The sequence below is a fragment of the Dermochelys coriacea genome, chromosome 17 (genome assembly GCF_009764565.3).
Source record: "Dermochelys coriacea isolate rDerCor1 chromosome 17, rDerCor1.pri.v4, whole genome shotgun sequence".
NCBI lineage: Eukaryota > Metazoa > Chordata > Testudines > Dermochelyidae > Dermochelys > Dermochelys coriacea.
In genome coordinates, this window is record NC_050084.1 from 6,964,355 (window position 1) to 7,106,505 (window position 142,151).

The following is a 142,151-nucleotide window of genomic DNA, read 5'->3' on the forward strand; positions in this document are numbered from 1 at the left end:
CAACACCTGCCTACTTAGAACCACAGCACAGGGTTGGTACACGAGTAATGGCCCCCCTGTCTCTCCAGCACCCAAGGGACCAGCCCCTACTGCTCCCCCAAGGTTTGTGGGTGAGGGGAAGACTTTGAGGCAGACGGGGCAGGGACAATTCCTCCAGCATTTGCTAATTTGGACTTGTTTCTACCCTGACCTGTGCGCTAAGCTGCCCACAGTACCGGCCGGTGGTCGCTACAGGTCGTTGTACGGCTTGTCCAGCCGTGAGCCGCTGTTTGAGGTCTGCAGTCCCAGGTGTGAGACCTGCAGACCAGAGCCCAGCAGATCCTGCCAGGCGAGTTTCCAGGCAGCCAGGGCCTCATCCCCTTGGCAATGGTGCACAAGGCAGGTAAGAAGGACCCCCCCCCCGGCCTAGGGAACCTCAGCTTTTTCCTAGAGCCTGCAGCCTGCTGGAAAGAGACTAGGGAGTGGACTTGGGGCTTGCATGAGGAGAGGGGAAGCGGACATGGAAGCCGGCATAGGGGCGTTAGTGGCCGCCGTGTATGCGTGGGAAGGGGAGCTAGACTGGGGCAGAAGGTGCATGGTAAGCAGGGCTTCATGGAGTGGGAGCTGCGGAGGGGGCCTGGTTGGGAGCCATGTCACGCCCAAGGTGCGCGAAGGGATGCCCTGTTCGTCCCTTTCGCTTAACGTCTCATTTGTTTTAGCCTGTGTTAGGGTTATTGTGGGTCTTTCTCATGGTTTTGTCAGCTCCTGTGGGTGACGGAACTGAAGAGAATTCCGTTCTCCGCTCAGAATGCCTTATGCAATGGGGCCAAGGTCCCCGAGGGGTGTCTGTGTGTGTGGAGGCAAACCCTGGCGCTTATTGCATTTGTCCCAAGCATTTGTGCTGAGCACCCACAAGTTTGGCTTCTAGGGTCTCTTTCCCGCCTGGACCCCCCATGAACTCATTTGTACCAGACCTGGTCTCTTCTTTGTGCAGGTCAGCAGACCGAGTTGCCCTTGCTGGCATTCTAGGGAAACAATTGAGAGGGAAGAGGGTGAGCCTGAAGTTTAGCCCACTAAGCCAGCCCCTTGTACAGGGTTAAGGGATGGTGTTGTGCATAAAGCTCTGTATTTCTAGCTACTGCCGCAATAGGCCATTACAAATGTGATGACTCAAACGGAGACATTGCTGATGGAATGAAAGAGAGATCTGAGTGATGCAGAGAGAAACCAGACATTATATTGGGTGAAGTGTGGCCTCACAAATACAGTGTTGGCCTGGGATTTGGGAGACCTGCATTTTACTGCAAGCTATGCCCTGCTAGGTGACCTTGAGAAGACCACTTCTCTTCTCTGTGTCTGTTTTTTCCCAACTGTAAAAGGGGAGCAATGATACTTGCCCACTTTGCAAAACTCTTGGTCATCAATAGGTGAAAAGGGGTATGTAAGAACTAGGTACTTTTATTATTATTAGATTGGGTTTCTGGATTCTGTTCCCACATTTGCCACTGACTTGCTGTAGGTCCCTGGTCAAATCACGCCCCTTTTCTGTCTCTCACTTTATCTGTACAATGAAGATGATGCATTAGTTAATGAATAGACTCTCTCACAGGGATCTTTTGAATGCGTGCGTGTGTGTGTGTGTGTGTGTGTGTGTGATGCGTGTAAAGCACTTTGAGAGACTCATGTGGAAGGCATTCCAGAGGGGCAGAAATATTACTTTTTTGTACTTATCATTGTACATTATTCATTCACTAGTAAATTCAAAGGCGAATACAAACTCAAGTTGTCTATGAAAATTACTTTTGTTTCCAGATTCCTCATTTTCCACAGTCTGGTCTGACTGCACAGCACTGTTGTGTTTCTTGTTTGTCTTTTTTTAATCCTCTGTTAAGTGAAGTGTTTTATGTTTTAGTCATGAATTCAATAAAAGATGATGCCACTGAGATCTATTTCTAGCTATATTAAAAAGGAATTTACCTTTGTTCACTAACATTTAGCTTTTTGTCTCCAAAGTGTAACAGTTTGGCTTGGAATGTATCCCCCCTTTGCATGCATAGCAGCAGAAAATATTGACATATTCTATCTTTGTACTCTTCTATATAAAATCTGGTAGTGATTAAAAATAATTTATTAAGCCTCATGAGCAGCAGTGAGATATGCAAGTACTTTTGATATCCATTTCTGTAACGGGAAGAATTGAGGTACAGTTCACATTGGGACCACTGAAGAATGTGTTATAAGCATCTGCTTAGAATAAAATCTGAGCTGTGTTGTCATTTCCACCTGCCTCTTCTACCTTTTAAAGGCTCGATCTGGAAAGGAAAAAAAAAAAGGCAACTTCAAATTCTTTTTTATATACTTGAACTCCTGCTTCAAAAGTTCAATATCTATAAGGATGTGACCAACACAGCTGCACTGACAATATGTTCCTTTCCAATGTCTTGCAGATAATCCTTGATGGGCAATATAAATATGTACCTTATGATTGTCTGGCATTTCTGGTCTCTTAGCTTCCTGAACTGCTGTGACCTGATGGAAAGCTTAACTGCATTTAGAGTTGTTTACAGTGACTCTTTCAATGAAGAACTGACTTCATTTAGTTAATCAGTTAAATGTGATTGCATTAGAAATTTAAACTAAAAGAGGACCCAAGTTAGGACCTCAAATCTGCCACCCACACTCAAAATTTTGAGAAATATGGCAGTTTCAAATGCATGGGCCCAAAGCCAAGTATGATTCAAAAATGGAAGAGGCCTGACTTCTGGATCCATAATTGATATAGTGTGTATATGCCCCAAGTGGAGATTCCTTTAAACAAGGAAAATAGAAGACTCCATGAAGTCCAGTAGGGACCTTAGTGCTCTATACAGTCCTAAAAATTACATGAGCAGTGTTTGAATGCTACAGTGATAGCCACTAATAAAAAACCCTAAGAAGAATAGGAGTACTTGTGGCACCTTAGAGACTAACAAATTTATTAGAGCATAAGCTTTTGTGAGCATCCGATGAAGTGAGCTGTAGCTCACGAAAGCTTATGCTCTAATAAATTTGTTAGTCTCTAAGGTGCCACAAGTACTCCTTTTCTTTTTGCGAATACAGACTAACACGGCTGCTACTCTGAAACCTAAGAAGAATGATTCAGATGTAGTCCCAGGATGGCAGAGATATCATTAAGAACATCTACGCTAATATGGTGAGATTTTGCCATTCTGGGCCATAATCTCAACAGACAACTTTAGAAGGAGTTTTGCACTTTCAAACTTGAACATTAACTCTGTTTCTGGCTTGAACCCAAACACTGACCAGCCACTGTACTGATCTGGATTCAAACACCTCCTCCCTGACCTATTTTTAGTTCAAATCTTGTTCTCTCAATCAATAGCCTCTCACTTTAAAGTTGCCCCATGCCAATTTTTTCAGGTAACTTCTGTGTATAAATCCCCTTTAATTGCTTTTAACCCCTTAAAGGAGAATGGATTAAAAAAGACTGATGCTAACTTGAAGGGGCAAACAAGGGGTTGTAATTTCATAGTTTGGCTATTAGAACTGTGGGAGCTTCTCTAAATTGGTATCTTCCTTGCAGTTCAAGCAGATGCACTAGCTAATTCATTAGAGAAATAGAAATGTAAGATGATAAATGGTTATTTATGTACCGCCCCTGGAGCCTGCAACCGAAATGAACTGTGAATAACAAATTATTTTTCCTTAACTGTCTCTTAAAGAAAAACCAAAGATCCTGCTTTAATTTTTTTTTAATCGAATAGTCCTTGCTGTAGCTTTCCTTGGATTTACCAAGTAACTGACATGTAGCCCTGTAATTAGCGCACTCAGATGTGCTAGCACGGAATGTGGCTGGCAGCTTGCACATGGTGATTCTGGTAAAAAAGAGTATATTGGGCCAGATCTTCAACAAGTGTCGATCATTATAGTTCCATTGGCCCATTAATATCTCTTCACTTTGCAGATGGCACCAATTTCCAGTTTGGTTTCAGGTGCAATTCAAAATATTGTCTTTAACCTAAATAGCCTTTTGTGGTTTAGCTATTGGTACTCTAACAGATCTTGTCTCTCCTTCTGTTCTACCAGGGTAGCTGAGATGAGCTGGCACACTTCCATCTTTGAGAATGCCTAGATTTTTCCATGCGTGAGGGGCTGATGTTGGTAGATTCTCTGTTAATGGCCCTGGACTCCTAAATTGTCTCCCCTCCTCCTAGTCTCTCAGAACATGCATTAATAACTTTCTGTGCAAGATGCAAGGCATTACATATAATAAAAATACATAGCAAGACACTTTTTTTCCGAGGGGCAGGTAGAATGGTGAAAGGAGTCTTGTGTTTTGTTTTTTGTTAGGGAGTTGTGGTTTTTTTTTTAATGACGTGAAATTAATTTAATTGTTGTAATATAGGTGTTTTAAAGTACTGAGCTTCGTGGACCTAGGCTTCTGTGATGGGTGCATGGTATAAACGGGAATAGAGTGCTTGAGCCTTAATTTTTTTATGCAACAAGAATAACGTGCAGCCGCATGCCAAGTACTGGTGACAAGACATCAAACTTGTTGCTTGGAAGGGAACAGAACATTCCTGAGCTTCCACCGACCAAAGATAGGCTGATGCAGTGCATTGCCCGACAGCTGGTGCTGCATACTGGTGAAAAATGATTCTTTAAATAAGTTTAACTGAAGACACTTAGGGAGAAATACACCCTTGTACATAAAGACTGCACAAGTCTCATCACCACTTAAGCCCCACTTTAAGGGCTTGAAGGTCAACTTTACTCTGGACTGTGATTGCAAATGTTCCACCTACTCCTCCAATGGGTCTTTGTGTATATGCGGAGTCGTATCTGCTTACACTGCTTACAGTACATTTTTATTACTTTTGTTTAATCCTCTTGCAATTTCAGAGCCAACACAACCCTGCAGGAGGGATCTGGATTCTATTCTGTCTTAAGCATCTTGAACAAAATTATTCATTAAATTCCAAATAAAAAACCATTACTGTTGATGTGTGAGCCAGAAAGAAGCCAGTATGAATTTCATCATATGATGGGCTGACAGTTAAATAAACAACTATCTTTTAAAATGTAAACTGAGTGCAGATGATCTGGCCTTATTAGGCGGAACCCCCATAATGTTCTCTTCCCCCTGTCCTGCAACGAACTCCTGAACCTACACAAAGTTCATTGCAAGACTGAGGCTTTACTTCTCAGAGTATAACTGCAGTTTAGATGATAAGAGGATTGATGCAGGCCCTCTACACTGGGGTAAATCTCACCCATGTAGAATAAGAAAATATCCCTAGAGTAAGCTTGAAGTCTTCCATATTGAGGCATATATAGAATATGAAAGACTATTTTGTATAGAGCTGAAGCAATTGACTTTGCCAGCAGCTTTTTTATTCTTCCCCCTATCCAGCAGTTAAAATATTAGGGAGTGAATGAGTGTTGTCTCCTTCACAGTAAATCACGTTTTCCAACTGCTTTTTGCCATAGTACAATTAACATAGTTAATTAGTAGCACTTTGTCCATTTATAGGAGAAACTCAGTGCTTTGCAAACAACTGATTCATTGTCTCAAAACCTTTGAAGTGCTGAAGGAGTACATCCATTTTCCAGTTGGGTAAACTGAGGAACAGCGAGGTGCCCAAGGTCACTCATGCAGTGAGAGACAGAATTGACAATAGAGCCCCAGGAGTCCTGGAGCCCAGCATTGTGGTCTAACCACTCTTCATGCAGTTTGAGAGCCCACCCTTCGGTGCATGTGGAAATGAGTGAGATTTCAGTGAAGAAGGTTGTGACTACACCTTAAGCATCCTCTCATAAGATGCAGAGGTCTTGTTCCATGAACAGAGCATTGTTCTCGGAGAGACCATCCTGAGGAGTGATCACCTTGCTAAGATCTTAAAAAATGAAGACACATGACTTTTATACAAGATTGCATTGTTTCTGTTGTTGCCTGGAAACCTGGATGGGGATGGGGCAGCAAAACATGATGCTGTCAAATAACTAGTTTACTACACGTTGTGAAGTCTCTTTGCTCCATAGCTTCTTAATAGTCTTCCTGGTTTTGGGAAATGGATGGAAGTAGTGGAAGCAGGTAGAATCATAGAATATTAGGGTTGGAAGAGACCTCAGGAAGTCATCTAGTCCAATCCCCTGCTCAAAGCAGGACCAACCCCAACTAAACCATCCCAGCCAGGGCTTTGTCAAGCTGGGCCTTAAAAACTTCTAAGGCTGGAGTTTCCACCACCTCTCTAGGTAACCCATTCCAGTGCTTCACCACCTTCCTAGTGAAATAGGGTTTCCTAATATCCAACCTAGACCTCCCCCACTGCAACTTGAGACCATTGCTTCTTGTACAAAGATGTTTAAGGGATGGATGGATGGATGCCTAGCTAGCTAGCATCTCACTAAATACCCATGTGTCCATTCTGACATGAAGATATACTGGGCGACCCCATGGTTCCATTTTATCCAAAGAAATCAGAACGCCACCCCATTTCAACAGGAATGGAAGGGCACACAGTACCGTGCAAAATCAGGCCATATAGTCTGCGTAATTCCAATATGTGCAATTAGTATCTCAGAGGCCAATGTAAAGAAAGGATTCTCCCAAAGACCTCTGGGACCATTGACGACATAATACACAAATGGAACAGGGACCACTTCCAAAGATACAACCTAAATTGTCTAGAAGAGATGGGAAAAATATCTTCCTCTTCTTAGAACTTGCAGTGAGGGCAGAGAGAGAGAGAGAAACGCCAGGCCGATGGAAGATTCAGACATCACCATTCAATCACAAGCTTTTATTTTTATTCAGTTCTCGAAATCTCCTAAACGATATAAAAATACAATTACAGTCTTGGATATTCTCCTAAAGGTATAAATATCAATCTGCTTTTCCATTGTGGTTTTCAAGTCTTCATAATCAACTTAAATAGATACAGTAGAGAAGAAAATTTCCCACCCTGCCATTTGCCCTCAGTAAAATGTGTCCAGGCACCCTTGTACAGCTCTCATATGAGTGACTAAATGGATGTGATGATATAGTGTCCTGTATAGAAACATAGTCCTAAAGAAAAAGGCATAACTCTGCGCTCCCAATTTAAAATCCCTTTTTGAGATGGCCAAGATTTAAAATTCACAAGAGGCTGCAACATGATGCATTACATTGGCTCAAAGGATTAAATCAGCTGAGACACTGCATCTCTCTGCATCTTGAGGTGATGAGAATTTAACAGGAGAAACCCATCTTCACAGTGTATTTCCAGTGTGTGATTGGATAAGCTCTGAAGATATCAACCCAAATCACAGAACAACCCCCTTTATATATGTATGGGTCTTACCTATCATACAAGTGTGGGAGTATTTTATAGAGCTGGTAAAAATCTTTTCATCAGAACATTTGTTTTTTCAACAAAATGGAAATGTTCACAAATTGGAGGGTTTTCATTAAACCTGAAAAAAAAATTCAAAGAAAAATTCCACAGGGGGAAACATCATTACCTGAACAGTTCTCGTATTTTATTATTCAATAGGAGAAATAAAGGATCATCAAACCTCACTCTTCAGATTTAAGCCTCTAGTGGGATTCAGGAAGGAATTTTCCATGTGTGTGAAGCTAGATGTATTGGGTGGAGCTTTCCTTTTCCTCTGTAGCATCTGAGACTGGCTACTGCCAGAGGCAGGATGCTGGACTAGATTGGACTAACAGTCTGACCAGTATAGTGACTCCTATGTTCCTAAAACCCAAGAGCAGTAGATTTAAAAAATAATCAAACCCTTCTTTAAAATTAACCTTAAGGAGAGAGAAGCAAGAAAATGTTCCCTTCTGGGTGAAGCGTGCCATGTATCCTGCAATACATAGGATGAGCCCTGTATTGCTTACTGATTGATTGATTGATTGATGTTTTTTTAAAACAGGTTGTATTGTGCCTTAGTGTTGGAGGACATAGTGGACGTTATGAGTGACCAAAGCAGTTTCATGTCCCTGATTTGTGGTGCAGTATATAAATATATTGCATTTAGAACCTCACTTTGGCACACTCCGACTACAGATTCCTACAAGTCCTCTGGATGGTTCATTAAACACACTTGCAGTGTTGCTTTAAAATTACAGGGTTGCAATTAATACATTTTATTGCTTTAAAAAGAAAAGTCTTTAGTGATTTTAAAAAGGGCTTCTCTATAGCTTTGTATTATATTTATTATGAGCGTTGAGGATGTTCCCTGAAATTAATCATGATTAATTTTTTTAATCGCTTGACAGCCCCTATATATAAAAATTAATCACGCTGTTAAACAATAATAGAATATAATTTATTTAAATATTTTGGATGTTTTCTACATTTTCATATATATTGATTTCAAATTGAATGCAGAATACAAAGTGTACAGTGCTCACTTTATATTTATTTTTATTACAAATATTTGCACTGTAAAAAAAATAGAAATAGTATTTTTCAATTCACCTAATACAAGTACTGTAGTGCAATCTCTTTATCATGAAAATTGAACTTACAAATGTAGAATTTTGTACAAAAAATAACTGCATTAAAAAATAAAACAATGTACAATGTTAGAGCCTACAAGTCCACTCAGTCCTACTTCATTCAGACAAACAAGTTTGTTCACATTTGCGGGAGATAATGCTGCCTGCTTCCTGTTTACAATGTCACTTAAAAGTGAGAACAGACGTTCATATGGCACAGTTGTAGCCGGAATTGTAAGATATTTGCATGCCGGATGTGCTTAAGCTTCATATGTCCCTTCATGTTTCAACCACCGTTCCAGAGGACATGCTTCCATGCTGATGACGGGCTGTGCTCGATAACGATCCAAAGCAGTATGGACCGATGCATGTTCATTTTCATCATCTGAGTCAGATGCTGCCAAAAGAATGCTGATTTTCTTTTTTTGGTGGTTCAGGTTCTGTAGTTTCTGCATGACGGTACTGCTCTTTTAAGACTTCTGAAAGCGTGCTCCACAGCTCAATCCTCTTAGATTTTGGAAGGCACTTCAGATTCTTAAACCTTGGGTCAAGTGCTGTAGCAATCTTTAGAAATCTCACATTGGTACCTTCTTTGTGTTTTGTCAGCTCTGCAGTGAAAGTGTTCTTAAAATGAACGAGTGTTGGGTTACCATCGGAGACTGCTATATCATGAAATATACGGCAAAATGTGGGTAAAACACAGAGCAGCAGACATACAATACTCCCCCAAGGAGTTCAGTCACAAATTTAATTCATGCATTATTTTTTAATGAGCGTCATCAGCATGGAAGCATGTCCTCTGGAACAGTGACTGAAGCATGAAGGGGCATACGAACGTTTAGCATATCTGGCACGTAAATACCTTGCAACACCTCTACAAAAGTGTCATGCGAAAGCCTGTTCTCACTTTCAGGTGACATTGTAAATAAAAAGTGGGCAGCATTATCTCCCATATATGTAAACAAACTGGTTTGTCTTAGCGATTGGCTGAACAAGAAGTAGGACTGAGTGGACTTGTAGGCTGTGAAGTTTTGCATTGTTTTGTTTTTGAGTGCAGTTATGTAACAAAAAAAATCTACATTTGTAAATTGCACTTTCACAATAAAGAGATTGCACTACAGTACTTGTATGTGATGAATTGAAAAATACTATTTCTTTTGTTTATCATTTTTATATTGCATATATTTGTAATAAAAATATAAAGTGAACGCTGTACACTTTATATTCTATGTTGTAATTGAAATCAATATAGTTGAAAATGTAGAAAAACATCCAAAAATATGTATAAATTTCAATTGGTGTTTTATTGTTTAACAGTGCAATTAAAACTGCAATTAATCGCGATACATTTTTTTTAGTTAATCATGTGAGTTAACTCTGATTAATCGACAGTTTTATTGTATTTATTTATATAAATTCCTATTGGTAAGTGTGAGAAAAAACACCAAGGCTATGTTGTACAATCAGCTGTAGTCTAGAGCTTCTCAACTGGAGAGAAGTGCTTAAAACAAAAAATTAAAACCCAGAAACCTGGTAGTGTTCACTGGAAAAGACGACTCATGAGGTAGATAAGTGTTGGGATCATCAATAAAGCCTTTGCAGGAGGCTGTACAACACTGACATCAGAGCGGTACACGATTCTGTCACTGAGAGGTTGAACAGGTCGGAAATTTTCGGTCATGTGTAATGTTTTATTCTCACTGAAGTAAAGCTTTTCCAAGAAGTTCACCACCTGCACACCATCATCCAAAAATAGTGTTATTTTTCTGAGGGAAAGAAAAGGGAATTGTCCTATCTTGAGTCTATAGTTCCTCTCACTGTGGTGTTGCTCTGAACCACAAGAATATATTAAAGCTTAAATGGAACCAGTGCCACCAAAACTTGTCCCCCAAATCACTGATAGATGCTTTCTTCTAGCCCAGGCGGACTCTTTAAATTTCCTCCCAGCTAAACATCCTAGTCCTGTCTAGCACAAACCACCCTGGAAAGACAGGTCTTTTCTCTATGTTCAGCTCCTGCCACCATCCCTCAGGTCTCTGTGACACAACTTGCGGGGATTAAGATTACATGCCTCACCTCCTCTGGTTCTTCTCTAGAGCCTAACTCCTGGCTACTTGAAGCAGAAATTTAGCCAGCAGCTGCCAGCTGTGAGGCACACCCCCAATTTCTCTTATCCTCCACTGCACAGGCTCACATCTGGCTGGGTGTTGGATTCTCAGCAAACACTGACAACTATCATTAATCTTATGGACTCAGTCTGATGGGGTATCACACTGTGGATATACTGATCATGGTCGCTGTTTGCCAATGAGGAACTGACCCAGAGGGGTTGTGCCAGGTCCAAGCCCACTCAATGAGTTCATGGTAGAGCTGAGCTGGAAGCGTGAACAGATCATGACCAATTTAAAATATTCTGTTCTATTAAAATAAAATTCTAAATGGGGCTTGAGGAAAAAGGCCAGTCACCCTTTACTCAGTTCACAGAAGCAATTCAGCGACACATTCGAAAGCATCTGAAGTTAGGGGATGATTCAGACCTTCATTTAGAGGCACTATGGGGCATTGCATAGAGTACTGAACTAGCATTCATCTGAATTCTGTTCCCACTTCTGCCACTGACTCACTATGTGGCCTTTGGCAAGTCACTTAATTACAAAGTGCTTTAGTTTCCCCACCTTTAAAATGGCAATGATACTAACATTGCTTTGAGAATTGCTCTGAGATCCTTGTATGCAAAGTGCCATATAAGATATAGTATATGTCCATCCCCCTTTTTTGGAGTGGGGAAGGATTCTGAGTTTTTTGTTTGTTTGTTTTTACCAAAATGAGTGGTGGGACAGATGGCAAACATGCTGGTCAGTGTGTGATCTGTTGTGGTGACAGTGATTTGGAGTCTCTTAAGATTGGACTGCAGAAGGTAATGGAGAAGGGGACAATCCTACATTGGACTTTGTGTATATGAGATCATATGTGGGAGGGAAGAACGGAGGGTGGGCAGGGGAGTGTGAGTGAGACAGACACAAAATGACCTCACTGCTCCTTTCAGTCTGTAACTCTCTGCATTACCTGACTTTCACTCAGTATGATTGGCTCCTGAAATATTGTCCAGACGACAGCCTGGTGGCAGTTGGGAGTGGTCAGGGAGCCACTGTACCGATAATAGCGTGTGAGATTCTCTTTAGCTGGAATGAGCGATTCCAGGGGCAAAGACAACATCTTTTTTTGAGATCCTAGGGAAACAATGGAGAAACGTCAGCTGGAATGGGCATGGTTACAGGTTCACGGTTTACAGCTCCCTTCAACTCTGGCTGCTACTATCAATTCTGTTGCAGTGCCCCCCTCATAGTCCCCCATCGCTGGTTGTGGGGGAGGCGGGGGCTACTGGATGGGCATAGCCAAGGAACCATTGTGCCTGCCCTTCTCAAGAGCCCCTGCAGAGCACAGCTTTACAACATGTGAGCTCTCCACGCCCTGCTTCCTTGCTGAAAATCACTTCAAAGTTTCTTCTGAAGTGAGGGCAAGTCTACTCTTAAAACGCTACTTGGGCGCAGCTGCCCCTCTATAGCGCTTGAATCAAGATGCTCTAAGCTGACAGAGAGAGCTCTCCCGTCGTCTTAGTTAATCCACCTCCCAAGAGGCAGTAGCCATGTCGGCAGGAGAAGCAGTATCGCCGACGCAGCGCTGTCGACCTGGGAGGGTAGGTTGTGGATTTTTCACATCCCTGACTGACGTCGCTGTACCGATATAGCTCTGTTGTGTAGACCGGACCTTAGGCTTTATAACGCCCATGTCTAATGATTATCTTGTTAAATAAATTCAGATTCCTCGATGATAAATCCAAGCTCCTTACCTTTGATAGCAACTTCCTTTAATATCTCTATTAGAGATTCATACTTTTCATTTTTTGCGCCGATCTGAAACAATATTTTGAGTCAGAAAATGTACCCATTTCCTCAGACATATTGCCCCCCCACCCATAACTTTTAATTTAATTATTAATGAAACAGAAAAGAAGTGGGAAAGAAAGCTGAACAAAAATCAAATAGCTGAACATAACGGAAAGTCACTGCGGCTATGTCCAGTCTACAGTCAGAGGTGTGACTGCTGCATGTGTAGACATTCCCAGGCTGAGCTATGGTCTAGCCAGCTCCAAGAACAATACAGTGAAGCTGCAGTAGCATGGGCTTGGTGCGTGAGTACACACGCAGGATCCTGGGAGGGCTGGTGTAGTCTGCACTACTTGTGGCATCGCTGGTATTGTTCAAGCTAGCAAAACTCAGAGCTAGCTCAGATGTGTCTACAGGTGCTGTGCGGCAGGCACGTCTCTCTGATTGCAGTGCAGACATTCGCTAAGCACTAGAGGTGAGGCCAAACTTAAATGATTGATCTGGACCCCTGAAACATTGGGGGAACTTTGGCTACTGGCCGGTTCTACAGCCAAACCCTGCGACTTGGTCCAAGCCTTGGTAGGTGCCAGTCTGAGGTGGCCAATTAAAAAAAATCCTGGCAACTTACCTTTATAAAGAACCCCAGCACGGCCAGACCTTCTTTATCTTTCACTGCCTGCTCTGTAGAGGAGAAATCCTCTTTCATGTGCACTATATGAAGCTGTAATACAGGCATTAAAGGTCAATTGTTACTCCCTTTTCTTTATAGCCATTTATCGGCAAATCCTGGCCCCTTCCCTGTGCCCTGGGTGTGGAGAAACCACTGCTGTTCTACTGCGAGTGGCACTGGGGAAGATATGGGACTGGTGAATTTGCAAAGACATGCACCCAAAGGCAGTTCCACCCCCTTTCTCCCCCATCTGTATAAGACAGCGGTTCTCAAACTGGGGGTCGGGACCCCTCAGGGGGTCGTGAGGTTATTACGTGGGGGGTTGCGAGCTGTCAGCCTCCACCCCAAACCCCACTTCACCTCCAGCATTTGTAATAGCATTAAATATAAAAAAGTGTTTTTAATTTATAAGGGTGCGGGTCGCACTCAGAGGCTAGCTGTGTGAAAGGGGTCACCAGTACAAAAGTTTGAGAAACGCTGGTATAAGAGGAGCTTATGGGCTACTGCCGCCCTGAATCAGTTCCACTGTTACTCCATGATCTGAGGTGGAGGGTGATTTCCTCCCACCAACTCACTTGGGACCTTCCTGCATCAAGCCACCTGGTTTGTCTACGGAAGGTAGGATTTTCCCTCACTGCTATTTGAGGCGTTTATACCTGTCATTGCATGGTCACAACAGAATTGTCTGAATAAGCAAGTGTGAGACTGGGAGATACATGCTTTATAGCCTGAAATGCTACTGCCTCCTCTGAAGGCTAAATAATCCTGGGTTTTACTGCCTCTCCTCATTTGCCTTTGCCATGCAAAACTTCCAGATCCTGATCGTTTTCCCCTCTGTGTTCTGCACAGGGCTCAACAAACAATAAATTCTCAGTTATTTAATTCTCCTCCTGGAGTCTTGCAAAAGAATCTGTTGGTTTATTTCTTTCAACATTAGGTTAAGTCGTCCCGGACCCGGACTTGGACCCAGTTGCATTAACAGAGAGAGAATCTCACCTACCTCCATAGCATATCTGTCTCCATCGATGCTGTGTTCCGAACCAGGGCTGTACCCTTTGCTTAGCTTAGTGCCCCAGTGGAAGTGAAACTCGATAGCCTTGTATTTATTTTGAAGACCTCCACCTCCAATCTTTGCTGATCCGCTAAGAGAAACTTTAACTGGTAGAAACAAGTAGTTAAAAAGAAATAAATTGTTTGGTTCTTATTTTAAAAATAGTTGAAACTATTTTTCAGCGACGGGCATTGGTTGTGAAAGCTCTGGATCCAGAGTTTCCCAGAAGTTCACTGGGTTTTGGATTCAATGCTTTGGCTCAGCCCTTTATATTGAGTGACCTAGATTAATGAACTTCAGATCCAAATATGACTCTGAACACTCCTGAGTACCGGTTCAAATGTAATTAAAATGTGGAACAGTCCAATCCCTATATCCAGGGCATAGGACTAGGAGTTCAGATACTAGATGATTTAATTGGGGATTGGTCTTGCTTTGAGCAGGGGGTTGGACTAGATGACCTCCTGAGGTCCCTTTCAATCCTGACAATCTATGATACTTGAGTTTCTGATTTGCTACATGACCTTGTGCTAGTCACTTAGGGCCTGATTTGCCAAAGTACTGAGCACCTGTGGCTCCAGTTGAAGTCTGTGGCAACTCCAGGTGCCACAACACTTCTACAGTTCAGGCTATTAACCTCTCTGTACCTCAGTTCTCTCATCTGTAAAATGGTGATAATGATACTTACCTCTCCTTGTAAAGGGGAGACCCGTGGATGAAAAATGCTACATAACGGAAAAGAATTGAGTGCTGCAATCTATGGAGTATAGTTGTATTTATTTTGGTGAAAGCCAGTTAAATGAGCTTTTGTGGTAGTATCTTCATCTGCCTTTTTTAAATCAATCAATTGTTCTCATCAATTTAATTTTTAAATAAATCAATACTAGCTTTTCAACGCAGTGTAAGGTTAATTGACAGTCTCTTCTTTGCTGGGAGCGTCCAAGTGACTGGTTTGTTGCCAGGAGAGAAGCAAGAGCCTGTGCTTCTCTCACTTTTAAGACAAACCCTAGGTTTCTTCCTCTGTTATCTAGAAAGGTGATGTTGGAACAGGGATTTTTTCCCTTTAAATGTACAGAGCTGCATTCCTGAAGGTGAACTTGGTCCCAAGAGGTTTATTTGCAGGTTTGTGTTTTTGTCGCCTATTGTGTGTGCTGCTGTATTTATTTGCTTTGAGGGTCTTGCAGGGTTTAGAGTTAAAGACACTGTTACTATGTCTCAACTGTAGGACTCACTTTCACTTTACACCAGTCTAACTATAGAGCCATGGTTTTCAACCTGTGGTTTGTGAACCCCTGGAGGTCTGCAGCCTATGTCTCAGATTTCCAAAAGGGTCTGCACCTCCACTTGAAATTTTTTAGGGGTCTGCAAATGAAAAAGGGTTAAAACCAATGCTGTAGAGTAAAACTAGTAAGTGAAACCCAGGTAAGAGCAGAGTTTTGGTCCGGTCTTAACAAGAGAATAAAAACGTGTCTCCGGGAAGAATAAAATTTTCTAGTGATAATTTCCCTTAACCGCCCTCTGATTGAGCGATTTGTGATGCATTTGAAAATGGCAGTCTTTGTGCTCTCTGGGAGATGGAATTAGGACCTCTGAGAGGAAGGCTGGTCTGGTAGATAAGGCTCTGGATTGGGACTCAGGAGACATGAGTTCAATACCCAGCTCCCAAAGACTGGCTGTACTGTATGTCCTTAGGTGAGTCATTTCATAGCTGTGTTCCTCACTTCCCTGTCTGTAAATAGATTAGTAACATTTCTTTTGTCAGTTTAGACTGTCAGGTCTTGTGGGCAGTGACTCTCTTTTACTGTGTGTATGAAAGACACCTAGCGCAATGAGGCTCCAATCTCAGAGCAGTTAGGTGCTATTGAAATCTAAAAATAATAATTGCATCCAATCTTTTTCTCATTGCACTTGCTTCCCTGCTGCAAACCCCCTTTTACATGTCTTGGGGACTTAAAGTTCTAAGCTGTTTCTACGATCATTTTTTTTATATGAAGACATTTCTCAGAGCATCAGCCATGCTTTGAAGATTCCACAATTTTATATTGTACCAAAAAACTTTTAACTTTGTCCACATTAGTGGAAAATCAGAAGAAAGAAAAAAGAAGAAAAAACAATCTGCCTTACTACTGAATTTCAAAACAAAAATCTCATTGCCCAATCCATCTGTAAAGTGCTTTTTTAAAATTTCAGCTGTCTCCAGAGGAGCACTTGGCTATGGGGCCATTCGGATTCGGGGCTGGCCATTAAGCAGCTGGCTCTCTTGACAAAAGTCCAGGTTTTTTCAAGTCTCCTTATGCTTTGGGGTGTCTCTGACAAACATGAATGCACACAAATATCGATACAATTTTTCACGCCTGTCCTGTACCTCTTCATACATTATTGTCAAAGTAGGAGGAGGTCAATCTTTTTGCATTGGTTTTATCATCCTACCTGTTGTGGGTTTTGTGCAGCAAAAAAAGTCACTGAGAAGGTCATTGGGGTCAGTTAGACTCCTCAGAGTTAGTCAGTGGAGAAATGAAAGTATTGTACTTCCAAGGTCTTGGGGGGCGGTCTAGGACTGCAAACGGGTACAAAAATTTGAATTAAACATGATAGGCAAGCCATAGCCTCTTCTTTCTTGAAGTATCCTGAGTTACCCAGGAAAGAATTTTCTGTAGTATCTGGCTGGTGAATCTTGCTGATCAGATTGATCGCCATATTTGGGGTCGGGAAGGAATTTTCCTTCCTCTGTAGCATGAGGCACAGGTCACTTGCTGGAGGATTCTCTGTTCCTTGAAGTCTTTAAAGCACGATTTGAGGACTTCAATAGCTCATAAATAGGTGAGAGGTTTTTCGCAGGAGTGGGTGGGTAAAATTCTGTGGCCTGCGTTGTGCAGGGGGTCAGACTAGATGATCATAATGGTCCCTTCTGATCTTAGTATATATTCTCAAGCTATGATGAGCACAACCTGTTAGCATTGGTTTTGTTTACATACCTGCTGTGGTTTTAGCATAGTGAAAACAGTCACTTAAAAGGCATTGGGGGCCCCCAAATTAATTATGCAGGTATTCCAGCATTGTCTTTATTTTGAGGCAGCCATTATTATATGATTATATGAATCCTACATAATTGTTTTTATCATCACAGTTTCAGTGTTCTTCTCCCCTCAGCCTCTCCCCACCAAAAAAAGCACTGTTGGTCTGTGAGACCCCAGATAACATTTGCCTCGTGTATCATCACAATTGTAGAGCAAATTGCATTTCTCTGAAGATAGTTCCATCAAACTGATTTTCTGGGAAGCCTGCACTTGCTAGGAAAAGTTTCCAGGGAAGCCACAATTGTTGGATACATTTTCTGGCAAGCCCACACTTGATAGATGCTGTTGCTGGGGCAAAGACTCACAGTTGCATTGCATTTCAGCATGCATATATTTGAGTTTTTTGTTGGATTGTACATGGCACAATAAACCTCTGATTCAGAGATGGATGTTTCCCAGGGACCTGGGAACCACTGGTGCAAGGATAGGAGCAATGCAGCCTGGCCTTACGCTTCTAGGGAAGCAGCATCTAAGCGTGCTCGGTACTGATCTAGAGCCAGAGAAATGGGGAAGATACTACATCTGGTCCAAAGAACGAGACAGAAAAATACATCAGAAATGTGTGAAGTGTAAATACTTTGCATGTTCAGAACCTGTGTCACCAATTTTTGCTCCATTTTTTCCAAGTATTAGGCCATTTAGTTGCTACTTTGCTGTATCTGTATTTGCTTTCATATTATTGCTGTTGCTATCTATTTTCATTGTTCAAACATGGGTAAGTTAGATCCTGACACTATTGTGTAGCTTTCTTTAAAATATGTTTGATCCTGGGGCCAGTTAGACCCCAACACAAGTACTGTGTAGTATGCATCTGAATCTAGAAAAGTTTTAACTTGTGCGTAGTTGTATAGTTCACTGGTTACAGTAAAACCAGCTTCAAATGTATCCCAATTCCCATGCCCCCCCCCATTTTGACATACTAGGGGTTTGCAAGACCCCAATACAGAAATAGTTGGGTGATTTTTGGTCCAATATGAGGGTTAAATCAGCACTAAGTTTTTAAAAAAAATACAAACAGTTTTTTTAAGGCTTAGTAACCTGACGCAACGCAGCACTGCCACAGAGTGTCCCCAGTAATATTTCTTCCCAATAGACAGTCAACCTGGAAGAACATTAAAGCTGAATCCATAAATAGCTAATTAATCAGCTCTTGCCAATTAACTTCAGTGTGTGAAGAAAATAATCTGAACACTGAAAATATTTCTGACAGCAATTAAGAAGCTAATAAAACCAAGCAAATAGGTAAACCCCATTTGTTGCCATAGCTTACCCGTATGCCCATTATTTACTATGATCCAATCAGAGGACTGATTGGTATTATAGCCTTCAAAAGTAAATGGTTTCAGGTCCCCTTTGTACTCCACTTTGTTGGTGACAATATTGATAGGTGACTGTTCCTCTTTTCCACACTCCTCATTTACTGTATTCCAGAGACGGGGTTCTGTTTAAGAGGAAGGAAAAATGGCTTTCATTGAAGAACAAAAACAACAGGGAGTCCGGTGGCACCTTAAAGACTAACAAATTTATTTGGGCATAAGCTTTCATGGGTAAAAACCCCACTTCAGATGCATGGAGTGAAAATTACAGATGCAGACATTATATGAAGAGAAGGGAAGTTACCTCACAAGTGGAGAACCAGTGTCAACACGGGTTCTCCACTTGTGAGGTAACTTCCCTTCTCTTCATACAAGTTCTCCACTTGTGAGGTTACTCTCTTCTCTTCATAAAATGCCTGCATCTGTAATTTTCACTCCATGCATCTGAAGAAGTGGGGATTTTACCCACGAAAGCTTATGTCCCAATAAATTTGTTAGTCTTTTTAAGGTGCCACCGGACTCCCTATTGTTTTTGTGGATACAAACTAACACGGCTACCCCCTGAGAATTGAAGGACAACGTGACTTCATCCTGATAAGGCCAATCTACCGCTTGGTAGATCTACATTTGCTTCTGAGGTTGGGAAGATTCTTTCAATGGCAGAGTTTAATAGGGAGATTCCTTGACATGTTTACAAAATACTTAAAAATGCAAAACAGTGAAATATGCCCAACAATGACTGATTAGTGCAACTGTAAAATGTAAGCAGATGAAGTGTGTAACAATGCCTGATTAAATGGGAAGCATGCCTGTTTCGGACTTAGCTAATTGATCATAAACAGTAAAAATTTGTAACCTGTAGCTTAGAATGTATTTAAAAAGGAGGGATGGGACAGGTTTAAATTGCAGATCCATGTTCTAGTGTTTGCTGAAGGCAGCACTGGGAGCCAGGAATGCCTGAGTTTTATTCCCAGTATGTTACATCTCAGCCTAGGTGAGACTAGATGCTCTGACTAGCGTAGAAGCAAAGGAGTGAACCTGATACAGCTGGCTGTTGTATCACTGAGCTGAAGTAAAACAAAGGGTACAAGTCCAGTTAAAATATAAAGACTTTTCTTAATATAGGCCTCAAATATTTTTAAGGAATTGCATGCCTGGTGCCTGTGGGTTATCTTTTGGGTATGTTGTAAATTCCTTTTACGTTGACAGGAAAACCAGGAGGAGTCCAGTGACACCTTAAAAACTAACAGATTTATTTGGGCATAAGCTTTTGTGGATAAAAACCCCACTTCTTCAGATGCACTTTAGATCCACTTCTTATATTGGCAGGGTTTTCTTTAGCCAAAAGAAAATTGGTAGCCAGAACAAACATTGGAGTCATTAACATATCTCTGTCCCCTTCTCTTAAATATCCTAATAATCATTTAACTTAATTGGACTGGGTTTTCCTCTTTCTGATGACATACAATCAATTGGATTTACTACACTGACATTAATGTTCTTGCACCTGTTTACCGTAGTGATGAATTTGGCCCGAGAATGGAGGCACAAGATATAATCTCTGAGCAGGACCAGCTCTAGGCACCAGCAAAGAAAGCATGTGGTAGGGGCAGCAATCCGGACACCCTTTTTTATTCATTTATTTATTTATTTATTTTGCTTGGGCAGTTGCGCTCTCAGAGCTTGGGGCAGCAAAATCCTGGAGCCGGCCCTGTCTCTGAGTATAATGGAGTGGCATGTGATATCTGAAGCTGTTGTGGGAAGATTTGTATCACTGCTACAAGTAGGCCCTTTGTAAAACAGCACAGCACTAAAATGATTTCAGAAATAAACCGCTTAGAATTACCTACACAGCTGGGGTGAGTGCAGTGTTGTGATAGGTAGCACCATTCTTTCTCACCTGCAACAGAGAAATTAACATTTCAGACAAACTTTACAAAATTGCATTAAAATGAGAAGCTGTATGAGTCGTTGATTAACTTCAGAATGACCAGATAGACACATTGGCTCTGGTATGGTGATCTAGGGAGAGAGCTAGCTGACCACACAGCTTTGACTCCCACTCCTTATTTCCAGCTGCTAAATTGCTTTAAAAGAAAGCTAAAAGTGCACAGGTACTTTCCTACTGTATAGTTGCCAAAAGTATGTTATGTGATCATGCATGGGAGAAGAGGTGGTCCCTGGGGGAAAGGAGGTGTCCACAAGACAATCTCTCTATTATAATTTGTCCTGCTCTCCAAAATATGTGAGAACCCCTGGCTGATGACACACACAAATGTTGTGATTGTACAAAGAGCTCATTAGTGAATATTCCCCAGCCATAGTTAAATCAGGTTGAAAGCTATGGCAAGCCTAGTCTTTATTTAAAAGATGCAAAACCAGAATATAGGAATTGTTTTACTGGATCAGACATGCGTCCAGTACTGACAATGGCCAATACTAGATGCTTCGGAGGAAGATGTAAGAACCCTGCTGCAGCGAGAGGTTGGATAATTTCCCCCCTTCATTAGGTCTGATCCTGGTCTCACTACAGATGGCTTCAACCCTGAAATGTGGTTTAATATCCCTTTCAAAACCTGTGTTAGGATTAACAATTATAACTCTGGATATTCCTGTGTCCAATCCCTTTTTGAATCTTGCTAAATTCTTGGCTTCAATGACTTCATGTGGCAAGGAGTTCCACAGTCTGAATACGTATTGTGAGGAAAATGTATTTTTTTATCAGTTTTGAATTTGCCACCCATTCATTTCATGTAATGTCCCCTTGTTCTTGTGTAGAAGAAACCTCATCTCATCTCAACCTAACAGGGATGGAATCTTAAAAAAAAAAAAAAAAAAAAAAAAAAGTTAGACCTTTAAAGATGATATGGTGGAATAAGGAATTTTCTTAAGAAATAAAGAACTCTCCTCATTCCAGCTCAGCTGAATTTGATCTCACTCAGTATGCCCAAGAGTTTCCCTCTGGAGCATCTTATTCTTGCTGTCTTAGGCCTCGTCTATGCCGGAAAGTTAGGTCAATGTAAGCTGCTTTGTGTTGACCTGGTTGTTGTCTACATTTAAATTTGTCTCCACACCTGTGTAACTCCTGAGTAAGATAAGAAGGAGAAAGAAGAGCACTCGGGATGACATTCAATGAGATCCTGCAAGCTAGTGCTGCATGACGCTACGCAAAGGGCCTGGAGGGTGAACATCGCAGGCAGCCTGGAGAAGGAAAGAAGGGACAGGAAAAAGGGCCAGGAATTCCAGCAGGAAAAGCAGAGGAAGATGCACAAGGACATAATGGAGCTTCTCCGTCAGCAAATGTGCATGTTGCAAACTCTTGTGAACCTCGGGCTTGTCTCCCTTTGCAGTCCCTGCAGAACTCTAGTATAGCACCTCCTTTCACCACTCCCCACCCAACATTCCATGTGACACCGGGCAGCATCTCTGCCCCAGCAGACATTAAGGACAACCACAGCTTCACATATATTGTCCTCCAAGAAATCGCCATGTTCCCTGCTGATTTGGTTTTTCTTATGGCAGGATTGGCAGTTTCCCAGGAAAGTCTAGTTTAGGACAGAGTGCTGGTAAATACCAGTTTAAACAGGAAAAAATAATTGCATCAGTGTCCATCAAGCATAGAATGAATCTTTTCAAACTTGGATTCACCCATTCCAAACTGAGCAATAGACTTGGTCTACATCAAAGTTGGTCTTCTGCTACACAATGCAGCATGGCCAAAGAGACCTTCACTGGTAGCCTGAAACTCTGTATGCTTCTGATTGCTTAATGCTTCAAGCGTACAACTCTGCATTATTGTCTTTCATATAATCAAATGTTTTTGACTTTTGTTTACATAATATTGAAAATTGAAATACGAATCATGACTTACAACTTCCTTGAGAAAATACTAAACCAAAATATATACATTCTGATGTTCAATATTATAATTATATACATTAGTAGTACCCTCACTGCAGCTTTACTTTTTATTTGTACAACCCTAAATTAATCTATGAATCTAATCTGTGCCTTATGTAACATAAACATAATATAAGAGTGGCCATACGGGTCAGACCAAAGGTCCATCCAGCCCAGCATCCTGTCTACCGACAATGGCCAATGCCAGGTACCCCAGAGGGAGTGAACCTAACAGGTAATGATCTAGTGATCTCTCTCTCCTGCCATCCATCTCCACCCTGTGACAAACAGGGGCTAGGGATACCATTCCTTACCCATCCTGGTTAATAGCCGTGAATTTATCCAGTTCTCTTTTAAACCCTGTTATAGTCCAAGCCTTCACAACCTCCTCAGGCAAGGAGTTTCACAGGTTGACTGTGCGCTGAGTGAAGAACTTCCTTTTATTTGTTTTAAACCTGCTACCCATTAATTTCATTTGGTGGTTCCTAGTTCTTATAATATGGGAACAAGTAAATAACTTTTCCTTATTCACTTTCTTCACACCACTCATGATTTTATAGACCTCTATCATATCCCCCCTTAGTCTCTTCTTTTCCAAGCTGAAAAGTCCTAGCCTCTTTAATCTCTCCTCATATGGGACCCGTTCTAAACCCCTAATCATTTTAGTTGCCCTTTTCTGAACCTTTTCTAATGCCAGTATATCTTTTTTTGAGATGAGAAGACCCACATCTGTACGCAGTAGTCAAGATGTGGGCGTACCATGAATTTATATGAGGGCAATAAGATGTTCTCCATCTTATTCTCTATCCCTTTTTTAATGATTCCTAACATCCAGTTTGCTTTTTTGACTGCCGCTGCATGCTGCGTGGACATCTTGAGAGAACTATCCATGATGACTCCAAGATCTTTCTCCTGATTAGTTGTAGCTAATTAGCCCCCATCATATTGTATGTATAGTTGGGGTTATTTTTTCCAATGTGCATTACTTTACATTTATCCACATTTCAGAGTAGCAGCCGTGTTAGTTTGTATTCGCAAAAAGAAAAGGAGTACTTGTGGCACCTTAGACTAGTCTCTAAGGTGCCACGTTTATCCACATTAAATTTCATTTGCCATTTTGTTGCCCAATCACTTAGTTTTGTGAGATCTTTTTGAAGTTCTTCACAGTCTGCTTTGGTCTTAACTATCATGAGCAGTTTAGTATCATCTGCAAACTTTGCCACCTCAACTGTTTACCCCTTTCTCCAGATCATTTATGACTAAGTTGAATAGGATTGGTTCTAGGACTGTCCCTTGGGGAACATCACTAGTTACCCCTCTCCATTCTGAAAATTTACCATTTATTCCTACCCTTTGTTCTCTGTCTTTTAACCAGTTCTCAATCCATGAAAGGATCTTCCCGCTTATCCCATGACAGCTTAATTTACGTAAGAGCCTTTGTTGATGGACCTTGTCAAAGGCTTTCTGGAATCTAAGTATCTAATTTTATTCTTCACGTTCAGTGTAAGGTGCTGGCTTGTCCCCAGCCCATGGGGGACCCACTGCCACACCTGCTCCTGCATCAGGGCCAAATGCAAGAATCTTCCTTGTTCTTTTAACTGACCACTGCCTCCTAGGACTCTCTCCCTGGAGGCACATTTCCCCCAAGCAGTTCCCTCTGCCATGCCTCTTGGACTTCAGCAGCCCACCTTGGGAATTCTCCGCAGCTCCAGCTCCTCCTTCCTTATTGACAGCCTGGTTCTTCATTGCCACAGCTGCTGCTCTGCCCTCTTAAGTTGCCAAACTGGGAGCACCTGTTCGAACACAAGGAGCTGGACCTGTTCTTTTAAAAGGCATCAGTCACTCAGTGACAAAGAGCTATAATACATGCCTTCCAGACAATTAAGAAGTGGGTGCCTAAAGAAAAATGTTCTCAAAATGGTGGAGCTTTACATATAGTTATATAATAGCTCTATCTAGCTAATCATTATATATAATATGTATATCCACAAACACACCATATCCTTATCTGATATGACTTATAAGAATTGTAAGCTCTTAACTCACTGCCAGGTGAAGAAAGAGAAACAAATTAGCTTATCACTTTAGCATGAAGGGAAGTTTCTAAATTACAACTCTAAATGTTTCCTTTTGTGTTTTCCAGCCATAAACTATTATCTTGTCCCATCAATAAAATTCCTTTGTAATGATAAGCTATTGTGGTGAGCTTGATTGTCTTATCAAAGAAGGAAGCTGCCGTTAAATAGATATGCAGAGCTAAGGTGAATCTTGCTTATCTTCCTTTATTTAGGCGTAGTACTAGATAAAGTTTGGGAGCCCTATTCAATATGATTATGACTAACAAAAAAAAAATAGAATTCTTTTGTAACGTTCGCCTAGTTTTGCTGTTTTATGTACATGTTGGTAACTTGCATAGAAATGTGAATGAAAAATCTAATAAAGGACCTCTGGTCATATTGTATCCTTTAAAAACAAAATATCCAGTAAAGTCAATATATGGAGAATGGCTATCATTACTGACCAATCTCCCACTCCAACTTAAAAAAAAAAAATTCCAAATACATAGCCCAAAGTACACTATGTCCACTGGATCCCCCTTGTCCACATGTTTGCTGACCCCCTTAAAGAACTCTAATAGATTAGTAAGACACGATCTCCCTTTACAGAAACCATGTTGATTTTTGCGCAACAATTTATGTTCTTCTATTTGTTTGACAATTTTATTCTTTACTATTGTTTCAACTAATTTGCCCGGTACTGACGTTAGACTTACCGGTCTGTAATTGTCAGGATCACCTCTTGAGCCCTTCTTAAATATTCATGTATCATTAGCTATCTTCCAGTCATTGGGTACAGTAGCTGATTTAAAGGACTGGTTACAAACCATAGTTAATAGTTCCGCAATTTCACATTTGAGTTCTTTCAGAACTCTTAGGTGAATGCCATCTGGTCCCAGTGACTTGTTACTGTTAAGTTTCTTAATTAATTCCAAAACCTCCGCTTGTGATAGTTCAATCTGTGACAATTCCTCAGATTTGTCACCTACAAAAGATGGATCAGGTTTGGGAATCTCCCTAACATCCTCAGCCATGAAGACTGAAGCAAAGAATTCATTTAGTTTCTCTGCGATTACTTTATCGTCTTTAAGTGCTTCTTTTGTGTATCGATCGTCCAGGGGCCCCACTGGTTGTTTAGCAGGCTTCCTGCTTCTGATGTACTTAAAAAAACATTTTGTTATTAGTTTTTGAGTTTTTGGCTAGCTGTTCTTCAAACTCCTTTTTGGCTTTTCTTATTACATTTTTACATTTAATTTAGCAGTGTTTATGCTCCTTTCTATTTACCTCACTCAGATTTGACTTCCACATTTTAAAAGATGCCTTTTTGTCTCTCACTGCTTTTTACATGGTTGTTAGGCCCGGATGGCTCTTCTTTAGTTCTTTTACTGTGTTTTTTAATTTGAACCACAATTTGAATATGTAACTAAAACTAAATGTAATGTAAATGCATTAATGGAACAGTTTTTAAAATAGAAAATTCCTTAAACTGGGACTCACTTGTTTTTCCCATGGTGGTAAAAACCACCTATGATAAATGCCATGCCATTCCTGTATTATGGCTCTTCACACACTGGAGGATTGTGCATTCTGTTCTTGCAACACTTATGCCAATAGTGCAGAGCTGGGCAGACTTCTTGCTTCTGTCAGAGATGGCAGACAGCAAGGAGGGCCATGCCAGTTTGTGGAATTTTTAAAAAGGTGTGAAAATGAAGGGCTATAGATGATATTAGGGGATGAATGCAGTGTTGTTGTAGCCATGTTGGTCCCAGGATATTAGAGACACAATGGTGGGTGAGATATAATGTCTTTTATTGGACCAGCTTCTGTTGGTGAGAGAGACAAATTTTCGAGCTTACACAGAGCTCTCCTTCAGGCCAGGGAAACTTACTCAGAATGTCACAGCTAAACTAATTAAATAAATATATATATATTCATGTTATAAGAAGAATAAACTTTACATTTTAATTAGCACTTTTATAATATTTTGCATTGACATTTTTCATGAAAAAATTGGGGTTTTAATTAAATCTTAATTTTTTGGCAGGAAGACTTTCTGCATGCAAAATTTTTGGCCAGTTCTACCAAACATTTAAAAATTTACAGAGCCCCAAAATGTTTAGCTCTGGCTTTCTCCAAATTGATCGAATCTAGGGTTTTGATTCAGGCCCATCTCCGTTGAAAGAACTGCCACACCTCCACAATTGATAACCAACACATCTTCTATATTATGAGGCAGTAAAATGTGACGCGATAAGTATAGGATGGGATGGCTGGCTAACTTAATCAGAAGAAGCTTAATTAATAAATGCTTAGCAGACGCTGGGCAGGTCAACCTGCATGGCATTTGACAATCATGTTTTTTTAATATTCATTACCGTTGCAGAGATGAATGGCTGCCAATGTATTTTTGGCATCTCCAGCTAGCACAGTGGCTCATCATGTGCTTTAACAATTACTGCACCAGAGTTGCATAGTGCAGTGAACTCAAGCACGCTGAAGTGGCAGCTTCCTTTAGAGTGTGTTTTCCCAGAAACTGCTGGAAAAGAACTACTGCACGTTGAAAGCAACCTTGGTTCAGACATTAAGTGATTATTTTCCCTTTGTCTGCCCAGAAATGATCAGATTAAGTTCAATATACATGTTACCGGTTCATATATTGTGAGCTCGCGGGGGCATAGGACTGGCTTTTTATTCCGTGTTTAAATAGCACCTAGCACAGTAGGATCCTGGTTCATGACTGGGGCTCCTAGTTATTGCTGCAGTCTAAATAATAATAAACAAAGTGATTTAGATCTGAGGGATGCATGCATTTCATTGGCTGGAAATGCAGAGGCTGCTACTTGGAGCTTTGAGACTATGGGGACAAAAGCCATGAAAATAGGGTCATAGAGGAACACGGGGAATCCCCTTGGGAGCAAAAAGGCATCACCAGGACAGTGTTGTTAATCACAATCCACTAGCCCCACATCCCTATGCCAAGGGAGCAAATGCCTCTGGAAAAGGATAGTGGAATATGTATGGATCCTTTAATCACCTGTCTGAATCCAGCCCAGTTCACCAATGTGATCAAATGTCCTCTGACACCCTGTTTGGTGGCCTGTGTCAAAAGAATTTGTGGGTCTCTGTTCAGTTCCAGTGGGCAGGTGAATGCATCAGAAAAACCTTGGATCTTTAACCAAGGAACCTGCACATCCAGATGCTGAAAAATAACTAGAGAAGACGAGAGAACCTCCAGACCTCAGGCAGGCCAGGCTGCTTTATATCCACTACACATAGAATGCACGGAGGCATATAATTCAGATTTGTATAATTTGTATATGAATTGCATAATTTGTTTGTACAATTTGGATCTGCATCTGACCTTGGGGGACTTTCTATGAATGTTTTAGAAGTTCAGAAATTACTAATAAGTATAGGTTTCAGAGTAGCAGCCGTGTTAGTCTGTATTCGCAAAAAGAAAAGGAGTACTTGTGGCACCTTAGAGACTAACAAATTTATTAGAGCATAAGCTTTCGTGAGCTACAGCTCACTTCATCGGATGCTCACGAAAGCTTATGCTCTAATAAATTTGTTAGTCTCTAAGGTGCCACAAGTACTCCTTTTCTTTTTACTAATAAGTATGTAGCTTTCTCCTATCACAGCTGCGGTTTAGAATGACAGATCATATTATGGGCTAAATACTCAGGAATTCCTCAGGAAAGTAGAGTCAATAAATCTGAATGTGGGTTTCACAATGAACGGGTGACAAGGATTCTTTAGTAAATATTAATTTTAGTACTTAGTCAGCACTGAATTAATATTGGTTGTGAATAAGACTTATTATTAAGTTGAGAACCAGGATGTTTAGTGTATTTATGACTTAGTCAGAAACACGCCTAGATTAGTGAAAAATTTGCATTATGAAGCAGTATTTGATAAAGGTGTGATTTCTCCCTGTGTATGTGAACTTTGAGTTGTAAAAGTTCCCTTCATCCACTGGATTTGGTTTCTTATTCAATGAAAGGTTCAGATGGAAATGATGATGGTCACATCCAGCCGGTTACTCATGGACTACAGTGCAATTATCCCCTAGAGTGTACTGTCTAGTTAAAAAATGAGGAGTACTTAGGGTGACCAGACAGCAAGTGTGAAAAATCAGGACAGGGGGTGGGGGGAATAGGAACCTATATAAGAAAAAGACCCAAAAATTGCAACTGTCCCTATAAAATCAGGACTTCTGGTCACCCTAGGAGTCCTTGTGGCACCTTAGAGACTAACAAATTTATTTGGGCATAAGCTTTCGTGGGCTAAAACCCACTTCATCGGTGCATGGAGGGGAAAATACAGTAGGAAGATATATATATACACAGAGAACATGAAAAATGGGGGTTGCCATACCAACTCTGAAACTTGTCTAGTTCAGTTTTAAATATCTAAAGCAGGGGGCTCCTCCCAGTTCACTGTCAGGAAACATTTCCTGGTGTACAGTTTTTACATTTTCCCTTTGCTTATCTTTATCCTTCACTCCTAGTAACGCTCTAAACAATTCCTCTTCTTCCCTGGTGTGTACAGTCTTCAAATACTGTCTCCCTGGTTTCCAATTGCTAATCCTGTTTAAGCTATCTCATTCTGATTTCTCTTGTGATCCCGAGTTCCCCAGTCTATCCTGCCCCTCCCCACCTCATAGCCATGTCCATATCCTTTTCTGGGTCTTTCCCCTCTCGAGTCCTCTTGCTTCTCATAGATACTTCTAATTCTCTGCTCTTCCTCTGAACCCCCTTTCTCTCCTGTGCCCACTTTGACCATCTGACTCTTTCCCCTATCCCTCCCTCATTCTCTTTCCCCTTCCTCTGTCCTCATAACTCCTTTTCCTATGGTCATCTCTTACCTTTTTTCTTTTCACCCTTCTGGTGTTGATCACATTAACAATTAGTGAGTAGATCCAGGAGATTCTTGGCCACCATCTGGTGCCTCCCCACTGCTTCTGCTTCCTGCGAGATGCAACCTGAATGCTTAGCACAGGAGCAGAAAGGGGAGACAGCCAACAGGCTCGGCAACAACAGAAGGGAACCCCTGCTCCCAGGACAGAATTGTGGCTTGGTTGGCTACTTTGAAGAGTCACCAACCTCGGTGGTGGAATAGTTACTCTGCAGCTGATAGTATTATAAATAAAGAATTGCTTTCCCCGGAACTGCTGTTTAGATATCTTTCGCTAACGCTGGAATCCATTTAATTTCTTCTCAAATCACAAGGAGCCTGAACAAGTTTCTAATTCCCATTAAGTTATACAGAGTTTCAGAGGGAATGTAACCTGCTTGCTAAAACATCCAAGGCCTAAAAGCTAGAAGGTGATGGAGCAGAGCTTGTAGATAAAGGTTTTCCGAGTCTTATTTACAATAAGATTTTTTTTCCCATCAGCCTCCCCTTTTCCAAGGTTGCTGTATTCTTTACTGGCTCTGCCCAGGACAATGCAAGGAAATGCTTCTTCGTGACTGAAATGCTGATATTCCCTCCCCCAAGTGTCTGCTTCAAGGATGCTGCTGAATCACTGACTGATGTTGTAACAACCCAATAGCCTGGTTAAACTCTCTGCTGGAGTTTAGTTCCCAAAACTTTTGCCAGTTTTATTGGCACAAATGGGCTAAGCCATAAGCATCCACACTTAGCCTGAGTCTGGCCAAGATCTCACAAGCCATGTGCCCCACTGGCCCAGAATGGAGCAGCTGGTAGTCGTTCTCTTTTGGTGCAGCCCTTCGAGTAGGGTGACTAGGTGTCCAGTTTTGGACTGGTCCAAAAGGGATCCTAGCAGCTCCGGTCAGCGCTGCTGACCGGGCCGTTGAATGTCCGGCTTGCGCTGCGCCGCAGCGGGGCTGGCAGGCTCCCAGGTCGGGAAGCAGCCGACGTGTCCGGCTCATAGCCTTGGCAGCTGCCGGGGAGGGGGTCTGCTGCTGCCCTGCTCTCAGGCGCAGCTCCCATGGGTGGGTGAGGGCAGGGGAAGAGCTAGCGCCACTCAAGCATTCCGCAGGTGGCTATTGCGGGGTTGCATGGCACGCGTCCCTCCTGTTGTTGCCCGGCCCTCTTCTCCTCGCGTGGCAGGGCTCGAGCTGTGGCACATGCCCTGCGGTGAACCGCGGGCTGTTGCCCCATCGCTGGCACCCAGGAGTTGAAGGTATGTGTATCCCCATCTCTGAGTACTAGGACTGGGGCTGCACCCCATCCCCCTCACTGCATCCCTCCCTGGCCCGCACCCCCATCATTATGTCCCTCTCCGGTGCACCCCCTGCATCGCATCCCATCCCCCCTCGCTGCATCCCTCTCCCATCCCATCCTGCCCCCCACACCTACCCATCCCCGCCCTGTACCCCATTCATCTCCATACACTGCTGCACTCCCATTGTGTCCGTATACACCCCTGTGCCCCCCACATCTCATGCATCTGTAGCCTTCTGCCTCCCCCTGCATCCCCATCTACCCCACATGCCCCCCACACCTGCTCCTCTCTCCTTCACTGCCCCCTCTCATCCCCACCCTGCCCTCTTTCCCTCCCCATCCTCTCTCCTCCACCCCTGCATCTGTTCCCCTCCAGCCCACCCTCCTCCCTACCCAGCTGGGTGATTTAGGCAGCCCCTGGAAAAGTGTATGAAAATATCTCTGTGTAGGCAAGTTGGTGCATGCGTGAATTGTACGTGTGGAAGAGACTGCGTGTCTTGGTGTCGGGAAGTGTGTGTATTGCCACGTGTGTGTACCTATGTGAATAAAATTTGCAACCTAACTCCTTGACTTCTATTCCTTTGGCTGGCTTGTGCACACACAAATTGATGACATAAAATATCTGTGTATTCATTTCATAACAAGTTTTTAAAAGAGAAGGGAACTCTAAAATAAATGTATTATTTCTTAAAAAGTGAATGTTGTTGACTAGTAATTGCAGAAGAGCCAATGTATCAGACATTTCTTCCCATCTTTGTCTAGCTACATTATAAACTCTTCGTTGCAGATTCTCTTTTTTACGTGTATGTCCAGTACCTACCACTGTGGAGGCCTGATCTCAGATGGGATCTCTAGGCACTAAACAATTGTAGTAATAAATAATGTGGAAGTATATGTGTTAGTGCATGCTAGATGTGTGTGCACACGTATATCTGCATTAGGCGTGGGAGTCAGTTTCTACAGATTTAATTATATAGGTATCTGGACAGGTGCATTTCTGTGGTTGTGCTCTATGGATTTGTATTTGGGCTTCAGGAGTGGGCCTTTAATGGACTGTCCTAATTCCACACATACAATTACAATAACTTTAGTGAACAAAAAACATGGAGCTGGTTACAAAAAATGGGAGGGAAAGAATCATGAAAACTTTTGTGAAATTTCTTTTTTTTTTAAATGACCCTTTTTGACTATTTATTTTGCTGCCAGCTCTAGTGCCCTGTAACAAATAAAACCAGAACTTAGCATAATACATCTGTCAAAATAATAAATATGCCTTTTTGGGCCTTGCAGTGAAAATGAGCAAGTGAGTGGGGTGGGGGAGAGCAAGCAATGGAGGGAGGTGGGAAGGAGTGAGCAGGGTGGGGCCTCTGGAAGGGACAGGAAGGGGTGGGGCAGCGGGGAAGGGGTGGGTCAGTGGGTGGGGCAAGGGTGTTCAGTTTTCTGGAAATTAGAAAGTTGGCAACCCGACCTTCAAGACGCCAAGGCACAGCATGCCATGCTCCATTTTGAGCTGGGTGGCTGTTATGAGACCTGTAGTCTGCATAGAAGGACCTGCATCTTGTAACAGATGAAGTCAGCTGAGGCTCAGAACAGCCAAGTGAACCATATTAGGCCCTTGTGCTGCATTTTAGCTATCCCAGGATCAAGCTGTGATGCAACACATACAGGGTGTAACTCCATTCACTTCCTTGGTGTTTTACACCAGAGTATATTGTGTCTCAGGTCCTCTTCTTCCTACACAAAGTTCAAGGTAGCAGCATCCATTAAACCCCGGGAGTCTTGTTTGTGCATTTGGCAAATAAGTGCTCACTTATCTCTTTCTACTCTGTCCAGTTTGTCGCTAGTTTCCTGACTAAAAATGTTTCTTGGCTCCAATGCAACCATAAAACAATAGAGGAGTTTATTGTTTTGTTTTTTTATTGTGAACTTTATCATTTGTTTTAGCTACCAAGGAAGGCACAGGGAAAGGGGTAGCTCCGTTTAGTTAGAACCCCACCCTCTGCTGTTTAAGCAGTTTAGTGGATAGCACACTTGACTGGGAATCAGAATACCTAGATTCTATTCCCAATCCTTGCCAGTGATTTACTATGTGACCTTGTACAAGTCCCTTGACCTCTTTTTCGTTAGTGTGCCCTCCTATAAAAGAGAGAGATTAAATGAGCTGATTACCCATCTTTGTAAGGTGTCTGGAGATCTGTGGATGAAAAATGCTAAGTGGTATTATCGATTCATTATTGTTAAACACATGGATTAAATCTTTGAGATTTGGAAAGCCTGTATGGCCTTAGGTGCCCCAAAGATTGAGATGCCTTTGTGATAGATAGTCCCTTACATAAAAAAAAAAAATCACAACAGTATTCACGTTACACCCTGTCCCAAAGGACCAGCCACTTACCCCAGGACAGTTGCACGTTTGATCTCACAACAAAGACAACACTTGTAGCCAATCCTATAATAATCTATCTAAAGATTTATTAACTAGGAAAAAGAAATAAGAGAATTGTATGCAAAGTTGAAGTAGGTAAACATACACCCAAATGGTCTTAAGTTTCAAAAGTCAATAGATGCTTCTATAATAAGCAAGCTCTATATGTCCCTTAGAGCCACTCCAGGCTAAACACTGGGGAATATGTTGTTTATGCCTCAGAAATCTTGCCCTCAAGAATCCAAGCAACACATAGTTTTTTCTTGTCAGGGATTTTTATTTCCTTTCCCCTTTCTCTGAGCTGCCAGCTCAGCTGATGGGAGGAAATGACTTGCACATCACCTCTTCATGGGCAGGCTGGGGTGGCCATGGGGTGGGGAGAACAATCAACAAAGTCTTTTGTCCTCTGACGTTTCACAATAGTTTGTCTGGTGTCCATTGGCCTTCTCTATTGTTCAGGGCCTAACACCTTCTGTTGGAAGCCAGCATTTCACACTAATTCATATCATGGTCGTGTCTGGTGATTACACAGAAAGAATTGCAATATAAACACTCAAATATTACCTTACAATATGGCAGGTTTCAGAGTAGCAGCCATGTTAGTCTGTATTCGCAAAAAGAAAAGGAGGACTTGTGGCACCTTAGAGACTAACAAATTTGAGCATAAGCTTTGTGAGCTACAGCTCACGAATGCATCCGATGAAGTGAGCTGTAGCTCACGAAAGCTTATGCTCAAATAAATTTGTTAGTCTCTAAGGTGCCACAAGTACTCCTTTTCTTCTTACAATATGGGATACAGGTATTGTAAGTGAGATTAAAGCACACAGCAATTTACAAACATTCAATAAAGTCTAACCACCAACTACATTTTTAGAACTCTGTTTTTTTTTTAACAATACTAACACCCAGGGGAGCTAGTCTACTTCCAGATATGTATTTGTCAATATCCAAGGGAGACATGGAGACCTTGGCATAAGCTGCTACCTGGTTTCCCAGCATCACAATCCTTCTTTTGATAGCTCTTAGTTTCCTAACGTTACATTAGTCTTCCTGACATTACATTAAAAAAAAATACTCAAACTGACCTATATGTTGTATTTCTGGTTACTGCTGTATTGTAACACTGGGGGAAAATTAATCCCCGGTGTACTCGCCTGCAGTTTACAGTGGTACACCAGGAAGGAATTTGGCCCTTAATTCTATTAGCAATGTTTTTGCATGCAGTGGCTTAGGGGTCAAAATCACCATCAGTATTAGCTGTGTTGGGCTAGCTTGTTTTAGGGGACAGGGGAAGGAAACTGCTATCAATTAAAGTGCTGCTCATTCCAGGGAAGTTTTGATTGTCGGCCTTGATGGGTAGACACAGCCTCCAATATTTAACTCTAGAGTGGTGCAGCTTTACCAACTGGGGACAGAGATTTGTTCAAGTCTCTCCAGTTCCCAATATTTCTTCCCTTTGTATGATGGTTTTATTCTTCATGGTCAGTGTAAGGTGCTGGCTTGTCCCCAGCCCAGGGGGGACCCACTGCCACACCTGCTCCTGCATCAGGGCCAAATGCAAGAATCTTCCTTGTTCTTTTAACTGACCACTGCCTCCTAGGGGTCTCTCCCTGGAGGCACGTTTCCCCCAGGCAGTTCCCTCTGCCGTGCTTCTTGGACTTCGGCAGCCCACCTTGGGAATTCTCCGCAGCTCCAGCTCCAGCTCCTCCTTCCTTATTGACAGCCTGGTTCTTCATTGCCACAGCTGCTGCTCTGCCCTCTTAAGTTGCCAAACTGAGAGCACCTGTTCGAACACAAGGAGCTGGACCTGTTCTTTTAAAAGGCATCAGTCACCCAGTGACAGAGAGCTATAATACATGCCTTCCAGACCATTAAGAAGTGGGTGCCTAAAGAAAAATGTTCTCAGAATGGTGGAGCTTTACATATAGTTATATAATAGGTCTATTTAGCTAATCATATTAATTTATTTATTTTGTGACAAAGCTCTCTCCTTGTCTCCTTGTGTCCCGCATTTCCTGGTGGATTTCGCAAGCCTTAGAGGCTCACCCTGACCCTGCATGTAACGCTTCTCTCTAGAGACAAGGGTCACAGTCTACTGAGCCATTTTCATCATAAGCCAGCGAGGGAGGTGAGGAGAAGTTATCCTTCCGTGCACAGTCTCTGTTGTCTCCCAGTCTCAGTGATTAATCAGGGGGCAAAGGTGGGGGGGGGGAGCCTGGGCCCACCCTCTACTCCAGGCTCCAGCCCAGGGACCCTAATAGTATCAGCTATGGTAGCTGACCTTTTAGAAACATAACATGTACAATTCTCTTGGCTACTTCCCCCACAGCAGCTCTCATTTCCTCAAGCTCCACTTCACCCTTACTTCAGGGCCTCCTTCCTTGTGCCTGATATGGTGTGTACTACTCAGCCTCTCCAACAGCACAACTTCCTCCCACAGCTCCTGGCATGCACACCCACCTGACTAACTGGGAGGCTTTTAACTAGTTTCAGCCAGCCCCTGATTGGCTTCAGGTGTCCCAATCAACCTTGCCTTCTCCCTGCCTTCTGGAAAGTTCTTAATTGGCCCCATGTGTCTTAACTGACCTGGAGCAGCTGTCATTTCACTTACCCTGGTACCAGGGATTTGTTTAGCCTGGAGCTAATATAGCTATCTCCCACTACTTTTCTATAGTCATCTGGCCTTGCCCCATTGCTATATATATATATATCTCCACATACACACCCATATCCTTATCTGATATGACTTATAAGTATTGTAAGCCCTTAACTCACTGAGAAACAAATTAGCTTGTCACTTTAGCATGAGGGGAAGTTTCTAAATTATAACTCTAAATATTTCGAAATGATTCCCTTTGTGTTTTTCGGCCATAACCTATGATCTTGTCCCATCAATAAAATTCCTTTGTAATGATAAGCTATTGTGATGAGGTTGATTGTCTTATCAAAGAAGGAAGCTGCCGCTAAATAAATATGCAGAGCTAAGGTGAATCTTGCTTATCTTCCTTTATTTAGGCGTAGTACTAGATAAAGTTTGGGAGCCCTATTCAATACAATTACGACTAACGACTAAAAAAAGGAATAGAATTCTTTTGTAACGTTTGCCTAGTTTTGCTGCTGTTTTATGTACATGTTGGTAACTTGCATAGAAATGTGAGTGAAAAATCTAATAAGGGGTCTCTGGGCATATTGTATCCTTTAAAAACAAAACATCCAGTAAAGTCAATATATGGAGAATGGCTATCATTACTGACCAATCTCCCACTCCAACTAAAAAAAAAAAAATCCCCCCCCCCAAATACGTATCCCAAAGTCTTGGACTTGTTTACTGGGAAGATGAACCTAATGCAACATATGCTGAAGGCCTGAACACTTGGGCTTCGTGAACAGTCGAAGGGAGTGAGTTTCATATGCCCTTCTGCCTTCAGAATTTAAATCTAGGGACTGTGAGCAGAAGTGCCTCCAATTGCTATTGCTATCATGATGGTGCACAGCATATGCTCTCGCTGTTTTGAAATGATGCTTCCTATGAATGGTGTATCTGTCAGTCCAGGTGCTTGCCTTGGCATTGGCACCCTTTGCTCTAGCAGAGGGGAATAATCTTTGAAGTGAAACCAGTGGGAAATGTCATTTTCCCCCGAAATGGCTAATGGGATGGTCCCTTTCCTCCTGCAGGATGAGTGTACTGGATTGAAGAGCACTGGGGAGACACCCTGTTGTGGATGCCGGAGAAGCATGTAATATGCTGCACCTACACTGCTACATGAGAGGGAGATAAACAGGGTGAGTGGATACAAAATGCTTACAGTGCACTGTACTGACAACACAAAGGCTGATCCTTAAAAAAGTAGTATTATTAATTATGTTGACTCCGCTTTTTTACGAGAAGAAATTCTACCCAGTCATTTAAATATTACCAGAGACAAAGTGAAAAGTAGGGAAAAATAACCTGCGAACTTTAAACTGTGATGCCCTTGGTTGCATTGGCACAGCAAAGAATGCACTCTCTTGTGATCCTTAACCCCTTTATTGGCTGAGGAGGTAAAGTATATATCCAGCAAGGGAGGACTTGTACTGGTCCATTGACTGTGAGGTCAGGCATCTGCTGTTGCAATATTTTGTTGAGTGGTTTAAAAAGATGTAAAGGTTCCGGAGCTGCTGGTATGGCAGCAACTTGTTTCATACTGTGAGGGAGGCTAAGGAACTGATCCTGTGTAATCTTTTGAGTGCTTGTCTACATTTGAAAAGTAATTCAGATTAAGGTACAGTGTGAATTTAAAGCACAATAGCTATTCCAGAATAACTCCATGTGTGGATATTCTTTCTGGAATCAGAGTACCTTATTCCTGTTTAGCTTGCTTAATTAATGAGTTGATTAATAAGATAAACAGGAACAAGGTACTCTGATTCCAGAATAAGAGCATCTGCACATGGAGTTGTTCATGAATAACTCCATGTGTGGACAACCCCTTAAACAATGGGGCTTGCAGGAGGCTTTGCAGAACTAGACTCTGAATTCACTCCTGAAGTTTGATGGGGACTGGGGTATCTGGAAGATTATGTGCTTGGTATCCATGTGCTGTTGACCATACTGCTTTGAAATCCTTTTACAAGAAGACTGCCAAAGAGGGATATACAGTGGACTTATAAGAAGCTACGTTTTCTTCCTTCTCTGCCATATGTAAGGAAGCCTAGAGGGCCTGTCTGGCTAGAGGGTCTGTGGCTTGTAAAGGATTAAAACAGTTCAAGGTTGTTTCAGACAAGACTATAATACCCTTTCAGACACCTCTGAAGAGGCTTCCTGCCATACTACCAGTAAGAACACACAAAACACTCCTTAATTAAAGAGCAATTGGGGCTTCTAACCAGCCATAGCCTGTTACATTTTAATTCTGTAATACTGTAATTCAGTACACTGAAAGTATATTCATTTAAAAGGCCATATTGTGCCTGAATACGTGGTACACCTGGTAATGGCTGCAAGTGGGGACAGCTTCAGATACACCACGTAGCACATAGTGTTGTCTTCTGGACTGCCACAGTTGGGTTGTCTCATAAAAATGGAAGTGACTAAGTAAGAACAAACAGTCTAGGTCTCTGTCTCCATAGTAGGAAGCACTATAATGCCTGTACTGCTTTGTTTTATCTTTCGTTGGACTTTTAGTATTAAGGAGTGAATTAGACTGAAGTTGCTGCATTTCCATAGCCTCCAACCTTACCATAATCCTAAGGAGATGAATAAATATGTCCTAAATTTATTACTCCCTCCTAACCGCTCCTATTAGTTTAATGATTAGTTGCAGGATTGATGTTTAATGAGAGGGGTGATGTGTTAATATTTTTATAGGACTTCGATTCTGTAAAGCACTATATAAATGTTAAATATTCTCACTGTCACAGCATGGATTGTGGGGCTATCAATTCCCATGATGACTGAAGCCTGCATTTCAGGCTTACAGGGCCAGGAGAAGAATAGTGAGGACAGTAAAATATTGGGCTGAGCGTCTCCAGTTCTTGGCACATACTCAGTAACCTGCAGCACGTGGGATTTCCTTCCTTCATGCTTACAGTGGGTCTGTTGAGTAAGAGAGTTTGTCACGCTGTAGCTATGTATGAATGGTCACAGGCCAACTCAATAAGGCTTTGTGAGTGTGCTGGCAGCCACTCACTGAATGCTTACAAGGCAGAAAGAAAAGAAAGCACCAAAGAAAGTATCCTGCTTAAGGATATAAACTTAAGATCAAAAGTCTGCCTGTGTTGTTGTCATAAATATAAAGGAAAAGGTAAACACCTTTATAATCCCTCCTGGCCAGAGGAAAAACCCTTTCACCTGTAAAGGGTTAAGAAGCTAGGATAAACTTGCTGGCACCTGACCAAAATGACCAATGAGGAGACAAGATACTTTCAAAGCTGGAGGTGGCGGGGTGAAACAAAGGGTCTCTCTGTCTGTGTGTTGCTTTTGCCAAGAACAGAAAAGGAATGGAGTCTTAGAACTTAGTAAGTAACCTAGTTAGATATGCATTAGATTCTGTTTTGTTTAAATGGCTGATAAAATAAGCTGTGCTGAATGGAATGTATATTCCTGTTTTTGTGTCTTTTTGTAACTTAAGGTTTTGCCTAGAGAAATTCTTTGTTTTGAATCTGATTACCCTGTAAGGTATTTACCATCCTGATTTTACAGAGGTGATTCTTTTACTTTTTCCTCAATTAAAATTCTTCTTTTAAGAACCTGATTGCTTTTTCATTGTTCTTAAGATCCAAGGGTTTGGGTCTGTGTTCACCTATGCAAATTGGTGAGGATTTTTATCAAGCCTTCCCCAGGAAAGGGGGTGTAGGGTTTGGAAGCATTTTTTTGGGGAAGGGGGGAAGACATATCCAAGCAGGCTCTTTCCCTGTTAGACGCTTGGTGGTGGCAGCAATGAAGTCCAAGGGCAAAAGGTAAAATAGTTTGAACCTTGGGGAAGTTTTAACCTAAGCTGGTAAAAATAAGCTGAGGGGGTTTTTTATGCAGATCCCCATATCCGTACCCTAGAGTTCAGAGTGGGGAAGGAACCTTGACAGTTGTAATGGCCAAGGTAACTACTGGGAGAAGATCATGTTTTTGATAACTTGTTAGTGATATTTAATCTTGCGTTAGATGGGGGGGATAGGCAGGGAGGGGCTATCAGCGATTTCTTTCCTCCTTGGTTCTCCAGTGCTACCCTGTCTTTGTGTTCTTTTCGTGTACCTCTCACTCTCCTTAGTTTTAGATTAAATCTTAAGGTGACAGCGTCATGGTTCTGCCATCTCGGAGCTGGGTCTGAAATATTAATGTATCTCTGCAAAGAGTTCTTGCCCCAGTAAATGGAAATGGAAAAAGTTAAAGAATTCTTCTGCCTTTATTTGTTCTGTTCTGTTTTATTTTTTGTCCTTGCAACTCTGCATTGCATTGCTATGAACAGCACATATTTTGCCTTTGCATGGTCCCAGAGAGACATAAGGCTAGAATTTCATGCAGACCCCATCAGTGCCAATGTATGTTACAAAGTTTTACCTCCATGAGAATCAAAAATACATAAGATAGAAGTATAGAAAATGAGAGGAACAAGGTCTGCCATATGTGTATCCTTTGAAGTTCCAGAAACTAATAGTTTGGGGTGGTAAATCTGTAAATGGTTGATTCCTGTTCAGTGCTCAAGGGGAATGTGAAAACACTCCAAGATCTCTGCTAATATGCCCTGGGGAGAAATTATTTCCCTATTCCCACTTTGGCAGGTGTATCCCTGTTACATAACATCTGGACTATAATGTGCTAACAATGGTGATGGTACTACAGATGGTTTTAAACAATCCTCTCTCAAAAGGTTTTGAATGTCTCTGTTGGAGCTGCCCAGATCTCTCACGGATCTGTCATGTTCAGTCTTGCCCCTACCAGTGATCCCCAGGAGGCACTGAAATGGGATGCTTTGGGGGCACATTATGCTACTGTTGATGATGGAATAATGATAGATATGTAGGAGCTGATTAACATCATTAAATTATTTCTGATGTTCCATGAGATGTTACCATACTGAGAGACAATATGGTCCAGGTTAGGATGTTTGCCGGAGAGTTAGGACTTCTGGGTTTTATTCTTGGATCTGCTCCTGGCTTCTGGTTGACCTAGGAAAAGTTGCTTCAGTTCTGTGCCTCAGTTTTCCCATTGATAAAATGGGGATAATAATACTTAGTGTACCTAATCTATAAAGCACTTAAAGATATATGCATGAAAAGAGCGTGGGGGTGGTGATGTTGTTATTCTCTTACCAAACGTCAAGGCTTCCTACAACTTGAGGTCCCCAAGCTATGGTCCCATCAAACCTGCTTTTAATCCAGCTCTGATCACTCATGTTTAGGGAGACCCCCTAAAAGTATAAAAAGAGCCCTAGTAACTTAAGCTCTGTTTTGTGAATACAGCAAACTGTTATAGATTGTCTCTTATTTAAAAGCACAAACCTCTTTTATAAAAACAGCCCACCAAGAGTGCAGTCGGAGAGAGGTGTGTTAGTAGCTGTGGACTTTGAACCAAGTGGGAGAAATATTAGTTGCTGAATACTTTGAAAAGCAGAGACTTGTTGTGCATGTGTATCTCTACTAGATGTAGATGGGGAGGTTTATAGGAAGGAGGTTATTGGAAGCCTTAAGTGACAGAAGAGCTACACCGGTCAGATTAAGCAGCTGCAACTGTACTGCAATGTCATTCTTAAAGGATGGATATGGAAAAGGTAAATTACTGGATTGTTGATTTGGAGAATTAAAAAAACCCTCACTGGGGTTAAACTCCTCCATTTCAGTATCGTTCTATTCAGGTTTTGACACTGTCCTCATCGTGTTCAACATTTGCTGCTTTCAACTACTTTTGCCAGTGGATCTTGAGATGGGTTATCTTGTTGAAAGATGTATCCCTTTCACAAACTCTCAGTCACAGTGCAGCAATACATTAGATGCATCTGATAATATTGAATCTTTTTTCTTAATGATGCAGCCTGCTCCTTTTTAGGACAAAAACTCTCAGAGACTTCATCGCTACCTAACGACTATTGTGTTTATTTTTAACTTTGATATTTACATGGGAAAGGATATTATTGAATAGTATGGCATTCCTGATCCAATATAAGCGTACAAAAGCCATCTGAAATTTTTGCAGTGCTGATTATAGATCATTATCTGGTATTAACACAGTCATCATCAGTGGATAGTAAAATTTAATGAAAGAAAGAAAGAGAACTATAAATGTCTGTTAATTTTTAAACAAATATATGGCTCTATCAGGCTAAAGTAGCATCAGACAAAGAACCTGAATTCTTTCATTTCTTACATTTTATTACATCTCTAAAGAGACCATAGCATTATTAGAAGAAAAAATAAAATAATTAGGCTTTCTATAGTTGTATGCCATTTAAATCAGCATAGTATACAGGCAAAGTACATTTTTACTGAATCTTTGACATTTATAATTACATATAGAGGTAAAGTAAAACCTGATGGATTTTCTTGGGGTGAAAAAATACTATAACCATAAAGGTAAAATAAAACAAAACAGTCAGAATAAATCCACTTGTGATACCAACCCATTAATGATCTGAGAGAGAAACAAACAAATACCTCAGATTTATCATATAGACGGATTAAAGATTTTGAACAGAATTCAGTGGTATTCAAAATTCAAATAATCAAATATGAGTAACCTTGATACCCAGTGGTGGGAAGAACAGCATGGTCTTCTTACCTTCTGTTGCTGTCTTGGCAATGTGCAGAGAGAGCAGAACAAGGAAAAGCAATTCCATTATCTATCCCCTATTCTAGATAAGATCAGTGAGGAGGCTAGAATCAATTAGTATGTGATCATATTTCTGCTCTGGGAGTTTTTATACAGGAGTAAGTAGTCGTGGTCAGTCCTGATAGCTGTAGTCAGGAAGGTGAACTCCTCCCCTTTCTAATTTCTCCAGGTATACCCTACTCCTGATCTGATTTGATTTAATTTATTAATTTCTCCCAAAACTGGAATTGTAGAAGGGGTGAGATTTTCCAGCACTAAATAAGTGTCTGGGGCTAAATGACAGATATGTTATTGACTGGGCAAATATCTTGTAGCCTATTAGTTTAGTGTTTCATTTCTATCCACTGAAAAATAGCAGCTTCTCTGACAGTGCACATGACCTTCAGATTAAGTGAGAGTATGTTCATTATGGTCAGTGCTTTATAAAAACAAGAAGCTACTCAGACTTGTAGCAGGGTTAGAGACTGAAAAAACATGATCTTTTTGTGCAATTACAGTCAATGTTTTATCAAGTGCCATATGGCTTTATGTATGTGTATAGTTTTAACTTGGTACAGTTAAATGAGAGCGAAACTTTTTCATTCAATGCTCCTTTTTTTAACTATAAAAAAGTGACGCAACTCTTCTGATTGCTGTGCTGTGCCATGCGATGCAGGTTCTTATACTGCCTCATCCCTGTAATATTGGAGTGCCCTGATTCCAGGTGCCTGATTCACAGACAGGCTTTATGCTCTGCCAGTAGAGGTGTGATGAACAAGTCTACTAGCAAGCGACATTTCCTTTCATACAGTGTATCTGTTCAAACTGTATTGTATGCATCTGAGTTAGGGCCAGATTATGACCCAGCCATGCATGAAAATAAAGGGGTAAAGGAGAGAAGATCCTTCCTGTGGCCATGTTAGTGCACTGTACATCCTGGCTTGGATAGAAGGAGAAGAGTCGGAGTTGTCTGCCTGCTGCTTGCTCCATCAAACAGAATTATAGGGAGCAGCTGGAGATGAGTATGCCGGGGCTCTGACTCTTAAAGTGCCATCCATCAGAACTGAGCTGGTTTGAAGGTAAAGGTAAGGATTATCCAGTAAAGGTCTGCAATAATTTCTCCCCATGCACCTCCCGGTGCAATTACTTGCCCCAGCATCACCTCGTATGAATGGAGCCTTTACACTGGAAGCCCCTGGTGCAGGGATCCTCTGTGTGCAGGTACATAGTAAACAATAATAATGGGCCAGATCCTGCAGACTCTTCTTAGTCTGTACTTGGGCAGATCTCCCTTTGCTTTCAGTTGGTGTCTTTCCTGAATAAGGTTTGGGGCCAATAATAACAATTTAATATCTCCCAGCTGATCTGTAATGCACTGGCCTTTGTTTTTCCCCCAAGAGATGATGACTATAAATAAAGTTGTAACAATGAAGGGTTGCTATTTTTCCATCCTGGATTAGGTAGATTTAGAAACATGAATGGACAATAATGAATCCAGCACCTGGTGCTGAGCTGAATTGTTACTGCAGTGACAATAACAAAGGGGTTGGGGTAGGGGGTTGTTGGAGTTTAGAACTTCCTAATTTGGCAGCCTCTGTGGAGTTTTCCAAGCTAAGCACGTAGTCAGAGATGGGGGCGTTGGAGGGAGGGAGGGAATGGGTCAGTGTCGAGCGGAGGCCTCGAAGGTTGTGCACCAAAGTTTGTTTGAGCTCTTTTCAGTTGTGCTAGGTGCAGAAATAAGGTCTTTGGTGGGGAAGAGGGTGGTGGCTCTTCCAGAACAATTTCCTCACACTGTTCTGGTTGCTCTTCCTGAAAGCCAAGAGCTAAATTCCACTCTTCATATACATCATCCTTATGTAGGACCAAAGAATCAGAGGTTGAGAAACTTTGGCCTTTAAATCGGACTTTTTTTTTTCTCCTGTATACCCATGTTCATCCTCTCGTTATTATTTAATTTACATTACAGTAGTGCTTAGGGAATGTATACCCTGCAGCAGGGAGTGAGCTTCCCAACACAGGTAGATGGGCTCACACTAGATCAGCTTGAGCTAGCGCTGCTAACAATAACAGTGTGGACTTCATGGCTCTGGTGGAGAGACAAGCTAGCCCCCCAGGTTCAGACCCAGGAGATCGGGTGGGCTTTTAGCCCTGGTCTACACTAGGAGTTAGTCGATTTAGCAGCGTTATATCGATTTAACCCTGCACCTGTCCACATGACAAAGCCCTTTTTTCGACTTAAAGGGCTCTTAAAATTGATTTCCTTACTCCACCCCTGACAAGGGGATTAGCGCTGAAATCGGCCTTGCTGGGTTGAATTTGGGGTACTGTGGACACAATTAGATGGTATTGGCCTCCATGAGCTATCCCAGAGTGCTCCATTGTGACCGCTCTGGACAGCACTCTCAACTCAGATGCACTGGCCAGGTAGACAGGAAAAGACCCGCGCACTTTTAAATTTTAAATTTTCTGTTTGGCCAGCATGGCAAGCTGCAGGTGAGTTCAGAGCTCATCAGCAGAGGTGACCATGATGGAGTCCCAGTATCACAAAAGAGCTCCAGCATGGACCGAACGGGAGGTACGGGATCTGATCGCTGTATGGGGAGAGGAATCTGGGCTATCAGAACTACGTTCCAGTTTTTGAAATGCCAAAACATTTGTGAAAATCTCCCAGGGCATGAAGGACAGAGGCCATAACAGGGACCCGAAGCAGTGCCGCGTGGAACTTAAGGAACTGAGGCAAGCCTACCAGAAAACCAGAGAGGCAAACGGCTGCATTGGGTCAGAGCCCCAAACATGCCGCTTCTATGATGAGCTGCATGCCATTTTAGGGGGTTCAGCCACCACTACCCCAGCCATGTTGTTTGATTCCTTCAATGGAGATGGAGGCAACACGGAATCGGGTTTTGGGGACGAGGAAGATGATGATGATTAGGTTGTAGATAGCTCACAGCAAGCAAGCGGAGAAACCAGTTTTCCCAACAGCCAGGAACTGTTTCTCACCCTGGACCTGGAGCCAGTACCCCCCGAACTCACCCAAGGCTGTCTCCTGGATCTGCCAGGCAGAAAAGGGACCTCTGATGAGTGTACCTTTTAAAATACTATACATGGTTTAAAAGCCAGCATGTTTAATGATTAATTTGCCCTGGCATTTGTGGCTCTCCTGGATGTACTCCCAAAGCCTTTGCAAAAGGTTTCTGGGGAGGGAAGCCTTATTCCATCCACCATGGTAGGTCACTTTACCACGCCAGGCCAGTAGAATGTAGTCGGGAATCATTGTAGAACAAAGCATTGCAGTGTATGTCTGCTGGCGTTCAAACAACATCCGTTCTTTATCTCTCTGTGTTATCCTCAGAAGAGTGATATCATTCATGGTCACCTGGTTGAAATAGGGTGCTTTTCTTAAGGGGACATTCAGAGGTGCCCGTTCCTGCTGGGCTGTTTACCTATGGCTGAACAGAAAAGTTCCCCGCTGTTAGCCACAGGGAAAGGGGAGGCAAAATGCGACCTTGTAACAAAAGCACATGTGCTATGTATGTAATGTTAACAGCAAGGTTTACCGTGAAAGAGTGTACCCATTGTTCTATAAAATGTGTCTTTTTAAATACCACTGTCCCTTTTTTTTCTCCACCAGCTGCATGTGTTTCAAGGATCACAGGATCTTCTCCTTCCCAGAGGCTAGTGAAGATTAGAAGGCGAAAAAAATGCACTCGCGATGAAATGTTCTCTGAGCTCATGCTGTCCTCCCACACTGAGAGAGCACAGACGAATGCATGGAGGCAGACAATGTCAGAGTGCAGGAAAGCTCAAAATGACCAGGAGGAGACGTGGCGGGCTGAGGAGAGTAAGTGGCGGGCTGAAGAGAGGGCTGAAGCTGAAAGGTGGCGGCAGCGTGATGAGAGGAGGCAGGATTCAATGCTGAGGATCAAACTAATACGCTCCAGCGTATGGTTGAGCTGCAGGAAAGGCAGCAGGAGCACAGACCGCCGCTACAGCCCCTGTGTAACCAACCACCCTCCTCCCCAATTTCCTTAGCCTCCTCACCCAGACTCCCAAGAACGTAGTGGGGGGCCTTCAGCCACCCAGCCACTCCACCCCAGAGGATTGCCCAAGCAACAGAAGGCTGGCATTCAAGAAGTTTTAAAGTTTTAAACTTTTCAAGTGCTGTGTGGCCTTGTCCTTCCCTCCTCCACCAACCTCCCTCCCGGGCTACCTTGGAAGTTATCCCCCTATTTGTGTGATGAATTAATAAAGAATGCATGAATGTGAAGCAACAATGACTTTATTGCCTCTGCAAGTGGTGATCAAAGGGAGGAGGGGAGGGTGGTTAGCTTACAGGGAAGTAGAGTGAACCAAGGGGCGGGGGGTTTCATCAAGGAGAAACAAACAGAACTTTCACACCGTAGCCTGGCCAGTCATCAAACTGGTTTTCAAAGCTTTTCTGATGTGCACCGTGCCCTCCTGTGCTCTTCTAACCTGGTGTCTGGCATTGGGATCTCAACCCAGAATTCCAATGGGCAGCAGAGACTGCGGGCTACCCACAGTGCAACACTCCGGAAGCCGACGCTAGCCTCGGTACTGTGGAAGCACTCCACTGAGTTAATGCACTTAGAGCATTTTTTGTGGGGGACACACACAATAGACTATATAAAAACGATTTCTAAAAAACCGACTTCTATAAATTCAACCTAATTTTGTAATGTAGACATACCCTTAGTGTGCTAGCTCCAGCTGAGCAAGCACGAGTCTGTCTACCTGGGCTGGGACCCTTGCTCCTAGCTGCAGTGTAGATGTACTCTTAGAGGCCCCATTTTGTGCTAGGTGCTGTACATACATATAGTCCCTGTCCCATAGAGCTTACAGTCTAAATAGAGAAGATAGGTGGAGGGCAGGAGAAATGAAGTATTGTGATGGGGGAATTTAGGCATAGAGAGACTCAGTCTTATCCAGTGTCACACAAGAAGTCTGTGGCTGAGTTGGAAAATGAATCCAGGTCTCCTGACCTTTAACCCCAAGGCCATTCATCCCCTTCCATAGCTGTTCCTCCACAGAATATTTTGCAGTGGTTTCCTTGGCCATGGGTGGGCTAAGAACTGGGGACATTCAGAACAGTGGGATCCCCCCACACTTTATGGTCTCTCTCTGCAGAGATTCTCCTTACCCCAAACCCTGGCCTCAGAAAACATTTTAAGACTAGCCCTTCCACACTCTTGTGAACCACTACAAGTCAGGGTAAACCCTGTATTGCCTGGTAACCTAATCAGCAAGCATCCTAAAAGGTGTGCCATCATGCTTGGCACTCAGCAGCAAAGACTTCTGGGGATCCTGGCCTCCAAGAGATCTGACCTTCACCAGCCACTCCCCACAATGCTTCCAAGCATGTGTTGCAAGAATTGCTGTGATGCTTTTTGTAATGTTCCTGAGGACTGTTTGCGTACGACTAAGCCAGTCTGTTTCGGCTGGAGCCAGGAAGTAAAAGCAGTTTGCATCCTCTCCAGATGAATGGCTGGAGGCCCCTTGGATATCTGAGGAAAGCAGCCAAGGGAGGATTAAAGCAGGATCCTTTGGATTAGAGTACCATGGCTGGGTTGGGGGGGGACACCAGATGGAACAGAGGCAGAGTAGCGGGCAGCAGGCACCGTGCTCAGCGTATTGCCTCCAGTCAGCCACCTGCTTTGGTCAGCACCTGTCTCACTTCGGATGGAGATCAGAGAGCAGGAGAGTGACATGAGTCCATCTGGGGAGGCGGGGGGCATTTAGAGGGACTAAGAATGCTGGGAGATTAACCCTTGATCAACCAGGGAGTCTCCAGTTGGGAAACCCGCCCTCAAGAGTGAGAGAATGTGTGAGGTTGCTCCTAATTACACTGTGTGAAGGTTTTCTGCCTACTGGCTGGGAAAGCTGGAATATCCCTACCAGTAGGTGCAGGAAAACCTGGAGAGATCCAGGCTCCCAAGGCATCTTCTCTCTCCATTGAGTTAGCTCTGATCCTTCCCAGCAAGTCTGCTCTGCCGTGCTGTTGCAGCCACAGTGCTTGATCTGGGGTGAGGAAGGCTGGCAAACAGTTCCCTCCAGACAGTGCATTAATTTGCTGAAAGGTGATGCTGGTAGAGTGTCCCCTGGCTGGTTTGAAACAAGATATTTCCAAATTTGCTCATGAACTTGGGGTCGGGGGGTTGTTTGTCCGATCATTTATTTTTTAAGGGAAGTGAATTTTTAGTGCTGGTGGAATGTGCCAAATTGACTTCCCTAGAGACTGAAGTCCTCTGTCTACAGACATGGGTACAGCATAGGTGGTGGCAGTAAAAAGCCACACAGCCCCATGGCTGCACCTTAACCCTGTCCTCGCAATCTTAGATGGCCAACAGATGTGCCAGTTTTGGAGCTTGCTTTTGCACTACGGACATACCTTCTCCAAGAACAGAACTAAGACCCGTTAACCACTGAACCAGTTTGATTCACTACGAGCCTCTGCCAGATTTGAACGGGTGATGAACATTAACAGCAGAGCCCTTTTCACTGTGGCGTGGGGGAGCTTATTCCAATAACAGATCATTGTAGGTGGGGCATCCAGAGAGATTTGCAGGGCTTCTTAAGCCTTTTGGCTCAGTTCTTGTGGTACCTGCTTAATATCTGTTTTGTGTTCTATCTGAGAACTATATGCTGCATTTTGTGCTCCAGTAAGTCTTTACCATCAACTATTGTCATTCTGTACCCACTTCCATGTAGTCTTTCTGGTCTACGGCATGACTATGTGTGTGATGTTTCCGTCTCATAGATAATGAGGGAGCTGTAACAGAAAACTTCTCCTTTAGCTCAAGTGTTAGAGGCCTGTTTTGTTTTTTTTTTAAACTAAAGGACAAGGCTTCTACTCCTAGCTCTCAGGCATATGCAGGTGGTTTATCTAGGCATTGTGTTGGCCTTTTACAGTACATGGATTTGTTACACTGCTTCTATTGCAAGACCAGTCCCTTGTGCCAAACATACTTCTAGTCTGAACGTGGGTATTTTGGTTCAGACACAAGTTGCAAAAAGCAGGAATGTTGAGACAGATGGGTTTATGACTGCAAATACAGGAAGCATTGTCTTCTTTAGAGTTTAATTATAGGTAGGGGACTTCATTGCATGACATGCAAGTTCCCTTTTTCAGTGCTGTATACATCAATGTCTTTCTCTTTTTAGACAACCTCATAAATTCTACGCAGGTTAAAAATTACAGTCCTGCACCTGAGTGAATTGTACAGGCTGTACCATGCCTAAATACCTTTAAAAGTTTGAGATTTAGTCTCTCTGTGCCTCAGTTCCCTATCTCAAAAATGGGAAGAATAGTCCTTCCTTCCCTTACAGGGGTGCCATGAGGATATGTGAAAGCTGTGTGCAAGATTTTGAGATGCTCTGGTATAGCAGTAATGGGAGTCATACAAGTACCTAGAGTAGATAGATAAATTTTAAGTTTTCCTTCTTTTGATCTCTAAATCTATTTTTGGAAAATTCTTGATGAAGTATAAGTGTGATTCTTGTCAGTTATAATCATTACTATTATTTATCGAGTATGATAATTGCAAAATGTAATATTCCAGAAATTTTTTTTTCTTTTAAGGCTGTCCATGTCCAGGAGATCAAAAAGTGAAAAGAGTTTATTCACTGGGCCAGCCAAGGCCATTTTAGTGGATGTGCAGAGCCGGGAGAAGATTTTCAGTAGGAGTCTTTGGCTCTATAAATTCAACCTTCACTCGCATGATAGTTTTTAATCTTGTCTTAATCCAGTTGACTCTGTGCAATCCTACCTTGTAGTCTTCAGAACAGAAATATGCAGTTAAAATAGGGAATTCCTGTTGCTTAATGGAAACATAGTTGTTTGATCAGTAAAGACTTGGGGTCTGCACTGGTTCCCATTGAAATCAGTGGGAATTTTGCAAGATTGGGCCCTTGATCTAGTCAGACTTAGGGTAGAATTTTCAGAAGTGCCTACATGACCTAGGAGCTTAAGTACCATTTTTCAAAAATGGCTGTCAATGTGGCCCTTAGTCTAACAATGACTAACAGGTGTCTAGAGGGAATTACAAAACTGCTTGTACAATTTAGACACCTAACTCCCACTGAAAGTCAATGGAAATCAGGCACCTAATTCACACAGTTGCTTTTGAAAATCTCACCTATCTGTGTCTTTAGGTGCCTAAATATCATTTTAAATGTGGCCCTAAGTTCTACTAGCTTTCAGTCAGATGAAGGATTTTTCTACACATGGCGTTTTCCCCAATTAGCTCTGTGTGTGGACACTCCTATTCTGGAACAAGAGTACTTGATTCCTGTTTATCTTAATCCACTGGGTTAATCGGTATAGTTAATCAGGAATAATTCCATGTATAGACAAGCTCATGCATGCCTACGTCACCTTTAAAAAGGGAACTTAAACTCCTAAGTAACTTAGGCACATTTAGAAAATGTTATATCTGAGAACTAGATTAGTATAGCCTTGGGTCATCTGCTACTTTGGCTGTGCAAGGTTTTCACTTCCTTCTGTTGCTTCTCCATATGTGGCTTGTAGCTAATATAGTTCTGTTAACTGGCTACTGAACAATGACCTGAGACATTAAAGCCTGATCATCTTGGATTCAAATTCCTCTGAGGGCCACACATTTATGGCTAGAACATTTTCAGTTAACTGAAAAATTAGGACATAGAAATTCAGGAGTGGGATGGGATGCGGGAGGGACAAAACCTTCTGTTTTGAGAGTCCCAGCAAAAATGTTGGAAAGAGATTATACACTCGACTTTTGTCTTCCTATCCAAAGAGGAAGGCTTTAATCCACATTAATTAAAACAAAAAGTGGGTAAATAGGCTCCTTGTTTTTACTACCCCCTTTGCTGAATGTTCCTTCTTTGCAGGCCTGCTGGATCTAGATTGAAATGCTGAGTAGATGTGTATTCTTGTGTCAAAGCCGTGCTGGAGGTCATGGCAAGCAGGAATGGTATGTTCTTCCTTAATAAGACCCAGCCTGCTCTTTGCCTTTCATAAATTGGGACAGGATATTTGCTGTCCAAAGTTTGTTAAAACATATTTTTAATAGAATGAGGGGATGGTTGGAAAAAATAGTTATTGTATGTTGGGCCTGTGGAATTTCATAGCAAGAAAGGTCTTGGGGCTCAAGCATAAAAAGGTGAGCCAGACCTGGGTTGTGTTCTTATTCCTACCACTGCCTTCCTGTGTTTCCTTGGGCAAATCACTTAACCTCTCAGTGCTTCACTTTCCCTATATGTAAAATAAGCATAAACGACTGGAGGGATAACACTGGGTGATGTGAGGTGCAACAGACACACAAAGTATTGTCTTACTCATCACATTGCAGTGCTGCATCTTCTCGTATAACTTCAGGAACAGTTTTTGCGCATTTATGTAAAATCACAGTGAAATTCTGCAGTCTTCAGACAGGCAAGTCTCCCGTTGATGTCAGTAGAAGTTTTGCCTGAGTAAGGACTTGCAGAATTTGTCTTAGATATTTTACAAACTGCTTTTTGGTTTCAACACAAAACCCAGGATGCATGATATTCCCTCATAGGACAAATTCTGACGTGCCTTGTGCTAATGTATATGGACAAAACTGTGCATGACTTTCCCATAAAGTGGACCCCTCTCAGGAAGCCTGCTTAGGTGCAATTCTACCCAGATCCTGGCAGATAGTATTACTGTCACTTATTATTTGTATTACAGCAGCACGTAAAGGCCACAACTGAGACCGAATAACATTATGCTTGACACTGTACAGATACATAGTAGGAGATGATCCCTGCCCCGAAGTGCTTCCATATGAGGTGGGAGAGGCTAGTTGTGCATGTGCCCTGCACTTCCATCTGCACAGAGAGAAAAGGGGGTGTCTTCAGGGGGAAAGTGAGCATGTTTAGCTCCATTGCACACTTCCTGCAAGCTTGACCCCAGTGACATGCTGTTCAAAACTCTATAGTCCAAGGTCTCTCTTGGTGCCACTGGGCATTTTGAGAGTATTGGGCCTTCCACGGTTGGGTGTCACAGTTTCAAAGTGAATGTTTCAATGTAAGACCAAGACTGAAGGACTCCCTTTAAATTATTAAATTATTCAGCGCTGGTTAGCTCAATATTCTAACACCTAAGCTCATGTATACCAGAATGTAGTGCTTAAAAGTCATGTGATGCTATGGAGCTAAAGGGTTTGATGTTGGAAAGTGACCTCTTGCACCCATAAACGTGTACTTTACATTCTCATTTGTCTAGCTAAAAAAATTATAGTTTATTGGGACTGTTTTTTATCTGCAAACTTCCTGCAAGCATTCCTGAGCTCTATTCTATCAGTAATAAAAAGGCAGTAATTTCCTATCCCTTTATATCTGTTTGCTGACGGTAAGAATGGTTAAAGTCACAAGATGATCTTTCTGGCACCATTTATCTTCTGCATGGTATAGTATATTCCTGCAACATAAAATACGGCATTTAAATCAAAGCAAACAGCAGGTTGACTGATGGCTGGGCAAGTGGCCTGTTAGACATCAATTCAATCTCATTTCATGTACATATTTTAAAAAAAGATTGAAAGCTGCAAATTATGCACATAGCTAGTCCAAGTAATCATGTGTTCCTAGAACCACTATCCTGGTCTTTCACCTCCTGCCAATGACCTCTATTGTAGATTATTACCCACCTGTTGTCTCATGTTTCGAATTAGACTGCAAATTTTTTGGGACTGACTTTTTTTTTTTTTTTGGTGGGTTATACAGCACCCAGCACAATGATGATTCAGTCTGACTGTGGCCTCTGAGTGCTACTGTAATATAAATAAATTCTTAAATTTAGAAGAGAGCTAGCAAGAGAGAGACCTGATCCAAAGGACTGACCTGTATTTTTTCTTGTCTTGCCACAACAAAGTTGGGAAATTAAATATATAAGCAAACTCTTTCCCATTTTAAAAATTTAATTAATATTTTTAAGTTAGGCTAATGATTCACTTGAAAACCTAAAGGACCTAAAGAGAATTTTTTCCTTTATAATGCTAATACAAGATGGCATTGTTTAACAATTATCAGGTGGGGGCTGAGTGTCACGGCTTCTGGGTTCTACTCCCTGTTTGGAAATTGACTTGGTGTGGGTCAACTAGGACCTGACTTTTCAGAGGTGCAGACAACCCACAACTCCATTTGAATACCAAGGGATCAGCATGTCTGAAATCAGACCCTAATTGTTTCAGACTGGCACTCAAGAACTGGGGCACCCAATATTAGTGGACATTTAAAAAAAATCCCTCTCCAATTTTCTGTCTCTCGCTTTATCGGTAAAATGAGTACACTAATACTTGCCTGCCCCACAGAGGTAACAGGAAGCTTAATTAATGTTTTAAAGCACTATGATATCCTGGGGCGAAAGGTGATACAGAAGAGCAAAATATTGTTGTTACTTGGCATTTGTTTTCACACTATAATATAATACCTACCTCTTACATAGTACTTTTCATCAGTAGGTATGAAACAGCTAGATATAAATGAGTTACTTTCTGGTAACACCAGGTACACATCTGAACCTGTTGAGCTTTTGGCCAAGGAAAGATGAAAGGAAGGATGTTCTAATGGTTAGGACACTAGTCTGTGACTTCAGTGACCTAGGTTCAATTCCCTGCTGTGCTACAGACTTCCTCTGTGACCTTAAGTAAGTCACTTAGTCTTTCTGTGCTTTAGTTACTCATCTATAAAATGAGGACAGTAGCACTTGCTTACTTCTCAGCGGTGTTGTGAGGCTAAATAAAGATCATCAGATGCTCTGAGAAAAGGAGTACCCGTGGCACCTTAGAGACTAACAAATTTATGGATTTTTTACCTTCAGTCCTTTCGGTATGATGTCCATTTGTTTGCATTTGGAGAGGAAGATGATGTCTGTCTGTATCTGTGCGAGTTTTTTCATGAAGTTGACAGATTTCCACTCTATACGGCTAAATTCAGTGCCTTGCATAATGACAGGTTTCAGAGTAGCAGCCGTGTTAGTCTGTATTCGCAAAAAGAAAAGGAGTACCCGTGGCACCTTAGAGACTAACAAATTTGTTAGTCTCTAAGGTGCCACGGGTACTCCTTTTCTTTTTGCGAATACAGACTAACACGGCTGCTACTCTGAAACCTGTCAGATGCTCTGGTAATCATAGGACTGGAAGGGACCTCTAGAGGTCATCTAGTCCAGTCCCCTGCACTCGTGGCAGGACTAAGTATTATCTAGACCATCCCTGACAGGTGTTTGTCTAACCTGCTCTTAACAGTCTCCAATGATGGAGATTCCACAACCTCCCTGGGCAATTTATTCCAGTGCTTAGCCACCCTGACAGTTAGGAAGTTTTTCTAAACTGTCTTTGCTGCAATTTTAAGGCCATTGCTTCTAGTCCTATCCTCAGAGGTTAAGAAGAACAATTTTTCTCCCTTCTCCTTGTAACAACCTTTTATGTACTTGAAAACTGTTACTATGTCCCCTCTCAGTCTTCTCTTCTCCAGACTAAACAAACCCAGTTTTTTGAATCTTCCTTCATAGGTCATGTTTTCTAGACCTTTAATCATTTTTGTTGCTCTTCTCTGGACTTTCTCCAATTTGTCCACTTCTTTCCTGGACACAATACTCCAGTTGAGGCATAATCATCGCCAAGCAGAACGGAAGAATTACTTCTCGTGTCTTGCTTACAACACTCCTGCTAATACATCCCAGAATGATGATCGCTTTTTTTGCAACAGTGTTATACTGTTCGCTCATGGGGAGGCCCATGATAGATGTTCAGCTCTGACAGAATAGGTGGTCCCCAGTCTAGCATAGCTTATATGTATTTTTGAAAGTTCAAAACTCTCTTGCAAAAAGCTGAAAAGATAAAAGTCTGGCTTCCTCTACATAAATGCATAATAAATCAGCACTCTCTACTACTTCACTAATATCTCCTTTAATCTAATAATATTGGATGAATTTTTAAAATTTTATTTGGCAAATCCATTAGAGAATTAAGAAGATCCCTGAGCTTTTCACAAAGAAGCTATTTATGCTCTGTTTGATATTACTCTTAAATTAGGCTATCACTTCACATGATATTTCACCCCAGAACACTAGATTCCCAAGAGACTTACGGTAACATTTTCAAAAGTGTCAGCTTCACTTTGGAGCCTCAGTTCCATTGAACTTAGGTGCTTTTGAAAAATTTACCCTTAATAATTTTACTGCAGCTGGTCCTACTATTCTCCCCTTTTGTCTGACTTGTACATCAGTGGATGCAGTGGATCTAGCTAGATGCTGACAGGAACTGCTGCCTCTAGCGGTATTGCCAGGGAGGTAGTGATAATGGCAGAGATAGTAAAAGAGTACACAGCAAAACAACATGCCAACTGCTTGGATGATGAAATAGTAAGAGGACAAACAAGAGTGTATAGACAAGGATTAACACACAACTTTTTGTTGGTCACACTTTGCACTGAGTATGTTTATAAAGGGTTAATATAGCATGAATAGATTTTTTTTAATAAAGGGCTGATCAACTGTTGTAGAGTCAAACAGATCGATAGTTGGCTTATAGCCATTCGTAACACCTTGGCTGATGTTCTTGTAACCCTCTATAGTGCATACTATTTACATTTGTAACATGCTTACAATACCTGTTAAGCCTTTATCATCTTTATAAAGGCATCCTTAATATAAAGTGGGATTATTTTGGTTTCCTTTTCATGTCCATCCAGCATTTTCATATGGATTTCTTACCTTGGGTTTCTGGTTTGCTGAATGTTGTAAAATGCTGGCAGAACTATTATGTGATTCACAGATTCATAGATTTTTAAGGACAGAAGGGACAATTTTGATAATCTAGTCTCTGATCTCCCATATAACACAGTCCATAGAAATTCACCGATGCTAGTAATTCCTACATCAAGTCCAAAACTGCTGTTGGAGTTACAGTGTAGCGACATTACCATTTCATTGTAATAGATGCTTATTTTGAATAAAAATTCATCCTATGATTATAGAATAATGATGCAGACTCATGACTTGGTGCATCATCAGCTGATTTAAAATTATTCTGTAATTATTCTATTCTATAAACTTTTTGGTATAACCCAATTTGGTTATTTTGTTCACAGAAAATTTGCACCAGTGGGTCCTCATTTTGGACAGCCAAATAACAGCATAAATATTTCAGCAGGTCTCTGTCCAGAAGGTTTTCTTGTGATAAAAAGAGAGGGCTGTATATTAAAAAAAATATAATTTTATGGACCAAAAGCAGCTGTTTGGGTATAAAAAGGTACCTGTTTGTGTACCAATGCAAATTCACATATTGATTTACTGTTTGCATTGGCTGCTACGATGTAAAAAAAAGAAAAGAGAGCCATCAGACTCGGCAAATACTTTCTAAGGGAGGATTAAGTGAATATTTGCCCTTTTGTGGTACTCTGAGAGCTCTGATACTGTCCCAATTTCTTCATTTTCCCCCCTCACAATGTATATAGCTGTAGAACATTCTTTATAACAACAGTGACCTCTACTGTCTAACATGCATTTTTATAATGTATGTTCCAACACCAGCCTTTTTCCAACTAGGCTGAAGCACTTTAAACCTGGTTCTTGAAACTGATACAGCTTTTTAAAAAAATAGATCAGAAAGTAATCATTAATTACAACATGGAATATCCCATAATGAATATATACAAATACAGATGCTTGTCATTTGCCTTCTACAAACATGTATCAGGACTAGATAAATACATATGATGGGATTTCAAAGCACCTAAGTAGCTTACGTGCTTAACTTCCATTGATTTCGTTAAGAGTTAGGTGCCTAACCTGCTTGAGTGCTTTTGAAAATTCTGCGAATAGACTACACCCTCTTATTTAATATATGTTTTAACTTAAAAAGAAAACAGTAGGAGGTGCTCATGATTTACACCACTGTAAGAGAGATGAGACTCAGGCCTTTATATTTAGCTATTGGTCATGAAGCATGTCCTGCCTGAAAATGATGTTTCTGCAAATATAGGTTTCAGTTTTGTAATCGGCTCTGTTTGGGCAGACCCTTTCACCTGCATGAAGCCCCTCTGGGACATTGCAAAGGGGTTTGATTGCAGGCTTGGGGATCTATTGTCTTACCATGTCTGTACTGTGCTTAGAAAAATTGAACAGCTACTGTTCAGACCAATCGCAACTGTGAGAACAGGCATTTAGCTACTAGATTGTTGGTTCTGTCTATCAAATTGCTGTTAGAAATTCCGATGTATTCCCTATGTAATGTATTAGGCACACATGAACTATATATATTTTTGTGCATAAAACAATTTTTAATTTTAACTCAAGGGATGCTGTGTTGTATGGAAGCTTTAATGGTTATTAGCATTTCTGGTAGGTGTAACCCCTTGAGAATCATTCTGAGATGAAAGTACAGCTCACAATTCTGTGTGAGAGGCTGGATTAAGAAATTATCAGCCCTGACTCGTATCGGGTCTAGAGAGAGGCAGAAAATGGCTGATTTCAGTTACGAACATAATACTAGAGGTCTGTAAACCATCCGGGATATGAGACGCTTTAAGATTCGCTCTGAAATGAAAGTTAGGCAATAAATTGGCATCTTTTTCTACAAAGAAATTGAATTGAAGACCAGGGCCCTGAGCCAGCAAAAGCATGTAAGCACATGCTTAACTTTAAGCACATGAGAATTCCACTGAAATCAATGGGACTACTTACAAGTTTAACTTTAAACATGTTTCTAAGTGCTTTGCTGGATTGGGGCTCAAGACAGTGAAGCTAAAATATTGTTTTCCACATTTAATTTCCACCCAATGACATGCTCTGCTAAATATTACCATACTAGCATATCTAACTGTCTAATCTATCTATGAATCAGGGCCTGAATTCACATTAGTTTCTATTTTTTTATACCATCAGAGACTTTATAATTACTAATCTGATCATATAATGCCACTATAGGCAGTGAATATTTACTGCTTGATAAAGGTTGCCATAGGCAGGGGAATGATACTTTATTGAATATGTTTGCCACCTTTGGTTATCCTAGCAACCTGAAGGGGTTTAGCCATGCCCCTGAATTGATAACCAAAGCGCTTAAATGCACCAAGGGTTGAAGTTTAATCCATTATTAGGATGATATCGTGGCAACAGAAACTCCATCAAAAAGATTAATTTTTGAACTGCCTAGCGGGGGCAGTAATACATCTTGTAGTATTCGCTCTCATGAGATACAGGATATGCAAGCAGTGTTTTTTAGCAGTTTAAAATTGGATTTTCTATCATGAACAGATACCTGAACTGTTCTGTCAACAGCACTGAAATCTGGAGCTCGCATCTAGTCCTTGCACTGGGTATCCCTCAACTGATCATTAACGTAATATCTGTGATCTTCAACTGTGCGGTCATCATTACCATATTGTCTACAAAGGATCTGCATAAACCCATCTTTATTCTTTTCTGCAATTTGGCTTTTTCTGATCTCCTCACCAGCTCTTCAGGTTTTTGGATTTCAGTGCTGTTCATCACTAATCCAGAAAGCACAATCTTTGGATCCAAGGATATCCTCATAGTTTATGCCTTTTATACTATGTCTATTCTGTCCACCATCTATAACTTAGTCAGCATTGGAATTGAGCGCTACTTGGCTGTGGCAGAAAGCCTCAGGATGAGATGCAGGGTTTCCAGAAACCAGTCGCTGGCTGCAGCTCTAATTAACTGGGCACTTGCATTCTTTTTGGGTTGCATACCTCTAGTGGGGTGGAACTGCTTGCACAACAAAGAAAACATCTCTGCTCTCTACAGCCCCTTTTGTGTTGACTACCTCATTTTAATCACCATCCCCAACTGTGTGGTGGCTTTTATCTTGCCTCTGTTCACCTACCTTAGCATCATTGCCGTCTTGAGGAAACAGAAGTTCACAATGGGAGCATGTGGACAAGCCAGTGGCACCTACAAATCAGCTGAAATCCAGGTTGCCAGAACTAGTGTCTTTATCTGGCTTCTGGCACTGTTTTCCTATGCACCTTTCATTGTAGGAGTTGTGTTAGATGCAGCCAACCGTCTGTGCCTCACTGACCTGTATCCAAGTGTCTATGTGTTTCGAAACTGTACTGCTATGATGATAACCATGAACTGTCTAGGGAACCCCATTATATACACGCTCCAAGTCAAAACATTGGGGAGTAAGCTCAAGTTTTTGAAGTGCCCTGCCAGCAACCGGGTGCAAGTCATTGGGAATATCTGACTTAGTCTGGAATTGCATATGACTAACATAACACATTCTGTCTGTCTGTCCATCTCTGCATGCATGTAGTTCTTCAGATGGACTATGGTTCTCTCTTGCAAAGCTACACTCAGATTTTAGCATGCCAAAGATTGGCCTACAACCGTGGGTCAATTTCAGAACTAGAGCAAGTGGACAGCTCCCCGTTGCAACTTTGGTAGAGGCAGTCCTGGAACTGCTTAACTCTTCCATAGGCACCAACATCACTGATTTGAGCTCTTCAAGTCCTTGCTTTGTAATGCACCTGTGGAAAAATTCATACTGAGTGCAAGGGGGAGCAAAAAACCCAAACAAGGAGAGCTTTTTTTTAATGAGCAAAAACTGGTTGTGAACGTTAGCCTACTTCAGTTATTGGACTATAGAAATGCAATCATCCAAATGGTCTGTTAGGTGCTTCTCTGGATGCACCCCTGTTTGTCTTGCTGTGATAAAATAGCAATGCTGCTGTTTTGAAAGGAAAGAGTTTTGTGAGTTAAATCAATTTTCTTTACATTATTTTAATTTTACTTGATTATTCAGTTAATCCTTGACCCTGTACACAGGAATTGTGAGTAGCAGTTATTTGTCTGCTGACAGTTCTGTATATGCCTGATTTGTCTCTCTTTATTGGAAACATAAGATTTATTTTGCATTAAGAGAGAAAAATAAATCCATGGATACTATTTACTTTGCATTTGGAAATGTGCTTTTGCTGTGCTTGTATTACTACCAAACTTTCTTTTTTTTGTATTGTTTCATGTTTTCAAAGGAGACTTTGTGTTCATTTACATGAAAATTTTGAGAAATAGTGGAAAAAATTCAAGTTTCAGCTATTTATTTATAATCAGTCTTTTCTGTGTGCAAAAATGTATTTCTTTTTCTATTAACATAGCACTCACCATAGTTTACTGTAAACCTTTTAATTGCAAAATATAGATGAATTGTGTCTTTTTTTGTGAAACATTTGTGATCCTATACTTTCTACCTTTTTATTTCTTCATATTTCTACTTTTTGCACTGCATCCACTTTAAAATTTGAACTATAACCTCAGTTAAAAACACACTTCAGTTTTACAATATCAAGACTGCAGTGGAGTTAATCGTGTACCAAGAAAATTGTTGGGGTTTTTTAAAAAAAGAGCAAACATTTTATAACTGGTATTAAACTTTGTTCATCTGCATCTAATTAAAAAGAGGGAGGGTTCCCCCCCCCCCCAAAATATTGGATACTTGAATAGTTTATTTTTTTATATTTCCTTACGTAGACTAGAAAATGGAAAACTAATTTTTAACTCTGCCCCTTATTGTTCAAAATAAACTTTTGGGCTAAATGTTTTGGGGGGATTTTTGGGATAGAAGTTTTGAGTGATCTGAGGTAGTCCTAAAGCACTACATGTATGGTTGTGAATACAGAAATCTGCACTTAGAAATCCTTGTTACACAAGTTCACCGTTTTGATCGAAAAGACTACTTAAATTGATGTTGTCTGGAGTGTGAAAATACAGTAATATGGATTCATAGTCACAAAACAAACACACACATAGTCACATAAACCAAACAAAATCATCATTTGAAAATCAGCCCTTGAATTGCTGGTTTGGAGTTTTGAAAACAAAGCTATTTATTTTTATACATTTCAAGGTGGTTTTTATTTGTGCTTTAGGTGGTTTGGTTTGGTTTGTTTGCTTTTAATTATTATTCTGAAACCTCTAAAGACTTAGGTGAAATTTTCCTTAAACATCATCAGCCTTTTATTCAGAGGGTCTGAAACAGCATGTTTAGTTTAATATGATGGTAACATACATCAGTTAAATTAACACACAGGTAAATTCAACATTTACATACTGGCAATTTAGTGTTTTATGGATATTGGTAACATCTTGACTGTGACGCTAAATATGGAAAATCTGGGAGGTGTTTTTATATTTTTTAAGCAAGCATTTAAAAGCCACCCATTACTTTTAAGGAAATGACAGTACCAGGTAAACAATAATGAATAATCATTAAAATAAATGATGTCCTATGGTCAAGTAGGACAAATTCTCTATTTTCTTTTAAATATTACTGTATTCTTAATTGTATTTCAGAAATTACAACATCTAAACAGCTGTTTCTCACTAATTATATTTCAACCTGAGTTGTAAATCAGGAGATTAAAAACAAAACCTACTAAAGAGCAGATTATAAAAATAAAACTGGGGTGTGAGATTTATTTTGCTTAGCTGCATTAACAGCCATGTTGACCTTGGCAAGCTGACATGTAGCAACCAGAATATTTCATTTACCATTTATCTATGCTGGTGATTGTAAAAGATATTGAAATTTATTTTAAAAGCAAGATAACAAACAGTTGGACCCTAGCCAGAGAAAGAAAAGTTAATCTCAAACCTATCAATTCACAAATAAAACTTTGTACTGCTACAGCTCCTTTTGTTCAGGCACAGTGCTGTTCCTACTAAAGTCAATAGCAAAACTCACATTGATTTAACTTGAAGGAAATGTGGGCAGGGATCTAGAAGATTGGGGTTCTCTTTCTGGCATAGTCACTGATGTGTGACTTTGAACAAGTCACTTCACTTATCTGCCTCTACTTCACCTCTCATGCTGTGTCTATTTAGACTGTAAACTCTTCACGGCAGGAACTGTCTCCTGCTCTGTGTGTGTTCAGCGCCTCCCACAATGGGGCATTGATTTGGTTTAGGGTGTGTAAATATTGCATAGTAATAACAGTAAGAAGCAGGAGAAGGTACAGTAATTAGGAATCCAGATTTGTTTATTTTTTTCAAATTTAAAAAGCCTTCTGTCTAAGATACAGTTGATACTATATACACCCAGAAATATATTGGATCATTGACCTTAAATAAGATCTTCCAACTCATCCATATAAATTCCTCCTCCTCACTTCATCATGTTATTCAGCCCCCTCCTCATCACCGCCCCTGTAAAAGCCTGGTAAAACAGAAGACTCTTATGGCATAGCCCAGGTTCATTGTATCCAGGCTTTGTTGGCTTTTATAAGGATATGAGTTAATATCTTAAGATCCATTCAGAAAGCTAGAGAGAGCACAGGTGTGAAATGTGTGTTCTGCTTGGAACACCACAAGAAGGCAGCTGCATTCCGCACTGTAAACTTGTGAGTAAGGGAAGCAGGATTTGCAAGTGGTCCTCTAGTTTCATAGGAACTGTAGATCCAGTGCTGAAAATATGAAGTAAAATACTCTGGATAGTTATAATATGCTTATCACTGTGGTACCTGAGTGTGTATTGCATTTTCCTCATCAGTGTGTTAAGCCTACAATGTTGCCTGTCACTTCTGTTGATCATTTATGCTGCAAAACAAATGCAAATCATAAATCCAAGGGCACCGAAGCTCAAACTGCCCTTTATCAGGCTGCTGTTTGTGAGTGATCACATGAGTATTGTGCTTGTGATTTGTGCCACCCACACTGTAAGATGAATTCTGGTAACTAACATTCATTAACATAAGAACGGCCAGACTGGGTCAGACCAAAGGTCCATCCAGCCCAGTATCCTGTCTACTGACAGTGGCCAATGCCAGGTGCCCCAGAGGGAGTGAACCTAACAGGTAATGATCAAGTGATCTCTCTCCTGACAAACAGACTAGGGACACCATTCCTTACCCATCCTGGCTAATAGCCATTAATAGCCTCCGTGAATTTATCTAGTTCTCTTTTAAACCCTGTTATAGTCCTAGTCTTCACAACTTCCTCAGGCAAGGAGTTCCACAGGTTGACTGTGTGCTGTGTGAAGAAGAACTTCCTTTTATTTGTTTTAAATCTGCTGCCCTTTTATTTGCTTGTTCCCATAATATAAGAACTAGGGGCCACCAAATGAAATTACTTTTCCTTATTCACTTTCTCCACACCACTCATGATTTTATAGACCTCTATCATATCCCCCCTTAGTCTCCTCTTTTCCAAGCTGAAAAGTCCTAGCCTCTTTAATCTCTCCTCATATGGGACCCATTCCAAACCCCTAATCATTTTAGTTGCCCTTCTTTGAACCTTTTCTAATGCCAGTATAACCATTCAGTTTAACCATTAACTCTGCAAAGAAGTAAATGTTTGTTTTAGATTATCATGTGGCCATTTGGGGATCCCTTCTCCCTCTACTTGTTTTCAGATCAAACATGGACACTAGCTTTCAAGTCTAGCACTCCTGATCACCTTGCATGGAACTGAGACTTGTTGAGTAACCTGCAGGATGCTATTATCACTTGGAGAATGTATAATGTGCTCTACAATGCCCATCCCTTTGACTTGGCTTATAATGGGATTCCTTCCAGAAATATGTCACTCCATGTAGCAGATTATTACCATAGCCACAGTACAGAGCCAGTGATTCTCTCTTGTGGCATCTCCATTACTAGACTTCTTTTTCTTTTCAGAATCCCTATTTTTTTCATAGAGAATTCATATTTTTTCTGACTCTGTCAATCTCGTCTGGAAGAGTGCCTCTCCCTTTATCCATCTAAATTCCAGACTATTTCAGAATCTCATCTCAGCTAATGATGCCTCTAACACTCTGCCAGGCCCATCCCTAGACCAACAAAATAGAGAGAGTGGGGGAGAGGGAGAAATGTATGAGTATTTTGTAAGAGAGTCCCTCTATTTCTCACAAGAAGCCTCTCCAGAGCAGGACTATGTGGAAAACAGCACTGTGAGCAACTCCCTCTTTAAAAGCGAGAGCAAAGCAACATGTATGGTAGTTTATCCAGGAAGGAGACGTATGCTTTTGTTTGTGGATTGCTTTGAAAAAGAGAACAACTTTTAACCTTGTCTCCTTGTTGTAAACTACCATACAGCCTTAAATCCAATATACATATGAGAAGGAGACGTACTATAAAACTATAACTACATAGTTAAAACTATAACCTCTTCTTTTAAGAGATGTGATGGTTTTAAAATCTCTTTGAACATGTGTGCTGTCCTTGTATGTATTTTGGAGTTAAGGCTGCATGGGATTGTACAGAGCCAGGGGCATTAACAATAAGTTGTAGAAGAAGGATAGTAATGGGCGAGAGTTAACACATTTTATATGGGTATAGATAGAGCAATAGAAGCGTGGTTCTTAACTATATGTCTGCTAGTTTTTCAGCACTTGAAGATGATGATATTGAAGTAACAGTGTAACCTTAACTAACATTAAACGAACTAATGTTTTCTTTGTGTGAATACAATAGATATTTAATGTTCCAAAAAGTGATCCATAGTCCGAGGTTCATCAAATTCACATTGATTTGCCTGTCTGTCTGATTTTCAGGCTCCTAGTGAACAAAGCAGGTCATGCTGAGTAGACTGCTTGTAGGTAATGTTTCTAAGAAGAATAGAATAGAATGAGCCCATAGTCTCCCAGGTAAAAAGTGCCAAATATCTGTTGTAGTTGCATGAATTTACAGGGAGATTTTCAAAGGCACAAAAGGCAGTTTGAGCCGAACTCTCAATGAAAAGCCAATCAGAGTTAAAAAAGAAAAGGAGTACTTGTGGCACCTTAGAGACTAACAAATTTATTTGAGCATAAGCTTTTGTGAGCTACAGCTCACTTCATCGATGCATAGTACTCCTTTTCTTTTTTGCAAATACAGACTAACAAGGCTGCTACTCTGAAACCTGCAATCAGAGTTAGTCACCTGACCCCTGTTTTATGCCTTTGAAAATCTCTCCCTTAGTTGACTTTGTAGAGCATTGAAAGGTTTGTTCCAGCAGGTGTCACTGTAGTCAACAAAAATATCCAGTCTGGATCCATCAAACTAAATTCAACCATCTAAAAGAGATGGGAGGAGGGGAGAGAAGAAGAGTGACTCAAAAAGGAGGAGAAAAAAATTCTTCTGGGGCAGCAGACCTGACCTCTTTAATGGGGGCTTCTAGTGTAACTAAGTGTATGTCTAAACAGCCTGTGAAAGTGAGGCTCAGAGCCCAGGTTGACACATTTAGGCTTCCCCTTCAGTGCTAAAAACAGCTGTGTAGACATTGCAGCTCAGGCTAGATCTCGGGCTCTGAAGTCTGGGGTGTGATATCCTGGAAAAAACTAGACTTTTGAGTCTGTAAAGATACTGGCAGTTGTAAGCTAAGAAACTGCTCAGGTTGTTTTTGGTTCTTCCTATGTTTGCAAGGAGTGGGACTTTGTACGTTCCTTGTATATAAACGAGATTGCACCAAAGAAAATACCAGATTCCATCAATTTCTCCTTCCAGCTGGAACATCCCCAGGGCCCTGAAATTGGGATGAAAAGCTGCAGCTGCATGCCCACCTTTTCTTTGCAAGTGGAAGCCATGCAAAGGTCTCAAAAGTAAGTAGAGTTATCATAAATTTAGCTAATGATGATAGAAACTCCAGCCAGGAGAAGAGGAAAAATACTTTTGTTAACTGGAAAGAAGCTCAATATTTAGAAGCAAAGTAAAATGAGTTAATGGGTTCTCGGATTCTTACACCATGTCCATCACCCCTGTATCTGAGCTCATTGCAGGACTGAAAATAAAAGTGGTGAGGTGTCATTCCTTGGTCCTGGGGGAGTGAAGTTATGGGCCCCTCCCTGCGATAGTGCTGTCTCCTCAAGGCATGTGTGTCACCCTGGAATCTCTAGACAGGGTCATGGTTCTGGGGAGTGGCAGAGGCACGGATCGGGTGGGTGGCAGAGGGTTTTTTTATGTACCCTGGAACCAGACCATTCTGAGCCTTGAAAATACTGAGCACGAACCACGTTCTTAAAGGTATTTAGGCACCCAAAGATGCAGCTAGATGCCCTATTGCTATTTTTAAAACACCTGTCTTAAAACTGGTAGCAAACAATTTTATGACTATTGGTGACAAAGGAGGAAAAAGGAGAGAGTTTTTTGTTTGTATTTTAATTTCTGGGAAGTGCTCAGCCCCTCCTGGGCCGAAGGTAATAGAAGTCTTTGAAGGGGTGGATACAGAAGGGAGCCAGTCGAGGAAGCTGAGCGCAAGGGTGAGATGCTTCAGTCACCTGCCGCTGTTCTATCCAAATATGTAACACAGCACCCCTCCATCACAAGGTAAGGAAGGACGGGGCGGGGGGAGTGGTTTTGATCTCAGTTAAGGGCTGGGAGCCCTGGAACCATGAACATAAGAGGGGCCCCAGGGGGTCTGACCTAAGGCCAGTGCCCCCGCCAGGGGCCCCAGAGGAAATGAACAGAAGAGGGGTTCAGCCAGCGCTCCCTACCGTGCACCCCTGGGTGGCAGGAGCCTACATGCCCCTAGGGCACTTAGACACAACCCTGTTATTGCACCAGGGGCCGCTTCAGAAACATCTGAGTGACTGACTGTTAATGGGGGGGGCAGCAATGATGATTTATGTGCTAAGCGCCTGGCCCTGGGCTTTGTCTCCTTAATTCCTCTTCTCCCCCCCCCCATCTTGTCTCCTGCTGTTCCTTGGGCGCTGGGGTGTCTGCATTGGCCAAGGCCCGCAGTTCAGCGGGGCGGGGCTGGCTCAGCCCCGCGCCACGTTGTCCCCAGAGCCTCCAGCCCCCCCCCCCCCCCCGCGCTGGGGGCGGCGCGCATCGGCGATGGATTGGTAGAGCCGGGTGGAGGCGATGGGCGCGCGGCTGAGCGGGGCTCGGGGCGGAGCCGGAGCCCGGGCGCCCACACGTGGGCTGCGGCGGTCGGGAGCAGACGGAGCATGGAGCGGCTGGAGGGGAGCGGCTGCTGCGTGTGCGCGGGGCGCGGCGCCCCCCCATACCGCTGCCCGGGCTGCCGGGCCCGATAGTGAGTGCGGGGGGGGGGGACCCCTCTCGGTTCCCCCCCACCGGCAGGGGCACCTGGCTCCCGGACACGGCCGCTTCTCCTCCCCCTTCAGCCGCGACCCTCACCCCCTTGTGCCGGCTGCGTGGCCGCTTCGCCTGGGAAGGGTCCCCCCGCATGTACGTGCGGAGAAGGGGATCATCGTTCTCACCCCCCCGGGTTAGAGCTGGGAGCAGGAGTCCCTAGAGCCCCGCTCTGGCTGCGTCTCAGCCCGACGATTGATCTTTTCCTCTCTGGGGGGCAGGAGGGAAGAGAGGTGGGGCGCCCCCTTTGTCCTACAAGTAAGACCCTTTGTTTCTGCATTCACAAGGGCTGCTGGGCCCAGACCCAGTGGGGGGAGCGGAAGTGACTCATTTCGCTGCTCTTGGGGCGCCTCTGCTTATCCCAGAGGTTGCTTTCTTTGCAAGGAGGGTCGCTGCAGTTAGTCTCTGGTGGCGTACGGGCAACATTTAACGGGTGTTTTTTAAAAAAAAAATGGCCTTTTTCTTTGTTGTAGTTGTTCTGTCCCCTGCTACAAGAAGCACAAAGGTAAGAAGACGACTTTGGCTCAGCGTTGTACATTATTCGAAGCGAATTTTTAAGATACTGCTAACTTGTAGCTGTGACCTTCCTACTGTTGAGAATGAATGTCACTTTGAATTTTCCATAGAACAGTGTATACCAACACAGGATCAGGTTGTAAAGACGCTGATTACAGACACATCCTCACCTTTCAGAAGAGTTAAACCAGTGGAAAATGAAGGTATGTTTGCTTCCTTTATAAATATATTAAAAGCATAAATTCTGGATATCGATTACCAAATGAGCCTTCTGTGGCTTCTTAGCAGAAATGGTCACACAAAAAGAACCGAAGCGTTAATCTTTCATCTGCTTGGTTACTGCTAGCTTCTCATTGGAGAAAGAAAAATAGCCCAAAACCTAGGGACTAGGAAAAATTAACACACCAATTATGTACCCAGAAAAATAGAGAACAAATAGGTATTTGGTTACCATTTATTCGCTAAAGGGAAAAAAAAGTACATCTGTCCACTTTTTTTTATATTAACAGTAGATAGACATGCCTTATTCAATAAATGTCATCAAAAGTTTCACTGTCTCCCATAAAAGTACCAGAAACACCACATCCTGGATACGGTAAAGAGGCTTCCTCTGTAATATAGTTAGATCTAATGATTAGATTATTGTGTAATGTTTTTCTAAACAAAAGCTCATTGTGGTAATGATTATAATTTTGTCTGATATTTAAATGCAATGATTTGTAAACGTGTTAAAACTGCCTAAATACATTTAACCCTCCCATAAATAGACAGGTTTTTTAATACATAAAATTAAAGCACATTATTATAAAGGCTGTAATTTAAAACAATCTTATAACCGTTCCTACTTTTTGCTGAATACTTGCCTGTTTTACCAAATGCCTGCTATTGTTTATGTAAGGAAGGGAAAGTTTTTCTATAACTGTAGAATGTAGTACTCTTGGTTGGAATAGTACTGCTTCCTAATATAATTGTTCCTTTAGCTTGTTAGAATATGCTTAGAACCCAGAACCTTTCTACTAAATAGCTATCTTTTGTAAAGTACCTTGTGACAAGCTAATGGGCTCTACAGCTAACACATGAGTTTAATCGTAACACCTGCTTTTTTTGAAAATTTAAATATGTAGCTAAGACTAAACTTGAATGGGTAGTTGCCCAGATTTTCAAATGAGTCCTATAAATTTATACCAAAAGCAGAAGGGCCAAGTCCTTTCTCTTTAGAAAGTGCCATGTGAGTGAATACCCATTCAATGTTGCAGGTATTACAACTGTAAGGTCTTGTCTAGAAGACCTCTATATTGAATGGTACTCAGAAGGTTATAGGAAAGTGGGATGAAGGAGGTATTTCAGAGCTGAGGTTTATCCCATTGCCAGTGGGTGATGCAAAGCATCTGAGTTCTAAATGAGGGGTAGTAGATAGAAAAAAATGTTTGTCTTGTTGCTGTGACTCCTATTTTATTAGTTAAACCCATGTTTCTGTTTGTCTTAGGAAGCCATTGGTCTGTAGATGATATCCTGACAGAAGATGATGAGGTGGACAGAGTCCCACTGCAGAAACTCAAACTCTTAGGTAATCTTTAAGATTAAGTGTGATGTCTACTGTAAGAACTGACAGCAGTTCTGCTTCAGTCAACACCTAAGAATTCTATTAAAAGCTAAGTTGAGAAATTCAGTGGTCAGTTTTTAGTTCTTCATGGGAATCTTTATTATGCCATTAGTAAGGTGTGTATTAAGTTGTTAGTTTTTGTACAAAAACTAAGAAATTTCTGAATAAACCTGAATTGGGAGTACGATAGCACATACACAAGGACAAATAAGCAACACATTCTTTGACTCTACTGCAAGACTTATTCTCCAATTGCAGGAAATTAGGTATTTACAAAAGTAGTGTTTGCTGAAGCTTTGGGGGATGAGTTTAAGTCCTCTTAGACAACAGATGAGAAAGGTTGGGCTTCTCTCAAATATGTTTCAGAGTAGGAGCCGTGTTAGTCTGTATTCGCAAAAAGAAAAGGAATACTTGTGGCACCTTAGAGACTAACAAATTTATTAGAGCATGAGCTTTCGTGAGCTACAGCTCACTTCATCGGATGCATCCGATGAAGTGAGCTGCAGCTCACGAAAGCTCATGCTCTAATAAATTTGTTAGTCTCTAAGGTGCCACAAGTACTCCTTTTCTTTTCTCAAATGTGTGTGTAAGTTTTCCTCCTACATATTAAGTTTTTCTGCTTTCTTCAAGCAGATGCAGCATTAGGTTGATTTAAAAAAACCACACTTTCAAACCCATGATTAATCCCTGCCTGTTTTCATTTCAATGTGGCACTCTTCCTTCTTTAATTAAGTTTCTATTTTTAAAATAGGGGAGTCAAAAGAACTGAGAAGCTTACTACTCAATCCCCATCTGCAGCAACTTCTGCTAACTGTAGATCAAGCCAAAGAAAAAGATTCCCTCATGAAAACATATATGCAAGAGCCATTATTTGTGGAGTTTGCAGACTGCTGCTTGAGGGTTGTTGAACCTCCAGAGAAAGAGAATTGGCTTTTGGAGTGAGAGACTCTTCAGGAACGGAACTAACTATGATTTTTTCTAAACCTAGAAGAAACATTTTATTACCATGTGCTTTGCTGAAATAGCCTCAGGTGGTTCTCTCTCCCCCTCAGTAAAACATATTTAACTCCTGGATGTCTGCACTCTAATTCTCACCTCCAGCATTGTCATACGGTAAGCTTTGTCACAGGTAGTTGGAGAGAGGAATATGTATGTATCTACTGGATGTAACTGAAGGTTAGTGTTTTAGTGCTGTGACTTACTTTCTCTTAGTACAGGTTCCATTGCCAACAGTGGCTGTGCTAGGCATTGCTGCTGTCAAGTGTGTAAGGAAGGAGAGGTTAGATTAAGTCCCCTAGTGTTTAAAACTTTATCCTTCAAGCATTTGACAAACCTTGCTGAGAAATTAGAGTCCAGAGAGCTGCACAAGTCATTTATTAAAATGCTAGGTAGAGAAGATTAACAAAACATATATTTCCGTGCCTTAGGTCAAGTAAGAGGGAAAAGTCGTTTTGAGCTCTCTTGCGCTCTAAAGGTTCCCATGCTAAGAAACACTTCTGCGCCTACACAAATCTGTGAGCTTAATGCTGGGGATGGATGCAACAGTGAAGGGCTCTGGCCCTCAGCAGCACCAGGAGGGTGAAACTCGTTATATACTTTTATTTGAGTTTGGACCAATACAATCTAACTGCTTAAAAGCAGCATGTTAATTTTTTTTTAAGACTGGGCTCAATATATTTGACCAGCTGATGATCCCACTTTTCCGGAGACAATTGTGTCCAGCACTAAGCTCCACCAATTGCATTTTATTCATAAGCATTAGCAACCTGCTGAATTTTAGTGCTCTTAGAGATAAATGGCTGTATGTTTGCCTCCTGGGGGGAGAGGGGGGATGACAGACTGGATGACACCTAGTAGTGTTCAGATTTCTTGAAAAACTCACTGTTGACCTCTTACTTTTCCCTATGCAGTGGAGTGTGGAAAGGATATTTTACATTAGATCATAAAGCTATTTGTTCAATTATTTCCCCCAAAATTTTAGTTCTATTAAAGGTTGTTGTGATTCTGTTTGTAGTCCTACTGTAGTGTTTTCTTGGTATTAATACTTCCTCTATTACCTGTAGGAAAAAGAAAGAAATCTGTGCTACTGACCAATATATCTGTAACCTTATACTTACTTATGTGACTACGGGGGGGAGGAAATCAAGACTCCAGGGTAGCAGCAGATATTTTTAAATTGATCGGTCTCATGCAGGAATATTGTAGAGAGATTAAAACATTTAGAAGCAGCAATTGAAAGAAGTCCTTCCTTGAAGGAAAAAGTGCAATAAATATTTAAGGTGGCCAAAAGTCCACATTATGTAGTGAGCAGTTTTTTCCTATCTAGTAAGATTTGGTTGAATCCAGCAATCATACAGGCTTGGTTACGTGGACTGATGTTTGCGTGAGGCAGTGGAGACTTCTTGCAATGAAACTTGACAGAGCCCTAGGGAAAAAAAATAATTAGTTTTCAGTTGCGGGGGGAGGGGGGAACCAGCCACACGCTGGGCTCAATTTGCTACCAAGCGAGTCACCCACCCACTGAAGTTAGTTCCTTACTCTGCAGGTTGTCTCACTGTAAGTCGGGTGGTGAAATCTGGCCCTCAGACTTCAGGGAAATTACAGCAGAGAAGAATTTGTACAATAAGCCATTAAAACCAGCAGGGGCTAGACTACTACATTTTTAAAGAGGAGATTTTGGTTTTGAATGCCAATGTGCAACAAGTGGTTGGAATTTAGGGCCCCCCTGTGCTGAGCACATTTATCACCTTACACAAATGTTCCTTCATGCTTAGCGTCCTATGATGGTGTTTGAGTTTATTTCATGCTGAGAAACAGGACTAAAAAAAGCTAGGCCTTTAAGTAAAGAGCAGTTTATGGAGAAGTAAGTGTGGGATTGTGACTTGACCAGTTGGGGGTAGTTTTACCTAACTGAATCTTTCCCCAATTTGCTCTCTTCTGGAAACAAAGAGAAGTGGGAGAGGAGATAGTTCAGTGTTGCCCTCCTCTGAATTCTCAATGTTGCAGATTCTTTATAAGCCCATACTTAGCGCTTCTGCGAGCATTTTCATCTCAGTCTCAAAAATGCCTCCAAAACTATATTAACCTTCAGCGTCCTGGTGGAGTGAACAAGTTATGAAACTGAACAGATAATTATAAGTTAAATGACATGCCTAAGGTCATAGGAAGTCTGGCTGAGCCAGGAAGTGTCCCTCAGCCTTGGACATTTGTGGGGTGAGGCTGTGTCTTACAGGCACAAAAGGCCCAAGTTTGGACAGTAAATCTCACTAGCTATGCTGTTACGTAATAACCAGAGCTTGTTGCATGTTGGGTCTTACTGCTGCCTTTGAGGTGTTCTCAGTGTTAGGTACATTACCTGTGGGAGTGCTCTAATGGAGGTAATGCCACAGCCAAACAAATTGCTCTCCACTTTGTAACCATTGTTCCGATGAAGTATTTTCAAGCATGCCAGAAGGGACAGGTCTCTTCGAAACCCAACCACTGTAACAGGTGCAGTAGATAGAACTAGTCCAAGAGGCCAGAACTGGATTATTGCACTTAGAGGCCAAGTCTTTTCCAGTGGACTAGGTGACCCGTCTAAGGAAACGGTAGCACCCGGAACAGGGGAATGGAGTTTTTCGTCAGCATAATCCAGCTCCTCTGCTGCCAGCGCATCCATTCTTGCCTTAGGGAAGAGACAAAACAATACTCCTGAGAGACTGAAAGGTGCAGATGTTGCTAGTTCAGAAGTAGCCCCCTATGCCCTTAAGTTATTAGAATCTTCCAACACGGGCAATTTAACCAACGGGACAACATTCTGCAGAATTCAACAAGTCTAGATGGCTGGTTAAAACACCAACTCCCCATTAAGTGAAGCTGAAGAGCAACTGAGGAGTTGACTCCATTGCCCTCAGAGGGGACTAACTGCAGGTTTGAACTCTGCATTCTTGCCTTTCGCCCAGTCTTCAGCTTGAGAAAACTAACTGGTCCCAGGAGAGGAGACTACAGAGACTGGTTCTCTCCTTTCCCATTAAGGGACACAGAGGAGGCATACTTATAGTAATGGGAAGGAAGGAATAAAACAGCAAGTCACAGCAATGTACTTTTAAGTTGTTTTATGACTACCTGAAGGGGGAGAATATTTTTAAATACGTAAAAAGAAGCAGGCAATCAGACACTGACTCAATGCAGTTCAGATGGTACTTACTTTCCATTTCCTCCAGGCATGCTTTATAACAGTAGCAGCCCTGCGCATTCTTTGAAAATGTTTCTTTGCTAACCAGGAACGAATAGCTGAAGATTTAATCAAAAGAGTAAAGAATAAAGGAACTGGTGTATAGAGGATCTCATAGCCCTTACCTATAACAAAGCCAATGGTATACATTTCATAATTGTAAATTTTGTGCCAACGTTCAGTTATGGTACCCAGACACTGGCACTCTGAATATTTAACCCATCTGGAAAAATTACCTTTGGACATCACAACCACACCTGTATTGGCTTTTACCTACCAGCTTGGATGATGGTAGCAGACCATCTCTGCTTTGATAGCTTCCTCTGCTTAAATCTTTTCCAGCAACACTGAATGCAAAATGCTTTCTCAGATAGTACTGCTGCTCTTCTAGCTTCAAGTTGTTCTAGCTGGGGCAAGGAAAAAATCTTGACATTAGTAGACTGCATATTCATTCAGTCATTTAGGAAAAAGCTGTGATTGGCCTCTCATTTTTCATTAATTTAGAAGATGGATCCTTTGGTATTTTGTATGAACACATTTCAGAAAACTATTAAACGGTTGTGCGTTAATGTCTCCATGGAGACATGAAAATATTTCAGTTTCTAGAATTGTAGATCATTTTTAAAAGCCAAAGAAAGACATACTAATTAGATAGTCTGCTACTCCTAAAGTGAGAGGGAAGAGACCTGGGGTGGGAAGGTGCCTAGAAGAAAGATACTTTCTATCAAAGCCAATGCAAGAAGCTTGTTTAAAGTGGTCTGCTTAGGCCCAGTTCAGCAAAGCATGTAGTTATAAGTTCAGCTACATGTTAAGCACCTTGTGAACAGGGGATTTGACACATAGGAGAGGAATGAAATTTATCAGCCTGAAACTGAATATAAATCTTCAGTGCACCCGTGACTAGCAATAGCAAATGAGTGAGCATGGAAACAGGTAGTCTGGGTGAATACCTCATTTCCCTTACACAATGGAGATGGGGTTTTTAAAAGACTAAATTCCTACTCCCATTGGAGCGTTCTCACCACATATCAAAGTGAAAGGGTTTTTTTTATTAAAATAATGTGAACAGGGTGCGAAATTCTGCTTCCACTGAAGTCGGCAGTTTTGTCATAGTCTATAATGGAACTGGGCTTTGGCCCGTATTGCAGAAGCACATCCTTGTTCTTCCAGGAGATGGATTTAACATGCTTACCATGAAATTGGTCATAAAGATTTTGGTTTTTCCGCAATACATCGAAGAGTTGTTTGATTTGGTCTCTGTTTGCTTCAGGGAAGCGGCACTTTGTCCCACGGTCACTTTCTGAAGAATATCATGGATGACAAAGCGTAATGCTTCATCATTATCTGTTGTTGGAGTCAAACCTGCAAAATACAAGATTTTGAAAGGAGGGAAAGTAAAGCATCTAATTAAAGACTGGAAAATAGTCTCAATATAAGTAAAAGGGCACAATTATTGCAATGGTTAAAACAGTCTATGTAGAAACTAATCAGAAACAGACTTGATTTGAACAGATCCTATGCAATCTAGAAAACAAAACTGAGAACAGGAGCAAGCAGCAAGGGATTTAGACCCTCAATGACAATGTTCTGCAAAAAAGCAAAAGCACTGAGCAGGACTTCGCCACAGTGCTTTAGATTGTAGTTTTAAAAGGGAAACATTTGAGATACCTAAATAGGAGATGATTCTATCAATGAATGAGGGATTATTCTGGCCACTTTTGAGATAGGATGGACACAGTTCTAGTCACATTATTAGGAAATTGCCAAAAAATAAAGAAGGGACAGCAGAGTGAGCGGGAGAATGAGGGAAATTGGTTGAGAAAAGATTTCACAAGTTTAATCTTCCTTCCAAAAGAAAAAAATCGAGGACAGACAATTCAGACTAAAACTACTACATATCTCTTTCAGAGTATAAAATAGTGCTGCATGGCGATTCTGAATGTCAAATATAGGAAGCTGGAAATCCCTGCATCTTTCTATCCCTAACAATGCAGGCGTTTCTGTTTTTTCATTGCAATACTTATTTCTCTTTAGGAGATGGAAGAGTTGGAATAAGCAATACATTTAGGCTGAATGCTGAAGTTTCGCTTTTCTTGCGAACAGAACAGCTGGGGATGAGCAGTGCTTCCATTGGCCATCACTGGGAACCAATAGCCGTATTGCTTATTCAACAGAAAATAGTTTCCTCCTCTTCATTCTCAACCTGTTACCTACTACAATAAGCAGGGAAAGTAGCTAGTCAGGAGAAGGCATTTCCCATGCCAGTGTCCAATAAATTTGTAATTGAGAGCCATAGACAAAATATTTTTATCTGCCTATACTTTACTGCATGTAACTAACCAAAGCTAAGCAATCATCATTTTCCCAGATATGAGGAGACTGAGCAAGTCAGAACCTCTTGCACCAATGACCAAATATTTCCTAGCTTACTGGGCTTCATTTATGTTAAAAGGAAGATGTACAAACTTTATTAGATTAAGGTTAAAAATGGATTAATATGCTGCACGTTGCAGATACTTTCCATGCCAAATTTAACAATGAATGAGCTGGTACGTCTCCTAATAGCCCCTCTTTCAGGAATTCATAGCATATGTATTACCTTGTGAATAGGATTACTTTTTACAATAGGTCCTCAATTGTTGCTCTGAAATACAGACTCGCAGAGAGAAGTTTGCGAAAGGTAGAAGAAGCAGTATAATAGCAGCAGCAGAATCCAGTAAAGCTAGAGACCAATTGTGTATTTGGCAACAGATTCATGAAACAGAGAAAGGAACGTAAGCAAACAAAAAAACAAGCTAACATTTTTCATTTTACTTATCTAATGCAAATATAAAATATTCAACAAAAGAAAAAAACAGGATCATTTGAAAATCGTACTCTACTCCAGCTGAGAATACAGCCATCTGCACAAAGATGGAGGGTTTAGCATGGAAGTAATTTTAGTTAAACAATTTTAAAAGCCTGCCTTAAATGCCAGATTGTATGGCAATTAATGACTAGAATGTAAAAATATTATGAAAGCTCAAAAATGAGGAACTTCTCAAACTGAATGTGTGATAATACAGTAGCTGTATTTGATTTATGCAATATCAAGAAATTCTATATACTACAGTGAGCCGAGTGAAATGAATAAACCTACCTCTTTTCTCTTAGCAAGAGAGAGAAACCATTTTCATCTGGCATTGTACTGGATGTACGTGATTTTCTCAGCACTTTATAACGCTCAGTAAAACTTTGGAAGGAGACCCTGACAGCCAAAATGAAAATCAATCCTACATGAGTACCATTTACAGTATGGCTCAAATGCTTAAAAATTATCTTAATGAAAAACAAAACTAATTCTTGGTGAGGATTATTAAAAGGAAAGGATGAGCAAGGTTCCATTAGACTAGTTTTTGTTTAGGGAATTCTACACTACAACAGCAGATATTCCCATGCCCTTGTTTAACAGGATATTCCATTTTTAGTTGGTTAAACTCACACAATTTTACTACTGGAGGCAAGCTAGCTATCACTGCCCAGAGAGATCACTGTGACTTACTGCATCACAAAGCTATTCTGCTGTTTTAAGTCTTGGCTCTTAATACAGGACAACCCTGCAAAAGAATTGCTCAGATGGCTTTAAAAACCCACTGTTTCCATAAGGAAAAATCCAGAGACAGCACTCATGATAGCTGGTTTTCAAAAATCTCCACCAAAAGCTAAGGGATTTAGACATTAGCTAACTAAAATTAGTGGGAATTTTGTTGCTAAATCCCTGGTTGGCTCTCCAAATCTGTCCCAGAATACAAAATTCCTTACTAAGAACAAAGAATTAAGCGACTCTTGTCTGTGCCACTGACAGATTTCAAATTGTCATGTACAAAGGCTGACCTGATGTAGTGGCAGCATAATGAACTGCTACACTGATGTGGGGGTGGAGAAATGGACATAAGTGACAAATCTTATACCCATATTTCTTGAGCCAACAGGTCATAGGGCTGTTGCCTTTCAGCATGGAGATTTTAAAAGGAAGGCGGAGAATGTAGGCCTCTTCTATTTAAGTAAGCGGAATACGCATCTAAAATTCTCTACACTGTTTTGAAATTTTTCACCAAGGTTTATTTGTCTAAATAAGCAATACAGTAGAATATATAGGTTCCCTGCCAATTTACATTTGGCTAATCAGGTAAGAGCTTATCTACTCACTCAATCTGAGCAACAAGTACTCAACAATTATGTTGTAATATATAGAGAGGGATGAAATTGTCCCTGATCAAATTCTGTGGAAGCCAGTGGAGTTACACTAGACAAATCTGTTTTATGAAGACTAAGCAGCTATATTCTGAAGATAAAGTAAACATGAGAAACTTAAAATTCATTACGACTTACCTAATAGGAAATCCAGCTGCACTGATGCTGATAGTTTCTACTATGCCACATGCCTCAAGCTGGCTGAGAACCTATAGCATGAATGTAAACACTTTAATTCTGTTTAGGTATTGTTTACCAGGGTTTCTATCAATGCAAACTACTTTTGATAACCTACAAGTTTTTCAAAAAAAGACTTGAGCCTTTCTATTCAAAAAGTTTCCAAGAGCAATTAACATTCACCTGTTCAATCTCTCAAATCTGTTGATTCTTTGAAAGATGGTCAAGTTTGGAGCCCATCTCCCACTTACTACCGTTGGGAGTTTAGCCCAAATCTTAGTGTAAGTGTGTTTAAAACAATGATACATTACATCTAACTCTGAGCAGAGTTTGACAGGACTGTCCTATCCCAGACAGTTGCCAGAGCTCTTGAGACTTAATTTCGCTGGTGTCCGATTTCCACCCCCTCACACATCAGCTTTATTCACTAGTGCAGAAGTTCCTTTACTTTGTGAAGTAGGTTGTTTTGCTCCAACCCCAAGCTAACTTTTACCTGCAATTGTACTGAGGATTTGCCACCTATTGCCTCACCACAGGTGCAGGAAACTTATCCTGAATTTTCAAACCAGATTCTTGTTTTTAATGTCAATAAAAGACTATCAAGATAGATACTTGTAGATATAAAAGGGATAAGCATAGCTCCATTTCAACAGAGCTTTGAGTTTACAACAGCCGAGGACTCTCCAAGTTTAGCTATAATTGCACAGCTCCCAAAGAAACCTCCCACTCAGCATGCATTTCAGCTGTTCTCATCTGAGTTGCAGACCTCCTTGTATAGAAACTAGGAGTAGGCAGAGCTTAAGGTGCGTATTCTAAAATAGACTGTGCCATTAAGATGTGTCTTGACTCAGAGCTAGGTTTAGTGAGCTCCAACCCCCCCAAACCACTAAGTCCAAACTGTACTGAACAGCATCATTTAAGAGAAACTGATGTTTCACATACACAGTTTTCATCAATGAAGCTGCAGTGAAGAAATCCTCACTGAAGATTCACCCTAGTTTGGAGAAGTTTAAGTATCATCTACGATACCTCTGGTAATTTCCCTTGTCTCAAATGAAACTTTCAAGATATTTGCTAAGAAAAGTGCTTTACAATCCATATCATACAGGGCATGAGGCAAAGCTCAGTATGAAACCAATGGAAAGACATGGACTCTATGAGGAAAATTCTTTGTAGAGTTACCTCTTCTTTTTTAAAAGTCATTGCCTTGCAATCAGCATTAGGCTTGATGCATCTGATGTAATGAGGTGTAGTGCTATGCAAGATCTGCATCAGACGTTCAAGTGAACCCTATAGAAACAAACAGCAATTATTAATGACCATGCCATATTGAGGCTTTTCTGTTTTTCCAGAGTAGTTTGGCTAATCAATACTTAAGTTTTAAAAAAAATCCTGATGTTTATTCATGGCAGCGTTTACAGGCCCACAAGAGCAGAACTACTTAATTTCAGCATAATAAGCACTCTACTGAACAGTAGATTTTATACCAGTGTATCAAAACATTATTTGGCACGGAGTCAGGAAATAAGTGGAAGTTACTTGAAGACAGCAGCAGAAATCAGGCAGAAGGATATAGTATCTAAGTAGCATCAGACACTCAAACAGGACAAACCTTGAACTTGGAGACCACTGTAACTGCTGCTGCTGCTCTGTTCGGGGTTTTGGTATCATTTTGGCTCTTTTCTGTCATGGGAAAGAACTTCTGAAGCAAGCAGTCTTGGGAATTCTTCAGAAGCTGGAGTAACTCCAGTGGAACTGGGTCCTATATCGGCAAATACATGTCAGTAGGATTTGGTGGAGTTACTTGGATATGTAAGGCACCCTTAAAGATGTAACTAAATATTCATCACGTTTGGAGTCAATAAGGTTAAATAGGCTGTATGAGAATTTTATACTCAACAAAGCAATGGTTAGAGACCATTTCAGATCTGACCCCATGTATTTAATATAAATTCACAAATCTAGGAAAATGCTGAGAGTTAGACTACTACCATATTTACTAAAAATTGTGTCTGTTACTAGCATTTTCTTATGGAGGGATGGCACAATGAGAAGATTAAAGCACTCATGGAGTTTAGTTTTAGTTAAGCTGCCCTAGGGCTAGTTAACTAATTGTCAGGCAGTCCTCATAATGAACATTAAACACTTTCCTATGCTGAATAAGAGATATTCACTGCATCACATGATACCATTTCTTAGAAGTTCCTTGCAAAAAAAGGTGACTTGCTGTATTAGACATGACATAATACAAAATAGATTCTAGTGTTCACAGATCACCTCATTAACTTCCTAGTAGGCATGGTGCAGAAAGACGCTCAGTTTTAAGTTTCCATGTGATATTAGTAAATGGCCAAAGGTAAGGCCATGCTGCCGTTTTCCTGATCACATGGAAGTCTGGATTTAATATTCATAATTAAAATGCACAATGACAGTTCTGGAGGCTGAATTCCTCTAGTCACAATATGCAACAGTAGTGCAAACGCCTCTATGCTGCCCCAGCAATATGATCAAACCCTGGAGAGAAATCTTTAGGGGCGAGAGGTCATGGAATCTGCATGGCTCCCTTAATCCTTGGGCCTCTGAGCCTGCTACCAAGGTACTACCTCGCTGGTGGATGTTCACTAGGAACGGACTGAGATGATCAACCCCTTTCACATGGCCAAAACAGTCATCTACTAGTATGTGGACGCATGCACCGAGTAACAGCTATTTAAAGGCTAGCTTCTTTCATGAGCCATGTGCTTATTTATAGTTTATTTTTAAAATACATACCCTGTTTTTCTCCACCATACCTTCCACTTGGTAACAGACTTTGCCAGCATAATGGAAAACAACAAAGTTTGGCTTCTTACTAAACTTTGTCCCAGCTTATGCACCGGTTATTAGACAAAGCATTCGCCAATTCGGGTTTGGAATTGGCTGACATTAGAGGACCTGTTCAGACGACACTCCTGTGTAATGAAAACAAGGTAGAATTGCAGCATGTCCTATTTGATATAGACAAACTTTACCTGCGCAAATAATAAAATCTTTCAGGCATTAGTATACTTAGACAAGTAAAATGCCTTAAAGTCGATGTTGCATTTGGTATTCCAAGTCTTTTAATGTTAAAGTACTTTTAAAAAGTGACCCAGTCATTGGGGTTCCATGTTTGACATCAATGGAGTGCTTGGGATACCCTGCAAGACTGGGGGAGGGATGTGGGGAAAAGAAGCTCCCGTATAGTATTATGGGAACAGTTGGCTCTTTTGCCTTTAAGTGGATCTACTATGAAGCTCATTGCTGGCAGGTTTCATGCTAAATAGAATGTACACACTGTATACCTGCTATCAGACTTGTTTTCTTTGGTCATTTTCAGAGACAGTTGAGGAAAGGAAGAAAAGCAGGCTAGAAAGTATTATCGGTTCAGCTCTTAAACTTACCTCATTCAGCAAAGAAAAGATGCTGACAGGGCTTCCTTCTATCAGATCTAGACAGCTCTGGTTATCCTGATAGTTTATGAAAGACCACTCTAGACCTTCTGCTGCATATTCTTCCTAACACAAGAGAAATGTGGAGAATGTTCTTCTCCTCAGGGCACCAGTATTTCACAGTATACTTAGTGAAGTATTTCACACAGGGCTTTTGTCACTCAACATACACTTGTTTCATGTTGCCTTTTTAAAGAACAAGTCAATTCATATCCTTAAACATCACCTGTAGCAAATTTTATCATCAATTTTCTGAACTACAAATGTTCGGAAGTTTTTTCTCACATAAGAGCTCTAAAATCTTTGCTTAAGTAGCACCAGATCCCCACAGGGCCAGCTGTAGGGTATAGGTGGGAATTGTGCAGTTTTTCATAAAAACTACAGAGATGCTTTACAGAGCAATCACACAAGGTTAAAGCCAAGTTGTGACTCCAGGGTTTCCCTTAAAGGGAAAGAGTGTCCTACATGATCATCTTTAGGGCAGAATTTAGCCCTAAGCAAGAGCTCAACACGCATCCACTAACAGTACTGTGTTGAAAACCAAATTAGATCCAAAAGGAAAAGGAAAATGATTGTATTGCAGTTAAAAATCAATGTAATTGGTTCTAGTACTGGAGTTGTGCTGCAGAGTTCAGCATTCTTACAAAACAAAACGGACAAGTGATAAAGCAGAACGAGTTCTCATTTTTGTTAACTTTAAAAATGTGTGGCAAGTTAAACTTGCTTAGGCAGACTCACTAATGGACTATAAACTCTTGGCATGTAGCCATATCAAGAAGGGCAAGAAGTCAAGCAGTGACTTGCAGCTGGCATAAAATGGCTCTGTAAATGGAGATTATGATTTTGTTTCAGTTAGAAGAGGAAAAAAGTCATTTGCACACATGCGCAAAACCTGATTTCCATCTGAACTGATTGTTAACCCCTTGTGTGCTGGCATGTTGTACACAGTCACCCTAGGAGAGCAGTTTAAGAAAAAAAAAAAGTCAGTGGAACACACAAGCGTACAAGATTGTGAATTTCTGGATACTTACACTCGGGGCCACTTTTGCACTACTATGCTATCTCCTCACTGCCACAAATACTAGATAGCCTTGTATCCTTCAGCTCACTTGAAAGGGCAAAAAGCATAATGGGGATATATGAGTAATAATGGGCTAGAATGCAACAAGTATGTGAAAGTAGCAGCCACAAGCCTCAGTGAGGGTTGGGCCCCTATTGTGCTAGACACTGTACAACTTGGCAAATTTAAACACTTACAATCTGAAGGTTTATAGGTCTGAAATTTATATTCAGATGCATCAAGATCTAATTAGCAATGAATTTGTTTGTTTCCTGTGATCTAGCCAATGGTTGCAAAAACAGCTTAGCAAAGTATTTTCATAAACGTTTGTATGGTTCTAAATTAACTCAAGCCCTTCTTTTCTAGTGGTTGAAATGCAGTGTGGGAAATACTGATTGTCCTTTACCAGGGCTATTTCCCCACTAATAACACAGGGCAGACAGTAAGTGTTCAATCTGTATTGAAGGGACAAGGGAGTGGCAACTTGGTTTATGAGGAGTACTGCCAGGGCAAAGGGCCCACACAAAGCACTAGGTATCATTTAAGCCATTATTACAGGGCCCTGCACGAGCTCTCTGCCCAGGGATGAATTTTGGCCCTACGGAACTGCCCACAAGACCGTTACAAAGCCATGTGTTTAACTCCTTTGTTCCTAACAGGAAAGGGGTGCTGCAGCTGCAATTTCTGAGCAAATCACTGTTCAGACTCCACATACCTTAAGAGACGCCCAATAAATTCAGCAGCACGCATATGCCCCCTTGATGAGCTCTGAACATTTCAGAAATTCCCAACGTCACCAGACCCTCAGTGACCGCTTTTTAATATGTACGTGGATACAAATTTTATCTCCTCCGCAGATGGTCCCCCTCCCTGCAAGGGCCCCATACGACAATCCTTGGTCAAGTAAGTAATCCTGACCTACCTGTGCAATCCCCATTACTTCTGTGGCAGAGTAAAAAATTGCATAATCAGGCCATAAAATAGAGTTTTAGGTTAAAAAAACCCAAATCAGTCTTGTAAATCAGGAATTTAACAGTGTAGTAACGTAGGAATAAATAAAATGGCCTTGTGTTGGACATCTTGTGGAGGGACACAGTACCTGTTGTGCCTTCAGATAGTGTGCTACAAAGTGCTGTTGTAGTTTCTCATTGGCATAGTTAATACAGAGCTGTTCCAAGTTGTTTTCAGGAAAAGATTCAAAACCATAAACGTCTAACAAACCTAGAGAAATATGGGAAAAATATTTATTTTCTATCAGATCTAGTGTGTTTGGGTCTACAGAGTTTACTTTCTACTCCTGAATTAAAAGGGACTAGAAACCATACCTATAAAGTTGGTCCACACAAGAGTATCTGCATAGATGCTTCCATTTATCACTAAAACCAGCCAGTCAAATAATCTGTAAATAACAGAACCCTGATTAGCTGGAAAGATTTATACTTACAAGATAAGTGTTCAGTTGATTTATGTTTTCCAGTGATTTTTTCCGACTCCTACTGTTATTGCCAATACTACAATATTTTATAGTTTCCCCACTTTATCATGGCAACTAAACCAATTTTTATGAAGTCAGAGGTAGGCCATGAATGTTTGAATAAAGTTAAGAGACCTCCTCACAACAAATGAAGAGCCCACACCCCTGCCACTAATTCACTTAATTGTGTCTAATAAATTTTGAAGAGCAGAAGACTAAAATGTGATCACAAGGTCAAGACCCTATTTTACCAGGTTTGTTCCCTTTACTGCCACCAAACTCCATGAGACTAGAGGGAGTTTAGCAGATTAGTACACATACTTAGGTATTGCTCTGCTCAGCACTGTAATGACTAATTGACTTAGGAGCCTATGGCCTTTAGAAAATGGCACCTGAAAAAACCCCTGTGGACCTAAACCCTTAAGGGCTTGATTCAATTAAGGACACAAGGCCTTATTCTGCCTTACTTTACATCACATGTTGTCTCACTCAAATCAAAGGGAAGTCAGGGTGTGAAGGCAGAATTTGATCTAGAGTTTCTTCAAGAAACGGTTTTCTTTATTTTAAGATCACCTATACCATGTTTTTTACCTTCGACTGCAGTAGCACCAGCAATGTGGCCCCATTGTGCTAGGAGCTGCACAAATACAAGACCAATTCCTGCAAAAAGCTTACAATCCAAGGCCCTAGTCATACAATGAGGTATGTGCTAAGCCCCTTATCTATGCAGAACTTATTGTAGGATCAGGGTCTCAAGAAGTGGGGAGGAGAGGGAGGGAGAGAGAATACGCACATTTGTTTCTCTAATGTTTATCAGAAGGCAGAATCACATAGGGTTGTCATGGAAGTTGATGAGAAGAAAAATTTTTCACAGCACTGACCCATGTATTCAAACTATTTTAACTTGGAGATGGATATCTAATGCTGCATCTAAACAATAACAGTGACTCGTGCAATAAGCAAACGTCCCGCTTTCAAAACATAAGTCAAATATCTACAGTGAGGAGGACTGGCTCAGGGATTCCTAAGCTTTTTCATAATATAAGCCACATTTTAAATGCATTTAAATCCGATAAGTGATTGCACAGACCACTTCTCCTTCCCATTTGTAATTGCATAACATCCCTGTAAGCAATTGCTGCATTTGCAAGAGAGGGGAAGAGTAGTTGTTTTTTAGTTGTCTTAATGCAATTTCACAGCTGAAACAGTAAAAGCCAGTGCTATAAAACAAGAGTTTGGAAAGTGCTGCCATATTATGCTTTTTTAAAATGTTTATATACATGAAGCTATTATAAAGTTGAAAATGCTAAAAAATCCTCAAATGTTCAAACATGTAGAAGATAAAACTTAACTGATTAGAAATGTTCTTGAACAGAAATCACATGGCAAGCTTTCCAAGGTAGTCATGCTACATAGGAATATAGTAGAAATGACTGACCAGACCAGGATAAAACCCTGTTGGTCACGCTGACACTTTAAGCCTTGTATAGACAGTCACGGCATTGCTGATGGAACTTACTTAGCATAGATAACTTTAGCCAGGCAGTCCCTTCTTGTTTCACATTCTAATCTGGAGCATGGCTTCTTGAAAACTTGTTGCTGTTTTCCAGCAGTTATAGTTCGAATTCTTAGTGTTTCCAGCAGCTCCTCTACAGATACTTTTAGCAAGTTTGCAGTTGTCTTCACAAAACCTTGTTCAAAACAGCCAAAAATATATCATAGGAACATAACCCGTTTCTTAAAATCTAAGCACCTTCCAGAAATTTATTAAAAAGTGGCCTTTGGATAGCCCACACTGAAGCTTCCGACTTCACAGAATATGCTTTTTTACTTTTACACAACTTTACAGAATGTTGTAAGACTAGCCTCTAATTTTGAATACCCACTAATTTTACCCAAGTTGCAGGCACTCAACAATCCTGTTTTAAAAAAAAAAAAAAACCAAAAAACCACACACCTCTAGGGCTATGTCTACACTGCAATGAAAGCCCAAGTTTAAAACTCAAGTTAGCAGACCCTGCGTTTGTTAACTTAGGGCTTGAGCATCTACACTTATTTTTAGCTCCAAGTTAGGAATTGTTGAACCCCGAGTCCCAACTTGGAGCTCTAGCATCTGTACTGCATGATGTGGGCCCAAGTCCAATCACTCATATTCCAGACTTCCTAATGCCCACCCACAACGTGGCTGCTCTAGCTTTTTGTTCGTTGTGCAGTGTGGGAAAGCTTGACTGTCTATCAAACTTGACTGTCCAGAGGACAAAGGAAGTTGGCCGGTGGGATTGTGGGACACTTTTGGTGAACTCCCAGAACATGAGTCCAGTAGTGCTGAATCTACACTGCAAAGCAATAGAGCTTGAATCCCAAGGGGTCTTGGGACCCTGGGTTAGCACATTTGTGTGTAGACAAAATGGGGTCTAGGCTTGAGCCGGAGTTTGAAACCTGGGCTTAAAATACAGTGTAGACTTATCCTCAGTGTCTAAAACTGGCCACCTGAAATTAGGTCACATCTCTTAAGATGTGCCCTTGTCTGTTTACTTTGTTATCTCACATAAGCCCCAGCATGCACTGCCCAAAGAGGTCTCTAAATCCACGAAGGGTAGTATACAAACAATTATTGGTAGGAAAATAGGAAATATATCTCGTATAGTTAGAGAACTTAACCCTGTCAAAGTAAGAGGAGTCAAGATTTGCTAGTGCAACGTATGCAGAAAATGTAAACTACTTAAGACCGTGCTAACTCAAAAAAGCAGCCGAAGTGTACTAGAAATTATTAGGCCCAAATTAAAGCCATTGGAATTTGTCAGAACTTGTGAAACAGAAATATGAAGCCTTCCTGATTAGGCCACTGTTAGTTCCATGGAAAACTGGGGCCATTTAAAATTTAGGTCAGAGATGATCTTCGGATAGAAGGAAAGCAGCTTAATACATGTTCTCCCTTGTAAAGTATCTAAGGCTGCAATTTGACAGACTTGCTCAGAATGAAAAGGAGTACTTGTGGCACCTTAGAGACTAACAAATTTATTAGAGCATAAGCTTTCGTGAGCTACAGCTCACTCTCACGAAAGCTTATGCTCCAATAAATTTGTTAGTCTCTAAGGTGCCACAAGTCCTCCTTTTCTTTTTGCGAATACAGACTAACACGGCTGCTACTCTGAAACTTGCTCAGAATGGAATCTCAAAATGCAATTACAGCCTGAATATTTAAGCACATAGATATACATAAAACCTCCAGTCTAGGTCTCTGCCTCCAGGGGCCATATAGTGTAAGTATACGACTAAGAACAAGGATCATGATTCTTCCAACAACTCACTCTGTGCCTTTGTGCAAATCACTCGGTTCCCCTGATCTGAAAGACAGGGATCTCTCACTGGGATGGGACAATTACATTAGTGTTTGTGCAGCATTCTGATGTTTTATAAAAACAGATAAAAGGAATAATGGAGAGGGTACAATTAACTGACAGTTCTTGTCATTCCTCTCCCCACTTTATCTCCTAATGAAAGGAAGGATACAGTATATGAGATTATGTACTTCTGACATCATTAGGTCTTTCTGGTGCCACTATCTTTCAATAGTAGTTACCCAATAGGAAACGAAACACTAAAGCTATGCATGTTTGGGGCCTCACCTTTGGCATTATCTTCTGGTTCACAAGGCTGGGATTCATCCGCTGAATCAGAGAACTGAATGTTACCAAGGTGTAGAAGTCCTGCTAATATCTGCAACATAAACAGTCACTTGAACTCTGGAGTTCAGATTCACCTATCATTTTTATAGATATCTGGGTTCCAAATACCTCAGATGATCAGCACAGCAGCTGAAACATTTTCGCAAATATGCAAACCAGAAATCATTTGAAAGAAGCTGCTTATATTTAAGCCACTAATTTAGTTCCTGATCCTGCACTATTCAAGTAAATGAAAATTCTACCATTTACTTAAGTGAGAGCAGAATTGGAAGTTAACATTTACACTTTAGATAGTATATTCTAACCACAGGTGCTATACTAAGAACTACTGTTAGTTTAACATCTGTCTACAAAATTACATTGAACACTGTGGAACAAAGACAGTCAACTGCTGAAATGAAGAATTAGAAGCACATCCTCCCCATTGTCCTATGACCCTGCTCTGCTGCTAGCAAGGGCTCTAAATGCAGCTGAACAGATGCCAGGAGTGGGCAGGATCCTCAAAAAGATCTTGGGGAATGCCAGAGAAGAGCCATTTTCCCCACCCACAGACAGAAACGCAGAAGTTGTGGGGACTACTGCACAACAATAAAACAGGTTCCACAGTCTTGGAGACAGGGTAGGATTCCTTACCCAGGATTCTCACTCAGGCTTAGGATTTGCTGCTAACAAGTCAAACCCTGCAGTCCTTTCTAATGGGAACTTTGCCTGAGAAATCAGTAGGAGATTTGCCCGGTAAGGCAAGGACTGCAGAATTTGGTACTAAGACTGATCACACACCAAACAACCAAATGCATACCAAGATCCTTAGTTTAAAAGATGAGTTTATAGATATTGCGGAGTGTTTTTATCTGACCTTAAAAATATTGTTCTGTGTGGAGCTGTCAATGCCCAAGTGAAACATTGCCTCTCTGGTCACCTCAAAGCAGTCCTCTGGAAAGCCAAACAGGTGTTGTTAAAAAACAAAAGCCACACATAAACAAGCCACCCAACACCACTCTCATCCCTTCAAAACGGCAGCGTAGACAGGTCATCGGAAATTTTCAAAGGAGCCTAAGGTGATGGGGCACCCCTTTGAATATACCGGCTGCAAGCAGAAGATCATCTGCTTTGCCAAACCAAAGAAACAGAAGTCATACTAATAATTATACTACTGTCACTGAGCAACTTAATATTGAACTTTTGTGGGCCCCAGAGGTTAGGTAGCAAGTTGTTGAAGCGGCCAGATATCACACGAGGTTTGTAAACTTAGCCTCAGAGAGATGCCAAGTACAAATTCTTAACAGTGCAAAGTGAAATCTGAACAGAGTCAAAGTCAGGCAGGTGGCTTTGTGAAAATGGAACATGAATTCAATGTACCAGAGCCATAAGTCTCTCTGGAGTGATTTTTCTTCCTTAAGACCATATTCCTATGGGCCATTAATATTCTACATACAACAGTTTAACCTTTCGTAACAGTCTCAGTTGTCAGCTTTAAATCTTACCTTCTTGTTCTTTCAGAATTTGGCAACCAGAAGAAATTGGCCTCTCAGGCAGGTTCCACTCCAGTCTTTCATCCTTTGTGGCACCTTTTGTGATCTTGCAACAACAACAACAAAACACAAAAAAAAAAAAAAAAAAAAGAGAGTCTACTGAATCCTAATATTGTATGAAACATAATGGATGATTTAACTGGGACTTGGTCCTGCTTTGAGCAGGGGGTTGGACTAGATGACCTTCTGGGGTCCCTTCCAACCCTGATATTCTATGATTCTATAAGTGGCAGAGTGATGATTAGCAAACTGGGAACATACTTAATGGGATGATAACACAAGGTCCAGAAAACTGAATTAAACCATGAGTAAAAAACTGAACTGTTCTAAACAATAGGAAGTTGCAAGTAGATCTTCTGCCAGATGTACTTTAGAAATACTTAGATAAATCTAGTACAAACCTGATAAAAAATATGAAAGTTTCTTTCACACGGGGCCTGATAAGCAACTCTGGTTTTCTCCAATAGAAATGTTTGGATGGAAGCACTAGTCAGATGTTGTGATCTAGAGAAATAACAAACATGTTAGTATATGCCCTTAAAAACAGAAGTCCTATGGACAGCCTGTTGTCACACAGCATGCAAGGTGCCCCATATCTTTTAATACTGTTTTAAGCTTCTGTGTCGTTACTTTATTAAAGATACATGATAGAATTCTTAAATTGATTAGCCACGCAAGTGCAGAGTAGTCCGTTGATACAGTCTTCTGGACTGAAAAGCTATCTTGCAAGATAGATGTCCTTTCAGTGTTGACAATGTACTAGGTAAATCCAGGAAACATTAATTCATCCCAATATACCAAGGTATGTTACAAAAATCACTCCGTTCCATGTTCTGTGGAAGACTCGAGACACACGTTTGCAAGAAGAGAAAGTTGTGAAGGTCAAAAAATAAACAAAACAAAAAACCACAATACAGCTTGAGCATTTTATTTAATAATTAATACCTGTTTAATTGAAGCTGGATATATTTTCCAAAACGGCTACTGTTGTTATCCGAAGAGTACATGCATTTCCTGTGAAGTCACAGGAGTGGGGGGACACGAAGCATAATATTCTCCAATAATGGGGAAAACAAAAACAAACAACAAACAGAGACGTGTTTAGTCTCTTTAGGGACACACAATATATAGGATGATTTGCATGCTGCTTGAGTATTTCAGAGGTGATTTTTTTAAAAGAGTAATAATGGGGAATAGTGAAGGTTTATATAAAAATTAAAAACGCACAAACTTACAACAGTCATAGTTGGTTTCAGTAACTCACTGAATTTTAAAAAAAAAAAAAAAAAAGCTTTACCAAAAGCTTCACAGAACAGGTTGGGAGTCCCCCAGCACTCTCTTCTTATCCTCTCACTGTTTCATTGCCTTTAGGAGAGGTAGATGATGCAGCAACAGTAGCATAAAATTTCATAAGACATCGGGAAGTCCAAGTCTAAAAAGAGACTCTTGACAATAAGCCTTTGTCTGCTCTCACATTATTAATTAGATGCAAGTCTGACAAGAGCTTTGGCTATTGGCAAACAACATTGTGCACCTAGTTATGCTGAGGAAAGTGATTTTTTTTTTCAAAATGTATGAAACAAGCTTATGTGCCTTACTGGACTAGGTTCTTTTAAAAAATGAAGGTACAGCTATTCAGAAACTATAGCCAGAATTGACAGCTATAGTTCACATACAGCTTTGCTTAAGTGCTTTGCTGAGCAGGGATGAACTGTTGAATCAGGGTCAGAGTTAGAAGCTGAACTCCTCAAATCTTGTGGATGTTTTGACATGTGGGGCTTATGCTAAATTGTATCAAGTCCTAGCAAAGGGCCAAACTTAGCTATCCTTAACTTGATCTCAACAGGAATTTTACTCTATCAAGAACTACAAATATGGTCCAGAGAGCAGTTTTACTGAGCATGGCCCATTTGAATTTAACCAGAGTGCATTCCCCTCCCATTTGTCTTCCCCCATACTATAATGGCTTACAGTTACCTGCTGTATGTTGGACCAATTGCATTTGTGTTTCTCTCTTCCTTCTTCAAATTAGAGCGCTAGCTGAAATGCTTTGTACCACATTAAAGTCTCAGAACATGCTAACAATGTCAGAACAGTGGCCTGATTAAAAAGGGGAGGCAAAACAAAAACAAACAAAACAAAAAACACCACCATCCTATGCTTACCTTTCCAGCACCACTTTCACCACTAACAATTATAGACTGGTTTATTGGTTCAATCTGGCTTTCAACATTTCTGTAGGTCTGTTCAGCCACAGCAAAGATATGAGGTTTCAACTCCTAACAATAAAGAGAGTGTGTATATATATAGAGAGGAGTTTGAAAAGGAAAAAAACAGTTATGTTTAACACAAAGCAGATTCTATTACTTAATCCTCACCTGCCCAGTGAGGTAGAGAAATAGAACTGAACAGAAGAATTTGGGTCCAGGAAACAGAAGCAGAAGGATAAGCTATGCAACCTAAGGCCACACAACAAGGATTAGACCTCAGGAGTTTCTGACTAAGCTTCACGCTCAGGTCACTAGAACATACTGTCTCTTCCTCTAGTTGATTTAAGAATTTGAGCATAGAAATATCAATCACATCTTTTCTTCTACATAGAAATCTATGTTAGGTTCTAAATCTAAAATCTGAGACGCGCACTTAACTATACGCTACAGGAATGAACCTGGCAAATAGAAGAGCGGGAGAGGAGAAGGCAAAAATGCACAAGTTTGTAAAAGGGCCCTGACTGAATAAAGCATATAGGTTTGCTAGAAGTGGTTCTAACACAGTTGGTTTATTAGTTCAGATTTGGATGATTTTTCATCTCTTTTGCTTTGTAAGAAGAACAGTCACCACCATTACCTGAGGGCGAAGTGCAGTGTGGTACTCTTTCATAAGCTCAGGCAAATAGAGGTGACACATAGGTTGAAATGGATTTATGGCCACAAGACTGCAGCCAGCATATGTATAAAACACATCTACTGTGTACCTTGCTTGCAGACATTTCAGTACTGAAACAAACATACATTCTATTAGCAATTATTGAAAACAAATGTATTTTGTTTTCCCCAGTCCTATTTGTATAAGAAAGCTTTAGGCAAATACTATCTTTTTTGCCTATTCACAGATGGATTTAAATCTGATTTTTACAGAGTTTGAGAATAGTCAAATAAGAATTTCTAGCACGTCTACCATGACTAAATATTCATCTTATAGGTTCATTTCTGGTCTTAAAAACAAGAATTTAAAAAAATACTAAATTTGACTAATTAATTTCTTATGCATTCTCATTATAGGTTCCACATACACAGCCCTGGAGATTGAATCATCTACTCTCACAGAAAAAAAGAGAAAGCATTGGAGAATTCTCCACATTGTGTCACCAATATGCCTCTTTCAGTCTACAAAGGACCATTTTTAAAGTTAAGTGAAGACTGTAGTTTCCAAGCCTGATTTCAATCCTTGGCTTCTCTGCGAAGACTATTACAGTAAGAGGGCTCTACTGTTTGTGATGGTGTCTTGAGATAAGGAAATGTGTAAACTGAAACTGAACCGAGCACAAAATCCTTTTGCATAGCCATGTAAGAGCCATCCAGTAACAATAACTGCCAACCACTACCAATTCTAGGAGCATTTGAACCAGTGACATAGGTGAAAGGTTTTTTGTTTAAATATTAGTTCCATGTTGCTGAGAGACCGGTGTGGGTTCAAAGCAATGCTAAAGAATATTGATCAAGCCAAGTTTAAAGACTGATCTCAAGTCAACAGAAATCTTTCTATTGACTTCAACAGACTCTGGATCATGTCCACAGGTACCATTTTCATGCTAGTATTACAGGGATCAGAATAGCTGACCACAATATATTTTGTATGCAGTATTGTTGTAGCAGTATTGGTCCCAAGATATTAAAGAGGCAAGGTGGATGAGGGAATCTCTTTTAAATATATCGAAGTTGATCCAATAAAAGAGATTGCCTCATCCATCTTGTCACAGTATATGTTGACAGTTATTTATTATGTGAAGTGAAGCAAGCTTTCTGGAGATGTCTCTGATGGCCACAAATACTGACCTGTTGTTGTGGTTACAGGATTAACTTTGGTAAGGTCATTTAAGAGATGCAATTTATCTTCATCACTCAGAAAAGCTTTAACCTCTTCTTTGAATGAGTCATTAAGCTCATTCTGGATGGCAGGATCTCTCTTTGGGCCATTCACCTGGAAAGCACATATAAAAGATAACACCTGTAATAGACTGAACACCAGGGTGGACTTTCACCTCTTCAACTGCAGTTTAAAGTCCCTTTCCAGTTTACAAATAAAACAGATTTGATTTAAGCTCAGTCTTAGCAAGAAACAAATAATTCAGCACGTTTTTACTACTGGTCTGACCTCTCTGCCCAGGAAGCATTAAAAAAAAAAAATTTATATACATCTCACTACCGTGGAAGTTGTGTTTCAGTCTTTAAACATGCTTTAGAAGGTGTTTATTTGATGCACAAGAGATCATGAATTAATGACAACTTTTATCGGCTGAATTCATCCCTCATGTAATTCTGACTCAAGAGGAATGACACCATGGATAAATGTGTCCCTAGATGTATAGTTCTTGATGTTAGCAACTTTGTGATTCTTTAAGAACAAATACACTTACACAGTGGTTCGTGACCAAGGGATTTTTGACTCCCCTGAACCCCATATACTCAACACAAGATCTGACTCAAGGAGATGGCCTATTAGCCTTAATGGCTGGTGCACAGATATTAGTTGTCAGAAGTACTAAAGCTAATGGAGGTTCCCCAGGCTTGCATTTTTTGGAGCCAAACGGTGCTCCACAACTATGGTTTTGCAATGTGTATATATAGTGCCATTTGGAGAGGCGAATGGAGTTATGCTAATTTGTCTGCATCAAACCAGAATTTGGCCCTCTACATACAACTCAAAGACTTTAATCTGAGCCTCTGGGCTCCAGTGTCCTTGAACACTGTTGGAAGGTCATTGTTTGTTAAGCATACATAATGAAAAGCATAGCCAGTACACACAGGTTTCAGGTACTGGGTTGTTTTTTTTGGACAAATGCTGATTTTGCATTTCTTCTGCAAGCATTCTTTCTCCTCCCGCCGAATTATGTAACTACTTGTTTATGCCAACAAACTGCTGAATACAGTTAGCACATACAATTTGTTAACTAACCTCAGCAGTCTTCAAATGGACAAACAACATCCTCTAGACACCACTTGCACATATGGCTGTGCAGGAATAATATGCAAACTAGAATTAATTATCATCAAAATTAATATATGCACTTGGGGATCTCCAATTACTTTCCAGATTGGATATAACTGGATTTAAAGTCATGCACAATTCTATAGCATACGAATAAAAATTTGCTTACCAGTAAAGTTGAATGAGAAGAGAGTAGGTCAGATGTTGACGTGAACATGGTTTTCATTATCATACCATGTATGAGCATTAAGGGACCCAGTGAGTTCACAGCTGGATATGCTGAACTACACAAAGCCAAATATGTCTTCAGATAATACTAGAGTTTGTTGTGTTGATTCCCCTTTCCCCCCTGCCCTCATCCGTTTACTGTTTAACGTTTACGGTAGATAAATGGTTGCAAACTCCATTGCAGAGCTGGCTGTAATAAGTCCTGGAAAAGGAGGCTCCTTTTTGCTGGCTGATTAGTTAGCCCAACTTCCCTGCATTCACTTTCATCTATTGATATGTATGGCTAAAAGCAAAAATATGCAAAAGTAGGATCAACTCTTTAAAAACCCAGGCAGGAGGAAAAAAGTGATTTTAACAAGGTTATTGAAAAATTAATTTGAAGGATGATGATTAAAAATAGTGATAGTCTATTGTAAATCCTGCAATTTCCGAGTTGGGTGGCTACATCTCTGAATGCAGGCCTACCTAAATTAATGAATTGCCAGTACTCATTTTAAGTTTTTAAGTTACACAGATTAAAACCTTAAATTTATCAAATCTAGTGGCTTGATATTACCCAGAGGTTATTGACAAATTTGTGGAGCAGCTGTATGGCAACAAGGGAGGGGGAAAGAGGGAGAGAATACTTCAACAGTCTCTGATTGTGGATTACAATCAACTGAACCTCAGCCCAGCATTATTTTATGACAAAAAGTTTAAATTAGTGAAGACGGACAATATTGGAGCTTGATTTTACCTGTTTTGGCATATTATTCAGTTGTCTGATGCCGTGTATGGGTGAATTTGTAAAGCTCTAGAAACAGGACTCCTGGGTAGGAGAGTTGATACTGTGAAGGCCTTCAGACTGGTGGACCTTGTTCAAGTCAAAGTGGAGGTCCTAAAAGAAATCAACTTTGTTATTTCAGAAAGAGTAATGCAAACCACATAATTCTGTACTGCTTTCTTGAAGAAGAGACTCAAGCCTGAACTCTCGTACGGATGTAATGTTCTTCTCTAGAAAAGCCAGCCTCACCAGAATAAGGAGTTAGTTAACAATGGGGCTAGCTAGTTTATACACTAACAATAAAAATACTTGGTTTGCCCTCAGCCAACCACGTTTAAGCAACTTGATCTGTAAAGGGATTTAAAAATAAAACAAAAAAAACTAATACTCCCAACATCTGAGCTCCACCAAGTTATACTACCAGAGAGGGGGCATAAAATATTTTCAGCCATGGGGTGGAAAGAAGCAAATTGAATGAGTTTTAAGTGTCCTAACTAGGAAACATGCAGAACCAAGAACTACTTGGCTTTAGATGCACTCCTCACTTAGATTTCAAAAGAATTAGCCTGTTAAATAAATTTGTATTTAACTGCTTAAACTTATAGAGCCTTACTTATAGAGCTATTTATTTTGGGCTCATTTAGATTCCAAGTGGCCCATTAATCCTGCCCTCCCCTTTGTTGCTTTAATTGGGCCAAATTCATCACTAGTGTAATTTCAGAGGTTCATTGACATACGCATGATCAGTTTGGCCCATCATCATCAAATCATTCATCACCGATAGAGGAGTGTCAAATCTAGTCTTCACTATTTCCAACAAAGGAAATTCCACTATCTGTCCTGGCATCTTGTTCCACTGTCCCAAACTATTCTTACAATTCAGTTTGCACTAATATTTTAACGTGTTCTCTACAGAAGTGTAGACATATAGCTACTGTTTGATCACTTCTAATTCATTTCATTTCATCTAGCCAGACCATCAGACAAGAGCGTCCCGCAAAGACACCTTTGTACTGAACTAAGTTGCAGGTGTCATCCTATCCTTCACCCAAACTTCCCAGTGAACATGAACTTGTTAAGTTCTTAGGATTCCCAGACAAGTTCAGAATCAAGGTCCTTAAAGTTGCAGAATGCTGCGATACCAGATCAAAGTCTCCTATTTTTAACAAATTCTGTATTTCAGTGCAACTTTCATTATGTGTTTAAGTCTCAGAAATCCAGGTGAATAACTTGATTGTATTATGCATAACCAGTTCTAAAGCATAAGTCATTTTGGCCCAGATCCTTAAAGCTATCTAGACACCTAGCTCCCATTGATTTAAATCGGGGTTAGGCCCCTCAATGCCTTTGTGGAGCTGGCCTAGGAATGCGGTGTCAACAAATTCAATTCTACTTCCACTGAAAATAATAGGATCTTTGCTGTTTACTTGAGTGGAAGGAGGTTCATGACCTAGCTGAGTAAATTTATTTAGGTGCATCTCCTCTAATTCTCTTTGTACTCACTGAAGGAAGGGGAAAAAAATTAAATAAAGCTTCTTTAGGAAAATGAGTTGTGTGAACATTTATTTACTGCAAAATCAGTTACTTGGTTTCTCTTGGATTAAGAGGAGTAAAGTATATTGTAAATTCCTCACAATGAAAATAAAAAAGTTTGTTTATCTTCATTCCTGCAGTTACATCAGATAGGAAAAGTTAGTGTGTCTAATCAGTGATGTCAGAGCATTTCTGGATAGGGTGCGACTCTTGAAAGTTAAAGCAAGACATACTTGCTCATTACTGGCTTTATTCTGCTTCCCCAGAAATCAAAGTGAGTGTTCCTATTTACTTAAATTGAAGTAAGGTTAAGCCATATTTTTTGCTTTCTTATGCTAGCAATGAAAAAGGATTGATTCTCTAGGCTTCAGTAACTGTATCAGTCCTAAAAAAGAAAAAGGAGTACTTGTGGCACCTTAGAGACTAACAAATTTATTTGAGCATAAGCTTTCATGAGCTATAGCTCACTTCCATCCTACCACACATCCTAGATGGGTGAACTGCCATAGTTTTAGTTTCATGTAAGTGGTGTTTAAAGATAAGGCTTGTTTAACAAGACACTGATCCTTAATTTGAAAGATCTAGAGAGCAACACATGTTATTAACAGTTATGCATGGAACTGTTCTACCCCACTCTGCACTTCTCTACCTCCTTCCAATCTTAAAATATGTAAGTGCTTTACAAACTACTGATTTAAATCTTACAAGCTGTTGAAACAGGGCAGGAGAGAACAGCTCCAGTTTACAGATATCAAACTAACTGCCCAAGGTCACACAGCAAATCTGTAACAGAACCAAAAAAAGAATCCAGATCTGACTCCCAGTCCCATATTTAACTATTAGACTACACTTCCATCCAAGCAACACCAAAACAATAGCTTTCCAACTACACCGGAGACATCTATTAGAAGGGATTTTTAAAAGGGGAGGGAGTTTGCATCATCTTCTCATTGTGTTTAAAGTTACTGGTTTCTGCCTTCAATTAATCTCTGAAAGAGGTTTTAAAGTTTTCCCTGATTATGGTTTCTATTCAAACACACACGATTTAACCTTGACTGAAATTATCTCTTTGCGGTCTAGGAATTCTAGGGTAGGCTTTGCTAGCATCTAGTTTAGTGTTAACCTTCCCATAAGCAAAAGGATATGTAAAATAAGCAGACAACCCCCTCTAATCCAGATTTGCTACCAAAAGACACTTATGAAGGAAACTCCATTTCTACAGTGCATAAAACAAACTATTTGCAACATTTATCTAATCTACAAATGTATGCTGGATGCTTTATAGTAAAACAGTAGCCTTATTTTTAATTTAAGGCATTATTGCTGATTTTAAATATGATTTTTAGGCTTTCAAGGGCCCCCCCAATGACCTTCTTAAATTGAAAACTGTTTTTAAGTGCAGTCAGTGAGTGGTTAATTCTGTGGATTGGGCTGAAATAGAAAGCGTTTCCACTCTACACATCTAGAAAGGTCTACAGCAAAAAAGTATAAAGCAGAATGGCTACACCACCCCCTCCCTCCCGCTTCACCAATCTCCTCCCGATCTCAGGTTTCAGAGTAGCAGCCGTGTTGGTCTGTATTCGCAAAAAGAAAAAGGAGGACTTGTGGCACCTTGGAGACTAACAAATTGATTAGAGCATAAGCTTTCGTGAGCTACAGCCCACTTCATCGGATGCATTCAGTGGAAATGCATCGGATGCAGTGAGCTGTAGCTCAGGAAAGCTTATGTTCAAATGAATTTGTTAGTCTCTAAGGTGCCACAAGTCCTCCTTTTCTCCTCCCGATCTCAGGATGCGTGAAGTGGAGAGGACTGTGGAGAAGTGCAGGGAAGAAGGGCGAGTTTGTGCAGCTGGGGGGGGGGGGGGAATTTGACTCAAACGCTCCGCTCATTAGAGATAAAGGGCGGGGGGGGGGGAAGGGGCAGATCAGCTGTTAACCAGGGGCGAGGGTGGGACGCGGGAGAGCGCCGCAAACGTTAAATGGGGTTGGGGATGGGGATGGGGGAAGAGCTGGAATAAAGCAAGTCTCCCTCATCGGGGACTCACCCGTGCCATAGGGCGCGCACGCTGGCTGCAACCGGGAAGCAGAAAGCTGCTGGCGGGGCCGGGCTGGCTAAGGAAGGAGGCGTTGGAGGCCCAAGGGCGGAGGCTGAAGTTTGAATCCGGAGAAGAGCTCGGGCGCCACCCCGCCCGCAGGCCAGCGCCCGGCCGGCCCCGGGAAAGAAGAGCGGGGAAGCCTGGGCCTGGCCCGCCGAGCCCAGCGCCGCTCCCGGCCGGACCGATCCAAGCGCGGCGGGAAGCACGCGGCGCCGGGAACGCACGTGTCTCTGGTTCCAGCCCTCGCCCGCTCTGCTGTGGGTTTAAAAGCAGGAGGGAGGGGGTGGGAACGTCGCTGGCACCGATCTCTGGAGTAGGGGCTGGTGGGGCTCCGTGGCAAATCCAGGGGTGTTGTCCTGAATCTTTAAAAGCAGCCCCTAATGCAGAGATGCTAGCAACATTTGCTCCCACTTCCTCCTCCCAAACTTGGATGTGCTTGCATCAGTCATGTGCATGCATACCCTAAGGGAGAGGGCATGGGGGTGTTTTGGTTACCACGGGGGTGGCAGTGGGGCTTTCTGTTTTGCAGTGTCCCTTAACGGTGCCTCAGTTTCTCCGTGTGTAAAATGGCGATCTCTGCCCCAGAGAAGGATCATTCGAGAGTCTGAATTCATTAACATTTGCAAAGTGCCTTGATAGAAGTGCCAGGTAATTTTTTTTTATAACTTTTTCTGTAGTCTCGCTTTCAAGAAATACCACATTTAAAATGACAGGTTTCAGAGTAGCAGCCGTGTTAGTCTGTATTCGCAAAAAGAAAAGGAGGACTTGTGGCACCTTAGAGACTAACAAATTTATTAGAGCATAAGCTTTCGTGAGCTACAGCTCACTTCATCAATGCATCCGATGAAGTGAGCTGTAGCTCACGAAAGCTTATGCTCTAATGAATTTGTTAGTCTCTAAGGTGCCACAAGTACTCCTTTTCTTTTCACATTTAAAATGTCATTGCCAACTCCTGCAAAGACTTAAAGTACATGTTACCTTTAGGCATGTGAGCGGTCCCATTTTCTTCAATAGGACTGTCACGTGCATGAAATTGCATGTGGCTTTGCAGGATCAGGGCCCTAACTATTGACAGTAAATTATCACTCAGAACTAAAAATACAAGTGTTTTTATTTTAAGTGCTTATCTTTAACTCTCACAACTACAAAATAATTTTAAAAAACCACAATATTTCACATAAAATCTAATGCCTAGACCATGTGAAACCTCCCCCTATGTCAACAACAAAGCTCAAACAACTAATTGATAACTTCAGCATCAAACCCTCAACCATCTTATTCCATAAATACTCAGAGGCAGGGGAAAAGTTGTTTTAAATGGTCTGCTTATGTAAGACAACAACACCTACTCTGGGTGGCTTTGGAGGGTCACTGATGGGAGGCGGATGGACCGGGGGACCAAAATGTTCATGGGCAGCCAACAGCAAGACTGGGAACTTTGTGTCTCAAACAGCAGGAGATTATAGGCCCTATAGGGGATCAGAACTTGGAAGAAGAGTTTCCACCCATTTTACACTGCACAGCAATCCTGTTTTTTGAGCATCGGGCCCATATCCCATTCTTCTGTTTTGCAGGATATTAAAGATAGTGTTAAAAAGCTCAGTGCAGAACAAAAATTGGGATGGGGGAGGTACTAGAGTAGTTTTCTACCTAGTTGTCTCCTCCAAAATGAAACATTCCAGTATTTTGTGAAAACATTATTTTAGAGGTCATTGTAAAAAGGGTATATCAAGTTACCAAAACAGTAACTGCCAAATTCCACCTGTGGATATTCATCTGCAATTCCCATTGACATTAAGGAATGCTGACTTCAATGGAAATTGAAGGTACATATCTGAGGGTGACATTTGACCCTATAAAAACAAGTGAACTGCATCTCTTTGTATTTACAAGTGTATGGGGATTTAGGCAACTCTTATATTCTCTACCTCCCCTGCCAACATTCGGAAAGTATAAAAGGGACATTCAAAGAGAAAAATAGAAATGTGTCTTTTAATAACAATGCTTTGCTTTTCTATTGAGTATCTTGCGTCCAAGGATCTTAAAATATTTTACAATCTTTAAATAATTAAACAGCAGAAAATCCTCATTATGTAGCTCAATAAACCCCTAGATTGGATTGGAAGAGATTTCTGGAAGAAAAGAATGGAAAAGTAGTAAATATTTGAGTTGCACCTAAAGAGGGACAGTAGAGATATATTCCACACCTGCACACTCTCTAATCCAAAAAACTTTATGTAGTGGCAAATAATCAGGTATTGTCCTTTATATGAGTAGAAAGTAGGCCCTGGCTTCTCCCCCCAGTTTTTTTTTCGTGGTGGCAGCTTTATACTAAATAGAGAAGAGGTTATTAGCCAACTGTGTGTTGAATCAGACAATAAAGTAAAGCAGACTGCTTCCCTTAATGGTGAAAATGTTGGGAGGAAACAGAGTCCTCATTTACCTCTCTAGATTTGGATTTAGGCAGGCTACTACCGGAAGTAAAAGCAAGCAGCAGAGAGAGGGAAGCTAATGGTAGGTTGCAGAGAGAGAGGGAGGAAGAACTTCATTTAACAAGCACATTCCGTTCTGCACAGAGCACGCTCATGGTGAGAATCTCCTGCATGATAAATGTCAAAGTCACAGAAGTTATAGAAATTATTCAAATAAACCGTTATTATTTTTCACATGCTGGCTAATGCCTCAGAGCTCTTCCAAAATTACTTGGTATCTATCATCTCTTGTGGGATGTGACAAAAGTGTAAAGAAAGGAAACTACTAGATGGAACCATTGCTTAAAACAGTCTTTGAGCTCATTTTATTTAATTGACTTAATGTTATATGATGCAAATTTTGGGTAATTTATTGCTATTTTTATCTAGTGCTATTTATGTGCATGGTACTTGACAGAGAGAGAAGAGAGCACCTCGCTTGCCCTAATGCCTTAAAATCTAAATAGACAAACTAGGAGGGCAAGAAGTCCAATACGAAAATGAAGTGATTGATTAGTTGAATTTAGCTGTATCTCGGTATGCTATATATTTGCAGTGTTCTTTGTTATTATTTCTGTGAATTTAAATTAAAGAATTATGAGATCAAGTAAGGCCCCAATCATGTAAACACTTACACACTTTCTTAATTTTACTGCCACGAGTAGTTCATTTCAAACAAACTACTCACGAAATCAAAGAGACAAGGTGGGTAAGTTAATATCTTTTATTGCAGTGGTTCTCAACCGGGGGTACATGTACCCCTGGGGGTACACAGAAGTCTTCTGGGAGGTACATCAATTCATCTATATATTTCCCTAGTTTTACAACAGGCTACATAAAAAGCACTAGAGAAGCTAGTACAAACTTAAAATTTCATACAGACAATGACTTGTTTATTCTGCTCTATATAATGTAAGCTGAAATGTAAGTACAATATTTATATTCTAATTGATTGATTTATTTTATAATTATATGGTAAAAATGAGAACATAAGCAATTTTTCAGTAATAGTGTGCTATGATACTTCTGTATTTTTATGTCTGATTTTGTAAGGAAGTAGTTTTAAGTGAGGTGTAACTTGCAGGTACACAAGACAAATCAGACTCCTGAAAGGGATATAGTAGTCTGGGTCTCAACCTTTCCACTGGTTTTACTGGACCAACTTCTGTTGGTGAAAGAGACAAGCTTATGAGCTTACACAGAGCTCTTCTTCAAGTCTGGAGTAGGTTCTGAGATCCGAAAAAGAGCTCTGAGTATGGCTCAAAAGCTTATTTTTTTCACCAACAGAAGTCGGTCCAATAAAAGCTATTATCTTATATCTAATATCCTGGGACCAACATGGCTACACCACCACTGCAAATACAGTAATAAAGTTAAACATGTGTTTAAGGCCTAAGAGAGCAGGGGTGGTGAATTATTACAATATGCTGTGGATGGAGATAGAGCTAGTTTCAAAAGTATTTAAAGTGGTAGGGAGAAAGGGTGAAATTGATTATTTAATACTTAGTCCTGCCATGAGTACAGGGGACTGGACTAGATGACCTCTCGAGGTCCTTTCCAATTCTAGGATTCTATGATTTATTCCTATTTCCTAATCCTGAGGAGTCATCTTCTAAGGAGCATTTGACAACAAAGTTTGTGCTGGATAAAATTTTCTAGGTAAAGAAAAGAGAAAACAGAGATGGTTGCTAAAGGTGAAGGCTCCAAGAATTTTAGCATGACAGCTGTCAATGTATATCAGTGCCCCTCAGAATTTGTGTTTGATTAAGCTGCTTGCATCTTTTTTTTTTTTTAAATGGTATTAATGGAAATGTAAACTAATATGTTTGATATGCCTTTCTAAAATCCATTTTTGTAAACTTTTGCTGGGTTTGATCTACTAACTTGAGTTAATGCATGTTGAAATCATTCTGCTTGCCTGGCTTCATCAACTGGTAAGCTTTCAAATTTATTATTTAACATTATATGCAAAATTATTGTTCATGCTTGTGAAAAATGAGGGATTAGCTTCACTGAAATGTTCTGTACGTATCCATAAAACAAGTGAAGCATGGGCAGGAGCAATGCTAATTGTCCCACCAATATGCCTCCAGTATAACCTAGGTCCTTCTGAATGCCGCTTCACACAGGCCTATATGGAACAGCTTGCAGAACTGGGGTCTTAAGAGGATACTTTAGTCAGTTTCTATTGTAATTGGTTTCTTCATTGAGAATGTAAACAAAGGTGCAGATTGTGATGATGATGTTTCTGATGTGGACACAGGCCACGATCTTCCAGATTGTTTTGTGTTGGCAGATCACTGCACCTGTGTGGAGTAACTTGCAGGTTTGGAGCCTTCTCCATGAAGGCCAACTAGTTTAATCCACACATGCCGCCAAACAGCTGTCCAATAGATAGCGACAACTTTTTTGTTGCAGCATATTTAATACCTCTAAATGTATTCTCTAAAACAATAAATGCTATGAGACTAGTTACATATATATATTAACATTTATAACTTTCAGAAAAAAATCCTTTGGTGTAACAAAACTATGTTTAAAAATACTGCTTCTAAATGTCTCGCTATAACAAAGCAAAATTTGTATGCTAAACCTTGGGCATAAGTCCTGCAGACACTTACACATGTGTTTAACTTTACTACTGTGAGTAATCCCAAGTTAAGCACATACATAAATATTTGCAGAAGTGGGCCTGTTATTGTGTGGGGTGGGGAGTGGGGAGGGAGGCTTTTATTTTTTTATTTTTATTAATAGATATTTTAAGAATCATTAAAAACCAACAAGATGGCCAAAACACTTCTTATGACATTGCATCATTTCTTATGGGAAGCGTAAGTTTTGGGAGGCAAAAAGAATTCACCTGTAACTAAAATTAAGTTGGTACTTATGAAAAATCATTTTTATTTAATATGTTTTATGTTTCCATATGTAAAAAGAAGCAGAGCCTAAATTAAACAAAAAATTGCAAAACATTCTTGCATTACAAAAATAATTCTAGTTTACATTTTTAATTGCATAGGAAGAAGAATGTCACAAAAGCTGCTGAAAGAAGCCTTTATCAGTAACTTAAATGGAACGAGTTTGCTAGAAATTTCAATAGCTTTAACTCTAGCTCCGCTTTGTATAGCTTGCAGAGGTTTGCTGTTAATTTTGTATAATCTGCGCAATGGAAGACCTTTACATTCAAGGAAATATCATCTACTACTAGACTTTACAGTGCTAGTAGTTCCTTCTGTGCTCGGCTGTACAATTTTGTCCCCTGTCCTCCCTCTTTTGCCAATAACTATGGGGGCCTTCTGTGCAGGATTATTTTATAAAATATACAACAGACGAAATCATTATATCAGGACTACTCTGAAGCAAATCATACATGATTTCCTGAAGACTAGCTTAGAACCAGACTACGTTCCATCAATAACCGTGTTTCGTGTTTATGTCAACATGTTAACTGCAATCAACATTCTAGCAGTGGATTTTCCACAGTACCCCAGACGGTATGCTAAAACTGAGACCTATGGAACAGGAGCTATGGATTTTGGAGTGGGAGCTTTTATTTTTGGTAATGCTCTTGTTTGTCCTGAAGTTAGACAAAAAACAGGTGTGGTGCAATCCAAATTCTCCTGTCTAGCAAGACAGTTGTTATCTGTTTGGCCATTAGTTTTTCTTGGTTTGGGACGACTGATCAGTGTTAAAGCTGTAGAGTATCATGAACATTTTTCAGAGTATGGAGTGCACTGGAATTTTTTTTCACTTTAGCAATTGTGAGAATGACCGCATCACTACTTTTAACTCTATTTCCAACCAACAAATCATGGATTGTTTCTATGATTCTTGCTGTATTTTACCAGTTTATTCTTGACACTACCCATCTGAAGATGTTTGTTTTATATGGGAGTGATGGCAAAGATACAAGGGCTGGATTTTTAAATGCTAACAGAGAAGGAGTGTTCTCTTTTTTGGTTATCTGGCTATCTATATGGCTAGTGTGCAAGTGGGGTTATATTTGTTAAAGAAGAGAACTTTAGTCAAGGACTGGATTGAAGTAATATGTTGCTTTCTGCTGACAGTTTTCATACTCTTTATATTTCTTCCTATGTCTCAAGTTTATGTTGAGCCTGTGTCCCGCAGGATGGCTAATCTGCCTTTTTGCATCTGGATAGTTGCTCAGTGCCTGATATTTTTAGTCTGTTTTTAGTGACTGATCTTATTTTGGTGTTTACAAAACTTCTGGTAAATGGATCTCGAGTGCCTTGCTGTTGGAATTTTACACAACCACCTAATAAAAATACAAAGCACAATTCAGAGCCCACATCTATCAAAAGAGAGAGAGAGTGGCTAAGTATTTGCATAATTAATGCTATTGGTAAAAATCAGTTAGTTTTTTCTTGCTAGCAAATGTTATGACTGGCATAGTGAATATGATGATAGATACAATCCACAGCAGTACCTCATTTACCTTATTTGTGCTACACTTGTATATGTTTACTAACTGTTAATTATGTATATATTGCATGCAAAAAATATAATATTAAAATGCTGGTGACGATTGAAACTACTTGTGTTCTAGTACTTTGTATCTTAAGTGTACAAGTAAAATTTATATTTGTTAGCCATGCTCAAGTGATAGTTTTAATGGAAAATACAGATTTTGTCTTAGATTTATTTCTGTGCAAACACATTGGTTTGTAGATACTGTGTATTTATGATTTATATCTAGGCTTGGCAGGATTCAGTTTAAAAAAAAAATTTTTTGACAGCTAATATCAGTGTTATTTTTAAGCATTTTCCCTATGTTTACCAATTTAAATTTCAGGTGTGCAAAATTATGGGTTTTAAGCATTTTTTTTTTTTTTGTATTTTTATCTATTAAATTTTCACAATTGTGGGAAATTATGGAGATCAGACATTGGGGAAGGTCAGACAATCATTTAATGACAGTAGACATTGAGATTCAAGAAGTTAAAGCTTTATAGCTATTATGCACAAATTGTCAACATAACAGAACATACTAAGTAATATCCTTAAATCAAACTCTGAGTTTTTAAGCAGCATTTTTCTTACTATGCTTTTCTGTCACTTTCAACTATTATTGATGGAAATGTTGTTGATTTGTGTGGTGACAGTGAAATTGACGTTTACTGGAAAAAAAAAAAACCTAATCCTTCCAAGTCTATTTTTACCAAATGATATCATCAGCTAGTGAAATTTATGGAAAATGTAACACTTTTTTTAAAAATAAACACCTTATTTACAGTTCTAGATCTTTATTTTTAAAAATACATTTTACGGTATTATCAACAAACTGTTTATTGACCTTTGTTTTGATCTTGCAAACACCTGTGCACAAGAGTAACTTTTTCACATTGAATACAATAGGACTATTCACATGTGCTAGTGTTTGTAGGTTTGGGGCCACTGTATGTACATTAACAGTTATTCCTGGATAAGGCCCTGGTATGAATAAGGTATTAGAAACAATTATTTTATAAAAGGTAAATTTTATATTGAATAAATGAATATATTAAAACCTGTGGCTCCAATCCAGCATAGATTAATTTCTTCGAGTTAATCATGTGCGTTAACTGTGATTAATTGACAGCCCTAATTCATAGTACAATTTTCTGATAACCAGTAGTACATATTTATTAAAAAGGATTCAAGTGTTACTTTAGGTGACAACCAAACTAAGGCCTCAGTCATAAACTCAGAGTGACTCACGTGTATTAATGGTTGGAGGTTTGGAGCCTAAGGCCCAGATCCTACAACAACCTCTGCCTGGTGCAGGAGAGCGATGTAAATGGGTATGATAAAGTTGAATTGTCTGTTGGTAAAAGCAGCAAACTACATCTAGCAGGCTGGGCAAGGTATTTATTTAAATTTGCATTTTGTTGAGCAAAGGTTTAGGCCCTGATCCTGCAACTGGTAGAGTGTAGGAGTACATCTATGCAGGAATAAAAGACTGGCAGCATAGCCACAGCTGGCCCAGGTCAGCTAACTCAGACTCTCCCGCTTTGCGGGGTTGCAGAACTCAGGCTCCAGCCCAAACCCGAACATCTACGCAGCAATATTACAGCCCTTCAGCCTGAGTCAAATGACCCAGGCCAACCACAGTTTTTAATTGCTGAGTAGATGTACCCTAGAGGAGGCCTGCTGTATCTATGCAGTGTCCCACTGACTCTACATGGGTTCAAGTCCAGGAACATGGTGTTGATTGCAGGACTGGAGGCTTGGATTGTAATGAAAAAGACTAACAATTGAGCCCTGTAAACCAATCGGATTGTAGTATGCAAATAAATTATGAAATAGGGGATGGGGTTGGCTCTTTTATCTCTGATGTCATAATCTCAACAATGAACTATTCATAGTAGGTGGAAGATGGCAGAACTCCACATCATGGGTCAGTCACCCATTTTTAAATCTAGATAAAGTAAGTCATTCACCACTGAACTAGTGAGAGTACCAATTAATTAATGTTCCTTATTGTCAATAACAAGCATAACAACTTCTGGCCTGAGGCAGTTGGCGTAGTTTTTAGGACAGAATGTTTAGTCCATGAATAGTTACAGATAGCTAACCATATTTCATGGGGGGGGAGTCAAAAACAAAAGAAACCAATAAATGCAAGCCGAGTTCTCCGATTAACAAAGCTTTTCACATTAACTCCTGTGTGATGATTGAGAAGATGCAAGAGAAGCTGGCACACTGTGAACAAGACATTAAATCATTTTTTTGCTTATCACTTTCTAATGAGAAATTAAGTGAGTTTCAAGTCTGCAGTACCAAGACCCTGCTGGAGAATTTAAGCTAAAGTATATGGGGCCTTGATAATCATGGTAGGAGAACCTGAGATTGCATTTTGATGTTTCTATATATTTTAGCCATGGTTTCAGAAATGGTTCTGAACAAGTTTTCTCCTGCCTACACATGCTGTCTAATCATGTTCAGAAGCAACTATTGTAATATCTGTTAGCAGCAACAGCTATTTTTCATGATGTACACAAGGCTGGAGAAGTTACCTAATTTGTCCCAGATGACACCGAAAATAGGTGTCAGGTGGGAATTAAACCTAGTTATTTTAACCCTATCCCCCACTCTCATTTTCACCTCTACCTTTATCAACAGTCACATAAAATGCAGGGATTTCCTTTTTAGTCCCCAATTCTTTCTCCTTCCCTTACTAGCTTTCTAATTTCTGTTTCACCTTACCCTCTTTCTCTTTATATCCCCTAGGAGGGAGGTCTGACCTCATGCTTATTTGTAATGGAGGGGCCAGGACTCAAGCAATTTTTTTATTTTCATAACTGATGCTGCAAGCCCAGAGGTGCAGAGCTATCTCCTTTGGGTGGAGCTCATTGACCTGGCCTCACCTGTTTTCTTTCAAGGGTTGGGGATGTGCGTGTGTATTTCTGAGAGGCAGCCCTTCCTTTTCCCCTTAGGCCCTGTTTGAGCAAGGGTGTTTTCAATTGTGTTAGCTCAAGGCTTAGCTTAATATCCTGACTGAAAAGCCCTGTTAAAACTTGTCTAATGTAGGCAAACACAGAAGAGGGCCTGTTAGTAGGTGATAGTGTAGCCCCCTACCTCCTCTAGAGTTAGGTTTTAAAGGTGTGATCTTGGCACATGCTAGAAAAATCTAACACTGTATAGACAAGGCAAAGGGCATGCCTGATAGCACAGCTCCAGACATGTTAGTTTGTGTCCTCACTGGCATTAACAGCGTTTTTCAACTATGTTAAGCCAACCCGACTCAGCTAACATGACGGAAAACCCTCTCACCCTTTTACCCCCTCAAGACAGGGCCTTCGACCTGGTGTACACATAAGTTTTACTGGCATAGCTATGTTGGTCAAAGAGGGGGTGATTATTTTTTTTTTTTTTTAGCAACCTCACTATGACCACAAAAAGAAAAGGAGGACTTGTGGCACCTTAGAGACTAACACATTTATTAGAGCATAAGCTTTCGCGAGCTACAGCTCACTGCATCGGATGCATTTGACCACAAACGCCTTGGGGGGGGGGACCCCGTTATAACTGCTACAGCCAGAGGAACTCGAGCCCGTGTAAGGATTTTAATACCCGTGGCCACACTCGAGCATTTTGCTAGTAGTTTTATGGGCATAACCAAACCCTCCAAGTCAGGGGTGGCTCTGGGAGGTGCCCTGGACTATGTTCCCACAGAGGGTGGGTAAGGCCCCCCCCTTCAGGCAGGCGGCTCCAGGTCCCTCAGAGGGGGGTGCCCCCACCCTCTCTCTTCCCAGAGGGTCTCCCCCCGTGAGGGAGGTGCCCCCCCCCTTACCCGCACAAAGGGGAGCGTGTTTCCGAGGGGCGGCCCGATCCCGCCTCGCCGGCGCTGCCCCATGACCCCTCGCACTCAGTCCCCTCCCCCCCGGCTGAGAGCGGAGCCCTGACTCCCCGCCGGACTATTTCCCGAGGCGGCGGAGGGAGCCGGGCCCCGGCGCCCGCGGGTATTTGTGACCCCCTCCGAGGCTTCCCCTTCCCCCGGCGAAGGCCGAACCCAGCTCGGAGGCCCGAGGAGAAGGCGGCGGCGGCGGCGGCGGGAGGTAAAGGTCGGCAGGGCTGGGGGCGCGGCCTGGGCGGATCACTCGCTCCACCGCCCTGGGGCAGGAGGAGTCTGGGAGCCGAGTGGGTAACAGGGCGGGGTCTCCCCTCAGGCGGCGGCGGCCTAGGCCCGGGTGAGGGTCTCCTCAGGCGAGGGCAGGGAGGGTCTGGGGGGGCGGTTGGGCCGCGGTCTCTCGCGAGAGGTAGGCGGGGCCCGGGCGGCGCTGAGGAGACGCGGTAGCGGGGGCCCGGGCCGGCCGCTGGCTTGTCACGGCGCCTGAGGCTGCGGACTCGCTCAGGAGCCGGTAAAGGCCGCCGCGGGGCGGCCTGACCGGCCCCGCAGAGGGGGACGGGGCGGCCTGACAGGGGAGGCGGGCGCAAGGTGGCCGGGGAAGGCCTGACGGGAGGGGAGGGCCCCTCTGCCGGGATCCCCGCCGGCTGGCTCCGGGCTGAGCGGCCCCTATCGGCGCCCAGGCCGGGGAGTGGGTTGGACGCGTGGGCCGCAGGCAGCCTCTCGTTCCGGCGCGCCGAGGAAGCGGCGGGGGCAGGGCGAGCTGGGGGTCTGGGTCTCTGCTGGGGCCGTGAAGGGAGCGGGCGGCGACGCGCTGGGAAGAAGGGGCCCGATGGAGGGGAAGGGACCCCGTCCGGCTCCGTGCTTGGGAGAGAGCAGCCTCCCCTCCGCTCCTTGCATAACCGCGGTGCCGGGGAGCGCCCAGGCGCTGGTGGGGCGGCCGGCTGTGCACGGGGATGGCCGCCTCAGGGACGGGGCTGAGCCCCACGAAGGGATGGGCGGATCCTCCCGCCCCCCCCCCCCCCCGGTGTGTGTGTCAAGCCTTGAGGGTAAAGGCCCGTTGACAGCCCGGGCGGATTTTTCTCTCCCCCCTTCCCCCCCCCCGGAGTGATCCCACGGGAAGGGGGCTGAGTCCTAACAAGAGCTTGATAGGCCAGGCAACTTTCCATGGTCAGCCTCCGCGGGTGTGGGCGACACCCCAGTAGAGGGTCATGGCTTGACTCCTCCTAGTCCGCTTTCCCCCTCCACATGCTGTGTCGCATTTTCCCGGTCTTTACACCTTAAGTCCCTCTCTATCCGCCTCAGTTCCTTCCAGGCCCAAAACAGTGACCCGACACGAGAATTGGGTGGGCTGGGCGGAGGGGGTCTGCTGGACTGGTGCCTGGAAAGCTGAGATTTTAATGTACGCTCGGTTGTGTTGAATCGGGCGATCTGATGAAGTAGACTCGCTTCCCTGCTGGTGAAAGTGTTTTGTGGAAGCAGAGCTCTATTTACCTCTCTGGGGCTTGGCTGTTCGCAGGCTGAGCTAGGAGGAAGCAGCGACAGCAGAGATGGCGCGGCTGGCTGCAGTTTGCAGAGACGGGGAAGAGGATTTCCCTTCGAAAAAAGGCAGATCCCCCTCTACATAGATGACCACCCTTACAGTGAGTGGCTGTTGTACAAGTAGACACCAACCTCCATGTCTCTAGCTGGAGCACCTAGCAGTTACAACATAAACAGACAATATGTTGCATCCTAGGCCAGGCCTTTCTCTTTAGACATGCCTCTTAGGCTCCTCCTTGAGTCTCTTCAATGTGATAATCTTTGGGAATTGATAACGCTGAACGCAGCATTTTTCACCAGACTCTTTAGAAAAATGTAGATGACAACATCAGAAAATATTTGCTTTTTGGGGCCATGTATGTACAGTTTCCAAGAAGTGGTAGGCATGTGTCTGTCTACCCAAAAGTAAGGTAAAGCGATCTTAAATAATATAGGATTATAATTAGTGAATTATGAAACTAAGGTAACAAACGAGGCTGGCCAAATATAAGTCACATTTTAAAAGTGAGAAGAAGGTTTAGTGGATTGGTGGTAAATTTTGTGTTTAAAATAAAACAATTTAGGGATGTTGATGTTGTTTAAGTCCTGCATCAGAACATTGTCCTTTCTACAGTTCTTGTTGAATTGCTTGATGGTTTGGTTGTCCTGTCTCTCATTGCACTCTTCTAATGTTCAAAATCTACAGTCGTGTGATTTTTTTTTTTTTTTTTCTTCTCCCCTCTTCCCTATCTGGTGAATGCAGTGAAATTAACTGAATGTAATTTGGGGGGCTTTGGTTTGGGATCCTCTTGGGTGTTTCACTGGAAAGTGCAAGAAAACCCATAATTAAAAACTGTGGCACAACGTGCCTGTAGAGCAAGTGTCTTCCTAACCCTAGCTGGTTAGTATTTGCCTTATCCTTGAAGCATGAAACTTTATCCCTAATTTATTTTTATCCAATCTAATGGAATTGTGGATAGGTCTCGTCCATATTAACTGTCCTCTTTTTTTTAATCCCTATTCAGTTGTTGGCCTTGATCTATCTGGTGACAGTGGTGATGTATGGTAATTATGCATTGTGTAAAAAGTTTTCCTTTTATCTGTGTTAAATTCCTGTTTTTCTATTTCGGTGATTATCCTGGCTTGTATTATGAGACGATGAATAGGAGTGCTGATGTGCTGTATTTTAGCTGTTAAGTATTTTGTATACTCATTTTCTCCTATCTGAACTAAATAGTTCAGTCTCTTCGTATGGAAGGGATATTCCTGCTTCTAAGCATTTGTTACCTCTCTAGACCTCTTGTATTCTTCTGTGTCTTTGAAGTGTAATGACTAAAACAAAATACAGACTTACCAGGGAAGTCTTGCTGTCCTGCCTAAGTCACAATTTGGGTAATTTAAATTTTGCTTACCTAAAATTCCTTCTTATTTTAGTGGGCTGAAATATTTTTCTCTTCCTGTCCTAAAGGGTTAGTGTTGTTCAGTGCCATCAGACTGTCATTGTGCTTTTAAATGAGAGGTAGGCTACAGTTGTGATTGAAGAGGTTCCTGTATATAGCTGTAATTGTTTGTGATCCCTTTAGATTAAAGGTATTTATATAAGTACCGTCATTCTCATTATATAGAGACATTATTACTAGTCCAATCTCATTCTGTTACCACTATTGTCACAAAAATTTCATGTTTCTACATACGCTGGAAGCTCCTCTTTAACAGTTATGGGAATAATAATTGGGTGGTCTCCTTGGGGTTTCTTTTTGTTTTTTGTTTTTTTTGCCCTAGGTCTTAAGTATCTATAATAATTTTTTCAAATACTTAAGAAAAAGTAGTGCGTGTTCTGCAGTTGTCTGCAAAGCTTAGCTCTAGTGCTTTAACTTTTAAATTTTTAAAAAAAGTATCAAATAAGAATGTTAATTTGATATAAACAGGCTGGTAGTAACCCATCTAAAACTAAATTAAAACCATAGATGATTAAGAAGGTCTGCATCTGTGTAAGTCATTATGCAAACTTAAACCCTAACTGAAATTTAGAAACAAAGCATCAAAGTGACTCGAAATTGGTAAATGTGTGTTTTGAACTAAAATGTGGTAGAAATTTCCTACATCATCTAGAAATAATGATAAAGTGGCATAGAAGCTGCACAGATGCAGTATCATTTTTCCCCTTTAAATGAACAGTGCTCTAGCTTTGGTGTCCTGTCCTCTCGTAAAGAGAAATTGCTGAAAGATTAAAATAATTTACCTTTTCAGTTTATTAAAATAAACATACTCTATATGATTTGTAGAGGGATGAGTTTGATTTGGTACTGTGGGGACCTCCTCTTCCATTTCAGTACCTCAGGAACTGACTGGTTGCTGTGGCTCCTGCCCATAGAACTTCATCCAAAAGCTTGATCTTTGACTGTTCCACCTTACTGTTCGGGAGCCTTGGAGGGCATCCTCTGATGTTGGGGTGGAAAACAGAAATTACTTATTGGCCTTTCTTCACTAATAGCAACAGATCATTCTGGTACATAGCACATTCCCAGTTGGAGTATGATCTCAACACTGACAAAGATTGTCAGTTTCAGGCTGCTGGTGGAAATTTTTATGTGCAGCATGATTGCATACCATATGTGGCACTAACTGGCAGAGGCTATATGGGTGCAGGGAACAATTATTTATATTCCAGTGGCACCTACAGGCCTCAACCAGGTTAGCCCATTGTATCAGGCACTATACAAACATAGTAAATGTAGGAAACCACAATCCTGCACCAAAAATGACATGCTGTTGCTCACAAAGTGTTATGGACCACAGAGGCATGTAAAGTGGGACCAAAGGATGGGCAAAAAAGTAGAAACCATAAATGGCACAGGGTAGTAAAACAGAATCCTGTAAAGAATAGAACAAAGCATTCGTGTTCTAATGGGACAAAGGTGCTTTCAAGGCTGGGAGGATAGATATTATGATTCAAGTAAACCTCTTTCTAGCTGAAAGAGTTGTATTGGCCTGCTCTAAAGGGAGATGCATCAGAGCTCTGAAGTTGGTTTCAGTGTTGTGGGGGAAGCAGAAGGAGAATGAGGATTTCAGAAGATTGCGCCCCTCTTCTCTAGCCAATTAACGAGGCAAAGGAGTTGGTGAAAAGGAAAATGGCAGCAAACTACTTCATTTTTAGAGTTGACATGTTAGTTCAGCTACTAGTCCAATTTAAAGGGACGGTAACAACAGATTTCTTTTAAATTACAGGGTTTTTTCCCCCCACATGTTAGCTCACTGAAACTGAATTTTAAAAATAAATTTGACTTGTCTGCATTTCTCTGTTGGAAAATGAAAATCGGTTAAACAAACTTCACTTTTTTTCCTAGTCAGTCTTTCTTTGCTCTCCATGGTGCAATTTGAAATGCAAACACTGAAGCAGGTTTCTTGTTTAAAAAATTGTTTCCATTGGATAGAAACATCCTTGTTTTAAATAAGAATCTAAGTTTGGGACTCAATTTGAAGGGTCTGCGCCCTGATTCCATAAAGCGCTCTGTTGCAGGCTGATCCTTACTTACTTTAGTGGGGCTCTGTGAAGACTCAATGATCCATGCACCTGGAGCCAGTTGTAGCATCAGGGCTTCAGTCCTTTCAGTAGTTATAGTTAGCTGGGTTGGAATGTTCTTTGCAAGGTTGTTAAATGAAATTAAAGCCCTATGTAATAAGATGAAGAAATTTAGCTGTAGTTATTTGGTAAGCTACTAGAGAAAGAGTGGAATTGTAATATGTTACATTTTTTAAGTAAATAGTGTTTAAATTAAAGGTACACAAAACTTGGACTGTCTGCAAAAAATTAACAGATTAGTTTTCTGCATCTCCTCTGTTATCTGTTATACACATTGGAGGAACTGTGAAGAGACGTATCTTAATTGTACCTATGAAGGAGTCCAGTTCTGTAGGTCTTGTGGAATGGGATGAAGGCAAGGAATAGCAATTTGAATACTAAGGAAGAGACTTGTGTTTCTTAACTGCAGCTGGTAAAATTATTTTTTTATTGTTCCAGACAAAATATTTATGCACCTTTGTTAAAATGGTAGAACAAAATTGCCTGTGGAAACTCCCAAGCCATGATGTGATACTGAAATTTAAAATAATACTAACTGTATTGAGGGAACTTGCACTTTGTAAACAAGAAAATATTTTGCTGGGTTTTTGGGTGCAAAATAGATTTTAGTGCTTTTCATTATTTGAACAACAGTTGTGGTGTTTGACTCTCTGTTAGCAGATGGCACCATAAGTGAATACCAAATCACCTTATTTTTTCATCTTTTGCCTTCCATGGTGTGTGGTAAGTAATTAGGCAAGAAATAGTCTGAAATGTTGTACCAGTTATCACATAGCTCTGTGGATTTAACATCTTGCTTTGAACCACTTGAGAATTGCACCTACAGTCAACCAAAGCAATATAAATGCCTTTGGAATACCTTGTTAAATTAATATTTTCTTAAAATTGATACTTTGCAAGAATAGACTGTGAAGTGATTAAACTGTTATACATGTGCTTCCATAATTTTTTTTTCTGTAGTTGAACTATTGGATCACTTTATATAATGCCTTGCAATAATGTGTGGTTTTTAATTGAAGCACTTCAAATATTGTAGATCAGGGTTCTCAACCTTTTTCTTTCTGAGCCCCCCCCCCCCCCCATGCTATAAAAACTCCACGATCCACCTGTGCCACAACTACTGGTTTTCTGCATATTAAAGTCAGAGCTGGTGTTAGCGGGTAGCAAACAGGACAGGTTCCTGGGGGCCCCCATGAAACTAAGTTTGGCTTTAGCTTCAGATGGCAGGGCTCAGGGCCCTGGACTTCCACCCCATGTGGTGGGGCTTCAGCTTTCTGCCCTGGGCCCCAGCATGTCTAACACTAACCCTGCTTGGTAGACCCCCTGAAACCTGCTCGTGGCTCCCCAGACCCCTGGTTGAGAACCACTGCTGTAGATCATATTAATAACATCAATATTGCAGTCTAATCTAACGATTGTTGCCGCTTCCTAAAGAAATGTTTTAGAAAAGCACATGTTCTAAAGCGTCTTCTAAAACAGCAAGACAAAGTTGAATGCTTTGCTGACCATTCTGATACCTCTGTATGGAGTACTCTTACGTTTAAAGCTTCCATTATTGTAATGTGAGAAGAATGAGGGGATTCAGGCAACTGTACATGGATTTTTTTTTTTTTTTTTTAAAGGAAGTAGAATAAAGTCAGGTCTGGATTATGTTTGAATTTTTGTGTGCTGAGAGGTTATTTTTTCTTGTTTAGATGGTGATGGAATTTCCCGATAATGTGCTAAATCTTGATGGACATCAGAATAATGGTGCACAATTAAAGCAGTTCATTCAGGTAAGACACAATCCTTAACTTCCTGTCAGTTTGAAAAATCCATTTGCCAGATTTTACTTTCTCTGGTTACTTCCTTTATGGTACTTATTTCTTCAAAGCTGTATCAGTCACCATGTTGATAAAGTACATTGCTAGCTTGATGTGCAGTGAAATGCCTCTTAGGCACTAGTACCAAAAGACACTGGATACGTTACGCTTTTGTCCCATTGCAATTGCTGCTCCTTTATTTACACTCTGTTCTTTCCAAAGATGAAGTACCATGTTATTTAAAACAGAACTTTTAGCAAAGTGACATCTGGTTGTCTGTGTATTTGTGTATTATACTTTACAGAAACTGTGATTCCTAATTCTATTTTAATCCATTATTTGGTTTCAGGATGCTGCTAATCTGTTTATTCAATTATAAATAAATTTGTCACTTCTGAACATAAGGTGCCTGCAACTACTTCCAAGGCAGGGGTGAATGCACTAATTTATAGTATGGTTGCTAGTGGGATTCTAAAAAAGCAAATTTGTGGTTCTCACAATTTTTGGTGTGGAAAACTGTATGTTAATGAATTTTGGCTTTTTGGGGGGAGGGGATATCCTGTCTCTCCCTCTTTATTCTACCTCCTTTAGGCTGGGGTTGTAAAAGTAGCTTTTGAGTATTGTACTTTAGTTTTAACTGTGGTATTTCTGACACAGATGCTGCATGTAAAGCATTTCTGTGCAGGATAATTGCACTGTTTCTTCTGCTGTTAGTCAAGTATTGAGAAGAATTGTGGCGTAGCATCATCACTGCTAGACTGTTGCTTTATTTATCTCTGACATTTTGGTAATATTTTTATGTTGGTATTCCTTTAAAGACTTTTATCTATCTGCATTTTTTACTTTTGTTTCAAGTAACAATAGAAGATTAGTAACATATATTTTTAAAAAATGCTTTCCCTCATTCATACCCGCAACTTGTGATTTGATATCTGTTTGTATGGTCAGTTTCACTGAGGAGAGAGAAGAGAGAGCTGTGTTGGGTTTTTTGTTTTTGTTGTTTTCTTAAGCAGGTGTTCGGGCTCCTGAAACTATATATAAATGTAATTGAAAGTTGAGGGGCTCTTTTGTTACAGGTGTTTAAAAATCAAAGTCTGAAAGTTGTATCCCACATTGAGTAAATGATGATTATTAAGCAAAAGGTTTGTTTCCAAAAAATGGTACACGCTCTTCATTTAAGTTAACTTTTTAATATGAAATTGAATGTAGCTTTCAAGAAAAAAAAATCCTTAGGTGTGGCCTGAATTCTTAATAGGAGGACTTCAAATCTCAACACCCCACACACCACCCCCCACCCCCCCAGAAAAAGTGATATTTAACTTGCCAGTAGTGAGCTGGTGACCTGAAATTTTGGGGCTGCAGACGGTATCCACTAAGGAATTTTGAAAGGAAACCTCTGTGAAATTCTATAATTTCTATATATTCTATAATAAACAACTTTAAAAATCAACCCTTTAGAAATCTTAATTCATTGCATTTCTCTCTTTCTCTCTGTCTCTCAGCGACATAGTATGCTTAAACAGCAGGATCTAAATATTGCCATGATGGTGACATCGCGTGAAGTCTTGAGTGCGCTTTCTCAGCTTGTCCCATGTGTTGGCTGTCGTCGTAGTGTGGAACGTCTGTTTTCCCAGCTCGTTGAGTCTGGAAATCCAGCACTTGAGCCCCTTACGGTAGGGCCAAAGGGAGTCCTTTCTGTAACTCGAAGCTGTATGACTGATGCAAAGAAGCTTTATACTCTATTTTATGTGCATGGGTAAGTTAAACTTCTTAGTGATGTATCAAAATGCAGTCACTCAGCTTATTCTTTCCATGCCCCTTTCTGAAAGAAATAAGCTAACTTCTGCATGTATGTTTTGCCTAGTTTTCTTGTTGCAGATACTAATGTATTATTGGCACTGTGATCAGATGCTAATTAACTCGAAAGTAAAGCTGAGCTGGAAATTGTGTGATCTGTTAATCTATTAAAGTTTAAACTGACTAATCTTTCAGATGATAAGTTGAATTTGTTGCTTTTTCCAGTTGCGAAAAGGATTCAGAATTAGTATTAAGATTCTTAGCCAATGGCTTTCAAATGGCCATATGTGACTTTTGTTGGCATGTCTAGAGGAAGAGTGCTTGCAGTAGAACAGGATTTTCCTTTTTCTCGAGATTGTAAATGTTAAAACAAATGATGTTTTCTTACCATTTTATGCTACAGTAAGTTTGCGTGTGGGGTGAGAGGAAGGAATGCTTTAGTGTAGGAAAGGTTGGACTTAGCAGGCACAGGAGAGGCTTTGTTTTCTATCGATAAAGGCATAAATGTGTCTGGATGGCATATTGGACGGTGATTCGTATTGCTTGCTAGAATGGTTGGTTGGTTGGAAAAATGCCTACTGCCCTCCCCTCCTTTACCTGAAACATTTTTTAGGCAAAGGTAATAATGAAAGCAGGAAGAAGAAAAGTTTAGAGTTGTTAAAGGAGTGGCACAGTATTTGCATCTCTGATAGTGTCTGTAACAGGCTGTCTTCATTTAATTTTCGCTGGATAATCTTACAACAATTTGTTTGCAAAATTGTAACTTTAATTTTAAAACTGGTTTCTGAAATGTGTCTACATAGGTCCAAATTAAATGATATGATAGATGCAATTCCAAAAAGTAAGAAGAACAAGAGATGTCAATTGCACTCCCTAGACACGCACAAGCCAAAACCTTTGGGGTAAGTTAAGAGAACTTGGATACTATATCAGTAAAGTATATTGTGTACATTTAAAATCTAAAAATGTTCAAAGAACAGAATTATAGATGAGCATTTCCACTATTTGTTGTTATGAAGAGATACTGAAAATTCTGTAGGTTTATCTGAATTTTGTAGGCAGAGAGGTGGGGGGCCAGCAATATACAGTATGGAACTGCATGCATAGGTCCAAAACCCTTTTAGCAGCCTCGCAAAAGCAAAATTTTATAGCTATAAAACTGTTTTGAAGCTCGTATTCCACTGCTGTAACTTCATGTCTGTGAACTTTTAGAGTAGAAATCTTCACCAGAAAAATCTGATTTGAAGACTTTGAATGGCCCCATCTATATTGGCTTTCAAACCATATTTTAAAAAATGCGTGCATATATATATATATTAATTAAACATGTGTAGCATTGTGGATGGAGCTAAACTAGTGTGCAACTGTTCTTAAATATGATTGGAAAGCCAGCACAGATGAACACTTGCAGAGAATAGAGCAAAGTCTGTCTTTCACTTAAACAATTGGGGGGGGGTCACTTTTTTGTTATCATCACACAAAATTGCATAATTATGAAAATTGAGAGGAAAATCCCCTCTTTTACCAAGTCTTTCCTAGGAATAGTGCCATGAATTCTTTGAAGCCGGGACTGTCATTATCTTATATCGGTAAAGCTTTACATAATGGGGTCCCAGACTTATTGGAATCCATGCACTACTATAATTTAAATGTTAAATAAGTCTTTATATACGCAAATAGCTAACTGTTGTACAGAACATTCCGATAATTGTTTTCTACTGTCCTGCAAATCTGAGCTAAAAGTGTTAGTTTATATTGCTGTCAGCTAGTGTGTTGGACTCTTGTGATAGGTTTTTTTATGGATTATAATACTTGTTTAAAGCAATAGTCAGTTTGGTTCAGTAAGCTCAGTATTTTGGTGCAAGACTTCTTGCCACAAAATATCAAAGTTGAAAATCTGGGAGTAGCAACGTGCAGGATCGCAATCTAGGGTGACCAGATGCGATGAACAAAATATCGGGACACATGTGGGAAGCGCAAAAAAAAAAAAGTGGCCAGAGCAGAGTTGTTGAAATGCGCCAAAAAAAAAAAAAAGCAGCCGGAGCCGAGCTGCTGAAGCAACTCCCCCCCCCCCCCTCCCCCCCGCAACGTCAAGACGCGGGACAAAGAACCAAAAATCGGGACAGTCCCAATTTTTATCGGGATGTCTGGTCACCCTATCACAATCATAACAATTTAGGGATAGCAACATGCAGAATAACAGTCATATCCACTTCCCCACGTCCAATTCTGTGGATATTTCAGGTGGGATGTGGAGTTTCTGCAGATTTCTACTGCCTCCATCTTAACAAATATGATGTCCGTATCAGAACAGTTTGTCTTCATTCATTTGAGTGGCTGATTCTGTTGTCACAGTTCCTCTGCCCAGGTAGTTGTTCTCACATCAACTTGAAATATCTTCTCTCTAACGAGACCACTGAATCTTCTTCTTAATAAACAATTAGTCCTAACTTAGTCCCCAAGCTTTTGGTCAGAGCTCTGATGTGTATGTTAATGCATATTAGTAGCCCTGATTCTCTTAATGTAGTCTACTGAATTGCTAATAGTTTTTTGTCACGGCTGTTTGCTTTATGTGGCTGGATTTTTTTGACCCCATGGAAAGAATTGAGGGGGGCGTGGAAACAAATAAAACCGTAGTGGGTGTGGGGAAGGGGAAATCATACTAACATTACAGTTGCAAACCACCATTCTGTCAGCTCTGCTTCTATGGTGTATCTCTTTCCCTTTGTCTGGTCTATTTAGATGATATCTTCAGCACAGCGACTCTCATGTGTTTTTTGTACAGTACCTAGCACTGCAGGGTCTCATTCTTGGTTGGCCCTTAGGCACTGCTGGTAATCAAAAGAGAATATGTAATAAAGATAAATTAGATCAGTTTTCATGTGTTGTTTAATTGTGCTAGTAGAAGCTTTCTGTAAGTCTTTCATAAATCTGTGTGAAAGTGTGCAAGATTCACTGACTGTAGATATGCACCATTTTATGAATAAACATGTTTTGAATTGAATATATAATATGTTAGTATAAATAGACTCAAGTCTAGTTAACCATATTATGTATTCAAAATGTGATGCCATTAGATTTGACTCATTTGGACTGTGCAGAGCTTGAAGTATTAAAAATCCCTAAAATTCATTAGTTCCCTCCACCATCATAGGCGTGTACACACTTCAAAATATAGTTGTTTTTTTAACTGTAAAATTTACTACTTGGCGGCTGCTGCTATGACATCTTACCATTCATGTTGTCTTGCTTGTTTCCATATTAGGTGGTGGTCTTTTGATTTTTTTAAAAACAATTCAAGCAAATAAATAATACTGAATCTCTAGTTGGGTGGGATTTACTTTACTAAGTTGAATGGTGTAATAACAGGGACTGCAAAGGATGTAATTGTAACTAAGCCCAGGTCTACACTATGCACTTAGGTTGATATAATCCCCTGAGCAAGGCAGTTATACCAATTGAACTCCCCCTGTACACAGCACGGTGTTGATGGGAAGTCTTCTCCCGTTGACATAGCTACTGCCTCTCTGGGAGATGGAGTACCTACTGTTGGCATAGGTAGCGTCTTCAAAGCGCTACCGTGGCACAACTGCAGTGCTGCAAATGTAGACAAGCCCTTAATTAGTAAAAGAGAAATTCTTTGAAAATCTTGTGATCAAAAGTATAAGATTAAAGTGAAACAAAGATCCAGTATAGTCAATGCTGGAGTTGCAGAACATACCCTTCAGAATACTGCAGCATGAGTTAAGGAAAAGGAGAGTACATATGTGTTTACAAACATGTATAAGGAGCTGGAGAAATTACTCCATTTTAGTTTTTCCTTCAGAAGTCCAAATGAAAGCATGAATTTATCTGATCTCTGTTGGTTTTGGAGGCAATAACTGAGGATTAGTAGGGGGCAAATAACCTAACTTTTTTCAAAACTAAACTTAAGTTTGTGGAGGGGATGATATGATGCAGTTTCCTACAATGGCATGTGGCTCATGTGCAATTGCTATTAGTAAATAACTCGGGGGGCTAGAGATGGGATAGTAAATGGGGAGAAGTTTGAGTTCCTTGAATTCTTTCCTAGGTGTCTGTTTGGTGGGTCTTTCCCACATGCTCAAGATCTAACTGATCGCCCTATTTGAGGTCAGGAACGAATTTTCCCTAGGTCAGACTGGCAGAGACCCTGGTTTGTTTGTTTTTTTTTTTTTGTTTTGTTTGGTCTTCCTCTAGAGTTTGGAAGCTTGCTTGTTTGAACTAGTGTAAATGGTAGACTCTTTGTAACTTGAAGTCTAGATCATGAGATGAAGATTTCACAAACTTACCCAGAGGTTATGGGCCTATTACAGGAATGGGTTGAATGAGGTTCTGGGCAATGTGCAGGAGGTCAGACTATATGATCATGATGGTCCCTTCTGGCCTTATAAAGTCTATGTAAATGTTATCCCTCATTGGAATGTATAGGAACCTTGTCAGTATCAGTGGTGCTTGGTCTTTAGCAGAGTAAACAACATGTCAGAGCTTGATCAAAAGTTTCAGGTTATAGGACAAACTTTTTTTTTTTTTAACAAAAACCTGTCTTTCATTTATGATGTCCATTCTCTGATAGCTGGGTGTCTTGAACTTGAGATAATAGTAGCTAGTCATTGGTTCCATCTCTGACTAGATTTTTTTTATATTTCAATAAAGAGAAATATAATTGGTAGCACATACCGTTTTGTGGCATAAGCAGAGGTATAGAAGCCAATATAGTAAATCCAAGGGAGTATGACAACTTTAGTCTTTTGCACATTGATTTCTGTAAAACAAACAAATCCTCAAAAGCAGCTTTTTCTCTAATAAATGAATATATATCTTAGTCTCAGGTTGAATCAGACCAAAGAGGATTATGAAACAGAATGGTTCATACATGAATATAATTAAAATTTTGCCTTAGCTCTCACAACTCTCATTTTATAGATATATTCTATAGTGTGCAAATTGAGGCTTCCAACTCTCAGATAATACTGTATGTAGTCAACGTGTGTCAGCAGTTTAAATTACATGGCTTGCAGTTTGCTTAAAATATACTGTTTAATATAGTACTGCATATACTATTATATATTGCAGAAATCTTCAGGTACTAGCAATATTGCTATCAACCCAACTAAATCTGCAGTTTTGAATGAAGGCAAATGTATTAATAGCCTAACTGAGGAGGTGGGATAGAATTTACATGCATCTCCAAGAATAAATAGTTGTGAATGATCTTTAAAGTAACTTCTGACTGATTTTATTTTTCTTTGGCAAGAAGCCTTGCCTTTAAATAAGATAATCACAGCTTTGCACTATGCATATTATATATAAGATTTAACATGGAGTTTTAATTACTTTTCAATAACATACTAAATTTGTAGTTATAATTACAAGTAGTCAACTACTGTGGTTATTGGCTGACAAGTAGCTAGGAGCCTATAGTCATACCATCTATTGAATTGTCAAAGGCATATCATTATTGTGTTCCCTTTGGGGCTCAGAAGATGACTTAGACTCCACTTCATGTCTTAAGGATTATTTACACTTGGAAATTTTATCAAAAGAACTGTTCTAAAATAGTTATTTTTGACAAAAGCCCCAGTGTGGACACTTGTAGGCCTGGTCTACACCTAACACTTAGGTGTAGACCTAGCTGTATCTCTTAGGGCTATGAAAAAAATTCACTCCTTGTGCGACATAGGTTGTCCCACTTGGATGGAAGAATTTTTCTGTTGTCATAGTTGCTGCCTCTCAACAGGGTGGATTTACTACAGTGACCGAAAATCCTTTCTGTTGTCGTAGTGAGTGTCCACGCTACAGTGGCATAGCTACAGCTGTGCTTGTGTAGTGTTGACATGCCCTTATTTTGGAATAAGCATGTCCTTTTCTGATTTAGATTCGTCCTTTTCGTCCATAGGTGTATTAATGCTGGAATTTATACGAAATAAATTTTCCAGGGTAATTGTTCCCAAATAGCTATTTTGGTAAACTTCCAAGAGTCGGTAAGCTCTTGAGTAAAAGTGAATTGTTTAAGTTTCTTCTCTGCCATACAACTGCTAACTATTTCAGCGAATGTATGCTGTTTAAGATAACTGAAATATGGTGTTTTAGCTTTGAACTTGAAGTAGTTGATGGTGTTGAACCATGTCTTACTTTCGGATTGCAAACTAAGTATCAATTTGCTGTGATTGTAGATACTTTACATCAAAAGTAGTACTTGATTTTGGGGGTGGGGGATATGTTACCTACAACTTGTCATTGAGATCATGATTCTTGCAGAAAACTAATTCCATTTGATAGTCCTTGTCACTGATTTTATGGAAGAATAATAATTTTTCTGGGAGGTGCAATGCTTTCCTGTATCTTGGAATATATAGGATTAAAACTAAATTAGCTAACTGTAGGATTTTGATAGAATGTTTCAGGAAAACATTGTAGTTTACTCTAGACGTTATATAGCTGTAATTTTTTTTTAATACTATGCTACAGTGAAGGGAGCAATAGCACACTCAGTACAGAGAAATTAGGTGCAGATAAGAAATATAGTGAAGACAACAGGAAGGAGAGCAAATGTAGGATCACTTTCCACTATGGACCTTTCCAGGGAGCTGCCAGGTAAAATAATTTAAAGAAAAATAACTCTACTGCTTTCCCCTCTCTCTCAAAAGAAGCTAATGTTCAGTTTTTGTTTTTAATTGATATGTTATGTTTCTTTCTGCAGGGGTTGTTGGATGGATGTGTGGGAACTCATGTCCCAAGAATGCAGGGATGAAGTCGTTTTAATTGATTCTAGTTGTCTTTTAGAAACATTAGAAACATATCTGCGAAAACACAGGTAAGTTAAGGGAATTAAAATGTTTTTTACACTTTATACCTTACATACTGGGGATTCTCTCATGAAACAAAGTATATAAAGAATACAGTTTGACGTTAAAGGTCAATTGAAAAGGTCTTTGTTAAGCTCTGACAATTTTGCAAAGCTCTGCAATAGTTGATGAGACACCAAAAAACGAGATGTACTCTTTGGTTGCTTGATAGTAATAATGCGTCATAGTAGGAGAAATGTAGAACCCTAAGATCAGGCCTTAGCTTACTTTTCATTTATGATTTTTAGCTAGTACAACACTGTAACTTGTATCTTAATTCTAGCTACATAGTCACTTGAGATATGAAATGGCATTTTCTTTTTTTTAATATATTTCCTTTCCCATTTAATAAAGATTGTGGAAGTCTTATTTGCAACTATTAAACTATCATGTGGCAGCTATTAGAAAAATATCAGAGGCAGTTGACTTATCTGAGGCATCAGCATTTGATTTGATATAAACTATTCTCAGAAGATAATTTAAGAATCAAACTCTGTGTTTACACCCTGTGCCCCTTTTTATTGAGTTTGATTGAAGAGTATGAGCAGTACTTCCAAAACTATTTCTTGATCTGAGAGATATTAGAATCCTTACAGTGGCTACATTAATGTGCTATAATTGACTTTTTTAACTCGCTCGTGTAACTTAGTCTCACAATTTAATCAAAATGTAGTAACAAGGCAATCCCTGGATAGAACTTCAGACTATTATTTTAACTTTCTAGATTGAGTGCATTTAATGCAAAACAATGGTAAAAGTTTCTCAATACTGTTTCCTGTTATACTTTTAAAAGAGCAGGTAAAAATCAACCATATTTAACAATGAAAATATGCCTGTGTTTTATGTATTAAGTTAATAAAAACAGTGTTTCCAGTCTTGTTTGACATTTTTAGGTCCTTGATACCATATTACACTTTGTAAAAAGTGTTTAGTTTACTCCTTGCATTAGAAAAATATATAAAGTAATTCTTTCCTAAATGTGCAATTTCTGCATTTTTTTTTTTTTTTTAAACGTATACTTCTCTTAGAGTCCAATTGATCTGTTGATCAGCCGGCTGGCTGTTATAGCGAATATTTCCAAAAAGGTTCAGTAAAAACTTGTTTTGCCATAATATTTATGGGACCCGTTTAAGCAAACATAAGAATTGCTTTCCATTTAGAATTAACAGTCTTAATTTGGAATTACTTTTATGCTTACTTTTAAAATAACAATCAGAACAAAACCAGTGAAAGCAAGGGTGTTCAATTAGGGTTGCTATAGCATCTAAATTATTTTTAAAGTTCTTAATGATTCTTTGGCACCATTATCTCTAGTGCATAGGAAAATATAGAACAGCTTTTTTTAATATTCTGGTCAGTGTGGCAACTGGTGAGTGTGCACTAAATCACAACTGCATATGCATGGCAGCTATCTTACCCAATTAAATTCTTTACCTTACAACAATCCAAAGGCACCAATATGTATTATGAGAAAAGAAAATCTTAAAAATCATAGGAACAGAGTGTTTCATAAAACTAATCAAACATCTGTCTGTCACAAACAGCTTAAGTCTTTTTACAAAATTCAAAGTAGTCTTCAGTTGGCAGTATGCCTAATATAATATGTTACTGGAACCTGGATTAATATTTCTATTTTCCCTCACTTGACCACATAAAAATAGGATATAAATGGGCCACTGCTTAGCAATTGAAATGTGGTTGACTTATAAAATACTGTCTCTTTCAGTAGATAAAACAGTTTTTGTGGGAGGAGGTTAACAGGGATATACATCATACAACCCAAAGTTGACATAAGTAGGCCTGCAACTTTTCAGAATTTAAAACTAAACTAGGAGCACATTGAGTTTGGACCATAGAATTTTTTCAGTAGTTGTCAGTCATTTGAATTAAAGCCTTGAATATCAATATTACTTCTCAAAACAGTTTTGAGCTTGGTTGCATTTTTTTTTTAGATTTAGCACTTTTCTAAAAGTGAATAATGCACTTCGTAGCTGGTTGAAAGCCCTTAGTGCACTGTTTTATGACATACTTAAGGTGAATTAGATATCTTGTATAACTACACATCTTTATGCAGCTACTTGCACGCATTTTGTTTAATATGTACACTTCGCTCTAGTACAATCTAAGGCACTAAAGCAGTTCATAATGGAAATAGTGATCTTATGCAGCACATACCAGGTAAAAATGTACTCTTTGATGTCTTCCATTATTCACTGTAGTTACTTAAAACATTCTGAAGTCCCCTTACAATGTGCCATAAATGGAAAAATAATTTTAAAGGTACAGGAGGAGTTGTGCTGTGATTCACCTGGTCCAATATCTTGCAGGAATCTCAGTAATAGACAATATGGAATAATCTGTCCATGGGGGAAGTTTCTTCCTAATTCTAGCAGTTTGTGGTTGGTTTATGCCCTAAAGTATGAAAGGTCATATTAACAACTTCATTATATTATAAGATATACTATATACTTTGGATATTATCAATGCAAGTCTTTTTAACTTTTTTGTTTGAAATATCTTAAATTATAGTGGTTTAGTTTAATAAATGTAATATGCACTGTTGTATTCCTAAATGACTCTTATAATGGTATTAAACTCTTCTAAATTGCTACTTCAATAAGAATACTCACTTCTACTCTAATTTTATTTTAATATAGGTTTTGCACTGACTGCAAAAATAAAGTGCTTCGGGCATACAATATTCTTATTGGTGAACTAGACTGCAGCAAAGAAAAGGGATATTGTGCTGCACTTTATGAGGGTTTGCGTTGTTGTCCACATGAACGTCATATACATGTATGCTGTGAAACGGACTTCATTGCACATCTCTTGGGTCGAGCTGAACCAGAGTTCGCAGGAGGGTATGAGTATGTAATTTGCTAGAATGGGCTATCTAGCGCTTTGCTTCTTTATTTTATTTCTGAACATATGTTGCAAGAGTGATGATTAATATTTTCTGCCTCTGCCTTTGTGTTTGATCTATACCTTCATAATAACGTTTCAAAGCAGTGAACGTTTCATTAATCTCTTGGCTCATTTAAATCTATAAGCAAAATTGTAAGAAATTGTTAAATGCCTTGAAATTAATTTGTTCACTCGTTAGGGCTGCCTTGCTTTCCCATTGAGGTGTTCAAGATACGTGAAATAGAATGGGAATCCTGAATGAAAGTTTTACTGAGTAATTTTATATATATAAAATCCATAATTTAAAGATTAACTTAGCCCCTGTCCTAAAATCTTCCACTGGTAATATAGTTCTGAACTTGAATAACTTAGACTTTTCCTCACTGTTGTGTGCGTTGTGAGAAAAGCAGAAGCATGCTGTTACAAATACTTGTTTTTAATAGATAATGGTTTATAAACTGGTACTGGGATACAGTTGCTTTATTGCAAGGTAGCTAATTCGTAAACTAGCATTCACCTTTTTTGAAAGATGTTATAAACATTTTGTTTCCTACTTTCTCTCTCAAAGGTGCAACTAAAATTCTCACTAGACTATAAACTAGATAGACAATAAATCCTGGAAAATCAAATGTTTAACTGTGCCCTACTGACATTCAGAATTATAACAAAGCTCTTGCAATATCCCTCCACCAGTAGAAATCATGTACTGGTGGGATAACTCCCCTCAAAAGCCATAGAATGGTAGATGCAATGCAGCCTTAAGGTGCTGTGCACAGGTGAACATGTCATGAGAGCGATTGTTGCAGCTTCAGATTTTTGTTCTGGTCCCTTGTATTTTGCATTTGCATGCAGCACAGCAGAACTCTCGACAATCATTACTGTCATTATGCAAATGTCTCTTCAGATTGTTTTATCTTCTGTAGAAATGTTCACATTCAGCTACCTTAAATGTACAGTAAATTGATTGTTGACTTTCTTAATGAAAGGAATAGTTTTACTGTGCATATCTCTACATAAATACATTGTTCACAATATTCCAAACCAACTCAGTATAATCTTGTTCCAGACGAAGGGAAAGGCATGCTAAGACAATAGACATAGCCCAAGAAGAGGTTTTGACTTGCCTGGGTATTCATCTTTATGAAAGACTACACCGAATCTGGCAAAAGCTACGGGCTGAAGAACAGACATGGCAGATGCTTTTTTACCTTGGTGTTGATGCTTTACGGAAGAGTTTTGAGGTAAAAATGGGTGGCTATTTTAAAGCCTTATGACTGAGCAGTTAAACTAAAGGTTTTCTAAATTTAACTATTAACTTACAAAAATTATCTAATTCTTCACCATTTATGATTGTTTTCATTCTGACATGAAATGCAGCTTCAACAATGGGAGAAACACCCCATTATTTTATTTTCCAGTCCAGTGCTGCTGTACGCTGGACTCTCCACAGTGAACTGGGTCACAGGGACATGGTGAAAACTTCTCTATGCTACAGGTTTTAGTTATTCTGTAATAAGGTTACCTTATTTAGTTTTAACTATGGTGAAGAATTGGAAGGATGGGGAAGCCTTTGAATTACAAATACTATAGCAAAATGCCTACATTCAAACAAAACTGCGTTCACTGGAAACTTCCAAGTACTTGGTGGGAGGGGAGCATCTACGATACGTAAATTTGGGTCAGAACCTTATCTGTGTGTCCTTTTAACACTTACTCACTCGTGGTCTCATGCATCCTTCAGTGCCTTTGACACTAAAATTCTAATATTTTTATTGGAATAGTTCTATCTTCCCCATCTTGTATATTATATGGTTTTTCTTTTTTGCTGGCTCCTTTTCATAATGACTGTTCTGTGTCCAAAATCTTTACAACAAGTTTAAAGAAAAAAAAAAAAAAAGATGAAAATCCCCATTGGGTGAAGTTATAACTAGATTAAGGCTCAACTTGTTCCCACCTTATAGCCTTACAAAACATTTTGTAAGAATTTTTTGTTGTTGCTATAGATGTGCTTCTGAATTACCAGTGCTTTGCATTTCCAAATCCCTATTGAGGGAGCTGCTTTGAAACCACAGCAGTAGAGGACCCTGACTTTTAGTCATAACGTGACAGGTTTTTTTATTTTGCAAAACCTAAAACCTTTGTTTTCCAATATGTTAAAACATACGGTTGAAAATTAAAATCTTCCTGTGATTTTTTTCAAAGGGCTGGTCTACAAGGGGAAGTTATACCAGGACAAGGTAGGATGTAAATATAAACCATTTTAGTGAGACTGGTATAACTCCCCAAAGTTTGTGTTGCTTTGGAAATGGTTTAAGCTTAACCAAGAAAAGGCACTCTTATTCCAAGATGAGTGTCCACATAGGGAGTTATGTTTTGTCTAAGTTTCCATATATGCAATCCCTTACTGTGATATTCTTAATTCTAAATACATTATGGAAGATTCTGATGTTTTTTTTAAGGGTTTAGATTTCTCATCTTGCTGATGCTCCAGGCAGCTATACCCATGAGAATACTACTATGTCTTTATCTGTGTTGCAATAGTACTGTAATTATTTAAACAGAACATTTTCCAAATCAGTTTTCTTGCTTTACTCTTCCACTTTTCACTTTGGACATGAAAAATTCACAAATCTGTTTCACTAATGTTTGTTTTCAGGTTTTCAGTGCTGCAAAGCTAAGCTTATGATGTCTTTCCACTTGCATTTCTTGAAATAATTAAATTTAATAAAATTTATATTGATGCATTTTAATTCATAAATCTTCTAGGAGCATCTTTCCCAAAAATCTAAATTTGGGGTCACATTTGAATCGACAGTTTTCCTTAAGCACTGGGAGTGATCGTACTATGGTTGACTCAAAGGCACTTTGAACAAATTACTTACCAGTATATCTTTTTTTTTTTTTATTGCCCTTTCTGTTTTATAAATGGAGAAGCTAAAGTTTAGCTTTAACTCCTTTAAACGGGCTTTGAATTTTATTAACAGGTGGCTGTGGAAAAAGTGCAGGGTATTAGTCGATTGGAACAACTCTGTGAAGAGTTTTCAGAAGAGGAAAGAGTACGAGAACTTAAACAAGAGAAGAAGCGCCAAAAACGGAAGAATAGGCGGAAAAATAAGTGTGTGTGTGAGATTCCTGCTCCCTTACAGGCAACAGAAGAGAAAGAAATAAGTCAGGAGAAGGTAAATATTGCTCATCAATTGGTTTAACAGTTTCTATTGCTATTGATTAACTAATTTTGAGTTAATAACATTCTGCGTTCTCCTGTTCATCATGTTGTTGGACTCTACAGTGCTTTTTTATTTTTTTTAATTTATTTTTATTGAGGGACTAACTTATTTTTTAAGCATCTCTCTCTAAGGAAACTTTATACTTCTTTAGAATACTTTTGCCTCCTTGTAAAGGAATAGTTTTCAAACCAAGAACTCTGATTTGTGGAATTACTTAATCTAACTCTGGTTATTTGAATAAGTAATCTAATTTTTTTAAAAAGATCACTTAACTAAAGAGAACATCGGATTTGCATGCTACTCAAAGACAAGTACCACCAATGATGGCCTTTTATAAAGATACTAAGGGTATGCCTACACTTTAATTAAACACTTGCAGCTGGCTCATGTCAGCTGACTTGAGCTTGCAGGCTTGGGCTGAGGGACTGTAAAATTGCAGTGTAGATGTTTGGGCAAGTGCCCAAGCACTGGGATCCGAGCCCTGCAATTCCAAGTCAGCTGACATAGGCCAGCCATGGATGTTTAATTGCAGTGTAGACATACAATAAAGTACTCTTCCTTGCAATGGCTTCAAGTTCTGTGCTGCTGAATCTAGCTATCAGTAAATGTACCTATTATTGAAGTAAGTTCTTTGAACTGTTGGAACATGGTTCTCTATGGCCACATTCTGGGAAAGAAAGGCTATCTTATTTAAGTTTGATATTTTGCTTTTTGAAGTGATACAAGCAATATGATATTTAACAGCCTTATCTGACCACAGTAGTTTCTCCTGTGGTAGGACTATCCTTTCTAGAGATTTAAAGAAAGCAGAAATAGACCAACATTATCAGCTGGCTGGTTATTTCAACTCTTGCGTACCTCTCTTGGTTTTGTTTTAAGGAAAACGCAGACTTCATGGACAATAGTTGCAAAGCCTGTGGTAGTACAGAAGATACTAGCAGTTGTGTAGAAGTAATTGTTACTAATGAAAGCACTTCATGTACCTGTCCCAGTAGTGGCACTCTTTTGGGTTCGCCTAAAATAAAGAAAGGTATGTTAAACTAATTTTTCATAAGTGGTTATTCTGAAAACATTTAATGTAGGGTGAGGGAAGATATTTTCAGACACTGTTTAAAAAATAGTTGGAAGAAGTAAGAGAATATGCATTAAATTTAAGAGCTTCTTGTTTGTAGAGCCCTAACTAAAGAACCTATAACTTAACTGCTGTAGATTACAGTAACTTCTCATTTCATCTCAGGTTTATCTCCACATTGTAATGGTAGTGATTGCGGCTATTCATCTAGCATGGAGGGCAGTGAAACGGGATCTCGGGAGGGTTCAGATGTAGCCTGCACTGAAGGCATTTGTAACCATGACGAAAATGGTAGGTTCGGCAAGAACTTAATGTTAACATTATCTTAGTGTATAGAAAGCATAGAAAATGTGTTTGAGAGAGGAAATCAACTGTCTTTCACAGGTGATGAATCATGTATCCACCGCTGTGAGGATAAAGAGGAGGATGGGGATAGTTGTGTGGAATGTTGGGCTAATTCTGAAGAGAATAACACAAAAGGCAAAAACAAAAAGAAGAAAAAGAAAAGCAAAACTTCGAAGTGTGAGAACGAGCATGTAAGGACAACTGCTTACTTTAGAATTCTAACTTAGTTATGCATGTATTGTAAAATATTCATTGCAGATTACCCAATTTGGATTGTGGCTAATGCTACAGGTATACGCAAGATGGTGTGGGTTTTTCATCTCCCTCCACTTTCTCGTTCAAAAAAACCTTTGAAGCAAGTATCAGATTAAGTCCTGAAAAAAGATTCTCTTTATTCATCAGCTACCTATACGCTTTAGTAGTGCATTTTTCCTTTATGCCCTCTCCTCTTCCTGTATACCTCACCTCTGTTCAGGTGGGAGACACCTGTGATAGGCTAGTTATCTCCATGGTCCCGTATCAGTAATACGTAGATGAAGGTAGTAAACTAGCATACCAAGTGCCCATTTCCAGTCACCTGAAGTATTCAGCATTTGAACTGGCCTTCTCTACCCCCTTTCTAAATACTGTTTTGTGGAATTTTTTGTGAGGAAATACTGTCCGGTGTGTCTACCAAATCGTTGTATCCCAATCGTGAAATCAATTCAATATTACAGGTTTTAAAAAAAACAACAAAACCCCACTTCCAGTAATCCATTGTAAATTATCTTAACTCTTCGATTCAGAAGCGTGGAAGTTGTATTGCGGACCCGAGTAGCCGGGAGACCTCAGGAAATACCGTGTGCAGAGAGTTTCCCCTTGACAAGCCCAAAGACCCCCAGGCTGAAAACTGCTGCAGTTCAGAAAAAAACGGGCAGCAGCTGCCTTGGTTTGACCCCAGGAAAAAGGTGTCACGATTTGCAGAAACTCCAGAACCCTCGCTTGCTCCTGATGTGGGAAAGGGCGCCAAGAGCTTAGTGGAACTCCTTGTAAGTAATCGTTTGTTTGAAGGCGTAGGTTTGTAGCCTGCTGCTCTGAGCCTCTGGTGCTAGGGATAGGTTCTGAGGAATTCTGACTCTGCATGTGGTATGCTAAGGCTTGGTACAGGGAAGAGGTAATTGGAGATGCTCCTCATACCTTGCTCCCAGCGTTCTGTGTTTCTGTCTGGTTGGTTGGTTTTGGTGAGACAGCCTTATGGGAGATGTCATTCTAATTTTTGAGTAAGTTGGGTCAATGGAATAATAGTGGCAGAATGGCAATCTTGTAATGAAGATGTGTGCACCATCTGTGCTCTTGTGGAGCATGCTAGTGCCAGCACAGATTTTTCTCAGACCATTCCCCGCCCCCCTTTTTTTTCCATTGATCTGCATCGCTCCTTATTTTGAAAGTTCCATATTAATGCCATGATCTTTCACCTGAAAACAGAATAACACTCTAAAGTGAAACAGTGCTGCTGCTTAATTTTGCCAGAGTTCACTGCTGAGTAGACCCCGCATGTAGCAAAGCATTGTGAATCAAACCCAGATCACTGGGCTAGCTAGTTAGGACTTGTGTTGCCACCATGTGACAATTGTTCTTTGTTCAGAGCAACTGAAAACTTTGAACAACACTGTACATAGGTATGAAACTTGAACTGGAGACACTGATTTGTAAAATGACAGAGAATGTTGGAAGAGCAATGTTCATGTTTTTAACTATCCTTTTTTTTTTTCCTTTTGTAGGATGAATCTGAATGCACTTCTGATGAGGAAATCTTTATCTCACAAGACGAAATACAGTCATTTATGGCAAACAACAAGTCTTTTTACAGCAATAGAGAACAGTACCGACAGCATCTGAAGGAGAAATTTAATAAATACTGCCGCTTAAATGATCACAAGAGGCCCATTTGTAGTGGTTGGTTGACAACAGCTGGAGCGAACTAAATACAATAAAATAGCTCTTTCATTGAAATCCTCAAGATGACGACTGCGCCTTCTCTTTCGAAACCTTAATTTAGTGACTCATGGCAAAATTTTATCTTAAAATCAATGTGATCCTTTTTTTTTTTTTTTCTTCTTTTTTTTTTTTTTTGGTGGGGAGATTGGTGGAGGTGGTTTTGTTAATTTTGATCTTTCTTCAGGCTTGTTTCTTTAGTTGAGTAGCTGTGCAAGCCTCTCATAATTTATGCCATCTCTTTTCATTACATGTTTCTCTTACTGTGAGACTTACAAAAAGCAACCTAGTGGCAAAGTAATGTTGTACCTATAATTCTGTACAGAATGACAATGAGCTGAATATAAGATTTTACAAATAGACATCCATTTGCAAAATGTTTTGGATGTAATATGTTAAAGCGCAATGTGCAAAATTTAAATAAAGAATATTTATTAATATGCATAGTAAAAGTTGGTTTAGATGTTTCTACTTTTCATAACATTGTGGATATAAGTATTATCAAGTCTTTTCAGTGCAGCTAAACTACTGTACCATCAGTCCCTGTTGGTAGTTTTTGATAGCAGAACTGAGTTGAGTTGACCTGCCCTTTTCCATACTAACTGATTAAATGCTACGTCTGGAAGCCAAGTCACTAGCTTCCCCAAGACACATGCTAGTACTGATGAGTAGTATCTCAGCGTCTCTTCCTTATTTCCCTCCTTGCCTCACAAAACAGACTGGAAGCTTCGTTTGAACAAATGAAAAGCAGACAGTATTTCAACACACGTGGAGGGTTGCTTACTGGAGTGGTGGATGTCTTGGCTGGTGGAAGCCTGGAAGATGGTTTTGAGTAGGTGAATATGGGTGCTTTTGCATAAATGTACATTCAGCTTTGGTTAGTTTAAAAATACAGTAACATCTAATGTTGCAGCCTATTAGTCTCATGGGATTATTTGCTCAGTACTGAGGATAGGAGGGGTGGGAGAGGTATGCCAGCATGAAAAATGTTTAGCCTTCTGATTCTTGGTAGATGTGGATTACACAAGTTGTGTGCAGTAGGCTACATTCAACTGGAGTAAATTGGTACATCTGGTGTCGAAGTCGTTGGGAACTATCCCCTTACTTTATGGTGGATTGTAACCAGTTGTGTCCTGCTTTTACCTTGCACTTCATTCAGAACTTGGTGTCAATAGCAGTGCTTTTTCCAAAGACTGTATGCAGGCTATGGAATCATCCGTGTACTTCATGGGATGGGGCTAAGGGAAGTAGCTTTTTTAAAAAAAACAAAAAAACAAAACCCAAAGTGCACAAATTATTCAACATGCAAAACGAAGTTTAAAATTGTTGGTACTTCCACATTTATATTTTGTACAATGAAATTGGCTTGCACTCCACTGATTCAGAGTCTCAATTCATTTTTGTAGACTAATATTTTAAAAACACTGTTTTGGTAAAATATGGTGGTCTTGAACACACGTTCTCCCTTAATGTGGAAATGGTTCTTTTGCTGGTTAACTTGGAAAATCTATGTTTTGGTAAGACTAAATCTCTGATCATGCTGCTGGCTTACTAAGTATGCAGGAAAAAACAATCTAGTCAAAAGAATATCCAAAACTTTCTGTAGCCAATAATCAAATTGCTTGTGATGCAACTACCTTTGCTGGGAAAGAGATGCAAGTGATTACACAGTCTTTACGCATCTTTGAATTGAAGTTCTCTACCATAAAAGTTGATGTTTTGGGATTGGCATAAAGTTTTCCTCATTTGGCTTCCACCTCTTATTTCTGATTAGAGACTTCAGAAATAGAGATGCTCTAGTCATCAGTAAGAGCTTGGTTGACTTTCTTTGCTTTACAAAGCAGGTTCATATGTCTGAAATCTTCAAAGTTGCGTTTTTGTTTTTTTTTTCTTGGCTGTAATATGAACAGGCTGGGAGGGAATCCTTTTTTTTTTTTTTTCTTTCCTTAGGTCCTCTTACTAATGTAAAAGTAAAATACTAATGTATAATTTAAATATAGTAAAAATGTCACTTTCAAGCATAGATGCCAAACCACACCGTGGAATGCAACTGTTTTAGGCAAGTACAAAAAATAGATGAGTCTTAATTAGCCATGTGACTACTGAAACCATTTTTGTGGATCATCAGTTTGACTTGTAACATGGGAGTGTTTTTTAAATCAGTTATTTCACAGCAGCAACATGGTACATGTTAGATGGGTTAAAAACTGGCCACTGATGAGTCTTAATGGAATGGTAAATAGGGAATCTTCATTGTCAGTTATTTCTATTAGGGTCTCATTTCTGGTAGTATTCTGTTCTAGGCCCTATGCTATTTAACACTTTTATTAATGACCTGAAAGAAAACAAAATCATCATTATTGATAAAGCTTGCAGATGACACAAATTAGAGGAATGGTAAATAAGGATGGATCACTGATGCAGAACAACCTGGATCGGTTGGTAAATGGGGCACAAATTAGCAATCATAGAATTCTAAGAAGAATGTAGGACTGGAAGGGACCTCAAGAAGTCAACTAGTTCATCTGCCCACATGGAAACACAGAATTAAGTATACCCAGACAATGAATTTTAACAACCCACTTACTCTTCCCTGCTACTATGGAGTCAATATAGTCTTGATTCTGTATTGGTGAAGAAAAATGGTGGTTGGCCATTCATTGCCTTTATATCCTCAGGTAGGGGTGTGAGGGCATGCCTGGCATATGTGCAGTCCCAAAAACACTGCTCAGAGAATGATCTTGTGCATGGAGAGAATGCTCACTTACAGCAGGATCTGTAACACATCTTGAAGGATTACAGTTATTATAAGGTGTAAGTAACCATTCTTTATCAGGGCAACTGTGATTCATGTGGCTAAAGTTTGCAGTGTTTATAGCCATGTTGGTACCAGGAGTTTAGAGAGACAAGGTGGGTGAGGTAATATCTTTTATTGGACCAACTTCTGTTGGTGAAAGAGACAAGTTTTTGAGAGAGACAGAACTCTTCTTTGGTATACAATGTAACCCAATTATCTAGAACTCCCAACTATCTGAAACATGGTCCTGTTCCTTTGACATCTATTTGAAGGAGTTTATAATATTAATTGCATGAAAAATACCATCATTAACCAAAACCTTTAGTTAGGCAAGCTCAGTCTCCCTTACCCCAGAGCTTGAATAATCAAGTTTGTAAAGTAGAATTATTTGGCTAGAACATTCTACACATCAAGGACTTGCAGAGGTGGGCTGTAAGAAAATAGATGCTTACCCTTTTTATGGAGGGCTTTATAAAAGGAAAGGGACAAGATGTCTGGAAAACAAAATGGATAGGATGTGTAAAGCTGAACAAATTGATTTCTGGTGTGGCCATTTTTGGTTCAGCTTCACCCAAAATAGACTTTTTGTGGGGTTACTCAATGAAACAAAAACCTGAGAAATTCATTTCAGGTTGAATTAAACAAACTAGCTATATTATTCTGGGTTGAGCAAAACATCTCATTCAGCACCACAGGATATTTCTTTGTTTTTGAATGTGCTCTGCTTTTTTTGTGTTTTTAATCTAGTTAAATGTCAAAACAAAACATTTTTGAAAAGTCAAAACATTTCATTTTGAAAAGTTGAAATGTGGCTTAAAAAAAAAAGCTGAAACTATTCACGGAATTAGACGCAAATTTGTGAGTTGTCTCATTCCTCTGGAAACTGCATAAACTATTTGTCCAAAAAACTTCACGCTGCTCTAATGACATGCCCTTGTAAAAAGTGCCCCCTTCTCTTTAAAGCACCTCTTTGAAATAATAAGAGAGTGAATCTCTTGAAACTTTTTTCTTTTTTTTTCTTTTTTTTAAAAAAAGAACAATCAAGACTTCTGGTTTTTTTGGTATGGCAAATCCATGAGTTTTTCAGCTCCTTGTTATGCTGAAAAAGACAGTTACAAACCAAAGGAATATGTGCGTTTAGCACTATTGTCCACTTGATGGCGCTTTTCGGGTTTTGTTGAAAAACACTAAATACTTCAGCTTTTAAGGGAAGAGAGCTCTTTCAGTTCCCTGTCCTCTCAAATGAGCTAAAGAAGTGCTACTTTGTATTTAAAATAAATCTATATAACACAACCTTTCATTTTTTGTAAAACTAGGTATCTTCATACTTCAGTGAAATGCTGAATACTGTATTTATGACTTCTGGATTTTGCTCTAGGATTTGGTGGTTTCCTACAGACTTCTATAATTTCATTCTTGTATGTTAGAAATTGAAATAAATTTTAAACCAATAAAAACTTGATGGCAAACAGCATTTTAGGAGAGCGAGAGAGTGAAGGTGGAAGGAAAGCATCTATTTAAAATCTGGCTGGCTGGCTTTTTCAGTGGGCTCCCATAGTAGATGGCTGCTCCTGATGATTTCAGCCAGAAAGCTAGAGATTATAGTTGGTAGATAAATCTTGAAGGAGGGTATTTGGGCATTTTATTTTCCTGCTCTGGATAGGAGTAATGCCAGATGGATTCACTGAGAATTTCTTGTATTTGCTGGCAGGAAAATGTATCTATTAACAAGAGAAGTTGCATCCAGCAGGGGCGTCCAGGGTAGAAGAATTCTGTGGAGTTCTTAGCGTCCCTCCACCATTGCATGAATTCTGATTCGGGAGCATGGTCCATATATTTTTCTTAATAAACGTGAACCTGAAACCCTGAAAAATGATTACCCTCAGCCTAGAGGAAAGACAGACTTGGATCCAAACTTTGACTTGGGATCTAGTTCTTAGATCCTGTAGCGGGGCCATCTATAGCTAGCCAGACTGTAAGTGCATGATTGATTGATTGCTCTTGCAGAAATAATGTGTGCCCATAGTGACTCAGAAATTACAGATTTTGACCTATAATAGACTTCTGCATGTAATGACCCTGATACTAGTGTATGGTCCTTGCCATGTACTTAGTTATCAGAGTACCCATATAATATTTCTGCACTGCTGCTTAAGACATTATCATGATCATGGTTTTTATTTTTATTGGAAGATCAGATTAGCAGTTGCAAGTGCTCAGCACCTTTCAAATTCATGCCCTTCAACTGTGTATTTATTGCCTTTAGGTTAGATGCAAATAAAGGGACAAATAATTTTAGTTTTCTAATCTAAGACCTGACCATTTGTCTGGGATGTAAAGAGTATTCAGAGGGTCTTTTCCTTCATAATTTCTAGAATGTGGTTGAGATCCTAACACACACAATGTTTGGAAAAATCAGGAAACATGGTATGTGGTCTGACAGCCCAGCTTTCTTCTTCTTTCATAAAATCAAATATCCTTGCTTTTGTATCAGCTGTTTTTATTCAGCAGTTTCCTCAAAAGAATTTCTACAAATTTATTAAAACATGATCTTCATTTCTTATGAAGGAAGCTGACAGTCCTTAATTAAGCTTTGCTTATCCTGTGAACCTTTTTTTCCCGTTTGATCTTATGAAATTTTTCCCCTCAGACTTTCTCACAACTGAAACTAATGGAAATCTTCTGTAATACCCTACTGTCTGTGTCCCTGCATTTTTCCTTTAAAATTATATGACCTAGGCCAGATGTTCTTCTGTTGAGTAGGGCTACGCACTTGTTCTCTGCAAGAACCTGAATACATCCAAATATATCTTTCACGTTGACAAGGGGGGGAGAGAGGGAAGTTGCCTCTGGATGGCAGTAATTTATAGGGCTGACATAGGCCTATGGGAGCCACTGATGGAGCCAAATCACCACAAGTCCTATCAAAAAAGATCGCACACAAACGACCACCCCCACATGCACTAATATTAGACTGCCTCTTCCTAGTCTTCTGGGATGCTTCCTAAATTGAGTGAATTTGTTAAAATGTCTGAATACCACTTTTTCAACATCTGCAATGTATTTGAGTGCACACAGTTTGGTTTGGTGCCCAATTGATTTTAAAGGCATCCAAACTTCAAAGAGGCTGCACTTTTCCTTTTTAAATTAAGATGCCACTTGGGATCCGCTTTAGGCTTAGTTTTGGAGAAAGTCGATGCTCTTCTGAGATGGCTAAATTTTTACTGAAAAATGTTACTGTTTTACTGAAAAGCTGGTCTGTGTGTATGAATTTCCAGTTTTTAAATTCTATTTAATGTGTGGGCCGTCAATATCAGTAAATGAGTTTTAGTGTGATATGTAACCATATTAGAATTATTTGAGATAATAAACTGGAGTATGATTAGGAGAAGTGGGGTGGTGATAAAGGAAAGCTTAGGCTGAATATCCAGAAAATTTCTGCCCAGGGTAGGCTGACTTGATAGTTCCACAAGGAGGTGGTGGTAGCCCCTTTGCTCGAAACATGTAAACCAGACTGGACAACATGCTAGTAAACATACGCTAAGGAACAATCCTGCTTTGGCAGGGACATGGACTGGATGGCATAAGGGAGCTTTTTCATCTATTATTTCTACAATTCTATGATGTGGGGAAGGTGATAAATCTTTGCAGGAGTGGGGGCCGTTGTTTGTCCTACACATTAAAGTAATGGACCTGACCTGCATGCAGATATGTTACCCACAGCTGGCACCCACAAGCAGTATGGGCAGACACCTGCAGCAGCTCTATTGTTGGGGAACCTATATCTAGTTAGTCACAATGTAAGTATCTAAACAAGCCATCTCAGCTACCGAGCATATTAGGCGTGTCTATGGATAAATAGGATTACAGCAAAACTCAGCTGTAAATATCCCTGTTGTTTATCTGAGAGGATCAGTGTCCCCTTTGGAGGCTTCCTTGTCTGGGTTAAATATGTAATTAGACAGGGTTTCCCCCACTTCATATTGATTATTGTATAATTACGTAATTGTAATTAATTACAAAATTAGTCCATATAATCTTTTCTTACCACTTTCCTTTTCGGGCTCAGCACACTTACTATATGGTTTAGTTACCTCTTCCCAACACGGTTTAACACTTATCAGTTGGTCCAACCTTCTGATAAGCTCTTTCATGTGCTTCTGTGTGGTTTCATCCAGAACAACTCCAACAGTTTCAAGAGGTTGGGTAGTAGATTTTTGCAACGTTCCACCAGCATCTTGGCTTTGCAACCTTTCCATTTAGTCTCTTGTACACGGGACT

The 142,151-nt window shown here is 40.3% G+C and overlaps 6 protein-coding genes and 1 long non-coding RNA gene across 12 annotated transcripts; 4 read left to right on the forward strand and 3 right to left on the reverse strand.

Annotated features, from left to right (window-relative positions):
* Positions 1–1,844: 1,844 nt before the first annotated feature.
* CA4 (carbonic anhydrase 4) lies at positions 1,845–42,451 on the reverse strand. Of its 3 annotated transcripts, none has more exons than XM_043499693.1 (8): positions 42,287–42,451; positions 20,315–20,368; positions 18,423–18,593; positions 14,025–14,182; positions 12,983–13,075; positions 12,318–12,381; positions 11,534–11,697; positions 1,845–2,291 (listed from the first exon to the last, which is right to left on the reverse strand). In XM_043499693.1, the coding sequence occupies exons 1-8, from the start codon at positions 42,342–42,344 to the stop codon at positions 2,253–2,255; spliced, it is 801 nt and encodes a 266-aa protein (XP_043355628.1). In that variant the 5' UTR covers positions 42,345–42,451; the 3' UTR covers positions 1,845–2,252. The 3 variants fall into 3 exon arrangements, with proteins under 3 accessions (XP_043355628.1, XP_043355629.1, XP_038231725.1); XM_043499694.1 differs by lacking the exon at positions 1,845–2,291 and adding an exon at positions 6,768–10,233 and having other exon boundaries at positions 42,287–42,449; XM_038375797.2 differs by lacking the exon at positions 1,845–2,291 and adding an exon at positions 6,768–10,199 and having other exon boundaries at positions 42,287–42,442.
* On the forward strand, positions 29,955–71,500 carry ZNHIT3 (zinc finger HIT-type containing 3). 4 transcript variants are annotated; one of them, XM_043499697.1, is made up of 7 exons: positions 29,955–30,573; positions 36,715–36,822; positions 65,783–65,877; positions 67,843–67,874; positions 67,996–68,088; positions 69,372–69,452; positions 70,240–71,500. In XM_043499697.1, the coding sequence occupies exons 3-7, from the start codon at positions 65,813–65,815 to the stop codon at positions 70,428–70,430; spliced, it is 462 nt and encodes a 153-aa protein (XP_043355632.1). In that variant the 5' UTR covers positions 29,955–30,573; positions 36,715–36,822; positions 65,783–65,812; the 3' UTR covers positions 70,431–71,500. The 4 variants fall into 4 exon arrangements, with proteins under 4 accessions (XP_043355632.1, XP_043355633.1, XP_043355631.1 ...); XM_043499698.1 differs by lacking the exons at positions 29,955–30,573; positions 36,715–36,822 and having other exon boundaries at positions 65,364–65,877; XM_043499696.1 differs by lacking the exons at positions 29,955–30,573; positions 36,715–36,822; positions 65,783–65,877 and adding an exon at positions 67,124–67,310 and having other exon boundaries at positions 68,001–68,088.
* On the reverse strand, positions 70,840–75,059 carry LOC122457012 (unconventional myosin-XIX-like). The gene is made up of 5 exons (XM_043499695.1): positions 74,894–75,059; positions 73,979–74,108; positions 73,675–73,760; positions 72,844–73,152; positions 70,840–71,913 (listed from the first exon to the last, which is right to left on the reverse strand). The coding sequence occupies exons 1-5, from the start codon at positions 74,933–74,935 to the stop codon at positions 71,785–71,787; spliced, it is 696 nt and encodes a 231-aa protein (XP_043355630.1). The 5' UTR covers positions 74,936–75,059; the 3' UTR covers positions 70,840–71,784.
* LOC122457013 (unconventional myosin-XIX-like) lies at positions 74,933–94,839 on the reverse strand. The gene is given in 24 exon segments (XM_043499699.1): positions 74,933–75,063; positions 76,841–76,948; positions 78,073–78,143; positions 79,294–79,401; positions 79,724–79,873; positions 80,884–80,972; positions 80,975–81,062; positions 81,534–81,647; positions 83,741–83,862; positions 83,967–84,040; positions 85,635–85,806; positions 87,745–87,835; positions 88,661–88,748; positions 89,298–89,331; positions 89,334–89,382; positions 89,738–89,840; positions 90,282–90,330; positions 90,333–90,350; positions 90,634–90,693; positions 90,696–90,768; positions 91,502–91,615; positions 92,184–92,332; positions 93,392–93,536; positions 94,714–94,839. Coding segments are annotated over 24 exon segments (2,169 nt in total). The 5' UTR covers positions 94,792–94,839; the 3' UTR covers positions 74,933–75,041.
* Positions 84,701–95,902, forward strand: LOC122457014. Its single transcript, XR_006276268.1, has 2 exons — positions 84,701–84,817; positions 92,618–95,902. It is a non-coding gene; the product is annotated as an uncharacterized LOC122457014 (long non-coding RNA).
* A 5,470-nt stretch (positions 95,903–101,372) lies between these two features.
* PIGW (phosphatidylinositol glycan anchor biosynthesis class W) lies at positions 101,373–106,187 on the forward strand. Its single transcript, XM_038375224.2, is given in 7 exon segments — positions 101,373–101,752; positions 104,655–105,371; positions 105,374–105,586; positions 105,589–105,810; positions 105,813–106,010; positions 106,013–106,126; positions 106,129–106,187. Coding segments are annotated over 6 exon segments (1,506 nt in total). The 5' UTR covers positions 101,373–101,752; positions 104,655–104,662; the 3' UTR covers positions 106,179–106,187.
* Positions 106,188–111,532: 5,345 nt separating this feature from the next.
* Positions 111,533–135,525, forward strand: GGNBP2 (gametogenetin binding protein 2). Its single transcript, XM_038375226.2, is given in 15 exon segments — positions 111,533–111,569; positions 111,572–111,615; positions 111,617–111,625; positions 116,781–116,861; positions 118,391–118,644; positions 119,489–119,587; positions 125,407–125,520; positions 128,209–128,412; positions 129,522–129,696; positions 131,440–131,634; positions 132,562–132,712; positions 132,920–133,045; positions 133,139–133,290; positions 133,885–134,127; positions 134,860–135,525. Coding segments are annotated over 15 exon segments (2,088 nt in total). The 3' UTR covers positions 135,064–135,525.
* Positions 135,526–142,151: the final 6,626 nt, after the last annotated feature.

What these genes read in the sequence shown, in the direction of transcription:
- LOC122457012 (XM_043499695.1), bottom strand. Translation starts at nt 74,935, where the DNA reads ATGTATTGCGGAAAAACCAAAATCTTTATGACCAATTTCATG. An exon ending in TCTTTATGACCAATTTCATG is followed by an intron (nt 74,109 to 74,893) that starts GTAAGCATGTTA and finishes TCCTTGCCCCAG; the next exon opens with CTAGAACAACTTGAAGCTAG. An exon ending in ATGCCTGGAGGAAATGGAAA is followed by an intron (nt 73,153 to 73,674) that starts GTAAGTACCATC and finishes CTCTTCCCTAAG; the next exon opens with GCAAGAATGGATGCGCTGGC.
- ZNHIT3 (XM_043499696.1), top strand. Translation starts at nt 67,139, where the DNA reads ATGGGCGCGCGGCTGAGCGGGGCTCGGGGCGGAGCCGGAGCCCGGGCG. An exon ending in CTGCTACAAGAAGCACAAAG is followed by an intron (nt 67,875 to 68,000) that starts GTAAGAAGACGA and finishes TCCATAGAACAG; the next exon opens with TGTATACCAACACAGGATCA. An exon ending in TAAACCAGTGGAAAATGAAG is followed by an intron (nt 68,089 to 69,371) that starts GTATGTTTGCTT and finishes TGTTTGTCTTAG; the next exon opens with GAAGCCATTGGTCTGTAGAT.
- CA4 (XM_038375797.2), bottom strand. Translation starts at nt 42,344, where the DNA reads ATGGAATTGCTTTTCCTTGTTCTGCTCTCTCTGCACATTGCCAAGACA. An exon ending in TGCCAAGACAGCAACAGAAG is followed by an intron (nt 20,369 to 42,286) that starts GTAAGAAGACCA and finishes TCTCTGTTGCAG; the next exon opens with GTGAGAAAGAATGGTGCTAC. An exon ending in GAGACAGATATGCTATGGAG is followed by an intron (nt 13,076 to 14,024) that starts GTAGGTGAGATT and finishes CCTGTATTACAG; the next exon opens with CTTCATATAGTGCACATGAA.